This window comes from Podarcis raffonei, chromosome 5, assembly GCF_027172205.1.
Source record: "Podarcis raffonei isolate rPodRaf1 chromosome 5, rPodRaf1.pri, whole genome shotgun sequence".
In the NCBI taxonomy this organism is placed as follows: Eukaryota; Metazoa; Chordata; class Lepidosauria; order Squamata; family Lacertidae; genus Podarcis; species Podarcis raffonei.
In genome coordinates, this window is record NC_070606.1 from 7,194,408 (window position 1) to 7,338,586 (window position 144,179).

General features: G+C 44.7%; 1 protein-coding gene across 2 annotated transcripts; it reads left to right on the forward strand.

Annotated features, from left to right (window-relative positions):
• The first annotated feature begins 51,335 nt into the window (after window positions 1-51,335).
• On the forward strand, window positions 51,336-117,719 carry ARHGEF5 (Rho guanine nucleotide exchange factor 5). 2 transcript variants are annotated; one of them, XM_053387702.1, is made up of 15 exons: window positions 51,336-51,580; window positions 90,403-94,162; window positions 94,802-94,886; window positions 96,558-96,622; window positions 99,776-100,038; window positions 101,383-101,543; window positions 103,642-103,794; window positions 105,780-105,909; window positions 107,164-107,238; window positions 109,473-109,562; window positions 111,221-111,372; window positions 112,036-112,197; window positions 113,897-113,967; window positions 114,878-114,991; window positions 117,060-117,719. In XM_053387702.1, exons 2-15 carry the CDS (start codon window positions 90,415-90,417, stop codon window positions 117,212-117,214), a joined length of 5,424 nt encoding a protein of 1,807 aa, XP_053243677.1. In that variant the 5' UTR covers window positions 51,336-51,580; window positions 90,403-90,414; the 3' UTR covers window positions 117,215-117,719. The 2 variants fall into 2 exon arrangements, with proteins under 2 accessions (XP_053243677.1, XP_053243676.1); XM_053387701.1 differs by lacking the exon at window positions 51,336-51,580 and adding an exon at window positions 71,137-71,738.
• The last annotated feature ends 26,460 nt before the right edge of the window (window positions 117,720-144,179 follow it).

Genomic DNA, 144,179 nt, shown 5'->3' on the forward strand with positions numbered 1-144,179 from the left:
ATTTGCAACCGTTTGGCACCATTTTTCTGCCAGTTATGTTCTCCATGGCTGATTTCTTGCTCTGTGATATAAAGCCTTCTGTTTCAACCGCCAAACCTCTCAGGGGAGCATTTGCAACCGTTTGGCACCATTTTTGAGTGAATTGCTTAGGAATTTTTACAAAAAAAATATTTTTCTGCCGGTTAATTTGTCTTGGGCTGATTTCTTTTCCCGTGATAAAAAGCCTTCTGTTTCGACCGCCAAACCTCTCAGGGGAGCAATTGTAACCGTTTGACACCATTTTTGAGTGAATTGCCGAAAGTCCGATTTTTGATGAAATTTTGACTCCGCGGCTTAGGGATTTTTTCAAAAAAATCTTTTTCTGCCGGTTAAGTTTTCTTGGGCTGATTTCCTTTTCCGTGATAAAAAGCCTTCTGTTTTGACCGCCAAACCACTCAGGGGAGCATTTGCAACCGTTTGGCACCATTTTTGAGTGAATTGCCGAAATTCAGATATTTGATGAAATTGTGACCCCGGGGCTTAGGGATTTTTTCAAAAAAATATTTTTCTGCCGGTTAAGTTGTTTTGGGCTGATTTCCTTTCCCGTGATAATAAGCCTTCTGTTTCGACCGCCAAACCTCTCAGGGGAGCATTTGCAACCGTTTGGCACCATTTTTGAGTGAATTGCCGAAAGTCAGATTTTTGATGAAATTGTGACCCCGGGGCTTAGGGATTTTTTCAAAAAAATCTTTTTCTGCCGGTTAAGTTTTCGAGGGCTGATTTCTTTTCCTTTGATAAAAAGCCTTCTGTTTCGACCGCCAAACCTCTCAGGGGAGCATTTGCAACCGTTTGGCACCATTTTTGAGTGAATTGCCGAAAGTCAGATTTTTGATGAAATTGTGACCCCGGGGCTTAGGGATTTTTTCAAAAAAATCTTTTTCTGCCGGTTAAGTTTTCGAGGGCTGATTTCTTTTCCTTTTATAAAAAGCCTTCTGTTTCGACCGCCAAACCTCTCAAGGGAGCATTTGCAACCGTTTGGCACCATTTTTCTGCCAGTTATGTTCTCCATGGCTGATTTCTTGCTCTGTGATATAAAGCCTTCTGTTTCAACCGCCAAACCTCTCAGGGGAGCATTTGCAACCGTTTGGCACCATTTTTGAGTGAAATGCCGAAAGTCAGAATTTGATGAAATTGTGACCCCGCGGCTTAGGCATTTTTACAAAAAAAATATTTTTCTGCCGGTTAATTTGTCTTGGGCTGATTTCTTTTCCCGTGATAAAAAGCCTTCTGTTTCGACCGCCAAACCTCTCAGGGGAGCAATTGTAACCGTTTGACACCATTTTTGAGTGAATTGCCGAAAGTCCGATTTTTGATGAAATTTTGACTCCGCGGCTTAGGGATTTTTTCAAAAAAATCTTTTTCTGCCGGTTAAGTTTTCTTGGGCTGATTTCCTTTCCCGTGATAAAAAGCCTTCTGTTTTGACCGCCAAACCACTCAGGGGAGCATTTGCAACCGTTTGGCACCATTTTTGAGTGAATTGCCGAAATTCAGATATTTGATGAAATTGTGACCCCGGGGCTTAGGGATTTTTTCAAAAAAATATTTTTCTGCCGGTTAAGTTGTCTTGGGCTGATTTCTTTTCCCGTGATAAAAAGCCTTCTGTTTCGACCGCCAAACCTCTCAGGGGAGCATTTGCAACCGTTTGGCACAATTTTTGAGTGAAATGCCGAAAGTCTGATTTTTGATGAAATTGTGACCCCGGGCTTAGGGATTTTTTCAAAAACATCTTTTTCTGCCGGTTAAGTTTTCGAGGGCTGATTTCTTTTCCTGTGATAAAAAGCCTTCTGTTTCGACCACCAAACCTCTTACGGGAGCATTTGAAACCGTTTCGGACCATTTTTGAGTGAAATGCCGAGAGTCAGATTTTTGATGAAATTGTGACCCCGCGGCTTAGGGATTTTTTCAAAAAAATATTTTTCTGCCGGTTAAGTTGTTTTGGGCTGATTTCCTATCCCGTGATAAAAAGCCTTCTGTTTCGACCGCCAAACCTCTCAGGAGAGCATTTGCAACCGTTTGGCACCATTTTTGAGTGAATTGCCGAAAGTCAGATTTTTGATGAAATTGTGACCCCGCGGCTTAGGGATTTTTTCAAAAAAATATTTTTCTCCTGGTTAAGTTGTTTTGGGTTGATTTCCTTTCCCGTGATAAAAAGCCTTCTGTTTCGACCGCCAAACCTCTCAGGGAAGCATTTGAAACCGTTTGGCACCATTTTTGAGTGAATTGCCGAAAGTCAGATTTTTGATGAAATTGTGACCCCGGGGCTTAGGGATTTTTTCAAAAACATCTTTTTCTGCCGGTTAAGGTGTCAAGGGCTGTTTTCTTTTCCTTTTATAATAAGCCTTCTGTTTTGACCGCCAAACCTCTCACGGGAGCATTTGCAACCGTTTGGCACCATTTTTCTGCCGGTTATGTTGTCCATGGCTGATTTCTTGCTCTGTGATATAAAGCCTTCTGTTTTGACCGCCAAACCTCTCAGGGGAGCATTTGCAACCGTTTGGCACCATTTTTGAGTGAATTGCCGAAAGTCAGATTTTTGATGAAATTGTGACCCCGGGGCTTAGGGATTTTTTCAAAAAAATCTTTTTCTGCCGGTTAAGTTTTCGAGGGCTGATTTCTTTTCCTTTGATAAAAAGCCTTCTGTTTCGACCGCCAAACCTCTCAGGGGAGCATTTGCAACCGTTTGGCACCATTTTTGAGTGAATTGCCGAAAGTCAGATTTTTGATGAAATTGTGACCCCGGGGCTTAGGGATTTTTTCAAAAAAATCTTTTTCTGCCGGTTAAGTTTTCGAGGGCTGATTTCTTTTCCTTTTATAAAAAGCCTTCTGTTTCGACCGCCAAACCTCTCACGGGAGCATTTGCAACCGTTTGGCACCATTTTTCTGCCAGTTATGTTCTCCATGGCTGATTTCTTGCTCTGTGATATAAAGCCTTCTGTTTCAACCGCCAAACCTCTCAGGGGAGCATTTGACACCGTTTGGCACCATTTTTGAGTGAAATGCCGAAAGTCAGAATTTGATGAAATTGTGACCCCGCGGCTTAGGCATTTTTACAAAAAAAATATTTTTCTGCCGGTTAATTTGTCTTGGGCTCATTTCTTTTCCCGTGATAAAAAGACTTCTGTTTCGACCGCCAAACCTCTCAGGGGAGCAATTGTAACCGTTTGACACCATTTTTGAGTGAATTGCCGAAAGTCCGATTTTTGATGAAATTTTGACTCCGCGGCTTAGGGATTTTTTCAAAAAAATCTTTTTCTGCCGGTTAAGTTTTCTTGGGTTGATTTCTTTTCCCATGATAAAAAATCTTCTGTTTCGACCGCCAAACCTCTCAGGGGAGCATTTGCAACCGTTTGGCACCATTTTTGAGTGAATTGCTGAAAGTCAGATTTTTGATGAAATTGTGACTCCGCGGCTTAGGGATTTTTTCAAAAAAATATTTTTCTGCCGGTTATGTTGTCTTGGGCTGATTTCTTTTCCCGTGATAAAAAGCCTTCTGTTTCGACCGCCAAACCTCTCAGGGGAGCATTTGCAACCGTTTGGCACCATTTTTGAGTGAAATGCCGAAAGTCAGATTTTTGATGAAATTGTGACTCCGCGGCTTAGGGATTTTTTCAAAAAAATATTTTTCTGCCGCTTAAGTTGTCTTGGGCTGATTTCTTTTCCCGTGATAAAAAGCCTTCTGTTTCGACCGCCAAACCTCTCAGGGGAGCATTTGCAACCGTTTGGCACCAATTTTGAGTGAAATGCCGAAAGTCAGAATTTGATGAAATTGTGACCCCGCGGCTTAGGCATTTTTTCAAAAAGAATATTTTTCTGCCGGTTAAGTTGTTTTGGGCTCATTTCCTTTCCCGTGATAAAAAGCCTTCTGTTTCGACCGCCAAACCTCTCAGGGTAGCAATTGCAACCGTTTGGCACCATTTTTGAGTGAATTGCCGAAAGTCAGATATTTGATGAAATTGTGGCTTAGGGATTTTTTCAAAAAAATCTTTTTCTGCCGGTTAAGTTTTCGAGGGCTGATTTCTTTTCCTTTGATAAAAAGCCTTCTGTTTCGACCGCCAAACCTCTCAGGGGATCATTTGCAACCTTTTGGGACCATTTTTGAGTGAAATGCCGAAAGTCAGATTTTTGATGAAATTGTGACCCCGGGGCTTAGGGATTTTTTCAAAAAAATCTTTTTCTGCCGGTTAATTTGTCTTGGGCTGATTTCTTTTCCCGTGATAAAAAGCCTTCTGTTTCGACCGCCAAACCTCTCAGGGTAGCAATTGCAACCGTTTGGCACCATTTTTGAGTGAATTGCCGAAAGTCAGATATTTGATGAAATTGTGGCTTAGGGATTTTTTCAAAAAAAACTTTTTCTGCCGGTTAAGTTTTCGAGGGCTGATTTCTTTTCCTTTCATAAAAAGCCTTCTGTTTCGACCGCCAAACCTCTCAGGGGAGCATTTGCAACCTTTTGGGACCATTTTTGAGTGAAATGCCGAAAGTCAGATTTTTGATGAAATTGTGACCCCGGGGCTTAGGGATTTTTTCAAAAAAATATTTTTCTGCCGGTTAATTTGTCTTGGGCTGATTTCTTTTCCCATGATAAAAAGCCTTGTGTTTCGACCGCCAAACCTCTCAGGGGAGCGTTTGCAACCGTTTGGCACCATTTTTGAGTGAATTGCCGAAAGTCAGATTTTTGATGAAATTGTGACCCCGGGGCTCAGGGATTTTTTCAAAAACATCTTTTTCTGCCGGTTAAGTTGTCGAGGGCTGATTTCTTGTCCGGTGATAAAAAGCCTCCTGTTTCGACCGCCAAACCTCTCAGGGGAGCATTTGCAACCATTTGGCACCATTTTTGAGTGAATTGCCGAAAGTCAGATTTTTGATGAAATTGTGACTCCACGGCTTAGGGTTTTTTTCAAAAAAATATTTTTCTGCCGGTTGTTTTTTTGGGCTGATTTCCTTTCCCGTGATAAAAAGCCTTCTGTTTTGACCGCCAAACCACTCAGGGGAGCATTTGCAACCGTTTGGCACCATTTTTGAGTGAATTGCCGAAAGTCAGATTTTTGATGAAATTGTGACCCCAGGGCTTAGGGATTTTTTCAAAAAAATATTTTTCTGCCGGTTAAGTTGTTTTGGGCTGATTTCCTTTCCCGTGATAATAAGCCTTCTGTTTCGACCGCCAAACCTCTCAGGGGAGCATTTGCAACCGTTTGGCACCATTTTTGAGTGAATTGCCGAAAGTCAGATTTTTGATGAAATTGTGACCCCGGGGCTTAGGGATTTTTTCAAAAAAATATTTTTCTGCCGGTTAAGTTGTTTTGGGCTGATTTCCTTTCCCGTGATAATAAGCCTTCTGTTTCGACCGCCAAACCTCTCAGGGGAGCATTTGCAACCGTTTGGCACCATTTTTGAGTGAATTGCCGAAAGTCAGATTTTTGATGAAATTGTGACCCCGGGGCTTAGGGATTTTTTCAAAAAAATCTTTTTCTGCCGGTTAAGTTGTCTTGGGCTGATTTCTTTTCCCGTGATAAAAAGCCTTCTGTTTCGACCGCCAAACCTCTCAGGGGAGCATTTGCAACCGTTTGGCACCATTTTTGAGTGAAATGCCGAAAGTCTGATTTTTGATGAAATTGTGACCCCGGGCTTAGGGATTTTTTCAAAAACATCTTTTTCTGCCGGTTAAGTTTTCGAGGGCTGATTTCTTTTCCTGTGATAAAAAGCCTTCTGTTTCGACTACCAAACCTCTTACGGGAGCATTTGAAACCGTTTCGGACCATTTTTGAGTGAAATGCCGAGAGTCAGATATTTGATGAAATTGTGACCCCGGGGCTTAGGGATTTTTTCAAAAACATCTTTTTCTGCCGGTTAAGTTGTCAAGGGCTGATTTCTTTTCCCGTGATAAAAAGCCTTCTGTTTTGACCGCCAAACCTCTCACGGGAGCATTTGCAACCGTTTGGCACCATTTTTCTGCCGGTTATGTTGTCCATGGCTGATTTCTTGCTCTGTGATATAAAGCCTTCTGTTTGGACCGCCAAACCTCTCAGGGGAGCATTTGCAACCGTTTGGCACCATTTTTGAGTGAATTGCCGAAAGTCAGATTTTTGATGAAATTGTGACCCCGGGGCTTAGGGATTTTTTCAAAAAAATCTTTTTCTGCCGGTTTAGTTTTCGAGGGCTGATTTCTTTTCCTTTGATAAAAAGCCTTCTGTTTCGACCGCCAAACCTCTCAAGGGAGCATTTGCAACTGTTTGGCACCATTTTTCTGCCAGTTATGTTCTCCATGGCTGATTTCTTGCTCTGTGATATAAAGCCTTCTGTTTCGACCGCCAAACCTCTCAGGGGAGCATTTGCAACCGTTTGGCACCATTTTTGAGTGAATTGCCGAAAGTCAGATTTTTGATGAAATTGTGACCCCGGGGCTTAGGGATTTTTTCAAAAAAATCTTTTTCTGCCGGTTAAGTTTTCGAGGGCTGATTTCTTTTCCTTTGATAAAAAGCCTTCTGTTTCGACCGCCAAACCTCTCAAGGGAGCATTTGCAACCGTTTGGCACCATTTTTCTGCCAGTTATGTTCTCCATGGCTGATTTCTTGCTCTGTGATATAACCGCCAAACCTCTCAGGGGAGCATTTGCAACCGTTTGGCACCATTTTTGAGTGAAATGCCGAAAGTCAGAATTTGATGAAATTGTGACCCCGCGGCTTAGGAATTTTTACAAAAAAAATATTTTTCTGCCGGTTAATTTGTCTTGGGCTGATTTCTTTTCCCGTGATAAAAAGCCTTCTGTTTCGACCGCCAAACCTCTCAGGGGAGCAATTGTAACCGTTTGACACCATTTTTGAGTGAATTGCCGAAAGTCCGATTTTTGATGAAATTTTGACTCCGCGGCTTAGGGATTTTTTCAAAAAAATCTTTTTCTGCCGGTTAAGTTTTCTTGGGCTGATTTCCTTTTCCGTGATAAAAAGCCTTCTGTTTTGACCGCCAAACCACTCAGGGGAGCATTTGCAACCGTTTGGCACCATTTTTGAGTGAATTGCCGAAATTCAGATATTTGATGAAATTGTGACCCCGGGGCTTAGGGATTTTTTCAAAAAAATATTTTTCTGCCGGTTAAGTTGTTTTGGGCTGATTTCCTTTCCCGTGATAATAAGCCTTCTGTTTCGACCGCCAAACCTCTCAGGGGAGCATTTGCAACCGTTTGGCACCATTTTTGAGTGAATTGCCGAAAGTCAGATTTTTGATGAAATTGTGACCCCGGGGCTTAGGGATTTTTTCAAAAAAATCTTTTTCTGCCGGTTAAGTTTTCGAGGGCTGATTTCTTTTCCTTTGATAAAAAGCCTTCTGTTTCGACCGCCAAACCTCTCAGGGGAGCATTTGCAACCGTTTGGCACCATTTTTGAGTGAATTGCCGAAAGTCAGATTTTTGATGAAATTGTGACCCCGGGGCTTAGGGATTTTTTCAAAAAAATCTTTTTCTGCCGGTTAAGTTTTCGAGGGCTGATTTCTTTTCCTTTTATAAAAAGCCTTCTGTTTCGACCGCCAAACCTCTCAAGGGAGCATTTGCAACCGTTTGGCACCATTTTTGAGTGAAATGCCGAAAGTCAGATTTTTGATGAAATTGTGACCCCGGGGCTTAGGCATTTTTACAAAAAAAATATTTTTCTGCCGGTTAATTTGTCTTGGGCTGATTTCTTTTCCCGTGATAAAAAGCCTTCTGTTTCGACCGCCAAACCTCTCAGGGGAGCAATTGTAACCGTTTGACACCATTTTTGAGTGAATTGCCGAAAGTCCGATTTTTGATGAAATTTTGACTCCGCGGCTTAGGGATTTTTTCAAAAAAATCTTTTTCTGCCGGTTAAGTTTTCTTGGGCTGATTTCCTTTCTCGTGATAAAAAGCCTTCTGTTTTGACCGCCAAACCACTCAGGGGAGCATTTGCAACCGTTTGGCACCATTTTTGAGTGAATTGCCGAAATTCAGATATTTGATGAAATTGTGACCCCGGGGCTTAGGGATTTTTTCAAAAAAATATTTTTCTGCCGGTTAAGTTGTCTTGGGCTGATTTCTTTTCCCGTGATAAAAAGCCTTCTGTTTCGACCGCCAAACCTCTCAGGGGAGCATTTGCAACCGTTTGGCACAATTTTTGAGTGAAATGCCGAAAGTCTGATTTTTGATGAAATTGTGACCCCGGGCTTAGGGATTTTTTCAAAAACATCTTTTTCTGCCGGTTAAGTTTTCGAGGGCTGATTTCTTTTCCTGTGATAAAAAGCCTTCTGTTTCGACCACCAAACCTCTTACGGGAGCATTTGAAACCGTTTCGGACCATTTTTGAGTGAAATGCCGAGAGTCAGATTTTTGATGAAATTGTGACCCCGCGGCTTAGGGATTTTTTCAAAAAAATATTTTTCTGCCGGTTGTTTTGGGCTGATTTCCTATCCCGTGATAAAAAGCCTTCTGTTTCGACCGCCAAACCTCTCAGGAGAGCATTTGCAACCGTTTGGCACCATTTTTGAGTGAATTGCCGAAAGTCAGATTTTTGATGAAATTGTGACCCCGCGGCTTAGGGATTTTTTCAAAAAAATATTTTTCTCCTGGTTAAGTTGTTTTGGGTTGATTTCCTTTCCCGTGATAAAAAGCCTTCTGTTTCGACCGCCAAACCTCTCAGGGAAGCATTTGAAACCGTTTGGCACCATTTTTGAGTGAATTGCCGAAAGTCAGATTTTTGATGAAATTGTGACCCCGGGGCTTAGGGATTTTTTCAAAAACATCTTTTTCTGCCGGTTAAGGTGTCAAGGGCTGTTTTCTTTTCCTTTTATAATAAGCCTTCTGTTTTGACCGCCAAACCTCTCACGGGAGCATTTGCAACCGTTTGGCACCATTTTTCTGCCGGTTATGTTGTCCATGGCTGATTTCTTGCTCTGTGATATAAAGCCTTCTGTTTTGACCGCCAAACCTCTCAGGGGAGCATTTGCAACCGTTTGGCACCATTTTTGAGTGAATTGCCGAAAGTCAGATTTTTGATGAAATTGTGACCCCGGGGCTTAGGGATTTTTTCAAAAAAATCTTTTTCTGCCGGTTAAGTTTTCGAGGGCTGATTTCTTTTCCTTTGATAAAAAGCCTTCTGTTTCGACCGCCAAACCTCTCAGGGGAGCATTTGCAACCGTTTGGCACCATTTTTGAGTGAATTGCCGAAAGTCAGATTTTTGATGAAATTGTGACCCCGGGGCTTAGGGATTTTTTCAAAAAAATCTTTTTCTGCCGGTTAAGTTTTCGAGGGCTGATTTCTTTTCCTTTGATAAAAAGCCTTCTGTTTCGACCGCCAAACCTCTCAGGGGAGCATTTGCAACCGTTTGGCACCATTTTTGAGTGAATTGCCGAAAGTCAGATTTTTGATGAAATTGTGACCCCGGGGCTTAGGGATTTTTTCAAAAAAATCTTTTTCTGCCGGTTAAGTTTTCGAGGGCTGATTTCTTTTCCTTTTATAAAAAGCCTTCTGTTTCGACCGCCAAACCTCTCAAGGGAGCATTTGCAACCGTTTGGCACCATTTTTCTGCCAGTTATGTTCTCCATGGCTGATTTCTTGCTCTGTGATATAAAGCCTTCTGTTTCAACCGCCAAACCTCTCAGGGGAGCATTTGCAACCGTTTGGCACCATTTTTGAGTGAAATGCCGAAAGTCAGAATTTGATGAAATTGTGACCCCGCGGCTTAGGCATTTTTACAAAAAAAATATTTTTCTGCCGGTTAATTTGTCTTGGGCTGATTTCTTTTCCCGTGATAAAAAGCCTTCTGTTTCGACCGCCAAACCTCTCAGGGGAGCAATTGTAACCGTTTGACACCATTTTTGAGTGAATTGCCGAAAGTCCGATTTTTGATGAAATTTTGACTCCGCGGCTTAGGGATTTTTTCAAAAAAATCTTTTTCTGCCGGTTAAGTTTTCTTGGGCTGATTTCCTTTCCCGTGATAAAAAGCCTTCTGTTTTGACCGCCAAACCACTCAGGGGAGCATTTGCAACCGTTTGGCACCATTTTTGAGTGAATTGCCGAAATTCAGATATTTGATGAAATTGTGACCCCGGGGCTTAGGGATTTTTTCAAAAAAATATTTTTCTGCCGGTTAAGTTGTCTTGGGCTGATTTCTTTTCCCGTGATAAAAAGCCTTCTGTTTCGACCGCCAAACCTCTCAGGGGAGCATTTGCAACCGTTTGGCACAATTTTTGAGTGAAATGCCGAAAGTCTGATTTTTGATGAAATTGTGACCCCGGGCTTAGGGATTTTTTCAAAAACATCTTTTTCTGCCGGTTAAGTTTTCGAGGGCTGATTTCTTTTCCTGTGATAAAAAGCCTTCTGTTTCGACCACCAAACCTCTTACGGGAGCATTTGAAACCGTTTCGGACCATTTTTGAGTGAAATGCCGAGAGTCAGATTTTTGATGAAATTGTGACCCCGCGGCTTAGGGATTTTTTCAAAAAAATCTTTTTCTGCCGGTTAAGTTTTCTTGGGCTGATTTCCTTTCCCGTGATAAAAAGCCTTCTGTTTTGACCGCCAAACCACTCAGGGGAGCATTTGCAACCGTTTGGCACCATTTTTGAGTGAATTGCCGAAATTCAGATATTTGATGAAATTGTGACCCCGGGGCTTAGGGATTTTTTCAAAAAAATATTTTTCTCCTGGTTAAGTTGTTTTGGGTTGATTTCCTTTCCCGTGATAAAAAGCCTTCTGTTTCGACCGCCAAACCTCTCAGGGAAGCATTTGAAACCGTTTGGCACCATTTTTGAGTGAATTGCCGAAAGTCAGATTTTTGATGAAATTGTGACCCCGGGGCTTAGGGATTTTTTCAAAAACATCTTTTTCTGCCGGTTAAGGTGTCAAGGGCTGTTTTCTTTTCCTTTTATAATAAGCCTTCTGTTTTGACCGCCAAACCTCTCACGGGAGCATTTGCAACCGTTTGGCACCATTTTTCTGCCGGTTATGTTGTCCATGGCTGATTTCTTGCTCTGTGATATAAAGCCTTCTGTTTTGACCGCCAAACCTCTCAGGGGAGCATTTGCAACCGTTTGGCACCATTTTTGAGTGAATTGCCGAAAGTCAGATTTTTGATGAAATTGTGACCCCGGGGCTTAGGGATTTTTTCAAAAAAATCTTTTTCTGCCGGTTAAGTTTTCGAGAGCTGATTTCTTTTCCTTTGATAAAAAGCCTTCTGTTTCGACCGCCAAACCTCTCAGGGGAGCATTTGCAACCGTTTGGCACCATTTTTGAGTGAATTGCCGAAAGTCAGATTTTTGATGAAATTGTGACCCCGGGGCTTAGGGATTTTTTCAAAAAAATCTTTTTCTGCCGGTTAAGTTTTCGAGGGCTGATTTCTTTTCCTTTTATAAAAAGCCTTCTGTTTCGACCGCCAAACCTCTCACGGGAGCATTTGCAACCGTTTGGCACCATTTTTCTGCCAGTTATGTTCTCCATGGCTGATTTCTTGCTCTGTGATATAAAGCCTTCTGTTTCAACCGCCAAACCTCTCAGGGGAGCATTTGACACCGTTTGGCACCATTTTTGAGTGAAATGCCGAAAGTCAGAATTTGATGAAATTGTGACCCCGCGGCTTAGGCATTTTTACAAAAAAAATATTTTTCTGCCGGTTAATTTGTCTTGGGCTGATTTCTTTTCCCGTGATAAAAAGACTTCTGTTTCGACCGCCAAACCTCTCAGGGGAGCAATTGTAACCGTTTGACACCATTTTTGAGTGAATTGCCGAAAGTCCGATTTTTGATGAAATTTTGACTCCGCGGCTTAGGGATTTTTTCAAAAAAATCTTTTTCTGCCGGTTAAGTTTTCTTGGGTTGATTTCTTTTCCCGTGATAAAAAATCTTCTGTTTCGACCGCCAAACCTCTCAGGGGAGCATTTGCAACCGTTTGGCACCATTTTTGAGTGAATTGCCGAAAGTCAGATTTTTGATGAAATTGTGACCCCGGGGCTTAGGGATGTTTTCTAAAAAATCTTTTTCTGCTGGTTAACTTGTCGAGTGCTGATATCTTTTCCTGTGATAAAGAGCCTTCTGTTTCGACCACCATACGTCTCAGGGGAGCATTTGCAACCGTTTGGCACCATTTTTGAGTGAAATGCCGAAAGTCAGAATTTTGATGAAATTGTGACCCCGGGGCTTAGGGATGTTTTCTAAAAAATCTTTTTCTGCTGGTTAAGTTGTCTTGGACTGATTTCTTTTCCCGTGATAAAAAGCCTTCTGTTTCGACCGCCAAACCTCTCAGGGGAGCAATTGCAACCGTTTGGCACCATTTTTGAGTGAATTGCCGAAAGTCAGATATTTGATGAAATTGTGACCCCGGGGCTTAGGGATTTTTTCAAAAAAATATTTTTCTGCCGGTTAAGTTGTTTTGGGCTGATTTCCTTTCCCGTGATAATAAGCCTTCTGTTTCGACCGCCAAACCTCTCAGGGGAGCATTTGCAACCGTTTGGCACCATTTTTGAGTGAATTGCCGAAAGTCAGATTTTTGATGAAATTGTGACCCCGGGGCTTAGGGATTTTTTCAAAAAAATCTTTTTCTGCCGGTTAAGTTTTCGAGGGCTGATTTCTTTTCCTTTGATAAAAAGCCTTCTGTTTCGACCGCCAAACCTCTCAGGGGAGCATTTGCAACCGTTTGGCACCATTTTTGAGTGAATTGCCGAAAGTCAGATTTTTGATGAAATTGTGACCCCGGGGCTTAGGGATTTTTTCAAAAAAATCTTTTTCTGCCGGTTAAGTTTTCGAGGGCTGATTTCTTTTCCTTTTATAAAAAGCCTTCTGTTTCGATCGCCAAACCTCTCAAGGGAGCATTTGCAACCGTTTGGCACCATTTTTCTGCCAGTTATGTTCTCCATGGCTGATTTCTTGCTCTGTGATATAAAGCCTTCTGTTTCAACCGCCAAACCTCTCAGGGGAGCATTTGCAACCGTTTGGCACCATTTTTGAGTGAAATGCCGAGAGTCAGATTTTGATGAAATTGTGACCCCGCGGCTTAGGCATTTTTACAAAAAAAATATTTTTCTGCCGGTTAATTTGTCTTGGGCTGATTTCTTTTCCCGTGATAAAAAGCCTTCTGTTTCGACCGCCAAACCTCTCAGGGGAGCAATTGTAACCGTTTGACACCATTTTTGAGTGAATTGCCGAAAGTCCGATTTTTGATGAAATTTTGACTCCGCGGCTTAGGGATTTTTTCAAAAAAATCTTTTTCTGCCGGTTAAGTTTTCTTGGGCTGATTTCCTTTCCCGTGATAAAAAGCCTTCTGTTTTGACCGCCAAACCACTCAGGGGAGCATTTGCAACCGTTTGGCACCATTTTTGAGTGAATTGCCGAAATTCAGATATTTGATGAAATTGTGACCCCGGGGCTTAGGGATTTTTTCAAAAAAATATTTTTCTGCCGGTTAAGTTGTCTTGGGCTGATTTCTTTTCCCGTGATAAAAAGACTTCTGTTTCGACCGCCAAACCTCTCAGGGGAGCAATTGTAACCGTTTGACACCATTTTTGAGTGAATTGCCGAAAGTCCGATTTTAGATGAAATTTTGACTCCGCGGCTTAGGGATTTTTTCAAAAAAATCTTTTTCTGCCGGTTAAGTTTTCTTGGGTTGATTTCTTTTCCCGTGATAAAAAATCTTCTGTTTCGACCGCCAAACCTCTCAGGGGAGCATTTGCAACCGTTTGGCACCATTTTTGAGTGAATTGCCGAAAGTCAGATTTTTGATGAAATTGTGACCCCGGGGCTTAGGGATGTTTTCTAAAAAATCTTTTTCTGCTGGTTAACTTGTCGAGTGCTGATATCTTTTCCTGTGATAAAGAGCCTTCTGTTTCGACCGCCATACGTCTCAGGGGAGCATTTGCAACCGTTTGGCACCATTTTTGAGTGAAATGCCGAAAGTCAGAATTTTGATGAAATTGTGACACCGGGGCTTAGGGATGTTTTCTAAAAAATCTTTTTCTGCTGGTTAAGTTGTCTTGGACTGATTTCTTTTCCCGTGATAAAAAGCCTTCTGTTTCGACCGCCAAACCTCTCAGGGGAGCAATTGCAACCGTTTGGCACCATTTTTGAGTGAATTGCCGAAAGTCAGATATTTGATGAAATTGTGACCCCGGGGCTTAGGGATTTTTTTAAAAAAATATTTTTCTGCCGGTTAAGTTGTTTTGGGCTGATTTCCTTTCCCGTGATAATAAGCCTTCTGTTTCGACCGCCAAACCTCTCAGGGGAGCATTTGCAACCGTTTGGCACCATTTTTGAGTGAATTGCCGAAAGTCAGATTTTTGATGAAATTGTGACCCCGGGGCTTAGGGATTTTTTCAAAAAAATCTTTTTCTGCCGGTTAAGTTTTCGAGGGCTGATTTCTTTTCCTTTGATAAAAAGCCTTCTGTTTCGACCGCCAAACCTCTCAGGGGAGCATTTGCAACCGTTTGGCACCATTTTTGAGTGAATTGCCGAAAGTCAGATTTTTGATGAAATTGTGACCCCGGGGCTTAGGGATTTTTTCAAAAAAATCTTTTTCTGCCGGTTAAGTTTTCGAGGGCTGATTTCTTTTCCTTTTATAAAAAGCCTTCTGTTTCGACCGCCAAACCTCTCAAGGGAGCATTTGCAACCGTTTGGCACCATTTTTCTGCCAGTTATGTTCTCCATGGCTGATTTCTTGCTCTGTGATATAAAGCCTTCTGTTTCAACCGCCAAACCTCTCAGGGGAGCATTTGCAACCGTTTGGCACCATTTTTGAGTGAAATGCCGAGAGTCAGATTTTGATGAAATTGTGACCCCGCGGCTTAGGCATTTTTACAAAAAAAATATTTTTCTGCCGGTTAATTTGTCTTGGGCTGATTTCTTTTCCCGTGATAAAAAGCCTTCTGTTTCGACCGCCAAACCTCTCAGGGGAGCAATTGTAACCGTTTGACACCATTTTTGAGTGAATTGCCGAAAGTCCGATTTTTGATGAAATTTTGACTCCGCGGCTTAGGGATTTTTTCAAAAAAATCTTTTTCTGCCGGTTAAGTTTTCTTGGGCTGATTTCCTTTCCCGTGATAAAAAGCCTTCTGTTTTGACCGCCAAACCACTCAGGGGAGCATTTGCAACCGTTTGGCACCATTTTTGAGTGAATTGCCGAAATTCAGATATTTGATGAAATTGTGACCCCGGGGCTTAGGGATTTTTTCAAAAAAATATTTTTCTGCCGGTTAAGTTGTCTTGGGCTGATTTCTTTTCCCGTGATAAAAAGCCTTCTGTTTCGACCGCCAAACCTCTCAGGGGAGCATTTGCAACCGTTTGGCACAATTTTTGAGTGAAATGCCGAAAGTCTGATTTTTGATGAAATTGTGACCCCGGGCTTAGGGATTTTTTCAAAAACATCTTTTTCTGCCGGTTAAGTTTTCGAGGGCTGATTTCTTTTCCTGTGATAAAAAGCCTTCTGTTTCGACCACCAAACCTCTTACGGGAGCATTTGAAACCGTTTCGGACCATTTTTGAGTGAAATGCCGAGAGTCAGATTTTTGATGAAATTGTGACCCCGCGGCTTAGGGATTTTTTCAAAAAAATATTTTTCTCCTGGTTAAGTTGTTTTGGGTTGATTTCCTATCCCGTGATAAAAAGCCTTCTGTTTCGACCGCCAAACCTCTCAGGAGAGCATTTGCAACCGTTTGGCACCATTTTTGAGTGAATTGCCGAAAGTCAGATTTTTGATGAAATTGTGACCCCGGGGCTTGGGGATTTTTTCAAAAACATCTTTTTCTGCCGGTTAAGGTGTCAAGGGCTGTTTTCTTTTCCTTTTATAATAAGCCTTCTGTTTTGACCGCCAAACCTCTCACGGGAGCATTTGCAACCGTTTGGCACCATTTTTCTGCCGGTTATGTTGTCCATGGCTGATTTCTTGCTCTGTGATATAAAGCCTTCTGTTTGGACCGCCAAACCTCTCAGGGGAGCATTTGCAACCGTTTGGCACCATTTTTGAGTGAATTGCCGAAAGTCAGATTTTTGATGAAATTGTGACCCCGGGGCTTAGGGATTTTTTCAAAAAAATCTTTTTCTGCCGGTTAAGTTTTCGAGGGCTGATTTCTTTTCCTTTGATAAAAAGCCTTCTGTTTCGACCGCCAAACCTCTCAGGGGAGCATTTGCAACCGTTTGGCACCATTTTTGAGTGAATTGCCGAAAGTCAGATTTTTGATGAAATTGTGACCCCGGGGCTTAGGGATTTTTTCAAAAAAATCTTTTTCTGCCGGTTAAGTTTTCGAGGGCTGATTTCTTTTACTTTTATAAAAAGCCTTCTGTTTCGACCACCAAACCTCTCACGGGAGCATTTGCAACCGTTTGGCACCATTTTTCTGCCAGTTATGTTCTCCATGGCTGATTTCTTGCTCTGTGATATAAAGCCTTCTGTTTCAACCGCCAAACCTCTCAGGGGAGCATTTGACACCGTTTGGCACCATTTTTGAGTGAAATGCCGAAAGTCAGAATTTGATGAAATTGTGACCCCGCGGCTTAGGCATTTTTACAAAAAAAATATTTTTCTGCCGGTTAATTTGTCTTGGGCTGATTTCTTTTCCCGTGATAAAAAGACTTCTGTTTCGACCGCCAAACCTCTCAGGGGAGCAATTGTAACCGTTTGACACCATTTTTGAGTGAATTGCCGAAAGTCCGATTTTAGATGAAATTTTGACTCCGCGGCTTAGGGATTTTTTCAAAAAAATCTTTTTCTGCCGGTTAAGTTTTCTTGGGTTGATTTCTTTTCCCGTGATAAAAAATCTTCTGTTTCGACCGCCAAACCTCTCAGGGGAGCATTTGCAACCGTTTGGCACCATTTTTGAGTGAATTGCCGAAAGTCAGATTTTTGATGAAATTGTGACCCCGGGGCTTAGGGATGTTTTCTAAAAAATCTTTTTCTGCTGGTTAACTTGTCGAGTGCTGATATCTTTTCCTGTGATAAAGAGCCTTCTGTTTCGACCGCCATACGTCTCAGGGGAGCATTTGCAACCGTTTGGCACCATTTTTGAGTGAAATGCCGAAAGTCAGAATTTTGATGAAATTGTGACCCCGGGGCTTAGGGATGTTTTCTAAAAAATCTTTTTCTGCTGGTTAAGTTGTCTTGGACTGATTTCTTTTCCCGTGATAAAAAGCCTTCTGTTTCGACCGCCAAACCTCTCAGGGGAGCAATTGCAACCGTTTGGCACCATTTTTGAGTGAATTGCCGAAAGTCAGATATTTGATGAAATTGTAGCTGAGGGATTTTTTCAAAAAAATCTTTTTCTGCCGGTTAAGTTTTCGAGGGCTGATTTCTTTTCCTTTGATAAAAAGCCTTCTGTTTCGACCGCCAAACCTCTCAGGGGAGCATTTGCAACCTTTTGGGACCATTTTTGAGTGAAATGCCGAAAGTCAGATATTTGATGAAATTGTGACCCCGCGGCTTAGGGATTTTTTCAAAAAAATATTTTTCTGCCGGTTAATTTGTCTTGGGCTGATTTCTTTTCCCATGATAAAAAGCCTTCTGTTTCGACCGCCAAACCTCTCAGGGGAGCATTTGCAACCGTTTGGCACCATTTTTGAGTGAATTGCCGAAAGTCAGATTTTTGATGAAATTGTGACCCCGGGGCTCAGGGGTTTTTTCAAAAACATCTTTTTCTGCCGGTTAAGTTGTCGAGGTCTGATTTCTTGTCCGGTGATAAAAAGCCTACTGTTTCGACCTCCAAACGTCTCAGGGGAGCATTTGCAACCCTTTGGCACCATTTTTGAGTGAATGGCCGAAAGTCGGACTTTTGATGAAATTGTGACCGAGGGCTGATTTCTTTTCCTGTGATAAAAAGCCTTCTGTTTCGACCGCCAAAAATCTCAGGGGAACAATTGCAATCCTTTGGCACCATTTTTGAGTGAATTGCCGAAAGTCAGATTTTTGATGAAATTGTGACCCCGGGGCTTAGGGATGTTTCCTAAAAAATCTTTTTCTGCTGGTTAACTTGTCGAGTGCTGATATCTTTTCCTGTGATAAAGAGCCTTCTGTTTCGACCGCCATACGTCTCAGGGGAGCATTTGCAACCGTTTGGCACCATTTTTGAGTGAAATGCCGAAAGTCAGAATTTTGATGAAATTGTGACCCCGGGGCTTAGGGATGTTTTCTAAAAAATCTTTTTCTGCTGGTTAACTTGTCGAGTGCTGATATCTTTTCCTGTGATAAAGAGCCTTCTGTTTCGACCGCCATACGTCTCAGGGGAGCATTTGCAACCCTTTGGCACCATTTCTGAGTGAATGGCCGAAAGTCGGACTTTTGATGAAATTGTGACCGAGGGCTGATTTCTTTTCCTGTGATAAAAAGCCTTCTGTTTCGACCGCCAAAAATCTCAGGGGAGCAATTGCAATCGTTTGGCACCATTTTTGAGTGAATTGCCGAAAGTCAGATTTTTGATGAAATTGTGACCCCGGGGCTTAGGGATTTTTTCAAAAAAATCTTTTTCTGCCGGTTAAGTTTTCGAGGGCTGATTTCTTTTCCTTTTATAAAAAGCCTTCTGTTTCGACCGCCAAACCTCTCACGGGAGCATTTGCAACCGCTTGGCACCATTTTTCTCCCGGTTATGTTGTCCATGGCTGATTTCTTGCTCTGTGATATAAAGCCTTCTGTTTCGACCACCAAACCTCTCAGGGGAGCATTTGCAACCGTTTGGCACCATTTTTGAGTGAATTGCCGAAAGTCAGATTTTTGATGAAATTGTGACCCCGCGGCTTAGGCATTTTTCCAAAATAATCTTTTTCTGCTGGTTAAGTTGTCTTGGGCTGATTTCTTTTCCCGTGATAAAAAGCCTTCTGTTTCGACCGCCAAACCTCTCAGGGGAGCATTTGCAACCGTTTGGCACCATTTTTGAGTGAATTGCCGAAAGTCAGATTTTTGATGAAATTGTGACTCCACGGCTTAGGGTTTTTTTCAAAAAAAATATTTTTCTGCCGGTTATGTTTTTTTGGGCTGATTTCCTTTCCCGTGATAAAAAGCCTTCTGTTTTGACCGCCAGACCTCTCAGGGGAGCATTTGCAACCGTTTGGCACCATTTTTGAGTGAATTGCCGAAAGTCAGATTTTTGATGAAATTGTGACCCCTGGGCTTAGGCATTTTTTCAAAAAAATATTTTTCTCCTGGTTAAGTTGTCTTGGGCTGATTTCCTTTCCCGTGATAAAAAGCCTTCTGTTTCGACCGCCAAACCTCTCAGGGGAGCATTTGCAACCGTTTGGCACCATTTTTGAGTGAATTGCCGAAAATCAGATTTTTGATGAAATTGTGACCCCGGGGCTTAGGGATTTTTTCAAAAAAATCTTTTTCTGCCGGTTAAGTTTTCGAGGGCTGATTTCTTTTCCTTTTATAAAAAGCCTTCTGTTTCGACCGCCAAACCTCTCACGGGAGCATTTGCAACCGTTTGGCACCATTTTTCTGGCGGTTATGTTGTCCATGGCTGATTTCTTGCTCTGTGATATAAAGCCTTCTGTTTCGACCACCAAACCTCTCAGGGGAGCATTTGCAACCGTTTGGCACCATTTTTGAGTGAATTGCCGAAAGTCAGATTTTTGATGAAATTGTGACTCCACGGCTTAGGGTTTTTTTCAAAAAAATATTTTTCTGCCGGTTATGTTTTTTTGGGCTGATTTCCTTTCCCGTGATAAAAAGCCTTCTGTTTTGACCGCCAGACCTCTCAGGGGAGCATTTGCAACCGTTTGGCACCATTTTTGAGTGAATTGCCGAAAGTCAGATTTTTGATGAAATTGTGACCCCGCGGCTTAGGCATTTTTTCAAAAAAATATTTTTCTGCTGGTTAAGTTGTCTTGGGCTGATTTCTTTTCCCGTGATAAAAAGCCTTCTGTTTCGACCGCCAAACCTCTCAGGGGAGCATTTGCAACCGTTTGGCACCATTTTTGAGTGAATTGCCGAAAGTCAGATTTTTGATGAAATTGTGACTCCACGGCTTAGGGTTTTTTTCAAAAAAAATATTTTTCTGCCGGTTATGTTTTTTTGGGCTGATTTCCTTTCCCGTGATAAAAAGCCTTCTGTTTTGACCGCCAGACCTCTCAGGGGAGCATTTGCAACCGTTTGGCACCATTTTTGAGTGAATTGCCGAAAGTCAGATTTTTGATGAAATTGTGACCCCTGGCCTTAGGCATTTTTTCAAAAAAATATTTTTCTCCCGGTTAAGTTGTCTTGGGCTGATTTCCTTTCCCGTGATAAAAAGCCTTCTGTTTCGACCGCCAAACCTCTGAGGGGAGCATTTGCAACCGTTTGGCACCATTTTTGAGTGAATTGCCGAAAATCAGATTTTTGATGAAATTGTGACCCCGGGGCTTAGGGATTTTTTCAAAAAAATCTTTTTCTGCCGGTTAAGTTTTCGAGGGCTGATTTCTTTTCCTTTTATAAAAAGCCTTCTGTTTCGACCGCCAAACCTCTCACGGGAGCATTTGCAACCGTTTGGCACCATTTTTCTGGCGGTTATGTTGTCCATGGCTGATTTCTTGCTCTGTGATATAAAGCCTTCTGTTTCGACCACCAAACCTCTCAGGGGAGCATTTGCAACCGTTTGGCACCATTTTTGAGTGAATTGCCGAAAGTCAGATTTTTGATGAAATTGTGACTCCACGGCTTAGGGTTTTTTTCAAAAAAATATTTTTCTGCCGGTTATGTTTTTTTGGGCTGATTTCCTTTCCCGTGATAAAAAGCCTTCTGTTTTGACCGCCAGACCTCTCAGGGGAGCATTTGCAACCGTTTGGCACCATTTTTGAGTGAATTGCCGAAAGTCAGATTTTTGATGAAATTGTGACCCCGGGGCTTAGGGATTTTTTCAAAAAAATCTTTTTCTGCCGGTTAAGTTTTCGAGGGCTGATTTCTTTTCCTTTGATAAAAAGCCTTCTGTTTCGACCGCCAAACCTCTAAGGGGAGCATTTGCAACCTTTTGGGACCATTTTTGAGTGAAATGCCGAAAGTCAGATTTTTGATGAAATTGTGACCCCGGGGCTCAGGGATTTTTTCAAAAACATCTTTTTCTGCCGGTTAAGTTGTCGAGGGCTGATTTCTTGTCCGGTGATAAAAAGCCTCCTGTGTCGACCGCCAAACCTCTCAGGGGAGCATTTGCAACCATTTGGCACCATTTTTGAGTGAATTGCCGAAAGTCAGATTTTTGATGAAATTGTGACTCCACGGCTTAGGGTTTTTTTCAAAAAAATATTTTTCTGCCGGTTATGTTTTTTTGGGCTGATTTCCTTTCCCGTGATAAAAAGCCTTCTGTTTTGACCGCCAAACCACTCAGGGGAGCATTTGCAACCGTTTGGCACCATTTTTGAGTGAATTGCCGAAAGTCGGATTTTTGATGAAATTGTGACTCCGCGGCTTAGGGATTTTTTCAAAAAAATCTTTTTCTGCCGGTTAAGTTTTCTTGGGTTGATTTCTTTTCCCGTGATAAAAAGTCTTCTGTTTCGACTGCCAAACCTCTCAGGGGAGCATTTGCAACCGTTTGGCACCATTTTTGAGTGAATTGCCGAAAGTCAGATTTTTGATGAAATTGTGACCCCGGGGCTTAGGGATGTTTTCTAAAAAATCTTTTTCTGCTGGTTAACTTGTCGAGTGCTGATATCTTTTCCTGTGATAAAGAGCCTTCTGTTTCGACCGCCATACGTCTCAGGGGAGCATTTGCAACCGTTTGGCACCATTTTTGAGTGAATTGCCGAAAGTCAGATTTTTGATGAAATTGTGACTCCACGGCTTAGGGTTTTTTTCAAAAAAATATTTTTCTGCCGGTTATGTTTTTTTGGGCTGATTTCCTTTCCCGTGATAAAAAGCCTTCTGTTTTGACCGCCAAACCTCTCAGGGGAGCATTTGCAACCGTTTGGCACCATTTTTGAGTGAATTGCCGAAAGTCAGATTTTTGATGAAATTGTGACTCCGCGGCTTAGGGATTTTTTCAAAAAAATATTTTTCTGCCGGTTAAGTTGTCTTGGGCTGATTTCTTTTCCCGTGATAAAAAGCCTTCTGTTTCGACCGCCAAACCTCTCAGGGGAGCATTTGCAACCGTTTGGCACCATTTTTGAGTGATTCGCCGAAAGTCAGAATTTGATGAAATTGTGACCCTGCGGCTTAGGCATTTTTTCAAAAAAAATATTTTTCTGCCGGTTAAGTTGTTTTGGGCTCATTTCCTTTCCCGTGATAAAAAGCCTTCTGTTTCGACCGCCAAACCTCTCAGGGTAGCAATTGCAACCGTTTGGCACCATTTTTGAGTGAATTGCCGAAAGTCAGATATTTGATGAAATTGTGGCTTAGGGATTTTTTCAAAAAAATCTTTTTCTGCCAGTTAAGTTTTCGAGGGCTGATTTCTTTTCCTTTGATAAAAAGCCTTCTGTTTCGACCGCCAAACCTCTCAGGGGATCATTTGCAACCTTTTGGGACCATTTTTGAGTGAAATGCCGAAAGTCAGATTTTTGATGAAATTGTGACCCCGGGGCTTAGGGATTTTTTCAAAAAAATCTTTTTCTGCTGGTTAAGTTGTCTTGGGCTGATTTCTTTTCCCGTGATAAAAAGCCTTCTGTTTCGACCGCCAGACCTCTCAGGGGAGCATTTGCAACCGTTTGGCACCATTTTTGAGTGAATTGCCGAAAGTCAGATTTTTGATGAAATTGTGACCCCGGGGCTTAGGGATTTTTTCAAAAAAATCTTTTTCTGCCGGTTAAGTTTTCGAGGGCTGATTTCTTTTCCTTTGATAAAAAGCCTTCTGTTTCGACCGCCAAACCTCTAAGGGGAGCATTTGCAACCTTTTGGGACCATTTTTGAGTGAAATGCCGAAAGTCAGATTTTTGATGAAATTGTGACCCCGGGGCTCAGGGATTTTTTCAAAAACATCTTTTTCTGCCGGTTAAGTTGTCGAGGGCTGATTTCTTGTCCGGTGATAAAAAGCCTCCTGTGTCGACCGCCAAACCTCTCAGGGGAGCATTTGCAACCATTTGGCACCATTTTTGAGTGAATTGCCGAAAGTCAGATTTTTGATGAAATTGTGACTCCACGGCTTAGGGTTTTTTTCAAAAAAATATTTTTCTGCCGGTTATGTTTTTTTGGGCTGATTTCCTTTCCCGTGATAAAAAGCCTTCTGTTTTGACCGCCAAACCACTCAGGGGAGCATTTGCAACCGTTTGGCACCATTTTTGAGTGAATTGCCGAAAGTCGGATTTTTGATGAAATTGTGACTCCGCGGCTTAGGGATTTTTTCAAAAAAATCTTTTTCTGCCGGTTAAGTTTTCTTGGGTTGATTTCTTTTCCCGTGATAAAAAGTCTTCTGTTTCGACTGCCAAACCTCTCAGGGGAGCATTTGCAACCGTTTGGCACCATTTTTGAGTGAATTGCCGAAAGTCAGATTTTTGATGAAATTGTGACCCCGGGGCTTAGGGATGTTTTCTAAAAAATCTTTTTCTGCTGGTTAACTTGTCGAGTGCTGATATCTTTTCCTGTGATAAAGAGCCTTCTGTTTCGACCGCCATACGTCTCAGGGGAGCATTTGCAACCGTTTGGCACCATTTTTGAGTGAATTGCCGAAAGTCAGATTTTTGATGAAATTGTGACTCCACGGCTTAGGGTTTTTTTCAAAAAAATATTTTTCTGCCGGTTATGTTTTTTTGGGCTGATTTCCTTTCCCGTGATAAAAAGCCTTCTGTTTTGACCGCCAAACCTCTCAGGGAAGCATTTGCAACCGTTTGGCACCATTTTTGAGTGAATTGCCGAAAGTCAGATTTTTGATGAAATTGTGACTCCGCGGCTTAGGGATTTTTTCAAAAAAATATTTTTCTGCCGGTTAAGTTGTCTTGGGCTGATTTCTTTTCCCGTGATAAAAAGCCTTCTGTTTCGACCGCCAAACCTCTCAGGGGAGCATTTGCAACCGTTTGGCACCATTTTTGAGTGATTCGCCGAAAGTCAGAATTTGATGAAATTGTGACCCTGCGGCTTAGGCATTTTTTCAAAAAAAATATTTTTCTGCCGGTTAAGTTGTTTTGGGCTCATTTCCTTTCCCGTGATAAAAAGCCTTCTGTTTCGACCGCCAAACCTCTCAGGGTAGCAATTGCAACCGTTTGGCACCATTTTTGAGTGAATTGCCGAAAGTCAGATATTTGATGAAATTGTGGCTTAGGGATTTTTTCAAAAAAATCTTTTTCTGCCAGTTAAGTTTTCGAGGGCTGATTTCTTTTCCTTTGATAAAAAGCCTTCTGTTTCGACCGCCAAACCTCTCAGGGGATCATTTGCAACCTTTTGGGACCATTTTTGAGTGAAATGCCGAAAGTCAGATTTTTGATGAAATTGTGACCCCGGGGCTTAGGGATTTTTTCAAAAAAATCTTTTTCTGCCGGTTAAGTTGTCTTGGGCTGATTTCTTTTCCCGTGATAAAAAGCCTTCTGTTTCGACCGCCAAACCTCTCAGGGGAGCATTTGCAACCGTTTGGCACCATTTTTGAGTGAATTGCCGAAAGTCAGATTTTTGATGAAATTGTGACCCCGGGGCTTAGGGATTTTTTCAAAAAAATCTTTTTCTGCCGGTTAAGTTTTCGAGGGCTGATTTCTTTTCCTTTGATAAAAAGCCTTCTGTTTCGACCGCCAAACCTCTCAGGGGAGCATTTGCAACCGTTTGGCACCATTTTTCTGCCGGTTATGTTGTCCATGGCTGATTTCTTGCTCTGTGATATAAAGCCTTCTGTTTCGACCGCCAAACCTCTCAGGGGAGCATTTGCAACCGTTTGGCACCATTTTTGAATGAATTGCCGAAAGTCAGATTTTTGATGAAATTGTGACCCCGCGGCTTAGGCATTTTTTCAAAAAAATCTTTTTCTGCCGGTTAAGTTGTCTTGGGCTGATTTCTTTTCCCGTGATAAAGAGCCTTCTGTTTCGACCGCCATACGTCTCAGGGGAGCATTTGCAACCGTTTGGCACCATTTTTGAGTGAATTGCCGAAAGTCAGATTTTTGATGAAATTGTGACTCCACGGCTTAGGGTTTTTTTCAAAAAAATATTTTTCTGCCGGTTATGTTTTTTTGGGCTGATTTCCTTTCCCGTGATAAAAAGCCTTCTGTTTTGACCGCCAAACCACTCAGGGGAGCATTTGCAACCGTTTGGCACCATTTTTGAGTGAATTGCCGAAAGTCGGATTTTTGATGAAATTGTGACTCCGCGGCTTAGGGATTTTTTCAAAAAAATCTTTTTCTGCCGGTTAAGTTTTCTTGGGTTGATTTCTTTTCCCGTGATAAAAAGTCTTCTGTTTCGACTGCCAAACCTCTCAGGGGAGCATTTGCAACCGTTTGGCACCATTTTTGAGTGAATTGCCGAAAGTCAGATTTTTGATGAAATTGTGACCCCGGGGCTTAGGGATGTTTTCTAAAAAATCTTTTTCTGCTGGTTAACTTGTCGAGTGCTGATATCTTTTCCTGTGATAAAGAGCCTTCTGTTTCGACCGCCATACGTCTCAGGGGAGCATTTGCAACCGTTTGGCACCATTTTTGAGTGAATTGCCGAAAGTCAGATTTTTGATGAAATTGTGACTCCACGGCTTAGGGTTTTTTTCAAAAAAATATTTTTCTGCCGGTTATGTTTTTTTGGGCTGATTTCCTTTCCCGTGATAAAAAGCCTTCTGTTTTGACCGCCAAACCTCTCAGGGGAGCATTTGCAACCGTTTGGCCCCATTTTTGAGTGAATTGCCGAAAGTCAGATTTTTGATGAAATTGTGACTCCGCGGCTTAGGGATTTTTTCAAAAAAATATTTTTCTGCCGGTTAAGTTGTCTTGGGCTGATTTCTTTTCCCGTGATAAAAAGCCTTCTGTTTCGACCGCCAAACCTCTAAGGGGAGCATTTGCAACCGTTTGGCACCATTTTTGAGTGATTTGCCGAAAGTCAGAATTTGATGAAATTGTGACCCTGCGGCTTAGGCATTTTTTCAAAAAAAATATTTTTCTGCCGGTTAAGTTGTTTTCGGCTCATTTCCTTTCCCGTGATAAAAAGCCTTCTGTTTCGACCGCCAAACCTCTCAGGGTAGCAATTGCAACCGTTTGGCACCATTTTTGAGTGAATTGCCGAAAGTCAGATATTTGATGAAATTGTGGCTTAGGGATTTTTTCAAAAAAATCTTTTTCTGCCAGTTAAGTTTTCGAGGGCTTTTTTCTTTTCCTTTGATAAAAAGCCTTCTGTTTCTACCGCCAAACCTCTCAGGGGATCATTTGCAACCTTTTGGGACCATTTTTGAGTGAAATGCCGAAAGTCAGATTTTTGATGAAATTGTGACCCCGGGGCTTAGGGATTTTTTCAAAAAAATCTTTTTCTGCCGGTTAAGTTGTCTTGGGCTGATTTCTTTTCCCGTGATAAAAAGCCTTCTGTTTCGACCGCCAAACCTCTCAGGGGAGCATTTGCAACCGTTTGGCACCATTTTTGAGTGAATTGCCGAAAGTCAGATTTTTGATGAAATTGTGACCCCGGGGCTTAGGGATTTTTTCAAAAAAATCTTTTTCTGCCGGTTAAGTTTTCGAGGGCTGATTTCTTTTCCTTTGATAAAAAGCCTTCTGTTTCGACCGCCAAACCTCTCAGGGGAGCATTTGCAACCGTTTGGCACCATTTTTCTGCCGGTTATGTTGTCCATGGCTGATTTCTTGCTCTGTGATATAAAGCCTTCTGTTTCGACCGCCAAACCTCTCAGGGGAGCATTTGCAACCGTTTGGCACCATTTTTGAATGAATTGCCGAAAGTCAGATTTTTGATGAAATTGTGACCCCGCGGCTTAGGCATTTTTTCAAAAAAATCTTTTTCTGCCGGTTAAGTTGTCTTGGGCTGATTTCTTTTCCCGTGATAAAGAGCCTTCTGTTTCGACCGCCATACGTCTCAGGGGAGCATTTGCAACCGTTTGGCACCATTTTTGAGTGAATTGCCGAAAGTCAGATTTTTGATGAAATTGTGACTCCACGGCTTAGGGTTTTTTTCAAAAAAATATTTTTCTGCCGGTTATGTTTTTTTGGGCTGATTTCCTTTCCCGTGATAAAAAGCCTTCTGTTTTGACCGCCAAACCACTCAGGGGAGCATTTGCAACCGTTTGGCACCATTTTTGAGTGAATTGCCGAAAGTCAGATTTTTGATGAAATTGTGACTCCGCGGCTTAGGGATTTTTTCAAAAAAATCTTTTTCTGCCGGTTAAGTTTTCTTGGGTTGATTTCTTTTCCCGTGATAAAAAGTCTTCTGTTTCGACCGCCAAACCTCTCAGGGGAGCATTTGCAACCGTTTGGCACCATTTTTGAGTGAATTGCCGAAAGTCAGATTTTTGATGAAATTGTGACTCCACGGCTTAGGGTTTTTTTCAAAAAAATATTTTTCTGCCGGTTATGTTTTTTTGGGCTGATTTCCTTTCCCGTGATAAAAAGCCTTCTGTTTTGACCGCCAAACCACTCAGGGGAGCATTTGCAACCGTTTGGCACCATTTTTGAGTGAATTGCCGAAAGTCGGATTTTTGATGAAATTGTGACTCCGCGGCTTAGGGATTTTTTCAAAAAAATCTTTTTCTGCCGGTTAAGTTTTCTTGGGTTGATTTCTTTTCCCGTGATAAAAAGTCTTCTGTTTCGACCGCCAAACCTCTCAGGGGAGCATTTGCAACCGTTTGGCACCATTTTTGAGTGAATTGCCGAAAGTCAGATTTTTGATGAAATTGTGACTCCACGGCTTAGGGTTTTTTTCAAAAAAATATTTTTCTGCCGGTTATGTTTTTTTGGGCTGATTTCCTTTCCCGTGATAAAAAGCCTTCTGTTTTGACCGCCAAACCTCTCAGGGGAGCATTTGCAACCGTTTGGCACCATTTTTGAGTGAATTGCCGAAAGTCAGATTTTTGATGAAATTGTGACTCCGCGGCTTAGGGATTTTTTCAAAAAAATATTTTTCTGCCGGTTAAGTTGTCTTGGGCTGATTTCTTTTCCCGTGATAAAAAGCCTTCTGTTTCGACCGCCAAACCTCTCAGGGGAGCATTTGCAACCGTTTGGCACCATTTTTGAGTGAAATGCCGAAAGTCAGATTTTTGATGAAATTGTGACTCCACGGCTTAGGGTTTTTTTCAAAAAAATATTTTTCTGCCGGTTATGTTTTTTTGGGCTGATTTCCTTTCCCGTGATAAAAAGCCTTCTGTTTTGACCGCCAAACCTCTCAGGGGAGCATTTGCAACCGTTTGGCACCATTTTTGAGTGAATTGCCGAAAGTCAGATTTTTGATGAAATTGTGACTCCGCGGCTTAGGGATTTTTTCAAAAAAATATTTTTCTGCCGCTTAAGTTGTCTTGGGCTGATTTCTTTTCCCGTGATAAAAAGCCTTCTGTTTCGACCGCCAAACCTCTCAGGGGAGCATTTGCAACCGTTTGGCACCAATTTTGAGTGAAATGCCGAAAGTCAGAATTTGATGAAATTGTGACCCCGCGGCTTAGGCATTTTTTCAAAAAGAATATTTTTCTGCCGGTTAAGTTGTTTTGGGCTCATTTCCTTTCCCGTGATAAAAAGCCTTCTGTTTCGACCGCCAAACCTCTCAGGGTAGCAATTGCAACCGTTTGGCACCATTTTTGAGTGAATTGCCGAAAGTCAGATATTTGATGAAATTGTGGCTTAGGGATTTTTTCAAAAAAATCTTTTTCTGCCGGTTAAGTTTTCGAGGGCTGATTTCTTTTCCTTTGATAAAAAGCCTTCTGTTTCGACCGCCAAACCTCTCAGGGGATCATTTGCAACCTTTTGGGACCATTTTTGAGTGAAATGCCGAAAGTCAGATTTTTGATGAAATTGTGACCCCGGGGCTTAGGGATTTTTTCAAAAAAATCTTTTTCTGCCGGTTAATTTGTCTTGGGCTGATTTCTTTTCCCGTGATAAAAAGCCTTCTGTTTCGACCGCCAAACCTCTCAGGGGAGCATTTGCAACCGTTTGGCACCATTTTTGAGTGAATTGCCGAAAGTCAGATTTTTGATGAAATTGTGACCCCGGGGCTCAGGGATTTTTTCAAAAACATCTTTTTCTGCCGGTTAAGTTGTCGAGGGCTGATTTCTTGTCCGGTGATAAAAAGCCTCCTGTTTCGACCGCCAAACCTCTCAGGGGAGCATTTGCAACCGTTTGGCACCATTTTTGAGTGAATTGTCGAAAGTCAGATTTTTGATGAAATTGTGACTCCACGGCTTAGGGTTTTTTTCAAAAAAATATTTTTCTGCCGGTTATGTTTTTTTGGGCTGATTTCCTTTCCCGTGATAAAAAGCCTTCTGTTTTGACCGCCAAACCACTCAGGGGAGCACTTGCAACCGTTTGGCACCATTTTTGAGTGAATTGCCGAAAGTCGGATTTTTGATGAAATTGTGACTCCGCGGCTTAGGGATTTTTTCAAAAAAATCTTTTTCTGCCGGTTAAGTTTTCTTGGGTTGATTTCTTTTCCCGTGATAAAAAGTCTTCTGTTTCGACCGCCAAACCTCTCAGGGGAGCATTTGCAACCGTTTGGCACCATTTTTGAGTGAATTGCCGAAAGTCAGATTTTTGATGAAATTGTGACCCCGGGGCTTAGGGATGTTTTCTAAAAAATCTTTTTCTGCTGGTTAACTTGTCGAGTGCTGATATCTTTTCCTGTGATAAAGAGCCTTCTGTTTCGACCGCCATACGTCTCAGGGGAGCATTTGCAACCGTTTGGCACCATTTTTGAGTGAAATGCCGAAAGTCAGAATTTGATGAAATTGTGACCCCGCGGCTTAGGCATTTTTTCAAAAAAATCTTTTTCTGCCGGTTAAGTTGTCTTGGGCTGATTTCTTTTCCCGTGATAAAAAGCCTTCTGTTTCGACCGCCAAACCTCTCAGGGGAGCATTTGCAACCGTTTGGCACCATTTTTGAGTGAATTGCCGAAAGTCAGATTTTTGATGAAATTGTGACCCCGGGGCTCAGGGATTTTTTCAAAAACATCTTTTTCTGCCGGTTAAGTTGTCGAGGGCTGATTTCTTGTCCGGTGATAAAAAGCCTCCTGTTTCGACCGCCAAACCTCTCAGGGGAGCATTTGCAACCGTTTGGCACCATTTTTGAGTGAATTGTCGAAAGTCAGATTTTTGATGAAATTGTGACTCCACGGCTTAGGGTTTTTTTCAAAAAAATATTTTTCTGCCGGTTATGTTTTTTTGGGCTGATTTCCTTTCCCGTGATAAAAAGCCTTCTGTTTTGACCGCCAAACCACTCAGGGGAGCACTTGCAACCGTTTGGCACCATTTTTGAGTGAATTGCCGAAAGTCGGATTTTTGATGAAATTGTGACTCCGCGGCTTAGGGATTTTTTCAAAAAAATCTTTTTCTGCCGGTTAAGTTTTCTTGGGTTGATTTCTTTTCCCGTGATAAAAAGTCTTCTGTTTCGACCGCCAAACCTCTCAGGGGAGCATTTGCAACCGTTTGGCACCATTTTTGAGTGAATTGCCGAAAGTCAGATTTTTGATGAAATTGTGACCCCGGGGCTTAGGGATGTTTTCTAAAAAATCTTTTTCTGCTGGTTAACTTGTCGAGTGCTGATATCTTTTCCTGTGATAAAGAGCCTTCTGTTTCGACCGCCATACGTCTCAGGGGAGCATTTGCAACCGTTTGGCACCATTTTTGAGTGAAATGCCGAAAGTCAGAATTTGATGAAATTGTGACCCCGGGGCTTAGGGATTTTTTCAAAAAAATCTTTTTCTGCCGGTTAAGTTTTCGAGGGCTGATTTCTTTTCCTTTGATAAAAAGCCTTCTGTTTCGACCGCCAAACCTCTCAGGGGAGCATTTGCAACCGTTTGGCACCATTTTTCTGCCGGTTATGTTGTCCATGGCTGATTTCTTGCTCTGTGATATAAAGCCTTCTGTTTCGACCGCCAAACCTCTCAGGGGAGCATTTGCAACCGTTTGGCACCATTTTTGAGTGACTTGCCGAAAGTCAGATTTTTGATGAAATTGTGACTCCACGGCTTAGGGTTTTTTTCAAAAAAATATTTTTCTGCTGGTTATGTTTTTTTGGGCTGATTTCCTTTCCCGTGATAAAAAGCCTTCTGTTTTGACCGCCAAACCTCTCAGGGGAGCATTTGCAACCGTTTGGCACCATTTTTGAGTGAATTGCCGAAAGTCAGATTTTTGATGAAATTGTGACTCCGCGGCTTAGGGATTTTTTCAAAAAAATATTTTTCTGCCGGTTAAGTTGTCTTGGGCTGATTTCTTTTCCCGTGATAAAAAGCCTTCTGTTTCGACCGCCAAACCTCTCAGGGTAGCAATTGCAACCGTTTGGCACCATTTTTGAGTGAATTGCCGAAAGTCAGATATTTGATGAAATTGTGGCTTAGGGATTTTTTCAAAAACATCTTTTTCTGCCGGTTAAGTTTTCGAGGGCTGATTTCTTTTTCTGTGATAAAAAGCCTTCTGTTTCGACCGCCAAACCTCTCAGGGGAGCATTTGCAACCGTTTGGGACCATTTTTGAGTGAATTGCTGAAAGTCAGATTTTTGATGAAATTGTGACTCCGCGGCTTAGGAATTTTTTCAAAAAAATATTTTTCTGCCGGTTAAGTTGTCTTGGGCTGATTTCTTTTCCCGTGATAAAAAGCCTTCTGTTTCGACCGCCAAACCTCTCAGGGGAGCATTTGCAACCGTTTGGCACCATTTTTGAGTGAAATGCCGAAAGTCAGATTTTTGATGAAATTGTGACTCCACGGCTTAGGGTTTTTTTCAAAAAAATATTTTTCTGCCGGTTATGTTTTTTTGGGCTGATTTCCTTTCCCGTGATAAAAAGCCTTCTGTTTTGACCGCCAAACCTCTCAGGGGAGCATTTGCAACCGTTTGGCACCATTTTTGAGTGAATTGCCGAAAGTCAGATTTTTGATGAAATTGTGACTCCGCGGCTTAGGGATTTTTTCAAAAAAATCTTTTTCTGCCGCTTAAGTTGTCTTGGGCTGATTTCTTTTCCCGTGATAAAAAGCCTTCTGTTTCGACCGCCAAACCTCTCAGGGGAGCATTTGCAACCGTTTGGCACCAATTTTGAGTGAAATGCCGAAAGTCAGAATTTGATGAAATTGTGACCCCGCGGCTTAGGCATTTTTTCAAAAAGAATATTTTTCTGCCGGTTAAGTTGTTTTGGGCTCATTTCCTTTCCCGTGATAAAAAGCCTTCTGTTTCGACCGCCAAACCTCTCAGGGTAGCAATTGCAACCGTTTGGCACCATTTTTGAGTGAATTGCCAAAAGTCAGATATTTGATGAAATTGTGGCTTAGGGATTTTTTCAAAAAAATCTTTTTCTGCCGGTTAAGTTTTCGAGGGCTGATTTCTTTTCCTGTGATAAAGAGCCTTCTGTTTCGACCGCCATACGTCTCAGGGGAGCATTTGCAACCTTTTGGGACCATTTTTGAGTGAAATGCCGAAAGTCAGAATTTGATGAAATTGTGACCCCGGGGCTTAGGGATGTTTTCTAAAAAATCTTTTTCTGCTGGTTAACTTGTCGAGTGCTGATATCTTTTCCTGTGATAAAGAGCCTTCTGTTTCGACCGCCATACGTCTCAGGGGAGCATTTGCAACCGTTTGGCACCATTTTTGAGTGAAATGCCGAAAGTCAGAATTTGATGAAATTGTGACCCCGCGGCTTAGGCATTTTTTCAAAAAAATCTTTTTCTGCCGGTTAAGTTTTCGAGGGCTGATTTCTTTTCCTTTGATAAAAAGCCTTCTGTTTCGACCGCCAAACCTCTCAGGGGAGCATTTGCAACCGTTTGGCACCATTTTTCTGCCGGTTATGTTGTCCATGGCTGATTTCTTGCTCTGTGATATAAAGCCTTCTGTTTCGACCGCCAAACCTCTCAGGGGAGCATTTGCAACCGTTTGGCACCATTTTTGAGTGACTTGCCGAAAGTCAGATTTTTGATGAAATTGTGACTCCACGGCTTAGGGTTTTTTTCAAAAAAATATTTTTCTGCTGGTTATGTTTTTTTGGGCTGATTTCCTTTCCCGTGATAAAAAGCCTTCTGTTTTGACCGCCAAACCTCTCAGGGGAGCATTTGCAACCGTTTGGCACCATTTTTGAGTGAATTGCCGAAAGTCAGATTTTTGATGAAATTGTGACTCCGCGGCTTAGGGATTTTTTCAAAAAAATATTTTTCTGCCGGTTAAGTTGTCTTGGGCTGATTTCTTTTCCCGTGATAAAAAGCCTTCTGTTTCGACCGCCAAACCTCTCAGGGTAGCAATTGCAACCGTTTGACACCATTTTTGAGTGAATTGCCGAAAGTCAGATATTTGATGAAATTGTGGCTTAGGGATTTTTTCAAAAACATCTTTTTCTGCCGGTTAAGTTTTCGAGGGCTGATTTCTTTTTCCGTGATAAAAAGCCTTCTGTTTCGACCGCCAAACCTCTCAGGGGAGCATTTGCAACCGTTTGGGACCATTTTTGAGTGAATTGCTGAAAGTCAGATTTTTGATGAAATTGTGACTCCGCGGCTTAGGGATTTTTTCAAAAAAATATTTTTCTGCCGGTTAAGTTGTCTTGGGCTGATTTCTTTTCCCGTGATAAAAAGCCTTCTGTTTCGACCGCCAAACCTCTCAGGGGAGCATTTGCAACCGTTTGGCACCATTTTTGAGTGAAATGCCGAAAGTCAGATTTTTGATGAAATTGTGACTCCACGGCTTAGGGTTTTTTTCAAAAAAATATTTTTCTGCCGGTTATGTTTTTTTGGGCTGATTTCCTTTCCCGTGATAAAAAGCCTTCTGTTTTGACCGCCAAACCTCTCAGGGGAGCATTTGCAACCGTTTGGCACCATTTTTGAGTGAATTGCCGAAAGTCAGATTTTTGATGAAATTGTGACTCCGCGGCTTAGGGATTTTTTCAAAAAAATCTTTTTCTGCCGCTTAAGTTGTCTTGGGCTGATTTCTTTTCCCGTGATAAAAAGCCTTCTGTTTCGACCGCCAAACCTCTCAGGGGAGCATTTGCAACCGTTTGGCACCAATTTTGAGTGAAATGCCGAAAGTCAGAATTTGATGAAATTGTGACCCCGCGGCTTAGGCATTTTTTCAAAAAGAATATTTTTCTGCCGGTTAAGTTGTTTTGGGCTCATTTCCTTTCCCGTGATAAAAAGCCTTCTGTTTCGACCGCCAAACCTCTCAGGGTAGCAATTGCAACCGTTTGGCACCATTTTTGAGTGAATTGCCAAAAGTCAGATATTTGATGAAATTGTGGCTTAGGGATTTTTTCAAAAAAATCTTTTTCTGCCGGTTAAGTTTTCGAGGGCTGATTTCTTTTCCTGTGATAAAGAGCCTTCTGTTTCGACCGCCATACGTCTCAGGGGAGCATTTGCAACCTTTTGGGACCATTTTTGAGTGAAATGCCGAAAGTCAGAATTTGATGAAATTGTGACCCCGGGGCTTAGGGATGTTTTCTAAAAAATCTTTTTCTGCTGGTTAACTTGTCGAGTGCTGATATCTTTTCCTGTGATAAAGAGCCTTCTGTTTCGACCGCCATACGTCTCAGGGGAGCATTTGCAACCGTTTGGCACCATTTTTGAGTGAAATGCCGAAAGTCAGAATTTGATGAAATTGTGACCCCGCGGCTTAGGCATTTTTTCAAAAAAATCTTTTTCTGCCGGTTAAGTTGTCTTGGGCTGATTTCTTTTCCCGTGATAAAAAGCCTTCTGTTTCGACCGCCAAACCTCTCAGGGGAGCATTTGCAACCGTTTGGCACCATTTTTGAGTGAATTGCCGAAAGTCAGATTTTTGATGAAATTGTGACCCCGGGGCTTAGGGATTTTTTCAAAAAAATCTTTTTCTGCCGGTTAAGTTTTCGAGGGCTGATTTCTTTTCCTTTGATAAAAAGCCTTCTGTTTCGACCGCCAAACCTCTCAGGGGAGCATTTGCAACCGTTTGGCACCATTTTTCTGCCGGTTATGTTGTCCATGGCTGATTTCTTGCTCTGTGATATAAAGCCTTCTGTTTCGACCGCCAAACCTCTCAGGGGAGCATTTGCAACCGTTTGGCACCATTTTTGAGTGACTTGCCGAAAGTCAGATTTTTGATGAAATTGTGACTCCACGGCTTAGGGTTTTTTTCAAAAAAATATTTTTCTGCTGGTTATGTTTTTTTGGGCTGATTTCCTTTCCCGTGATAAAAAGCCTTCTGTTTTGACCGCCAAACCTCTCAGGGGAGCATTTGCAACCGTTTGGCACCATTTTTGAGTGAATTGCCGAAAGTCAGATTTTTGATGAAATTGTGACTCCGCGGCTTAGGGATTTTTTCAAAAAAATATTTTTCTGCCGGTTAAGTTGTCTTGGGCTGATTTCTTTTCCCGTGATAAAAAGCCTTCTGTTTCGACCGCCAAACCTCTCAGGGTAGCAATTGCAACCGTTTGGCACCATTTTTGAGTGAATTGCCGAAAGTCAGATATTTGATGAAATTGTGGCTTAGGGATTTTTTCAAAAACATCTTTTTCTGCCGGTTAAGTTTTCGAGGGCTGATTTCTTTTTCCGTGATAAAAAGCCTTCTGTTTCGACCGCCAAACCTCTCAGGGGAGCATTTGCAACCGTTTGGGACCATTTTTGAGTGAATTGCTGAAAGTCAGATTTTTGATGAAATTGTGACCCCGGGGCTTAGGGATTTTTTCAAAAAAATCTTTTTCTGCCGGTTAAGTTTTCGAGGGCTGATTTCTTTTCCTTTGATAAAAAGCCTTCTGTTTCGACCGCCAAACCTCTCAGGGGAGCATTTGCAACCGTTTGGCACCATTTTTGAGTGACTTGCCGAAAGTCAGATTTTTGATGAAATTGTGACTCCACGGCTTAGGGTTTTTTCCAAAAAAATATTTTTCTGCCGGTTATGTTTTTTTGGGCTGATTTCCTTTCCCGTGATAAAAAGCCTTCTGTTTTGACCGCCAAACCTCTCAGGGGAGCATTTGCAACCGTTTGGCACCATTTTTGAGTGAATTGCCGAAAGTCAGATTTTTGATGAAATTGTGACTCCGCGGCTTAGGGATTTTTTCAAAAAAATATTTTTCTGCCGGTTAAGTTGTCTTGGGCTGATTTCTTTTCCCGTGATAAAAAGCCTTCTGTTTCGACCGCCAAACCTCTCAGGGTAGCAATTGCAACCGTTTGGCACCATTTTTGAGTGAATTGCCGAAAGTCAGATATTTGATGAAATTGTGGCTTAGGGATTTTTTCAAAAACATCTTTTTCTGCCGGTTAAGTTTTCGAGGGCTGATTTCTTTTTCCGTGATAAAAAGCCTTCTGTTTCGACCGCCAAACCTCTCAGGGGAGCATTTGCAACCGTTTGGGACCATTTTTGAGTGAATTGCTGAAAGTCAGATTTTTGATGAAATTGTGACCCCGGGGCTTAGGGATTTTTTCAAAAAAATTGTTTTCTGCTGGTTAAGTTGTCGAGGGCTGATTAATTTTCCTGTGATAAAGAGCCTTCTCTTTCGACCACCAAACGTCTCAGGGGGGTATTTGCAACCCTTTGGCATCATTTTTGAGTGAATGGCCGAAAGTTGGATTTTTGATGAAATTGTGACCCCGGGGCTTAGGGATTTTGTCAAAAAAATCTTTTTCTGCTGGTTAAGTTGTCGAGGGCTGATTTCTTTTCCTGTGATAAAAAGCCTTCTGTGATAAAAAGAGATCATTTCCTTGGTGCGCACTATCCTGCACTATCTCTGCAGCTTTCTTATGACACCTGGAAGCAAAGATTTGATCCAAGGTGGGAAGAGTGCACCCAATTATTCTCTCCGCCGTCTTTACAACCCTGGACAGCATTGGTTTTCCCCTGACCGTGCACCTCCCAAACCACACACAGAGACCATAAGCTAATACACTCTCCACAGTACAATGGGAAAATGCCATCAACAGGTCCTTTGAGAGATTATTTTTCTTGAGGATTCTCATTCTGTGAGCCCCATCATAGGAAGTCCCAAACTCACTGGGGATTACAGGCCCATCAGATACTCTCACCTGTTTGAGCCAGCCAGTTGAAGCCATTTTCCAGGGTGTGGCCGCTGTCACATGCTGCCTCCAGAACCAGCTGAGCCGGGGCTGGGGCCTGAGCCTGAAGGGTCCTCACCTGTGCTGGATCCTCAGGTGCAGGCACCAGCTGAGTCTGCTCTGGCCCCTGAGGTGATAGAGGACCCATTGCCTGCAGGTGCTCCCCTCTCAGCCCCATCAGGGGAAGCTGAGGTTGCCTCTGGGTCCAGTAACCCTCCAGCTTCTCCTGAGCTGCAGAGGCTCAGGGCAGAGAGGCGGAGGGAACTAAGTTCCTGCAGGAGGAGTGCTCGCCTCCAGACCAGGAGAAGCGAGTCACCTGTGGACTGGGGCCACCCTATGGCTCTGGGCAGATAAAAGCCAGTCAGCCCCAGTCCCAGGTTGCAGGAGCAACGCTGTTGCTAGCCTGTTCCTGCCTGCACCCTGTCCTGCTCTTCTGCCAGAGTTCCTGACCCCACCTGACTCCCTGCCTTGGACCTCGCCTTTGACGGGTTAGCCTTTGACGGGTTAGCCCCCAGGACCAGCACACTACCCCAGAAGGAGAAAAATGCACTGGTGCTTCTACCCCCTCCCTAACACCACATACACTGTACAAATATAAAATTGATAGATGTTGCGTCACCCACTCAGCTAAATATGACAAGTGGTGTATTGGTGAGGGAGCAGTAGCCATTTTTTAAGGAAGATGTAGTGAATTATCTGAACATTTGATAGAATGGCTTTCGAATCAAAGGAGTTTAAAAACTTAAATTCTGACACAATAGTCTCTGTGTTACTAACCATTTCCTGTAGTTTGAAAAGTTTAAATGTTTAAGAGGGAGAACAAAGGAATGCCCTCCTGCTTTCCACTGTTGGGGATAGGTAATGATTTCCAAAGGGAAGAAAGAAATTGCTCACACTCTGCTTCCCACCTGCCAATATCCAGTTCACTTCTATAGATCAAGTATATCTACGACATACACATTGCGCTATACGAAGAATGAAAAAGTCTTGGCTCACATTTTCATTTAGCAAATGACCGCAAATGTAAATTTACAAAGAGCCATTGAAAAGAGATTCCCCTCTGCTATTTACTTTCAAGGCTCTCAAAATTAAATGAAAAGGAGCTGAAACACTTGAAAATCCTAACTTGAGATCCCAAGACTGGCTAAAGTTTGCCATCTTGAGGCAAAAAAACAGTATCTTTTTTTAAGCATAGCATTTATAAGCAGAAGTGCTGCTCTCGTAAGAACTTGTCTATAGTCTTCAAAAGAAAACGATAATGAAGGTTTTCATCATTGTAGATTAAGACACTCTTTGTAAACATGGGCGTAACTAAGGGGGCAGCAGCCCCCCCCCCGATTAAGTAAAACAATAGAAATACTTTAACTGACCAATCACATTGGTTCTGCCCCCCTAATTCCTGCCCACCCACAACAAAAATCCTGGCTACAACCATGTTTGTAAACTGTATGATGCAGTCCACCTGACTTGAAATATATCAGAGATTTTAATATCATCTTAGAATAATAAGAACTTAACTGATACCTGTGCACAAACAATTTCCATTTCTTCACATCGCCCCATCAACCACGGCACTTTTGGGGAGCATGAACCAGACAAACCTCTCCACATTTCCACATCTTTTGAGTTTCTTTTGTTAAATTCCTCATAACAATTCACCAGCATTTTAGTTCAATGCATTTTAGTTCAAGTACCTCATAATATGGGATGCAGGTGGCGCTGTGGGTTAAACCACAGAGCCTAGGGCTTGCCGATCAGAAGGTCGGCGGTTCGAATCCCCATGACAGGGTGAGCTCCCGTTGCTCGGTCCCTGCTCCTGCCAAACTAGCAGTTCGAAAGCACGTCAAAGTGCAAGTAGATTAATAGGTACCGCTCCAGCGGGAAGGTAAATGGCATTTCCGTGTGCTCCTCTGGTTTGCCAGAAGCGGCTTAGTCATGCTGGCCACATGACCCGGAAGCTGGACGCTGGCTCCCTCGGCCAGTAAAGCGAGATGAGCGCCGCAACCCCAGAGTCGTCTGCGACTGGACCTAACGGTCAGAGGTCCCTTTAACTTTACTGTCCTTCATCCACAGATCTCAGGGCAGTTCACAACATAAAATTACAATATGAAAAACTATAAAAGATATTTCCCAAAATACAATGCATTTTTGTATTTTAGATTCAATAATGGACAGTAGAGGCATTTTTTGCACACATGGAGTACTGCATTGAACAATTCAGAAAGTGTGATTTTTGAAGGACAGTTGCATTTCCTTTTTTGTATTGTTTCAGGAAGTACGATTTAGGTAGGTTCACCTTTAAATGTGGACCAAACTGAATTTCTCACCAGTCTTTAAAGGAAATGATAGGAAATAGCACTGAAAAGAGTTTGCTAACAACTGGTTGATGCAGCAACATCAAGAATAAAAACAACAACAAACAAACCAACGACGACGACGACAATGTTACTGAGATGGCCAGAAAGAAAAAAAAGTGCACCTGAGACAAGACGAGCCAGGACCCAACCCCCAGAAAAAGAAGCCCTGTACAGGGATATTTGTGGTGTTTGTTTTATTAGGCTTTTAGATTTGTTAGAACTTGGAAGCTGCCCATTGGGGGAATGAGGCAACCCAATACAAATAATAAAATTATTATCAATTATTATTGTATGTGTCCCTCATTCTCCTTCCCTTGAGGGGCCCCCGTCCACCCCCATGTGGGCAGGCAGCTCTGCAATCCAGCCCCTGTCCTGAAAAGCCGAAATTTATTTATTTTATATAAATTTATGTAATTGGATTTCAAATTTACAAACAATCATGAAGCAACCAGAAAAGAGATTTTTTATATATATATATATATAAATTTATTTAATTTTCTAATTTTCAAACGATCATCAAGAAAAGCCCAGATTTATTAGTTGGGACATGCTCTGGGAACCCATAAACCACATGAGATGGCCTTTGCACCTCCCTTTGGGCTCAAGAGGAGACGTGAGGACGTTGCATAGGCTGCTTCTGCAAGGAGTGCAGATAAACTGCCTCTGGCCTTGGAGGCTCCATCAAGGAGTAGCCGAGACCTGCTCCAGGATCTCTGCCGAATGGGGACCAAGGAAGCCATGGACAGGGACCCCCTTTTCCCGAGGGAGGGCAGAGGGAACGCGTTGGACTCTGGACAGGCGATGTGGTCAGCAGCCCAGGTGAGGACCCCCCACCCCCCAAAAAAAGGCCACAGGTGATTCTGCGGCAATGACCCCGAAGGCATGAAAACAGGCCCTTCTCCATGGGAACAAACAGGGAGGGAAAAGAGGAGTACCTATCTATCTATCTATCTATCTATCTATCTATCTATCTATCATCTATCTATCTATCTATGGGTGAGTTCATATCAGTGTCTGTATATCTATGTATTGGTCTGTGTATGTGTAGGTGTTTCTCTGTGTGTGTTCCTATCTCTGTACCAGGTATATGTGTGTATATTTTTGTGTGTGTGTGTGTGTGTGCGCGCTTACATCCGTGTGCATCTATGTTTGTACGTCTATACAGTGGCAGGCCCCTGCTTTGGGGGCTTCTGTTCCACGACAGATCACCATCCTTTAAAAAAAAAAAAAAAGAAAGAAATAGCATATCAGATCTGGATAAAAGGACTGTGCTGGCTTTTCTGGTTGTCCAAGTTCCTTGGAGCCAAGAAACATGCCTGATGCCCAGTGCCTTTTTTCTGGGGGGTACGCAGGGGTATGCATACCACTAAACATTTTGTGAATATTTGGACTTTTGCCCTTGCTGTATTGACTTTTCCCGATTTGAACTATAAAATGGCGATTTTCTTGAGTCAAAATGAGAGTAATCCCTAAACATTTTTTTTAGGAAAAAAAGCACTGCTGAGGTCTATAGTTTCTGCACCCCGTCTTGGGCAAAAGATGCCTGCCTTGTAGAGGGTTGAACTAGATCAGGCATCTCCAACCTGCGACCCTCCAGATGTTTTCGCCTACAACTCCCATGATCCCTAGCTAACAGGACCAGTGGTCAGGGATGATGGGAATTGTAGTCCAAACCATCTGGAGGGCCGCTGTGGAGATATGGACATGGACTTGAGTTTAAAAGAGATGGATGGACTTGGGGTCTGTGGGACTAGAGGTATTTGGATATATCTTTTGAAGAGTAACATCAATTATAACCCCACTTGTGGAATTTTGGTTGACTTACAGAAAGATTGCAATTTTAATGCTAGGATGAAATTCTTCAGAGATGAGTCAGATGAAATGAGAGAGTACAAAAGAGAAATGAAAGGGTATAAACGAAATATGCAGAAGGGACTGGGAGGAAATCTAAGAGCCTCGGATATTAGATTTCCAGATTAAGTAACAATAGGGAATTCGACGGGAAGGTCAGGCAGCCATTGGGACCAGGGGGGTGATGGGGGAAAAAAAAATTGGGGAAAGCAAAGTGTGTAAATTTCATTTTAAGTTTAAAAGTTATAGTAAATTGCCAAAGTGTTGGTGAAATAATATAACCGTGGATATAGGTTTATTGGACTTTGTATAAATTGGGTGAGATTTTATACAATTACTTTTGGATAACTAAGATGCTATTGAAGATTAAGAAAATGTTTAAATATATTAATTAAATATATGGGAGGGATTTGCTGAAATAATATTTGAAGTGGAATACAAAAGTGGGAAGTGTGAGGAAGTCATAGAAACAAGCAAATGAAAGATGGGTTTAAATGTATCATTTTGTTTTTTTTGTTTTTTTCCTTTTTTTTCTTTTTGTTGTATGTCCTTTTTTCTTTTTTTTTCTTTTTTTGTATTGTTGAAAATCAATAAATATTATTTAAAAAAAAAAAAACCATCTGGAGGGCCGAAGGATGCCCCGTGACTCATCCCAACCATGCTATCATTCTTTCCCCTGGTTTTTCTCGCAATATCCTCGCCAGGTCCTTTTCTGGAGATGAGATGCAGGAAGAACGGAGGCTCTTCCACCAAGGCAGCTCCTGCGCTAGTGACTCTCCAGCTTTGGAATGGGCGAAAGAGGCTGGCCGGCGCCATCTTAGGAGAGGCACAAAGGGCGGTTGGAGGCGGAAACGGCGCTGCCGCCATGCTGGGCCCGTGGGCGCCATCTTAGGAGAGGCACAAAGGGCGGCCAGAATCGGAAATGGTGCTGCCGCCATGCTGGGCCCGTGGGCGCCATCTTAGGAGAGGCACAAACGGCAGCCGGAAGCGGAAATGGCCTGAGCCCGAAAGCGCCATCTTAGGAGAGGCACAAAGGGCGGCAGGAAGCGGAAATGGTGCTGCCGCCGTGCTGGGCCCGAAGGCGCCATCTTAGTAGAGGCACAAAGGGCGGCCGGAAGCGGAAATGGCCTGAGCCCGAAGGCGCCATCTTAGGAGAGGCACGAAAGGCGGAGGGAGGCGGTGTCTGCCTCCCTGGCACTTCTGGGCTCTCCTCTCTCTTCGCAGGGAAGGGTGCCAGTCCCGGGTGCCTCAGCTTCGTGGAAGGGGAGAAGCCCCCCGCAAAAATTAACCCCTTCAGGGAGGAGCCCGGAAGAACATCCCTTTGGGGGTGACAGGGAGGAAATCTTCCCTGGCTCCCTGCCAGGGAGGATCAGGGTTGAAATGGCAGGTGTGAAAAATGCAAGTTTGGTAGGATTCCTCCATTTCACAACAGAGCCATCGGTTTAAACAGAGTAAAAAGGAAATACGTGAAATAGAATCATAGAATGGGGTCCCGTGCGGTCATCTAGTCTGACCCCCGCAATGCAGGAGTCTCAGTGTAAGCATCCAGGGCAGATGGCCGTCAACCTCTGCTTCAAAACATCCCAGCAAGGAGAGTCCCAAAATGGGCAGGTTGAATGCTTAAGTTGTGGGGAGAGAGCCATTCCCCCCCCCAGATATTTTGGGGGGCTAAGTGAACCCCTCAGGTGACCACATCAAATTGGACCAGGAAATGAATTGGCCAAGGCAGTGGCTGTTTTCAGAGAGTGTTCTCCAGGGTGGTTGGATTCAATGGGGAGGGTGAGACCCATGACTGCAATTATGAGATCCTTGGAGGAAAAAAAGTAGTGTCTAAATACAACTAAAAGGGACGCGGGTGGCGCTGTGGGTTAAAGCCTCAGCGCCTACTTGCCGATCGAAAGGTCGGCGGTTCGAATCCCCGCGGCGGGGTGCGCTCCCGTCGTTCAGTCCCAGCGCCTGCCAACCTAGCAGTTCGAAAGCACCCTCGGGTGCAAGTAGATAAATAGGGACCACTTACCGGCGGGAAGGTAAACGGCGTTCCGTGTGCTGCGCTGGCTCGCCAGATGCAGCTTGTCACGCTAGCCACGTGACCCGGAAGTGTCTGCGGACAGCGCTGGCTCCCGGCCTCTAGAGTGAGATGAGCGCACAACCCTAGAGTCTGGCAAGACTGGCCCGAATGGGCAGGGGTACCTTTACCTAAATACAACTAAAAATCAGAGGCTGGCACTAAAAATTTTCTGCTGTACCATTTCGACCCCATTGCAAAACACTTCATTGCCAGGGTAGCTGGAGTGGGAGGGGCATTTGCAGGGACACCTTTGAATTTTCCAAATAACTTTTGGACTTTCACATTGCCATTGTATCCATGTTTAGGCCTTTGGATGTTTCTGCTGGTTCCACTGTTTCAATTTAAATGTTGCTGTTTAATTCAAATGTTTTATCACTTCTAGTAAGCCGCTTACAGGTTTTATTGCCATCAAGTGTCAAGTACATTTTCTTAAGAAGAAATAAATAAATCCTACCCCACATGTGGGTTTTTAAAAAAAGAAAGAAAGAAACATCTTTTTTGAGGAACACATGCCATAGGGACTCCTTGCTCAGCCAAATGATTGCTTTTTTTGGCTACATGTGCCCAAAAAAGGTAAACGAGACTGAAATAAAGTAGGAATTGAGAAGGACTGGCAGAACTGTTGGGCACTGGGGGTGCACTCCGTGGTTTTGGGAGATGTTGATTTCTTGGCCAAAGGAAAAGTACCCTGTTGCAATTCACATCCGCTTATTAATTGAAGCCTCCTAAAATTAAAGTAGTATGGAAGTAAGAGCTGGACCATAAAGAAGGCTGATCGCCGAAGGATTGATGCTTTTGAATTATGGTGCTGGAGGAGACTCTTGAGAGTCCCATGGACTGCAAGAAGGTCAAACCTCTCCATTCTTAAGGAAATCAGCCCTGAGTGCTCACTGGAAGGATAGATCCTGAAGCTGAGGCTCCAATACTTTGGCCACTTCATGAGAAGAGAAGACTCCCTGGAAAAGACCCTGATGTTGGGAAAGATGGAGGGCACAAGGAGAAGGGGACGACAGAGGACGAGATGGTTGGATAGTGTTCTCGAAGCTACCAGCATGAGTTTGACCAAACTGTGGGAGGCAGTGGAAGACAGGAGTGCCTGGCGTGCTCTCGTCCATGGGGTCACAAAGATTCAGACACGACTAAACAACAGCAACAACAAAATTAAAATTGTACTCAGCCATGAGAAGGTTTCCCCTCACACACTGTTTTAATTCTACCAATGCCCAGGCCTTTTACAATGTAGGCTTCAGAGTTGTTAGGCGAGCAGAAGGAGAGAGTTGCTCTTGCGTGCCAATCTTTACTTTATTATTTTATTAATTATATTTATATGCCGCTGTTCATCATAAGATCACAGGGTGGTTCACTGAATGAAATACTGGTGGGCTTCCCAGAAGAGGCACCTGCTTAACTAGAGGGCTTTTGGCCAGATCCTGTGGGATTCCTCTTACATTCAGAACCCAAATGAGTCAGAATCTCTTTTCTTATATCTTGATACCATCTGTTTGGGACCCATCCTCTGGAGCAGGAGAAAACAACAAACATCACCAATATGTACCCTGGATGCTCTGAAAGTGAAAGGACACAAATTGTTCCGCATTGACGGCGACTTCATCAGCGTTGCCCAACAGCTCTCGACGCTCTCCTCAGATGTGATGTCAAGAAGCTATTCCAACACCTTGGCCAATGATTTAACACCTCTCAGATCTTGGAACATTGTATGAAGAACTGTTGGGCAATGGGTGTGCATTTCATGGTCTTGAAAGACAAGTTGGACTCATTTGCTGGGTCACTGGAGGAAAACAACACTGTTGCAATCTTTACACACATACTAATTAAAGTTTTGCTCATCTTTGCTCTCAGGAAGCCAACAAGTGATCCAAGGGAATCCCTTGGTCTTCTGCCAAGTTCTTTCTGTCCTAATGAGATGTGCCAGGCAAATCCTACAAAGCAAATACATTATTCTGTTATAACAAAAGAGAAGGGTTATAGATATTTTTAGAACAGATTTACTTTACTCATTTACTCACCTGTGAATAAACATAAGACTAGGCCAGTTTTTTACCAGGCTGCCAGATGAAGGATAATATAAGGAATGTAATTGATATAATAGAAGAGTCAGAAACCAGGAGGACCAAATTTTTAATAAGGAATGGGGAAAATTAATAATTTACCTTAAAGACCATTGCAAACAGCTAAAATCATTAGTAGGATTGGAATAACACTTGTAGTTTAAGGTTGAATTTTGGATATAACGGAGATGTAAAAGATTTGGATTATTATAAAAGATGGAGGAGTAAATGCTTAACAAAAGGACCCAAAAATGGGAGTTCAGGAGATTCTTGGGAATCTTGTTTTTTATGTTGGTTGTTGGATAATTGATTGTAAAACTTTAAACTGAAAAACTAAATTTTTTATTTTTGAAAAGATATATGGAAATAAATGGTTCCTAAAAAAATCAAAATGCAATGTTCCATCTGAACAGATCAGCTGGAGAAGCTATTATGAAGGATTCCCATGGAGAGAAGGGAGTACTACCCATAAACCCTTCTTCCTTTACAGTAGATCACCCAGCATGCAAAGTGCATGGAAGCACACCACCAAAGGCGAACTTGGAGGCGAAGTACACCATGCATCCATCCTCCATGTGCACAAACTTTAGCACGGAGAGCCCATGTGCAACAGCATTAAAAAGGTAAAGGACCCCTGACAGTTAAGTCCAGTTGCGAGCGACTCTGGGGGTGTGGCACTCATCTCGCTTTACTGGCCGAGGGAGCCGACGTTTGTCCGCAGACAGTTTTTCTGGGTCATGTGGCCAGCGTGACTAAGCCATTTCTGGTGAAACCAGAGCAACGCACGGAAACGCCATTTACCTTCCCGCCGGAGCGGTACCTATTTATCTACTTGCACTTTGACGTGATTTCGAACTGCTAGGTAGGCAGGAGCAGGGACCGAGCAATGGGAGCTCACCCCATCGTGGGGATTCGAACCGCCCACCTTCTGATCAGCAAGCCCTAGGCTCAGTGGTTTAGACCACAGCGCCACCCGCGTTCCCCGAAGCAGCATTAAATCAGCTTAAATCCAAGTGCTTTGGCTTAACAAAGGTTCAGACCAGGTGAACTCCTGTTTGACTCAGTATGTCACAGCAGAGCTGATTAAATGCACATCTAAGAGCTCCCACAGAGTGAACTTCATCCGCTGAAGATGGAAGCATAGCTCTGCCCCGATCCTTTCTGCACATCCCTATTTTCAGCTAGAACAGACTTCAAAATTTCCACAAGAGAAAATTCCTGAGAAATCTAGAGGGAAGCCACCCCTGATTAAGTGAGTCGCACAAACATGCCTACATTTATGACTTCATTGCCCTTAAAGCATAGTTCAAAGAAAAGTTGGAGATTTTTCTAGACATTCCCTAGAACATCTGACAAATGGAAAGTTCAAACAGCAGAATATCTCAGAAAATGGAAGCTTACATGTCCCTAGAAGCTTTGGCTCAGATCCCTTTCTCTGCAAGGCACAAATCTAAAAAGTTCTGTACGTGGTGAATAAAAAGTAAAGGTAAAGGGACCCCTGACCATTAGGTCCAGTCGCGGCCAACTCTGGGGTTGCGGCGCTCATCTCGCTTTACAGGCCGAGGGAGCCGGCGTACAGCTTCCAGGTCATGTGGCCAGCATGACTAAGCCGCTTCCGGCAAACCAGAGCAGCACATGGAAACGCCGTTTACCTTCCCCCCGGAGTGGTACCTATTTATCTACTTGCACTTTGATATGCTTTCGAACTTCTAGGTTGGCAGGAGCAGGGACCGAGCAACGGGAGCTCACCCCGTCATGGGGATTCGAACCACCGACCTTCTGATCAGCAAGCCCTAGGCTCTGTGGTTTAACCCACAGCGCCACCCGCATCCCACATGGTGAATAGCGATGGGCAAATTTGTCAGTTTCCCTAATGGACACCATCTATTGAATCTAGAAAAATGGAGCCAGATGGGACAACACAGAAAGTAAATAAAATGTAATGATCTAGTACACTTTGGTTTTGGGGTGAACTGTGTTAACATGTCTTATTTTTGCAACTAATGGCACTAAGAAGCAGTTAGCTCAATATTTTTAAAGTTTGTCCTATTATCATAGAATCATAGAATTCTCCATCCAAGTAATGCATAGATTTGGGGGAAGTGTGAATAAAAACGAGTATATTTGTGAAAGTAGCATTATATTAGGGACAACTGATTTGTAAAAATGTGTTTATAAGGAGAAATTAGCGGAATAATTTTCATTAAATTCACAACTTATATGGAAATGGGGAGAACTGAACTAAATATTAGAAAAATGAGGAACTGAAATAAACCAAAACTGACTATATGGAGATTCAGCTGGAACAGAATAGGAATGGAACAATCTGTCATTTTTCCAATCTTAAATTTGGTTCTCCACCTTTTTGCAGCAATTTGCAAATTTTCTTTTTAAAAATCCCTATGGAAATTCTGCAACAGTTTAGTGTGACTATTACTGCTAATTTCTCCTAATAAAGACTTTTGCATGTAGTTTTGACCAATGCATACATGTTTACAAACAATTGGGATATATGCATTTTTGTAAACATTTGTGAGTTGGAGAATTGCACTGCAAAATTCAGACTAGTGTGGTTATTGAAGGATGACTGTATTCTGGTTATCTTATTGTTTTAGAAAGTGTGAATTAAATGAATTCAGCTTTAAATATGAACAGAATCCAAATTCTGTCCCATCACTAGTGCAGAATGAGACAGCTAGTCTGTTAAGTGGTGTGTCTTAAGGGATGTAACTCCTAATTATACAAGACAAATTCATGCATAGATTAATTGTAGATAAAGCTATCGAGGTAGTCGGAGCCCACAAAGAATCCAAAAAGCAAATGCAAGTAACATACAGGTATCAGGTGATACACACTATAAAACAAGGCAGGGTATTAGCCACAGAAGCGCAAAAAGAAAGATGCATACGTTACAACATACAAGAAAAATTGAATGTCCAGCACTAGACACTGCAGGAAGTGTCAGAAAGAAAATACCTGCTCAAGCATGCCATTCATTTACCTTTACCTTTTTCAAAGAGAAAGTAAAGCAAAGGGCATGTAGTGCCATACAGTAATGCGTTTCTAAGATGACGTCAGTGACTCAGCCGCAACACTATGCCTATTTACAACACGTAAGCAGGAATTCAGAAAGGGGAGATATTTGTTACAATTCACAGAGAACACAAGCAAGTAACGATGATGTTTAAGACAGGTAATGTATAAAAAGCAAACTCGCCAGTAAGAGAGAATAACCGAGAACAGCCACAAACATGGAATCTTGTCTCTATCAGATAAACTAATAGGAAACAGCAGCAAATATACCATTCATAACAGAGAACAATGTTAAGTCAAATGCCAATAAAATAGAAGCTTCTGTGGAACAGGTGATAATACTTTTATTCATTCTAGAATTGGAAGCACTATGCCAGACACAAAGTAAAAGTAGGTTTTCGTTTGTTTTTAAAGGAACACTAAAGGCACTGTCCACCCACCTGGAACTTATCCTAGGGATTATGACCTATTTGCCAAGGGTCACACCCAGACTGGCAGCCCTCACAGAATAACAGCAGGCCTGTCCAGTTACTCAGTAGAAAGCTTAAATCTGTTAAATAAGTAAAGCAAACATTTCTGTCCCCAAAAGTCACAGATCATGAGAAGATGAAGCAGAGCAAAAGAGAAGAGAGATGAAAAACACAAAATACCTGTAGGGACAGAAATGCAAGATCACCTACAACTCTTGGAAGACACTTCAAAGGGAGGTGCAAAGTCCCTAATGGACTGCGGAACTACAGCTTAATAATAGAAGCTCAAGTCATAAATAGTATACAGAATGTAACAATGTTAAAGCAAAATCTAATACATCACACATGGCAGAGAACAGAGGTGGCTCTGGTGCCTTAGAACCAGAAGACTTTCACAATGGTCATGAACTCCCATTGGAACCATACAAGGAGCAAAGGTACACTCAATAAGCACAGGTAATATCCTTTTTAGACAACACAGCAATTAAATAGAAGCCCTAAAAGGTAAAGGTACCCCTGACTGTTAGGTCCAGTCGTGGACGTCTCTGGGGTTGCGGCGCTCATCTTGATCTATAGGCCGAGGGAGCCGGCATTTGTCTGTAGACAGTTTCTGGATCATATGGCCAGCATGACTAAACCGCTTCTGGCAAAACCAGAGCAGCGCATGGAAACGCCGTTTACCTTCCCGCCAGAGTGGTACCTATTTATCTACTTGCACTTTGATGTGCTTTCGAACTGCTAGGTGGGCAGTAGCAGGGACCAAACAGCAGGAGCTCACCCCATTGCGGGGATTCCAACTGCCGACCTTCCGATCGGTAAGTCCTAGGCTCAGTGGTTTAGACCACAACATCCCTAGTAGAAGCCCTATACATTCCAAATAAGGGAGATATTTCAAGCCCCAAAATTGAGGGACTAGGATACAAACGGCTAATGTAAACAGAGACTCCACCAGAAACATGCTGCCCTTTTCCTGTTAATAGAGACATGTATGCAGCACAGTGAATTAATAGTACTCTATCTCCTCAAGCAGGGACACGGGTGGCGCCGCTGTGGGTTAAACCACAGAGCCTAGGACTTGCCGATCAGAAGGTCGGCGGTTCGAATCCCCGCAACGGGGTGAGCTCCCGTTGCTCAGTCCCTGCTCCTGCCAACCTAGCAGTTCGAAAGCACGTCAAAGTGCAAGTAGATAAATAGGTACCGCTCCGGTGGGAAGGTAAACGGCGTTTCCGTGCGCTGCTCTGGTTCGCCAGAAGCGGCTTAGTCATGCTGGCCACATGACCCAAAGCTGTACGCCGGCTCCCTCGGCCAATAGAGCGAGATGAGGGCCGCAACCCCAGAGGCGGCCATGAGTGGACCTAATGGTCAGGGGTCCCTTTACCTTTACCTATCTTCTCAAGTGCCATCCAGACTCCCTGCTCTTCTGTTGGCTATCTGTGATGAAGAGCTGAATTCCACCGATAATAAAACCAGTTGTCATTACAGACACACAGGTAGAGTCTGGCAATGAAGACCCCTCGGAGGAATTAATTAACAGCATCTCGGGAATTGCTGCCGCCATGTCTCTGGTTCCTTGCTGGCATCAGTTTAGTGTCCACAGGATCTTGCTGCTGCTGGATGCCATAAGCAGTTCTTAAAGTGATCCAAAGGGTGGGTCACCCAGATACCTTCACAACCCACTCCTTCACTAAGTAGAACAAGGGAGGAAAGTTTCACGCCACTGTAGCTTGTTCCTTACTATAGGGTGGCAGGGACACGAAGGCACCCCCTTCCTGTTTTAATTCTCTATAAGGACTGGGCATAATGCATGGGAAGTTATGCAAACCCAACCCAATTGAGATGAATTAGAGGAGCACTCCCAAGCAGATCCTGATTATTTTAGTGGGACATTTTCAAGTCAACTTCCCAGTAGATTGATGGGAAGGTGAGACTGCTGTTTGGATTTTCCTCTCCAGGCACCAATATTTTTGAAATCAAACCCAATGAAAGCACATGTGTGTGTAACTGTGTGTGTGTGTGAGAGAGAGAGGGGGGGCAGGCTTTGTAAACCTGGCATGGCCAAACTTGGCCCTCCAGCTGTTTTGGGACTACAATTCCCATCATCCCTGACCCCTGGTCCTGTTAGCTAGGGATGATGGGAGTTGTAGTCCTAAAACATCTGGAAGGCCAAGTTTGGCCATGTCTGTACTAAACAGACATCTATGAGTATCTCTCCTTCATTGTTCCTATTTAGGGAGAAGCAACATACTTCATTTTTGCTTGATGCTTCTTTGTCAAGTGCTATGTACATTGATGGCACTATGCTGATCAATAATAACAATCCGGAAATCTCTTACAAAGAGGCACCTCATGGACTCCTCCCTGGTGTGTTTCAGTTTCCACTCAACTGAGAGATAGAAGTCAGTGATCTCTGACTTGCCTCCCAAGCCTCTATCGCGCAGCTTTCCTTTGTGCTCTGTTTCCCTCCCTCCTCTCCCCACCTGGCTTAGGAGTCTCTGTTTCCTCACTAGACTCTGTACTCTGAAGCAGACCAATCAGCTTGTGGCTTCCCTGACTTCCTGTCTTTCCCAGCTCAGGAAGGTGTGCTCATTTGTACTCACCTGAACAAGTTAGACACAGACAAAAATACCTCCAGCCTCGGGGAAACCAGGAGAAAAAACTTTAACCTGGCCCCAGGAGCAGCAGCGAGGATCCACACCAGATCTACGGGAAAAGACCCTTTTAAAGTTCAAGATGTGACACCAGTCAGGTAAGGGAATTTGATCTTGTCTCGTAAGTTACGATACAAGGAGGGAAAGTCTGCTCTGTTGCAACATTCCTGGGAGAAGAATAGGAGAGAAAGAGAAAGAGGGAGAGAGGCTCCCGTGGGGCCTTCTACAGGAATTCCAGCTGAGCTGTGTCACATTTAAATCAAGACTGTAATGGGGTCCGACAGGCAATTTCGGGAGAAGAAAAGGACCCACCATTTTAAAATGTAGAGTGAAGTTCATTACTTTTCTTTAATCATGCTATCGAGTGACTAATAACTCTGGACTTGGGTTTGATCTTTGTTGTTGTGGATATATCCTGGGCGTGCTGGATTTGTTTCTTAGCGTTCTCCTCTGCCAGGGGCAACAGGTGGGTCCTCGTCTCATCTACCTTGAAGAAAACTGGCAGTCGGGAATAAGTCACAACCTTTGTCTTTCCGTGTAGTAGCTACGCTGCTTGAGCTCAGCCTCTTGTTTGTAAAGATTTGTACAAGAAAGGAGTCGGATGTGGTGCTCTAATGATAAACAAGTTTCCTGGGGCTAATGCAGTGTTTGAAAAGTTTGTGTCCGGTAGTTGCTAAGTAGATCTCTTGTCAGCCTCTTGTCCGTAGCCAGGACCTGAAGTTGAGGCCTGCCTGATCTCCACATCAAAGTGGATTTCTTCCCACTGGGCAGCAGCTTCTGGCCCCAACTGAAGGGGCTGCTGAGGACATCAGCCTCAGGTCAGATGGACTGCCTGAACTCTGGACTTCTTCCCTTGCTTCATTTGTGAACGTCTTATGACTTTTATGGTATGCAAAGGTGATTACTGCAGTGACAAAGAGGCAAGGGGTTCGTCCCACCCCATATACTCACAACCACCGCGAGATAAACATAAAATGCAGTTTATGGTTTATAGAGTATTCTGGTTTCAAAGAATGGATCCCCAAGCCACCGTGGAAGAGAGAGATCCGTATGATTGACCTTTGTTGGCTGTTGAAGTATAGAGATATGAGCATTTGATAGGTGACATCTGAAGGGGTCAAAGAATAGCTTCGGGGGAAACCCAGGATGTTCGGCAGCTGAATTGCACCAAGGTGTTGGAGGGCCATTCCAGAAATTTAGCCTGATCCAGCAAGAGAGAATTGACTGTGCAGGCATTGCGCATCTGTATTTCGAAGTTCATCCAGCTTCTCTTAAACTGATAAATGCATCTGGCGATGCAGGCAGATACGTTTTTCTCCGATCTATGGCCAGTAGCTGTAACCAACACACACAACAAGTGATTAATTGCAGCCAATGTATATTATCTTTAGCACTAAATGTGCACTTTTCATTCACTTCCCCTGTAGAATTCAATGTATCATGGCTGATGAGTGATACAAGGCATCACTTTGTGCCTGTCATTTTGTGAATTTTAGAAAACGTTATATATATATTTTATTGGGTTCCACCTGAACTGGATACACACACAATAGTGAGTTGCTGCATGTGCAGTGCTTGACATTAAGAAGACAGTATTGTGCATGTGTAGGTCCTACATGTGATATAATAATAATAATAATAATAATAATAATAATAATAATAATAATAATAATAATAATTATTATTTATACCCCGCCCATCTGGCTGAGTTTCCCCAGCCACTCTGGGTGGCTTCCAATCAAGTGTTAAAAACAATACAGCATTAAATATTAAAAACTTCCCTAAACAGGGCTGCCTTCAGATGTCTTTTAAAAAGAAGATAGCTGCTTATTTCCTTCACATATGAAGGGAGGGCATTCCACAGGGCGGGTGCCACTACCGAGAAGGCCCTCTGTCTGGTTCCCTGTAACCTCACTTCTCGCAATGAGGGAACCGCCAGAAGGCCCTCGGTGCTGGATCTCAGTGTCCGGGCTGAATGATGGGGGTGGAGATGCTCCTTCAGGTATACAGGACCGAGGCCTTTATCTGTTAGAGGGAGACCCAATCTAGTCACCTTCAGTGACCATCTCTCCTGGTAAAAAGAAAAGAAATGGCAAACTTAAGTCCAGTTGTCTACCACAGCATAAATAGTCCTCCATCCATCATACGTAGATGGGATATGATGCTTTGGGACTCAGTTGACTGGACATAATTTACTGGTCGGCCCTTTGTCAAAACTAAATGGGTCACCCAGTTATAGATAGCATGGTTCATCCTTCAGTAATGAGTAAGAATGATGGCCTTGGTGGGAACTAAAAACACTGAGATAACCAAAAAGTTACAGATGCTTGCACCAGTTGTTTCTCAAATTATGTAAGGCGTTATTGAATTTAAAATGTTTTATTTTTGTTGCCATGCATTACTGATCCAATTTTGTCATGTTATCTTACATGGCAAAATGTGTTAATTGATTGATGTGTATTTAGCAAATTACGTCATTCTCTGTAACATGTTGTAGCACCTCCTCTGTTTAAGCATCACAGTGTCCTGCGTTTCTCCTTTCCTACACGGTGTCATTAGCTGCCGGGGGCAGAATAGTACCCAATGTTCTGAGAGGGGAGAGGGGATACCTGGATGCAGGTCTATGTTTAAAGGAAACGCGGACTGCCCCTGAAATGCGTAGTTCCAGCCTGAGTAAATTTACTTATATTTGCCACAGGCCTTGGCGATAAATCATACCATTTCTTTCATTCCTATGTTCCCCATAATAAAATGCATCTCTGCTCGTATTCAGGTTCAGTTCATAGCTGTGCTTTGTTCCATATTTACTGCAATAGAAAAGAATTTCTCTCCATCAGGTCTAGTACAAATGTCCTAATACGATATTCTGCGTTCCCCCATCTTGGCTCTATATCAGTGACTGTAGCTAGTTGCAGAACGTATGGCATCAGGTTATCCCATGTCAGTCTTCTTCAACTTTGGGTTCCCAGAGATTGGAACGCAACTCCCACAATGCCCAGCCAGTTGAGGCAATGAACAAGAGTTGTAGTCCAACAACATGTGCACAGTCTGTGACTGGCCAGCCTGAATGCGGTTCGTTAGCAGTGTGCTGTGGCTTGCTGGCTATTTGACTTTGACCTTTTTAAATACAATACTGTCCTGGGAGATTTCTGAACTCATCGATTCCTAATGCCTTGCAGTGGGCTTGGTGCATCACAAGTTGCACAAGCCAGGTTTTTAGCATAGCATCTACTTTGGTCCTCAGAGCTGCTTTTCAGGCATTTAAGGTCTGAAACTTGACCTGCACCAAGAGTATAGAACTACTTCTATACTAATTACTTCATACTGCAGCTGGGATATTGTATGATTGAGCAGTGGCGTAGCGTGGGGGGTGCAGGGGGGCCGACCGCACCGGGCGCAACATCTGGGGGGCGCTCGAACTCGCAGCTCTCTGCCCCTACTAAAATCCACGCGTTAGGGGGCGCAAATTACTTGCCTTGCCCCGGGTGCTGACAACCCACGCTACGCCACTGTGATTGAGTGCTCCTCAATATCAACCCCTCATTTTACCCCAACCTCCCTAGCATATCAGGGAAAAGGCTAGACTGCAGTTCTTTTCCATCACATGAAATTTTCAATGTATTTTCTCTGTCTTTCTCTCTCTTGTTACACAGGCCTTGTGAGAGACACTACAGCATTGTTGTTGTTGTTGTTGTTAAATTTGTATACTGTTCTTCATTCGAAGATCTCAGGGCAGTTCACAGCATAAAAATACCAGATAAAAACACAAAATACATGTTGTGTCAAAAATCAAAATGCACCTGCTGGTCTAAGAAGGTTGGCAACCCATGCTCCTCTCCAGTGATATTTTGCAGCTTGCAAATTCTCTTTTGTATTCTGGGAAGGTTTCTCTAAATAAACAGGCTGCTTAATGCTCCTATCATTTTTGGTTGGCTGCACAACCAATTCTGCAGTCTTTCCAATCACAAGGCACATTTCTAATTCACATGCTGCTGGGGTGAAAGATCTGAAGCTGCGGCCAATCCATTTGTCTCATTCACACATTACATTTTAAGTGTTTTAAATGTACAGCATTCTAGGTGTAAGCCTGAACTGCAATGTTTGGAGTAGTAACTCTTTAGTCGGTGGCTATTGTCCTCCAAGGGACGCGGGTGGCGCTGTGGGTTAAACCACAGAGCCTAGGACTTGCCGATCAGAAGGTTGGCGGTTTGAATCCCCGCGACGGGGTGAGTTCCCGTTGCTCAGTCCCTGCTCCTGCCAACCTAGCAGTTCAAAAGCACGTCAAAGTGCAAGTAGATAAATAGGTACCGCTCCGGTGGGAAGGTAAATGGTGTTTCCGTGCACTGCTCTGGTTCACCAGAAGCGGCTTAGTCATGCTGGCCACATGAACCGGAAGCTGTACGCTGGCTCCCTCGGCCAATAAAGCGAAATGAGCACCGCAACCCCAGAGTCGGTCACGACTGGATCTAATTGTCATGGGTCCCTTTACCTTTACCTTTATTGTCCTCCAAACTGAATGAGCCAAACTTACCAGACACTCATACACAAGATACGAATCCCTTTGCTCCAAAAAGGATGCCTTTCTTGGATTGAATATATTGCTGTGGATAAATTGAGGTATATAAGCAAGAATACAGTTAAAATAAAGTCTTAAACTGCAAAAAGAGTATATTTTTAACTTTGCAACAAAATTGAATAGTTTTGCATTTCACTGAAAATTGTGTTACCCAAGGGTTGCCCCTGATTTCTTGGCTAGTCTATTTAATCAGAGAGCTGATTAATTTCAGTCCTCTGCACTCTTAATTTGAGAGTAAGTCCTATTGAAGTTGAAGACTCTTCTTTCCAAGTAGAAAAACCTTACTTCACTTTGCTTCCATTCACTACTTAGGAAAATTGGAGCAAGGAATGAATCCTGGTAGATATTTATCTTTGCAGAGAAATACTGCTTCATTTTCTTTTTTAAAATCCTTGAGGAGCCCCTGAATGCATGGACAGGATAGGAATGAAACAGGGTGACTCCAGATTGTCACTATTTTGCGGGAGGGAGTTAAACACATACTGTAAGTTTGGGTCAGCACATCTGACTCAAGGGCTCTGTCACCCAAGTACAACACCCACTTTAAAAAAAGAACCTGACTTTTCAAAGTTTGGAAAGTGATCAGGAAATGTATTGGAAAGTGTGGGATAAAGGAATGATTAATAGGAAGACATATAAACACCTTGCAAGCGAATTACGATTAATATAGGATGAATGCTCATAGTTTGTATAACCTCCTCACAAACAAATTGGAATGAGTGCTCAATAAATAGATTGTTAGGGGAACCCATGGTTGCTAATGAATAGCCCTTACTTCATTGCCCAAAGGTGAAGGCAGACTGGTAGAGCAGTGGGTATAGCTGAGAAGCGCCCTCACTGGGTTCAGTGAAAATGTAATGTTTCCTCCTCTGGCGCATGGTTTGAAGAACTCCGATGTGCAGCTTTCGGTTTGTCTCCATGGCAAAAAGCTGGAGATGGATGTTTCTCATTATTTGCTAGTGTTTTCCGTGACAACAGAGCCAACCTCCAATACTTGAAAGTTTAAAAATTAAATATAATTACCATTCAAAACACAACCCAGCCGGGTGGACTGGTTATAAATAATAAATTATTATTATTATTGTTTTGTTATTATAATTATATTATAACCCAAGTCCAAAATGTTCAGTTCAGCAAGTATGACCCTCAAAGGCTCTTGAGGCCATGTTCAATGCTTGCCTGAGTGGATTGTCATCATAGCCTTAGCCTTTATTCTATCTTGCCATTCTACTTAAGGCTGCCATCTGCTTGGGAAAAACTAACCTGACCTAAATTTTATGTGCTCATTTATGTAAATATATGTCTTTGAGAAACTATCACTCAGTCTGTAATTTGCCATTATTAAGGAAGGCGCTGGAGTGGGTGGTGTTTTGTTAACTCTTGAGTTAACTTTGAATCTGGCTTCCATCATGGCTTTGAGACAGAAACTGCCTTGGCAGATGATTTACACTGGGGAATGGATGGGAGGAATGTTCTCCTTGACTTCTCAATGGTTCCCAGTACCATTGTGTTCTCTTTCCAGAATATCTCTCTGGGATGAGGTTTTAGGGCACCGCGGTGCAGTAGATCTAATTCAGTGTGGATGATGGTTCTCAAGGACCTCTCTTTCCTTTCTTGCCTACTGGCCTTTGGAGAGCTTTAAGGCTCAACTGACCCTCCAAACATTTCAACACCTACATGAAACCAGGGGGCAAAGTCACCAGGAAGTATGGCCTGAGATATCATAAATATGCAGATAACTATCTACCTCTCTTTTTCACCATGGTGGAAATCTTAATCTAGGCAAGATGTGTGTACTGTAGACCAGGAAATCTGTTGATCTGGATGTGGTTGCCAAGGATGGGGTTTGGGAGATCTCCACATTATCTCTGGGGTGTCAGGTGGTATCAAAGGCCAGGAGCACTTTTTATCAACCTTAGTTGTTTTGCTAGCTACAGCCTTATTTTGAGAAGGCAAATCTTACCTCAGTGATTCAACCAAGGATACATTACTGCATTGGGTTAAGCATGGGACTCCCTTTTTAAATGATTTGGGAACGTCAGTTGGTGCAGAATGTGGTCACTATAATGCTTGTAGAAACTAGACATTTGGATTATATCTCACCGAGTCTGTGCGTGGCTGCCTGTTTGATTCTGGCCCAGTTTAAGGTCATGGTTTTATGTTTTAAACAATTTGGGACTGGGTTATCTGATGGATCACTTGCACCCATATGAACCTCCTGTTATTTTAAGGTTGGCTAACTGTTTTATAATGAGATTGTATTAAAGAATTGGTATATTATTTTTATATGATGATGTAGTGAACTACCTTGTGAGAGAAGATTCCCAGAAAAGCGAGTTTAAAAAATAAAATAAAAATGGAACAAATGAATGAAGTTGTAAGTAGGCCATTTCTCAGTAAAAATGTGATGCTTAAAATAGTTAATAAAGGGGTGATTCCAACCAGCAAAGCCAGTTTAAAACTAGTCTAACAACCTGGGGTAAGTACATGGAATAAGGGTGTAGTCATACATGCACCCGAATGTTCTTTAGACAGACAGATTAATCTCTTCCGATTCAACTATGTAAGGTCACGCTATACAATGTCATAGTGCATAGAACTTGAGGACAGTTCTGGAGGACTCATGTCTATGGCTGGCACTCACAAGGTTGTAGAGGTGCATATTCAGATGTATAAAATATTGAGGCAAAATGAAGAAGTCATGCGTTTTCTGGATGTGGTGTCCTCCTCCACTTGTCAGTAGCATTGCAAAATCGTAATTCATGAGTTAGCACCTTTTTGCGGTTGCACTGGTGGTCCTGTAGAAGAGAATTACATTATAAATATAGAACCACCTTCTCTAATTTTCCAGTGGGAAAGCTAAGGGTTTCTACCAGCTAGAGTTGAAAGGGGTTTGCTGTCAGTATTCTCACTTGCAGATTCCAGTGTGAAATATCAACTGGATTTTCTCCGAATATTTCCTTAATATTTGTTGTTGTTTAGTCGTTTAGTCGTGTCCGACTCTTCGTGTCCCCATGGACCAGAGCACGCAAGGCACTCCTGTCTTCCACTGCCTCCTGCAGTTTGGTCAAACTCATGCTGGTGGCTTCGAGAACACTATCCAGCCATCTCGTCCTCTGTCGTCCCCTTCTCCTTGTGCCCTCCATCTTTCCCAATATCAGGGTCTTTTCCAGGGAGTCTTCTCTTCTCATGACATGGCCAAAGTATTGGAGCCTCAGCTTCACGATCTGTCCTTCCAGTGGGCACTCAGGGCTGATTTCCTTCAGAATGGAGAGGTTTGCTCTTCTTGCAGTCCATGGGACTCTCAAGAGTCTCCTCCAGCACCATAATTCAAAAGCATCAATTCTTTGGCGATCAGCCTTCTTTATGGTCCAGCTCTCACTTCCATACATCACCTTCTTTATGGTCCAGCTCTCACTTCCATACATCATTACTGGGAAAACCATAGCTTTAACTTAATATTAGATACCTGCATTTGCAACTGACATTATATTTGTTTCATATTATGGAAGAAGGCTGCCACCTCTCCACAAAGCCTCCCCAGATTCCTCACTAACCACAGTTCCAAGGGTACTCCTTCTAGGCAGCAACCTCTCTACTTTATTTCTTGACTCCAAGCCTTTTATATACCTGCCTCTCTCTGTCTCTCTTGCATCTTCCTTTCTGGGTGCCTTTAAGAGATTCTGCCCTCCCAGGATGCCTACCTCGCTTGAGAAGGTGGACCCAGCAGCTGGCAGGTGTGCCATTTGCTGAGAGTTCCACCCACCCTTTCCTCCTCTGCTCTGGTACTCCTCTCTATGGAAGATACACCAGTTTGGCTGTCAGGATATGTGTGCGAAGAGAGAGATGTGTGCAACCAATGTATCGAAAGCCCAGTGTGGGGACTGGGAGAGTGCATCTTCAGGGGTGAAGTCAAGCCGTTGGAGAGTTACAGCACCTGCTATGTCTGTAGAGTCTGATGTGGAAGAGCAGGCATAGGCAAACTCGGCCCTCCTGATGTTGTGGGACCACAACTCCCTTCATCCCTGACCACTGGTCCTGTTGGCTAGGGATGATGGGAGTTGTAGTCCCAAAACATCTGCAGGGCGAGTTTGCCTATGCATGTGAGAGAGACAAGTTCTGTTGCTGCTGGGGCAGATGAAGGTGTTCGGTTGTGCTGCTACAGGTGCACCATGGCATTCTCTCTGCACTCCTTCCACAGTCTTAGCTCTGGGCCTTTGCCTCCCTTCCCCTCAAGGGACTCGAAATTGTCCATAGTTGCCACAGGATGGCAGAGTAAATATGAACAGTGGTTACACAATTTTGTTGTGGCAAAGAATACTATGGCAATAAATATTTTGCTTAAGTTTTTGAATACAGTGGTACCTCGGGTTAAGTACTTAATTCATTCCGGAGGTCCGTTCTTAACCTGAAACTGTTCTTAACCTGAAGCACCACTTTAGCTAATAGGACCTCCTGCTGCTGCTGCGCCACCGGAGCACAATTTCTGTTCTCATCCTGAAGCAAAGTACTTAACCCGAGGTACTATTTCTGGGTTAGTGGAGTCTGTAACCTGAAGTGTATGTAACCTGAAGCGTATGTAACCCGAGGTACCACTGTATCTTATGTAATGGAACATTAAAGCTGCATCTAATAATGAAATGAGAATAAAATATATCCATGGACCTGCATTCCTGAAGGCCTCTTGCTAATATAGACTCAGTCTGGAGTAATTATCTTTTTGAGTAAACATGGCTGAATTTTTAAAAGGCAAATAAATAAAAAAGTTGTTGTTGTTCAGTTGTTTAGTCATGTCCGACTCTTCGTGACCCCCTGGACCAGAGCACGCCAGGCACTCCTGTCTTCCACTGCCTCCCGCAGTTTGGTCAGACTCATGTTTGTAGCTTCGAGAACACCGTCCAACCATCTTGTCCTCTGTCGTCCCCTTCTCCTTGTGCCCTCCATCTTTCCCAACATCAGGGTCTTTTCCAGGGAGTCTTCTCTTCTCATGAGGTGGCCAAAGTACTGGAGCCTCAGCTTCAGGATCTGTCCTTCCAGTGAGCACTCAGGGCTGATTTCCTTCAGAATGGGTAGGTTTGATCTTCTTGCAGTCCATGGGACTCTCAAGAGTCTCCTCCAGCACCATAATTCAAAAGCATCTATTCTTTGGCGATCAGCCTTCTTGATGGTCCAGCTCTCACTTTCATACATCACTAAAATAAAAAAGTAACCTGGTGCAAATGAATAAAATCTAGCCAATAAGCAAAACAGTAAGCAGATGGTAACTATATACCCAAAAATCTGAATGATATTTCAGCTTGAATGGGATAAGCATCTCATTGATCATTACTTAAAAGTCCATCCCAAGTCATTCTGCTGAAAACTGTTTTGGGACAACTTAATAGCTGAATAACGTTTCAATAGTTTGAAGGGAGAGATGCCCTCAAAATACTTCAGACTTAGGGAACTTCTGGAGAGCAGGGCAGTAACAAATGAAGGGAGAGGCCAAAAACACACTCCTACTTTTGACTAGCAAATACAATTTCATACGTTACGCAAAATAAGGTGGAAATATGCAAGTATCTGTATAATTGATACAAGATGCAAACTCCATCTTTTCTTAGCACAGAACCTGAGTAATCTTGGTCATTTTTGTTTTATTTATTATTTTCCTTTTTACTTAACAAAATATAAATAACACTTACTAGGACAAAATACCTCTGAGCACTTTATAGCCATGCAGGACACACACAGTTCTGCTGTGTGCTCCGATGGACGCATGAATTTTAAAATGTTAATGTTAAGTTGTGGGTGAACATATCAGACGACACAGCAATTCTTCAAACAGCTCTTGTTTATTCACAGGCCAGGACAGAACTGAACTGAGGAGCTCAGTCAGCCTGCTTATATAGAGCTCCAGAACAACGTAACTGTTGCAACTTTCTAAAACTATCTAATCACTGAACATCACTTTCAATCCTTCATTTGCATACAAACTAGCCAATCACTGAACGTCACTTTCGATCCTTCATTTGCATAACTATCTACAGTATCCCCCTGCTGGCCCAGGGTGAGAACTTCAGTACATAACATTTATCTTTACAACAACTCTGTGAGGCAAGTTAGAGCTCCAGTACCATGTAACTGTAACAATTTTCTAAACCTATCCAATCACTGAACGTCACTTTTGATCCTTCATTTGCATAACTATCTACAGTATCCCCCTGCTGGCCCAGGGTGAGAACTTCAGTACATAACACCCCTCCCCACCGAGATAAGGCATTAGTTACAATCGTAATGGTTTCCTTATATACAGCACTACACGTAATGGTTCAATTAGGCACAAAAGCATATCGGTTACATTTCACATACTTCCATTAGACCAACAGTGTTACATGTCGAACAACATAGTCCTTTAAATAAGTTGGGCATTTGGAAACTCTGCCAGACCGCCGGGGACCGGTAGCCAAGTCTGGGGGGCCGCCCAATTCTTGCTGAGGCTGTGGCGCGATCCTAGGTGGCGTTGAAACCAAGTCCCCTGGATCCGCTGCTGCGGGTGGAACATCTGCAAGTGGAGTTGGCGGAATGTCAGGCACGGCAGTGGTCTGAGTCTGTGGGAAGTCTCTCACAAGCATTGTTTATAAAGTTTTACATCTTGCATTGGAGGGCCAAATGATTCTAAGCTGGAAACTTCTTGAGTTAGCAACAGTCAGTAGTTGTGTCTGGAAAGACACATGCTCTTAAAATCATGCGCCTAACTTTTGTTGCTAAGTGAGCAGAAATGAAATTGATTTGCTTCAGTGTCTGAATAAACTGTAGGCCTACTTTTCTTTCCTTTAGACAATCTTAGCCTACCACCAAGAGCTGTCCAACTTGTTTACAAAGGCCAATGAAAATTTATGAGGTCTTGACTTAATCAGCAGGCATGGTGTAAGAACCTCAGCTATAGAAACACGACACTGATGGCTACTAAAAATGGAACCACTGCATTCACTTGCAGAATTGCAAAGGAATAAAGCAGTAATTAAATCTTATCAATTACACTGCATTTCATTTTATATGAACACATTCTTGCAACTTCGCACGAACAGCAGATGTCCCTCTCTCCATTAGTGAAGTGTAAATGAGCTGACCTTTTCATACCTCCCCCAGCCAAATGATAAAATAAAGGGGACTCTTTAACATACTTCTGTTGTATCTCCCTCCTCACACTAGACTTCATTGCCTGAGCCCACTCTTTCTACTTGCCCTCCCACCATTACATATTGCTGAAGTCTCTTCTCCACTTGTTGCCTGAACCTATTAAAGGTAAAGGGACCCCCTGACCATTAGGTCCAGTCGTGACTGACTCTGGGGTTGCGGCGCTCATCTCGCTTTATTGGCCGAGGGAGCCGGCATATAGCTTCCGGGTCATGTGGCCAGAATGACTAAGCCACTTCCGGCGAACCAGAGCAGCACACGGAAACGCCGTTTACCTTCCCGCCGGAGTGGTACCTATTTATCTACTTGCACTTTGAAGTGCTTTCAAACTGCTAGGTTGGCAGGAGCAGGGACCGAGCAATGGGAGCTCACCCCGTCATGGGGATTCGAACCGCCAGCCTTCTGATCGGCAAGTCCTAGGCTCTGTGGTTTAACCCACAGCACCACCCGCGTCTCAGAACCTATTAAGCAACATTAAACATCAATTTGCTTTTCCCACGATTGCAAAAGATTCCCACTGAGCACATACTCTATGTCATGCACGGTCAGCACTAAGAGTAGAGTGATGTTTAGGCTGATAACTTCCCCATATTGCCTGATGAGGTTCAGCTACTTTGCAGAGGCGCTTTCATCTCCAGTGAAGTATCAATGCCCAGTGATAGACATCTCTTTTCAGCCAGGCAGGTGCTCATGCACACATACTCAGACATGGAATATGGTGGGGTGCTTTTTGCAAATGTGGCTAAGAGATGGTTCAAAGCTCAGTGGTTAAAACCTTGACTCTACTGTGAGCACACTGGACAGCCTTTAGAGAACCATTCTTCTTTGACCCCCCCCATCCCCACCCCCTGCAATAGTGCAGTTTGTGAGCTGGGATCAGTCCTGCCCAAAATCAGGTGAAGTTAATACAAAATCACATTTCAATCTGCCTTCTGGATTCAAAATCGCTCCCAATACCTCAACGTCAATGAAGTCCCCCATCCCCAGCTCAGAAACCTTCATGCCAAGTTTGGTGGCAGTATATACTGCCCCATGCCCACAGGTTTCAGGGCGGTTCACATGATAAAATCAGAATGTAAACCACAAGGTATGTAATCAAAATAAAAACAACAACAACCCACCACCCCCCATGTCAAAAAATGGGTGAAGTCACACAAGAATGATGTTTCCAACCACTATCTTGAATCAAAATGGCGGCAGGCTTCCAAATATCAACAAAGATCACCACCTCTACCTTGGGAACCTTCCTGCCAATTGATATCTTGAAAGGCAGTCAAACCTATAGAGAACAAATGTACAAATCAATTTCCAAAATATATTCAATATGTTGCCAGTAAAACTCAAGTAAAAACGTTCCAAGAAGCCACCACCAATCAATGGCTTTAAAAGAGGATTAGACAAATTAAGTAGTGATGTATGGAAGTGAGAGCTGGACCATAAAGAAGGCTGATCGCCGAAGAATTGATGCTTTTGAATTATGGTGCTGAAGGAGACTCTTGAGAGTCCCATGCACTGCAAGAAGATCAAACCTTCTTAAGGAAATCAGCCCTGAGGGCTCACAGGAAGGACAGATCGTGAAGCTGAGGCTCCAATACTTTGGCCACCTCATGAGAAGAGAGGACTCCCTAGAAAAGACCCTGATGTTGGGAAAGATGGAGGGCACAAGGAGAAGAGGACGACAGAGGACGAGATGGTTGGATAGTGCTCTCGAAGCTACTAGCATGAGTTTGACTAAACTGTGGGAGGCAGTGGAAGACAGGAGTGCCTGGCGTGCTCTGGTCTATGGAGTCACGAAGAGTCGGACACGACTAAACGACTAAACAACAACAACAGACAAATTCATGGAGGAGTAAGAGCTACCTTCACATCTAGAGGCAGCAGGGCCTCCAAATACCTGTTGCAACAGGCAGCTGCATGGCCACTGCGAGATCAAGAGGCTGCACTAGTTGGGCCATGGTCCTGATCCAGCAGGCTCTAGATCATATGCTCTATCTGGGTGAATTATCACATTTTCCTGGATTAAAAAACATAAATAGTCGTATGTTCCCGTATCCGCCAAGGAGATGCCGCTTCCCAACATCAAAGTGCAAACTCAAGGTAAATTTGAGCAAACGATGCACCATAAATAGGAAATGGAGGAACATTTGTGCCATAAAAAACTAGTTGTGTGGAATGAATGAATTGTCTCTGACTGGCCACTCTCAAGTCTCTTGGGTCCTTCCCTGGCATGCTGCAACTTGAGTCTCTTGTACTTGGAGGTGCTGGGGGAATTTGAATCTGAGACACCAAAGCATGTGTGTGGCCCTTTAAAGAAAGGGTATTTATTTTTATTTTTAATTAGATTTATGTACCACGCGGGTGGCACTGTGGGTTAAACCACAGGGCCTAGGGCTTACGGATCAGAAGGTCGGCGGTTCGAATCCCCATGACAAGGGGAGCTCCCGTTGCTCGGTCCCTGCTCCTGCCCACCTAGCAGTTCGAAAGCACGTTGAAATGCAAGTAGATAAATAGGTACCACTCCAGCGCGAAGGTAAATGGTGTTTCCGGGAGCTGTTCGGGTTCGCCAGAAGCGGCTCAGTCATGCTGGCTACATGACCCGGAAGCTGAATCTGAGACACCAAAGCATGTGTGTGGCCCTTTAAAGAAAGGGTATTTATTTTTATTTTTAATTAGATTTATGTACCACGCGGGTGGCACTGTGGGTTAAACCACAGGGCCTAGGGCTTACGGATCAGAAGGTCGGCGGTTCGAATCCCCATGACAAGGGGAGCTCCCGTTGCTCGGTCCCTGCTCCTGCCCACCTAGCAGTTCGAAAGCACGTTGAAATGCAAGTAGATAAATAGGTACCACTCCAGCGCGAAGGTAAATGGTGTTTCCGGGAGCTGTTCGGGTTCGCCAGAAGCGGCTCAGTCATGCTGGCTACATGACCCGGAAGCTGTATGTCGGCTCCCTCAGTAAAGCGAGATGAGCGCCGCAACCCCAGAGTCGGTCACGACTGGACCTAATGGTCAGGGGTCCCTTTATCTTTACCTTTTACCACCCTTCATCTGAGGATCACAGCACAGTATACTGCACAAGGAACTATTTTATGTTTGAAAGAGAATGGATGCACTTTTGAGAGGTCGGTTCCACTTCCGAGTGGGACCGGGTTGCGCTCATGCCACCAGGCCCCACCCCTACCTCAGCATGGTGCGGGATAGCGTCCCGCTGAATGTGACCCGGCCACGCCATTTGCCAGGCGGCCAATCAGGGTGCTGAGGGGCATTTAAACCCGTGGTGCAATTCTGGCAGCTTCTCTTTCAGCCTCGTGCCACAGATCTTCTGCCCTCCCACCCTCTTTTAGGTAGGGTCACTGGCCTTGCTATGGACTTTGGTTGGTCGCTGTTGAGGGCCTGATAGGACTTTTTCCACTTGGCAAATTGGCACCAGCCACTTGGTTTTCATTTACCACGTAGCAAACGTCACAACTTTGTAAGGTTTGGAGTTTAGGCATTGGAATAGCGATCACCTGCCCCTCCATGCGGAAGGGTATTCCATTAAAGGAATCCGGGAGTATGGATCTTGTCCGAAGCCCAGGGAGAAGCTAGGGCTGTGCCACAACCTCAGCGGGAACCCAGCGGATGCTCGAGTCGATCCGCATCAGCCGGGCTCCCCCTACTGGTGGTTTACCCTTCCAGACTTCCTGCAAGGTGGGCAGGAGTCAGATATAGTCTGTTGGTGCCAATGCCTAAGCCAATATCGCTCACATTCTGTAACCAATAAAGCGGTGGCCTAAATTTGCCCAATAACATTAACCTAAATTCTGTGTCCTTGTGTCCTTATTCTCCTGGGGTGGCTTGGGGGTCTTGAAGCACAACCAAACCTATACCTTAAGAATTGCAGGTGTATTGTTGGAACCACAATGTTCCACCACAGTCTAATAATAAATTAAGCCCATTGATTAGTCCCATTGATTGCAGTGGGAAAAGGTGCGAAGCTTAACTGCCACCTGTTGAAATGAGCATAGCTACGAAGGGTTGACTGGAGCACTTTTTAGTACAGTGGTACCTCGGGTTAAGTACTTAATTCGTTTCGGAGATCCGTTCTTCACCTGAAACTGTTCTTAACCTGAAGCACCACTTTAGCTAATGGGGCCTCCTCCTGCTGCTGTGCCGCTGCTGCACGATTTCTGTTCTCATCCTGAAGCAAAGTTCTTAACCTGAAGCACTATTTCTGGGTTAGCAGAGTCTGTAACCTGAAGCGTATGTAACCTGAAGCGTATGTAACCCGAGGTACCACTGTATATAAAAAGATGGGTGAATAGAAGTGCGCACAACATTTTCCCAGTCCAGAACCCTGGATGCCACCTCGAATTCTGACAGTATTGATAAGCTTGAAAGTTCACCCATTCTTAATGTATGCTATCTTTTCCCTCCTGCATTCACATGAGTTGCTCTGCACAAAGGGAGAGATATGCCGAAAGATATACCACAAAGCCAATCCTAGGAGCCCTCAGCCATATGCATTGCCACACATGTGGTGGTTGCCCATAATGGGAGGCCAGTTTGTGCCTCATGTCTGAGCATCTGGCATTCTCCCAACAAGTAACGCTTCTTGCAGGAGAATGCTGTGTCCCAGGGAGAAGTGATTTACTGGCTATTACCTGTCAGTTGTGGGACGTGGGTGGCGCTGTGGGTTAATCCACAGAGCCTAGAACTTACCGATCAGAAGGTCAGCGGTTCAAATCCCCGCAATGGGGTGAGCTCCCGTTGCTCGATCCCTGCTCCTGCCAACCTAGCAGTTTGAAAGCACATCAAAGTGCAAGTAGATAAATAGGTACCGCTCCGGCGGGAAGGTAAACGGCGTTTCCGTGCGCTGCTCTGGTTCACCAGAAGCAGCTTAGTCATGCTGGCCACATGACCCGGAAGCTATATGCCGGCTCCCTTGGCCAATAAAGCGAGATGAGTGCCGCAACCCCAGAGTCGGCCACGACTGGACCTAACGGTCAGGGGTCCCTTTACCTTTACCTTTGTCAGTTGCAGGAAGCCTGATCCATATCCACTGGAGAGAGACAAATCTGTCAGATTCTGTTTCTCTACATTTCTCATTTTTCCACTCTTAAGTTCAACACACTTCCAAATCTATTTGTAAACCTTTATTTGTTTTTTAAAAAGTCTGCACAAAAATTGTATTCATTTTTCGGTGCCTGCCTCCTCATATTGACATTTTATACACCATTGTGTCTAATATATGCATTTGGGAGGGGGGGTCACTTAAACAATGCATTCTTATGCATATTGGTTGGCTGTAGATCTGCATTATAAAATACGATGGCAAATATGCTTACTGATACAGGATGTGCAGATTAGGTTGGTTTGGACTAAAGTACAGGCCAAATGCATTTCCCATCCCTGAAGTCCTCTGACAAGTGGTGTGAGGTGGATAGCTAGGAAAATGAGGGACTTCTCGGTGGTGGCACCTTCCTTTTGGAACAATTAGTGATGTTAAATTCTCGAGATTATTCTCAGGAATTTAACATCACTAGGAACATCCTCCCCGGGGGAGGGCCACCTGGGACATTCTTCATCGTCTTATTCGTTTCAGATGAAAAGCATTTCATTTACTCAGGCCTTTCAAGTTTGCATTTTAAAAATCAACCCTGCACTGTCACTTTCAAAAATGTGGTTTTAAATAACTCTTTGTGTGGTTTTATGCTGAGTTGTGCATGGTTTTATTCCGTCTCCACTGGAAGGAAAGCTTTATGCCGTTGGTTTTTACCGTCTTAATCATTATACTTTGTGTTTTGTTTTGTACGTACGGTGTTTGTTTTTGCTTTCTAAGCCACCTAGATTATTTTTTGATGATCAGCCAAATACATTTAATAAATCACTATCCTTCCAGCTGTCATGATGTAGCATGCCCTTCCCAGAGCCCAGCTGAGGGATGGTGGGGTAGGAGAGAACACCCTGGTCTCTGGCAGGGGTGTTTCAGCCACAGGGCTACATTCCATCATGCGCTGCATGCCGCTGGTGGGTGAGGCGAGAGGCAAAGGTGGGCAGAGCAAGGAAAACGTCTTTTGCCTTCGTACCATGGGCTGCATTCCAGCCATGCAATAGAGCTGTGCATGCATGTAAACACATACAAACACACACACACCTCCACGTGCCTTTCAGCCAAGGAAAAAGCATCGCCACAGTCTAAGGATGCATTCTGCACAGGCAAAAGCACTTGAGCAGGGCCAGAGAGGGGCATGGCCTGAGGAGTGTGGCTTGGAGAGAGTCGCCAAGGCTGGCTAGAGATTCTTGAAGGACTGTGCTGACCCATTAGACAGGCGGTTCATCGCCCCTGATCTAGGGGATCCCGTTGGTGGAGCAGGGAGAGTGCATGATGGTGCACAATCATTTTGCTAAGAAGACTGATTGGTTGTCATGAAGATAATTACTGCTTGAATGCTTCTCCCTAAGTCAGTGGTTGAGGGACACGGGTGGCACTGTGGTCTAAACCACAGAGCCTAGGGCTTGCCAGCGGTTCGAATCCCCATGACAGGGTGAGCTCCTGTTGCTCGGTCTCTTCTCCTGCCAATCTAGCAGTTCAAAAGCACATCAAAGTGCAAGTAGATAAATAGGTACCACTCAGGCGGGAAGGTAAACGGCGTTTCCGTGCACTGCTCTGCTTTCGCCAGAAGCGGCTTAGTCATGCAGGCCACATGACCCGGAAGCTGTCTGTGGACAAACGCTGGCTCCCTCGGCCTATAGAGTGAGATGAGCGCGCAACCCCAGAGTCGTCTGCGACTGGACCTAACGGTCAGGGGTACCTTTACTCTGGGGTTGTGTGCTCATCTCGCTCTATAGACCGAGGGAGCCAGCGTTTGTCCACCTTTAAGCCAGTGGTTATCGACCAGTGTGCTGTGGCACCCTGGGGTGCCTTGAATGATGGTCAGGGTGCCATGGGCAACACTGGCCTCTGTCCCTCTTTCCTTCCCTCCCTCCTCTGATGCCCTCTCATGTTTCTGCCTCTCAAAGGCTTGCACAGCTGTTTATTACCGCAGCCCTGGCTATAAGCTCCGCGGGCAAATGGTTGCACTCCATGTTCTCTTTGGGGCAGGGGCAGCTCAGAGACTCAGGGACAGAAGCAGCTGCCCGCCCAGAGGACTCCCAAGGAGAGGGGAGAGGAGAGGAGGCTGAGGGAAAAGGGTAAGAGGCTACCAGCTCTGCTGGCAAAGGGTGACATAACCAGGCTTCTGAGCCCCACAGGGGTGCCACAGATAGAATGTAGTTGGTCAAGGAAGCTGTGGACCCCAGGAGGTTGAAACCTCTGCCCTAAGTGATGCTTGTGTTCCAAAGCATTTTGATGTTGGCTGCCTGCAGTTTCAGTGTGTGTCGCCTCTGCACAATGCAACAGGCAGTGATGGTGAACAAGACTTGCAAGTCAATGTCAGGCCGCTCATGGCTGGCTTCAACAGCAGAAACTGACGAATCTGTCAATTTCAGTTTCCCATTTTTCCATTTCTGCATCAGTTGGCAATTTGTTCCTAAAAAAAAAAAGAAAAAGAAAAAGTTCACATGAAAATTCACACACTTCTTGTGCATTTTTGCAAGCAATTTCCCAGCATATAATGCAATATTTGCAGTAATGTATGTATTTTAGTACAGAGTTTCCCTCAATGTATACTTTTTCCACACTTTGGAGAGCTGCACTGCAAAACTGAAAGAAGTTCAACTTTCAAAGGTTCATTTCAGTTTGTGTATTTTGATCAGAAGCACAGATTATATTCAAATTGTGAACTGGGTGACTTTCTGCTCATTCCCTGTTCACTGTGGAAAGTTTCCTATTTACCAACCGATTGTTCTTTTTCCTGTGCTCCCCCCTCCCCCACCGTCTGCTGCAGCCACAAACGTGGAGTGCAGCTCAGTGTGGTGAAATTTCCTGATGCTGATGATGATGTCACAGGAGGAGGAAAAAACCCTCCAAGAATAGAAATGGCATATACTTTTAATGCAACTTACTCATAGCTTGCTGGTGTTTAGACTCGACCTTCGGAGTTGCCCAATGTCCTGGCTTCCGCTCAGGCACAATGAAGGAGTGGCTCAAGAAGGAGCTGTAAGCAAACAGAGCTGGATTCCTTTATTTCCCTGTTCGGATGTGATGCAGGAAGACGGGGGAGAGAACAACTCCGCAACGGTGGCTTCTGAACATTCTGCTGGCTACGAGCCCTTTCCCAAGCTTCCTCTTGGTTTATCCTGCAGGAATCCCAGGAGCCGCACTCACAGATACCTTGCTTACAAAACCCCGTGTGCTTGCATCAACTACCAAGCCCTCCTTCCTCTGCCAAGCAGTGGAGTAAGACTGTCTCGCTGATGCAGGCCTGGCCACTAAACCCTTGCTTAGGGGCAAGGGGAAGTCCTCTGGAATTCTCATAGACCTCATTGTGTGTGTGGCTTGTGTGCATTACTGGATTAGAGCAAATGGGATACAAAGGAACAAAGAACAGGATGCATCGCTATCGGAGGCGGCCAAAGAAGGTAACATGTATTTTGAATTACTCGGCTGGGGTCTCAGATTTTGAGTTAATTGCTTTGTACAGGGTGTGAGTTGCATACTGAAGAACTCTGTGCTTCTTATAGGCATGGGGAACCTCCATGCTCAGGAGCAGCAGGCCTATAAGTATTGCCCACTGATGGAAATACCTAAGAAGAGAAGGCCATATCTTTCTGTCTTGCCTGAGCCTGGTGGTTGTTGCAGACAAACTGTTGAGTTGGATGGACTTTTGGTCTGACCTAGCAAGACATTAGGACAACTACTGTAGCACAATGGCTAAGCTATGCTTCATAATACTCAGAAGAAGCCCTGGTGCTCTTTGCTTCTTCAATGAAACATTTTGAACCCCTGAATGTGCTATATACATGATAAGTATAATTTATCACTAGAATTAGCATCATAGTACTCAGAACAAGTCCTGGTGCTTTCTGGTCCAGCTATGAACCGGAAAACCCATCATGCAAATCCTACTTCTAGCATAAAAGTTACTAGATAGGCTCATATAAGCCTTCCTCGTCTCTGTTTCAGTGTTTATGGGGAAAATAATACTGGCAAGCCGTTAAGTGTTGCTGAAATAATGTATGTGAAACATTTTGAATGGACACAGCATGTTTTATTATCCATCCGCTTGGTGTTTTTAACCTGTATTTTAGTAAGAGAGGATGCTTTGAGATGGAAAATAAACATTCTCCATCATTTTGCTGAGCAGGGGTTAAGAATTTAGTGAGCAAAATCCAGCTGCCCACAGTGCTAGAGGCTAGTGAACAAAGCAGACACTTATGGTACTTGGCTTGTATACGAGTGTGACAAAGACACTGAGCTATGTCAATTGGAGGAGGTCCATACTTCAAAGCTCACTTCCTCTATAAACTCACTTTACACACTCACTTTTTGCCCCGTGTGTCACATGCACAAGCCTGTGGTTTCCTGGTCCATGTCAGGGTGCTTTCCCCCACCCCTGCCACTTTCCTCAAGGAAAAGCTGCTCTTTACTGCTGAATCGGAACAAGTGGCCATTCAGGTTTTTCGCAGATTGCCATTTGCACTGATTCAGCTGCAATCAGCAAGCTTTTGTGAGGAAAGCAGTGCCTCACACAAAAAAAGCACTCAGACAGGGAGCTTTAAAGCACAGATCTGTACCTAGAAATGTGGAGCAAGGCTAAGTGTGCATGAGTTGTTAGAGAGGCTTTACTATCTGCCTTGGCCCCCTTCGTGCAATATGGGATTGATAGTGACCTGCTTTGTAGGAGTGTTGTAATGATTACAGCAAGGTAATCATACACTTGAAGCCTTTTGAACACCTGAAGGTGCTCTCTACATGCTAAGTATCACAGCTGGAAGGAGTTTTGCTGCTCTTTGGTCCACCAAGTCTGGATCTTATGCCAGGTTCCTGAGGTAGACAAGACACGGTGTGAGAGTGTATATTGGGCAAGAGGCCTAGCAGCTTTCTTCACGCTTCCTTCCAGAAGCATTTTCATGCCAACGAGAGGCCTTGAGCATTCATTGGCTATCTGAATTAGCAGCTACCAAAGACCATCCCATAAACAGGATGGCTTTGGAGGAGCAGCTCAGATCAGCAGCAAGTGTAACTGGTGCTGGATCTCTTGAGGCTTCCTAGCAATGGTGCTGCAGCTTGTGGGGTCTGTATCCCTTCAGTTGGTAATATGTACTGCAGGCATAAGGACTGAGGTCCAGCGCTGAGGGCCTTCTGGCGGTTCCCTCGCTGCGAGAAGCCAAGTTACAGGGAACCAGCCAGAGGGCCTTCTCGGTAGTGGCATCCGCCCTGTGGAACGCCCTCCCACCATATGTCAAAGAAATAAACAACTATCTGACTTTTAGAAGACATCTGAAGGCAGCCCTCTTTAGGGAAGCTTTTAATGTTTAATTTGTTGTTGTTGTTGTTGTTTAGCCGTGTCCGACTCTTCGTGACTCCATGGACCAGAGCACGCCAGGCACTCCTGTCTTCCACTGCCTCCCGCAGTTTGGTCAAAATCATGCTGGTAGCTTTGAGAACACTGTCCAACCATCTCGTCCTCTGTTGTCCCCTTCTCTTTGTGCCCTCCATCTTTCCCAGCATCAGGGTCTTTTCCAGGGAGTCTTCTCTTCTCATGAGGTGGCCAAAGTATTAGAGCCTCAGCTTCAGGATCTGTCCTTCCAGTGAGCACTCAGGGCTGATTTCCTTAAGAATTGATAGTTTTGATCTTCTTGCAGTCCATGGGACTCTCAAGAGTCTCCTCCAGCACCATAATTCAAAAGCATCAATTCTTTGGCAATCAGCCTTCTTTATGGTCCAGCTTTCACTTCCATACATCACTACTGGGAAAACCATAGCTTTAACTATACGGACCTGTCTGAATTAGCAGCCACCAAATACCATCCCATAAACAGGATGGCTTTGGAGGAGCTTTGGAGGAGCAGCTCAGGTCACCAGAAAGTGTAACTGGTGCTGGATCTCTTGAGGCTTCCTAGCAATGGTGCTGCAGCTTGTGGGGTCTGTATCCCTTCAGTTGGTAATATGTACTGCAGGCATAAGGACTGAGGTCCAGTGCCAAGGGCCTTCTGGCGGTTCCCTCGCTGCGAGAAGCCAAGTTACAGGGAACCAGGCAGAGGGCCTTCTCGGTAGTGGCGCCTGCCCTGTGGAACGCCCTCCCACCAGATGTCAAAAAGAAAAACAACTACCAGACTTTTAGAAGACATCTGAAGGCAGCCCTGTTTAGGGAAGCTTTTAATGTTTAATGGACTATTGTATTTTAATATTCTGTTGGAAGCCGCCCAGAGTGGCTGAGGAAACCCAGCCAGATGGGTGGGGTATAAATATCTCCGGATAGAATTCTATCTCCAGAGAGAGATGTGGGGAGTGTGACCCTGCTAGTTTTTCTTGGCATCTCAGAGGACTTCAATACCATTGACCATGGTATCCTTTAAGGAGGTGGGGGTTGTGGGCACTGTACTACAATGTTTCTTCTGCTACCTCCAGAGCTGCTTCCAGAAAGCTATTGGATCTAGGTACAATTACTCCAATTGCACCTTTATAGATATGGCCCTGGTAGGACCCTGGTTGTTGTTGTTTATTCGTTTAGTCGTGTCCAACTCTTCGTGACCCCCTGGACCAGAGCACGCCAGGCACTCCTGTCTTCCACTGCCTCCCGCAGTTTAGTCAAACTCATGCTGATAGCTTCGAGAACACTGTCCAGCCATCTCGTCCTCTGTCGTCCCCTTCTCCTTGTGCCCTCCATCTTTCCCAACATCAGGGTCTTTTCCAGGGAGTCTTCTCTTCTCATGAGGTGGCCAAAGTATTGGAGCCTCAGCTTCAGGATCTGTCCTTCCAGTGAGCACTCAGGGCTGATTTCCTTAAGAATGGAGAGGTTTGATCTTCTTGCAGTACATGGGACTCTCAAGAGTCTCCTCCAGCACCATAATTCAAAAGCATCAATTCTTCGGCGATCAGCCTTCTTGATGGTCCAGCTCTCACTTCCATACATCACTACTGGGAAAACCATAGCTTTAACTATATGGATCCCTTCATGGATCACTGCCTTGCTGTGGCGAAGGGGCTTGAATAACTCAGAGAAGCTATGAACTATGCTGAGCAGGACCCTGGTAGGGATTGATATTACCTGGTGTCCAAACAACTCATTTATCCCTTGCAGCTCTTCACTTCACTCATTGGCTAAAAACACTGATGGATCGTGATCTGTCATTTCCATAGACACTGTGTCTCTGTGTTTCCTCCTTTCCTTTCTTCCAGGGCCCAGGATGATACGCCTCTTTTCCATTTCTCCCCCTCCAATCATAACGGCACATATTTTGCTAGTGATCTTTATCCACTTCAGCAGATTCCAACTGCAGCCATGACAAGCAGAACATGTTTATTGCTGAATTACACACACAAAAGGATTGTCCACGATTGTCCACAAGGCTCCTGATCTATTGAGATTTCACAAACACCGTTTATCACTACAGGATGACTAGCAGCTGAATGTGTGAAATGCAAAACACGGCATTTGAGGTGACGTGAGGTGATTTGTGACGGCTGAGTCACAAATGCCTAGCCACAGTAATTCATGTGTCGCTTACTGAAAGAATGGATTACTGCAATGTGCTTGATGTGGGGCTTCCCATGCGCTTGATCAGGCGGCTTCAGTTAGTGAAGAATGCTGCAGCACAATTGCTGACAGGAGTGAGGCCCTGTCACATATAACACCTGTGCTCAGCATTGGTTGGTGATTTGCTGCCCGGCCAATTTCAAGGTGTTATTACAGTGGTACCTTGGGATGTGAACAGGATCCGTTCCGGAGCCCCGTTCGCATCCAGAAGCAAACGTAACTAGCGATGGCACGTCTGCGCACGCGCGCATCGCTTTTCGCCACTTCTGCGCATGCACGTGACATCATTTTGAGCGTCTGTGCATGCATGAGCGGCGAAACCCGGAAGTAACACGCTCCATTACTTCTGGGTTGCCGCGGAGCGCAACTCGAATGTGCTCAACATAAAGCATATTCAACCCGAGGTATGACTGTATTAGCATATGTAATCATAACAACTTGGGACTAATTTACCTACGACATCACATTGTCCCACATGTGCCCAAATGACCTCTTTGATAGGCACTCCTACAAGTGCAACATAAATAGCTGTTCTGCATTTGTAAAAACTTTGGAACTCCCTGCTTATTGAGAAGGCACCTTCCTTCTGCTTATTTTTGGTGCCTGCCATAAACTTTCTTCCTTAAAGAAGCCTACCCAGATGCGTAGAAAGTTGGGGTAATATTAATGTATTAGTATTTTCACTTTCGTATGTTTTAAAGTAGGGTTGTAATTTTTTTCTTGATTTTCTTTATCTTGAAAGGATTTTAAAAATAAATAAAAAAATCAAGCCATGTATAATTTTTATGAAAGAAAGAAAGGGAACTTATTCACCTGATGTTACAGATAATCATCAAGTGTGTGAACCAGCCCGTTGCCCGGGGAGAAAGAAAACTCAAGTCGAGTTGGGCCAAATCTGTGTCAGGGAATGGACAAAGTTGGGCCAAAGCCACGTTTTGGTATGTCATCTTGATTCAAAATGGCAGCCAGCATTCAAAATGTTGACAGAGTGCTGTGCCCGGCTTGGAAACCCTCGGAAGGTGGTGCACTTTCCTTCATTAGAACTTTTTTAAGCAGTTTGATGGCCATCTGTCATGGATGCTTTACTTGCATGGCTGGGAGTTGACCTAGATCAGGCATAGGCAAACTCGGCCCTCCAGATGTTTTGGGACTACAGCTCCCATCATCCCTAGCTAACAGGACCCGTGGTCAGGGGGATGATGTGAATTGTAGTCTCAAAACATCTGGAGGGCCGAGTTTGCCGATGCCTAACCTAGATGACCCTCCAGGTCCCTTCCAACTCTACAATTCTATGATTCTATGAATACAGCCTATGGATTCTTCTATGAAGCTTCCATGTCATTGTTGCCACCATGGCCAGAGTTGGCAGAATTGCTGCCAGTTACATCGTCACCAGTGGCCAGACTTACTCTTGTCGCCCAGTCAGGCTGAAAGGCCAGTGGTCCAGCTGCCAGGAGATTGTTTCAGGAGGCAGGAAGCAATAGCAGCAGCAAGCTGACAGGACCATTGGTGGAGAGGAGCGGGGTCCTCACCCTGACCCACTGATGGACAGCAGGCAACAGTGCTTCTGTCAAGAGCACAGCGGAGCAGCTGGGAGCCTCTCCAGTGCCATCAGGAGATACCCCAATGGTCTTGTGATGACACACACACACCCGCAACTTAGCCCTACACTGGTCCTCTTCTGAGCCTCCAGACTGAGAGTAGCCACCAGCCTGATTCTCCACACAAGCAACAGAGCATGATGTGGGTTTCCTGCAAGGTGGGAATGGATCCCACCATTGATATCTGCCATCACTGCAAGCAGACTTTGAATGGGGGGAAGTAGCAGGGCATTACAGCATCAACAATTTGCTCCAGCACTTGAAGAGGCTTCACTGGTCAATCTCACTCAGGCTAGAGGGCAGCCATGTCCCAGCTATCAGGCAGCAAGGGCAAAACAGTGGTGATGCAGCAGATTTTTCCCCCAGCTAGCTCTCAGTTTCCCCTTCCCAAGAGGCTAAGGTGGCCAACCATGGAGTTCAGGAAGCATGAGGTCATGCGGGGGGGGCACACACAGCTGGGCCTACCTGTCTGAAAATTTGCAGGATTAATTCCCCCTTGAGGAGCTACAGTTTGCATGTGGAGGTCCCCAAGCCACCCCTCAAAATAATTCACAAATCACACGTAATTTTTGTTTAAGGCATAATTTTGGCATAATTTTGGCCACAACTTTATTAAAATACATAATCTGTGAGTGGTTGCTTAGGCATTGGTTATGACTATCTGTCCCCCCGCCTGGGACAGAACTGACTTTCCGAACTCCCTCGGAAGCCAGTGAAGGGAAAACAATGTTGGGCATCAGTTGAGCTGAGCGACAGTCCCTCACCGCTCACCCAACCAGCTCCCCAAGGCTTGCCGGCCCTGGTCCCATTTCAGGGATTGGACGAAATTGTGGCAAGCCCCAGGATTCCTTTAATGGAATTTTCTTCCAGCACCATTGGAGGGGCAGGCACAGCCTATCCTGACTCCTCCACCACCAATTTTTATAACCAATGCCTAACCGCAACCTTACAAGTTGTGACGAATTGCTAAGTAGTAGGCAAAAACCAAATGGCACCAGCCAATCAGCCAAATGGACAAAATTCCTACTAGGTCCCTGCCCCAATGTGATGGCCTAGGAATCCGATTCAGAGGATGAACCAGAGGAATCCCAGCCTGCACAGGAGTCCCCGCCTCCAGGGCCGGCTGAACTGGGGCAGGGCCTTGATTCTGTGGTGCCTGCACCTGTGCTGGATCCTCAGGAGCAGGCACCAGGTGAATCCATTCTGGCTCCAGAGGTAGTTGAGGACTCAGTGCCTACAGGTGAGTCTACCCCTGGGCCCAGTAACCCTTCAGCCTCTCCTGAACTGCAGAGGCTCAGGGCAGAGAGGCGAAGGGAACTGGTTTCTCCCAGGAGGAGTGCTCGCCTTAAGGCCAGGAGAGGCGGGTCTCCTGGGGGCCGGGACCGCCCCTGGCCTCAGAGAAGATAAAGGCCAGTCAGCCCGGTCCCAGGTTGCGGGAGCAACGTCATCGTTGAGTACCTGCTCCTGTCCGGACCCAGACCTAACCCTCCAGTGTTCCTGTCCCCGCTCGGCTTCCTGCTTCGGACCTCGCCCCACTCCTTGCGAACTGTTTCCAGGCTAGTGACCCAGGACCGGACTTCGACTACGTCAACGGCAACCTCCCCCCTGGGACCAGCACACCCAACGGCAGACGACCCCATGACAGGCATAGCAATGTCAACCGGAACACAGGGCGGGCGGGTGGGTGATCCGATGCACACAGCAAAAGAGAAAGCAGAAGCAGTGAGCCCCGATATTTAAAGCCTTTGGTCCCACCCACCTAATTTGCAACATGCAATTTGCCCCAGCAACCGGTCATCCAATTGTTGCTTCAGGCAATAACCATTTAACCTGCCTGGCAACAGAGGTTTGGCCTGGCAGACCCCACCGCAACATGTGCTCTCATTTTAGGGAGAACACGCTTTCTCCAAATGTCATGTACCAATTGCAAAAACAAGCAGTTCATTGTTGTCTTGATTTTCCCAATGAAAGTCAATGGGAGGACTGAATATTTGGATTTCCAAATGTTGCTCCTATGCGGGGTCTGAGGCAGGGACCCTTCGAAGCAAGGTAGGGCCTGACCAAGAGCTCTGACCATGAGGCTGCTATTCTTATTCATTGCATTTATATCTTGCCCTTCCGAAAGGAGTCTGGGGCGGCAAGGCAGGGCCGCCTCACACATCCCCCGTTGACATTGTAAGCGTACATATTAGGAAGGAAGTGAATCCTACTGAACTCAGTGGAACTTGCTTCTCTGTAAACATTGCTAGGATTGGACTGTAAGTTTTCTTTTGGCAGTGCAAGGGAAGGCTTAGATATTCTGTACAATTACTGCGATTGTGCATGTGAAGTGTTTTGAATGCTCTAAAATGTTGCACAAATGCACAAAGTATTATTCTGCACAAAGTACAGTGGTACCTCAGGTTACATAAGCTTCAGGTTACAGACTCCGCTAACCCAGAAATAGTGCTTCAGGCTAAGAACTTTGCCTCAGGATAAGAACAGAAATTGTGCTCTGGCGGCGTGGCGGCAGCAGGAGGCCCCATTAGCTAAAGTGGGGCTTCAGGTTAAGAACAGTTTCAGGTTAAGTATGGACCTCCGGAATGAATTAAGTACTTAACCTGAGGTACCACTGTATATCCTCTTTATTCCCTATTAAGCCCTTCATCTTCCCGGGCAACACAGTGCGAGTGGAATGGATGACAGCTGAGCCGTACTAAGTTTGGTTTTACTCAGTGCTATTTTTCTAGAAAAAGAGGTGCACCGAACTCACCTTGAACACCTCCCTTGTTCTCTTATAATGGCAATGGTGCCCACCTGAGAGATGCCAGAACTGAGTTCTGGCAAGTTCCGGCTGGAAAAAAAGCCCTGGTTTTACTGGCCTTCTGGCTCTCAGGTTCATTTTTAGTTCATGACCTGCTCACCATATTTCACTTGCATGAGTGTGAGACTTCTGAACAGGGTAAAATGTTGTCCAATTCAGAAATGAAGCTACACGGCAACCAGCCTGCTTTGAAAACATTTGAATGCAGGTTACCTTTCTCCAAAAAAACCACAAGGGGAATTGCAAGGGTGGAGCTTAGGTAGCGGTGTGGAATGTGAAGTTACAAATACAACATGTGAAACCACACCCTTTGGTTAATGAACTCCAAGGACAGGGTTTGGCTTAAACCGAAAGAAGAGTTGAGGGAGGGAGAGAAGGAAGGAGCAAGTGAGGTTTCACAGCTCCTTCCTGGCAAACGACTAAGTCCTCTGCTTCCATCATCTCTCCCTGAAGAACAAACAGCTAGAACCATCTTCAAAGTTTCAGGTTTTAACTGGTTCTGCTCTCATTCACCCATATTCAAGCAGGGCGAGACCTTAGCAACGTGTACACAGCCACACACTCACGTTCACACAAATAGCACTTAAGCTTAAGTGCAAAACTGCACTATACCTCATACCTCAGATCGCGTGTTTCTGTGTCAGGGAGGGGTGGGGTGAGAATTCATGGTAGAATACTGACTCGTTGGGATGCGGGTGGCATTGTGGTTTAAACCACAGAGCCTAGGACATGCCGATCAGAAGGTTGCGGTTCAAATCCCCGCGATGGGGTGAGCTCCCGTAGCTCGGTCCCTGCTCCTGTCAACCTAGCAGTTCGAAAGCATGTCAAAGTGCAAGTAGATAAATAGGTACCACTCTGGCGGGAAGGTAAACGGCATTTCCGTGCGCTGCTCTGGTTCGCCAGAAGTGGCTTAGTCCTGCTGGCCACATGACCCGGAAGCTGTATGCCGGCTCCCTCGGCCAATAAAGCGAGATGAGTGCCGCAACCCCAGAGTCGGTCATGACTGGACCTAATGGTCAGGGGTCCCTTTACCTTTATTGACTCATTAAGAACAATTTCCTGCAATTGAAAAGCAAGCACCCTGGGATGAGTCCTAGGCCAGAATCCTTCTCTGTGTAATTCTAGTGTCGGATGTGTATGCACACGATCTCCCCTTCTTGGGACTAAGATTATTCTTTTTTCCTGACATTACCCTAACTGTTAATTTGTGCAGTACATTGTTATGAGTTTGAGAGGATAGGCTCTATTCCTGAGCCCCCTTTCTAATTCCGGGATCCAACACAGATTCAATTGCTGGAATACCCAGGCAGTGATACCAAGCACTGCAAATCCTCCCACATACTAAATTCCGTAACTTTTCATACCACGAATGTTTGGAGTTGTTTTTGGTCTGACTGTGGTTGTGCCTTAGTCTCCCTGGACAGCAATGATGTGGTGGCATTAGGAAACCATGACAGAACAACTAAGACTGTGTCCACACTAAGACATTCAACTCCAGTGTGGATGAGTCCTAAAAAAGAAGAATAAACCCACCACTAGCACACATGTGGTAGAATGCACCCACAATAAACACCATTCCGAGGGCTCATCATTCTGTGTCAATTTGCTGCCCACTCTTCCTCTTTCCCTGTGAGAAAGAGGAGGCGCACAGCAAGCCAGCAAAGACCACTTTGCACAGGGTGCCTGAGAAAGGAGGTGGTGATGCCATTTCTTCCTTTCCAGGAAGTCTAGGGTGAAGTGAAAGCATTGCTTCACTTGCCCTTCTCTGTGTCATGCATGGGACAGAAGAGGACTATGGTCTCAGTCCTTTAGCTTTGCAGAAGGCTCCACAAGAGGAGTGCAATGAGAGAGACTGAGATGATGGAGCAGGGATATAGCCACACACAGAAATCCCCACCCCAGTCACTGGGAACCGGTGGGCTAAGCCAGACTCAGCGGTTTCTCCTTTTCTGAAACTTTTACATATTCTAGGCATCCTTGGGGAAAAACCTCAAGGCTAATGTGACAGGAGAAGGGGCCAAGAGGTTTATTCTGAGTCCATGACTTGAAATTGCATAGTAGTGCCTGTAAGTCTAAAACTTCTTCCTGTTTCCACAGTGCCCAGCAAACAGAAGGTACTTTATGGAAACAACTCCATTTTTTTTTTAAAAAAAAGTCATTCCATATTGTGCTACTGGTGCTGGACTGGGGCTTGTGAGGGTGTCGTGTACAGTAACTGAAAAAGGAATTCATAAATGCCCACCTAATGTTAAATCAAAAGTACAAGCAAAGAGGGAAGTCATCATCAACCTTTTATTCGACCGTCAGTCAGAAAAAAGTACATTTGTCAATACACAGTTAAAACATCCAGGAAGATTTTAGAACTTAGCCAACACTAAAATGGGCTAAACAGATAGCCCCATATCAATACAGTCAATTATAGTCTTGCGACGCTTAAAAGCTAAAAAAAGAAATTTGGCCACCAAGGAAGGTATAGCTCTAGTGACATTATTCAGCAAGTGTAAAACCTGGTTTTCTCCGGGTAGGAAGCTAAATTGACATAGGTGTGGGTCTATAAAATTTTGTCTAATCTGGTTTGAATCGGAAACTGAAAAATGGAGGGATCTCCTTATGTGGAGATCTGAAGACCTAAGGATTGCAAATCTGATCAAGGTGGAAGGTGGAGCTTTGGGGACATTTGGACTTGAAAGGATTAAGAAACAAGATTCAGGCTCCACTTTTAAGTATGGAGGTCTGGCTGGAAGAAACATGGACCATATTGGACTAGAGCTCCTCCGAGATTTGGTGTTTAATACCAAGGACTATCAAAAAAACCGGCAGAGAGGAATGGAGAGAGAATTAAGAGCCTCGGACGTGAGGTCTCCAGGCTGAGAGTAGATGGACTGATGGACGTTTGATGGGGATTGAAACTGGGAAAGGGGGGGTGGAGTTTGGGAATCCAAAGGGTGTATAATCTAACTTGTTCTATTTTTATTTTGTTTGGATATTTGTATGAAAATTGGGGAAATCGTGGAAGGGAATTTAGGCCGACTTTAGAAAAAGGTTTAAAGAACAAGCAATGATGTATAAATATGAAGTCTATAAGGCAAAATTGGTTTTTTAGAAAAAGGAACTAAATATAAAAAGGTTTAAAAATAGGGATAAGAGCTTGTTGAACCAACAATCTGACTTGGAATACAAGAGGGAGAGGTGTGGGGAAGTCAGGGAAATATGTTATAGAAAATAAGGATTGTGAACCGTATGTGTTTTTTAAATTTTTTTGTTGTTATTTTTTCTTCTTTTCTGATTTTTTATTGTATTGCGGTGGAAAATTTTAATAAATATCATTTTTAAAAAAATAGTCTAAGCTCTGCATAAGAAGGGCAAGTCAAGAGAATGTGTTTGGTGGACTCAACCACACCCATGGCACAATGACAGGTTCTCTGGGCGTATGGTACTCCCCTGTACCTTCCCCACAATATCGCAGAGTCAAGGACATTTAATCTAGCCGCTGTAAGAAGTCTGCGGTATTCAACATAGTGGATTTCTGCAAGGTAGGGGGCTGGTATGGTCCAATAAATCTGGTCCCCTAGGAACATCCCTGGTTTTACCAGGGCTATGTCCTCTTGTCTGGCAATGTCACTCAGTCTCCGGGAGATCACAGCTCTGGCTTGATTGTACGTCATAGACTCAAAGTAAAGGTGAGACAATCCGCAGGATTGAACCTCGTTAATGACCTCCCTTTCCCACGATGATTGGAAATCGTCCCTCAATATCAAGGGGGCAATACCCACTGGTTTAAAACAAGGCTTGAGCCATAGCCAGAGCTTCGTCTTCAAGGCCACATACCGTAGAGCTTGCCAGCCGACCTCTAATCTCATAACCGCACCCGCTACCGAGGGGGGAATCCTAAGGATGGCTCTAAGGAATCGCGTTTGGATAGAATCCAGTTTCAAAAAATCCCTACGGGAGCCTAAAGAGATGCCCACCAAAAGAAGGGGGAGGACTTTCATTTGAAAGAGTCTCAAAGCTATCTTCACTGATTGAGCCTGATTCTTAGCATATAGAGATCTAATCTGGATGGCTGCTTTAGATGCATTAGTTGTTATATAGTCTCTATGGGCCAGAAAAGACCTATTTGACCGTATTACTTGTCCCAGATATTTAAAGCAGTTAACCTGCTCTAGGGGGATCCCGTTCATCGACCATCGATGGAGTCTCGGTCGGGCAGAGAAGACCATTATCTTGGTCTTAGCATAGTTGGGTTGGAGCTCATGCTGATCACAGTATTCATGTAGAGCTTGCAACATTCTCCTCAGTCCAATAGGGGATCTGGCAAGAAGTGTGGCGTCATCCGCATACAGAAGAACATTCAGAGATTGGCCTGCTAATTTGGGGGGGTGGAAAGCATCATTGGCCATGTGAGTCACCAGTGAGTTAATGTAAAAGCTAAACAATGCTGGGGCCAATAGACAACCCTGTCTTACCCCTCTAGTGGTGGTAACAGGGTTGGAGACTAGGCCTTTATTGTAAAGAGGGAAGTACATAGTCAAAGTTACAAAACATAGGAGCAGGATAGAGGTTGTCTTTTCCAAACAGAGAGAAGATACAGTAATATTTTAAAAATTAGGTGGGTGAAGAGAGTTTTGTATATCTGAATTTGACATATAAGAAATTAAACAGCATAAAAATGTTGGGTTATGTTCCTTCCTGCTTGTACCTTTGATTTTACATTAATAAAAGTATTTAATGAAAAATAAACACTCATTTATGAATCGTCTAGAAAAACCCTCAGAAAATTCATCTTGTTAAGTTTTACAGGCTAGAGGATTTTGTTTACAAGTTTGTAAAGCACCTCTGGTTTTTGTTAATTAAGCAGCAAAGAAGCTGTTGTTTGTAATGACCGCTCCCCACCTCAAATGGGGGGCGCTTTTTGTGGGGTCATGCACAGCCACCCGATCCTACATGATCCCCAGCAGTTCAGCCTGGCTTCGCCTTCCCGAGCTGGATACCTGTAGGTTCCCGTCTAACCTCAGACAGTTAGCCAATCCCAGCCGGGGAGGAGTTGCCAGGGGAGTTGACCAGGTAGGGTGAGGACTGCCCTGCACACACAAAAGAGGGTGGAACTTACCTGGGCGTCCTCAGTTGGCTCCAGAGCTTCTCCCACCTCTTCTTTACAGGTGTGCAGGCACTGCTACGGTCATTGATGGCTGCTGTTGAGGGACCGGGAAGGACTTTCTCTGCATTGACAGGTTTTGCCTTCCCCGTAGCAAAAATGTCACAACTTTGGCGGTTTCAGGCCTTGGATGGAATCCTTTAGTCTATCTTCCCTAAATGGGGATGGGTGGGGCGTGAAGCGGTGACCCATGCCCCCCCTGCGGTGGTGATCCCAGGGTTCCCTATTAAAGGGGTTGTGTGGAAGGGAATCACTGACCATATGCCGTTAGGTTGTCAGTGCTCTCCCCTGCGTTGCGGCAAAATGTGGGATGGGCTCTCTTCTTGAACAGACGTTTTCCAGAGCCAACCCAATCCCCACACAGTTTGGATAACCCTGATGTCCCCCAGATCCCCGGACGGGGTCTGGGAGGGATAAATGCCCAATGCCTGAGCCAAGGTCTCCCTATATCTGAAAGTTTAATAAAGTTGTGGCCAATTTTAATGCCATAACATGTTGTCATGAGTCATTATTCCTCCTGGGGGTCGCCTGGGGTCAGGGGGTCTCCGCCTGGCCACGCAAAAATAACTCTGCTTTAAACTAACAGTTCAGCTTTGTAAAGATCTTTTAGGTAAAGGTAAAGGGACCCCTGACCGTTAGGTCCAGTCGTGACCGACTCTGGGGTTGCGGGGCTCATCTCGCTTTATTGGCCAAGGGAGCCGGCGTACAGCTTCCGGGTCATGTGGCCAGAGCAGCGCACGGAAATGCCGTTTACCTTCCCGCCGGAGCGGTACCTATTTATCTACTTGCACTTTGACATGCTTTCGAACTGCTAGGTTGGCAGGAGCAGGGACCGAGCAACGGGAGCTCACCCCATCGCGGGGATTCGAACCACCGACCTTCTGATCGGCAAGTCCTAGGCTCTGTGGTTTAACCCACAGTGCCACCCGCGTCCCTTTTACTCCACCATAATTTCTTTTACTCCACCATAATTTCCAGTCACAGTGAAGCATTTTTATAATGCCTTGGGTGAAGCTGAGCATGCAAGCAAACAGAAAGGAAGAGTAGAAAAATCTCAGAGTGGTGGCGGTGGTTAGACTCAGCCTTGTGCTCTCCCTTCCAGTGAAAATAAGCCTGGGCTCTGCCATCAGCCCCATTTATCTCCCCTCTTGAACCACATCATCATGCCCTTACAGCTGCCTGTGTTGTAAGAGGCTGCAGGAGTAATTCTTGCAGGGTCGTTCTCACGCATCATCTTCCTCCAGCTGATTAACCTCATTTTTCCCCTTCTGAACTACAGTTCACAGGAAAGGGCATGGGGCAGTCACAGCTTAAAGGAAAAAGTGTGAGCTATAACATTGTAATTTCCCATTGGTTCCCTATTGTCTTTTATTGTGTTCCAAACTGTGTGCAAAATTAATGCAGAGTATTCTTTAAAGAAATGAAATAAACAGAAACATTGAGTGAGAATTTCCTAAGGCTTTAAAACCGCCACCGTTTTCTTACTACCAGTGAGACTTTAGACATGTATAAAATGGGTGTTAGTAAAGTGCAGCTCCCAAACCTTAGGACATGGGTAGGCAAAGTAAGGCCCGGGGGCCGGATCCAGCCCAATCGCCTTCTAAATCTGGCCCGCGGATGGTCCGTGAATCAGTGTGCTTTTACATGAGTAGAATGTGTCCTTTTATTTAAAATGCATCTCTGGGTTATTTGTGGGGCCTGCCTGGTGTTTTTACATGAGTAGAATGTGTCCTTTGATTTAAAATGCATCTCTGGGTTATTTGTGGGGCCTGCCTGGTGTTTTTACATGAGTAGAATGTGTGCTTTTATTTAAAATGCATCTCTGGGTTTTTTGTGGGACATAGGAATTCATTCATATATTTTTTTCAAAATATAGCCTGGCCCCCCACAAAGTCTGAGGGACCTCCCTGCTATAAAAGTTTGCTGACCCCTGCCTTAGGAGGTCATACTGCCTGGCATCTATGCTGTTTTGATTTAATCTCAGCTATGACCTAATACTCCAGTATTAAATCAAAGGCTTACACTTCCTTTCTGCAGAACTCAAGCCTGACTCAGCAGCAGCGGCAACAACTTCACCCAGAGGAAAGCTGGGTTTGTCATTGCAAAAATGGTTACGTTTACTACCCGTTTTCTATGAAAACAACGATCCCGGTGGGCCACTTTGAGGCAATATTGGGCCAGTGTTTTGGCCCTGATGGAGTATTAGCATCCGGTGATATTTATTTGTTTTATTCCATTTATGAATCATTTCCCATAAAGTATCTCAAATTGATGTCAGGGTTTTCCTGTTGTGCGTTTCCATGGGATCTGCTAGACAATTCTCCTTAAATCTGCTGAATGGTTAGGAAATATCTGAAAGGAGGGGGTGTGCCTTTGTCCCCCAACCCACCTTGCCATAAGGATGACATAATCTGTGTGAAATGAACCATAAACTATAGTTTTTGAATGAGAGACAGGGCTTATCTGGTTCTGCTAGGTTTCATCTGAATTGACGTTTGCTGTGATTTAGCACTAAAGAATGGGTTTTCTCTATGAAAGCAGTGGGTCGAGAGGCAAGACCCAAACTTTTTAGGCATGTGGAAGTGTGGATGAGTCCACAGAGAGCTAGGTTTGCATTTTGCAAGCTAACAGCGTTTTTGAGTTGCTGGTTGCTTCTGCCTAGAGATCTGATGTGAAGCAGTAGACCTTGGTGTCTTGGAGTGCTTAAACCTATGCTCAACCTCTTTATTTGTAGACAAATGTTATTAAGCATCATAAACCTCAACTGACCTCCTTCTGAAGGAAACCAAACATGGCGAAGCACTGTGCTTCCTGGAACCTGTCACTGCTTGGGAGAGTCACATAACAGTATATTCAACAGAGAAGCTAAGGCAAACTTGGACATTTTACAAGTCTTGCCTCCTCATGTCTCTGTCGGTCTTTTCAAATGAAGTTGGTTTTGCATGAGGAATGTGGATCTGGCCTCCATTTCTGGAGTAGTGCTGAATTCCTGAGAATCAGTGATTAGTGTTGCAGGCCTGTCCTTTCCTAAGGAATGCCTCTTGGGGGTTTTCAATGTCTGGTCATTTCCTAAAAACATAAGAGCCATGCTAGTCTCGCATCCTCTTTCTACACTAGCCAACCAGGTGCCCACTGGAAGCCAGCAAGCTGGACCTGCTTCCCAGCAACTGGCATCTGACAGGATGTAGCCTTCTCCTCCATTAGTTTGTCTAGTCCTCTTTTAAAGCCATCCAAGTTGTGGCTGTTTCTTGTTACCTTGTTGTTGGTGTTGTTATAGGTAAAGGTAAAGGGACCCCTGACCATTAGGTCCAGTCGTAACCGACTCTGGGGTTGTGGCGCTCATCTCACTTTATTGGCCGAGGGAGCCGGCGTACAGCTTCTGGGTCATGTGGCCGGCATGACTAAGCCACTTCTGGCGAACCAGAGCAGCGCACGGAAACGCCGTTTACCTTCCCGCCAGAGCGGTACCTATTTATCTACTTGCACTTTGATGTGCTTTGAACTGCTAGGTGGGCAGGAGCTGGGACCGAACAACGGGAGCTCACCCCTTTGTGGGGATTCGAACCGCCAACCTTCTGATTGGCAAGTCCTAGGCTCTGTGGTTTAACCCACAGCGCCACCCGTGTCCCTGGTGGTGGTGTCCCCCACAGCGCCACCCGTGTCCCCCTAAAATTTTGTTCCAAGACATAAGAGACCCATAAATTTTATTCTTTGTTGAGAAAGAGCATGTCTTTGCAAATTTTTCACCATCAAAAACTTCTGATTGCATTGTGCCCTAACACTGAAAATTTAGGTTTTCTAAGCCTAGTTTTTCCACCAAAAAAGCTACATTTCTACATTTTTTAAGGCATTTATAAAATCTTTTGTGTACTGGTGTATTTTTCCCCTGAAATACTCATCATGTTATTGATCTCTGTGTAAAATTTCAAAGAAATCTGATCATTGGTTATGGAGGGAAAAAATAAAATGCACACAAGGCCGAGGATCTCGAGAGGGACAGAAACACAGATTTCACAAAACTTTGAAGTGCTATAAAATTAAAACTGTTTGAGATAGAGGGGGGGAAATTAAGGAGGTTTCTTTCAACCATAAGGGAAGAGTGTACACCAAGTTTCATCAAAATCCGAGACAGTGGGTGGTGAAACCCTTGTTTTTTACGTTGATTTGATGTGGAATGACCCTTCTGAATAATGCAAGTTGTGTGAATTTAAATAATTTATCTGGTTTGGGGGAAGGACAGAGAGCTATGCAAGGCTGGTGGAAGCACCACCCCAACTACTAGAAACTGTAATTCAGCCATCCTTCTGGCTTCTGAGATTTCAATAAATGCTCATGTATGTTTAAGATTTTTTTCAAACAAGAAGCCTAAGACTGCAGAGCAAGAACCTGATCCTGAAAGAGTTCCATGATTCTTTCATCCTTATTGCTTTTAAGCCAAAGCATCCTGACTGGAGAAAAGATGTGCAGAAACAGACCTTCCTCTCCAACTCAAGATTGTCATTGAAGGGGTTGAGATAGGCGATCTCCTTAGCCTCTCTGTATCTTTCATTCCCTGGGTGTAAAGCGAAGTTAGAATCATTATTCCCAATGCGTTTTTTTAAGTTTGGAATGATGATTCTAAGCTGGGAAGTTACCAGAGAGAAAGGAGCTCACCCTTCTTCTGTTCAGACTTGCAGCTTGTTTTGGCTGGGGAGAAAAATATGTCAAGGAAAGAATCATTGAACTCTGCATAATAGGTAGTTTGAGCCTCAGGTAGTTGGAGTCCACATTCTTTGCTCTCTTTCTTTTCTTTTCTTTTTACACACCTGAATGCAAGTTGTCTGCCCACCTTTCCCCTCCGACTGCTCTTCTTCTTCTTCTTCTTCTTCTTCTTCTTCTTCTTCTTCCTGTTGATTAGGCGTGCGGCTGAATGCTTTTAAATGTAACATTTCCTGGTCAGCCATAGCCTTATAGTAATTCTTCTTCTTCTTCTTCTGATTTTCAGGATGTGCCATTGATGGAGTCTGAAAAAATCAAAGGGGAAGGTCCTTTCCCCTCAGCAACCCACAAATTCAATGAATCTCCTAATCCTACACCAGCCAGAAGGCACCATGATGTCACAGAATTTTTCACCAGGAGCAATGTTTCTGAAGAGAGGGTGGCAGTGACAGCAGAGGGTAAAAAGAACTCTTTTTCTCAAGCCCTGCCTCTTCTCTTTGTCATGGAAGAACAGATATGGGGCAGATTCCCTAACCCTGTGGAAAGAGAGACATCCATGGGACTGGAAAGAGGCCCGAGAGATCCAGAGGACTGGGGAGGATTTTCCCAGCAAGAAAATCTTCTCAATATACAAGAAGTCACTTTGGAGGATAGCAAGGAGGCTCCTTTGGATCCCCATCAGAGAGAACTTGAAACTGCTCGTTCCTTAAGTGATCATGAATCTTCCCTTCTCAGTACAGCAACTCTTGAACAGATCTCAAGTATTCCCAGTGAGGTCACGGTGGGAGAGATAAAAGGTGAAACCGTTGTTCTTGGATTTCCCCAAGCTCTGAACCCTCGTGATGCATTTTCTCAGACACTGTGTGAGGAAACACATTTAACAGGCACTTTTTCAGCTAGTGAGGAATCAGCCTATGACTATCCCCCAGTGAGTCATGATGTTTCAGAGCATCACCAGAATGCTGAGGCTTCCAAAGGCAGATCAGATGAAAATCACTCATCGGAACTAGAGTCTCAATATGAACTAGACAAGAGCCATAGGCCAAATATGGAAGTCACATCGGAGATTGATGAGAAGATGTCCCCTAAGACCGAAGGAGCTGGTCAGATGCACCCAGATACCTCCATAGTGAATGAAGAGGGGAAAGTAAGAGAGTTAAAGGGACAAAGAGAGGGTGTGAAATCTTCTGCACTTTTCCAGCCAAGTTTTGAATTTCCTAAGGGTGGGGAAATACATTTCGATGTGCAACAACCAAAGCCTAATGAAATTTTGTCTCTGCCAGACTCCAATAGAGAAGACAATAATTCAGATATAGGAGAGGAAGTGGAAGAATCGGGACAAAATTCATTTATTTGCACTGTCCTCCATCTTGAGGAGGAGGATGGCATAGGAGGAAGCAAGGCTCCTTCACTAAAGGAGACGGTTAAAACAAAGCATGCTACTGATTGTGATGAAGCAGAATCATCTCAGGTATCAAAATCATTGGAGTCAGGGCCTGCAAAATTGGACCCACCAGAGTTGGTAGACACTGAACTAAACGAGGAATGCTTAGAATGGAAGGGAATGGAGAAAAAGGTGGAAACAGAGCAGAATAATCTAGAATTGAGATACAAAGGTCAGGAACAACAAGACTGTTGTGTGCAGATAAGGCAAGCATCAAAGCAAAGGGTAGAGAGAGATATAACTGCCCCACTAGGTTTAAACGCACTGCAAATGAACGTGGATCTTCCTGATTTAAACAAGAACTGTTCTTTGGTTGAGGCCGAAGCATCTAATTTCACTTTCAAGGAGCTTTCATCTCCAAATCACAGTCCAAAGTCAGTCTGGACACAGGACTCTGGTAATCCACAAATAACAAAGGCAAGAGCTATGTCGATATCTGAAGGTATCCCAGTGTTTGAGAGCCCAGGGACACAGGCTCCAACATGCCATGATTCTAGACCACTGGAATCCTCTGGCGTCTTTGACCAAGTTGGCCATAATAGCCAAGGCAGTGAGCAACCCCCTGAGGAAGATGGAAGAGCTATTGAAAGAGAGGACAGCAAATATGGTGGTGAAGAGACAAGTGTTGTGAGTCTTGATGGCGAAGGAAGACCACCATCCTGTAGAGATTTAATAGTAACTCCTGATTCACAGATTTATCTGTATGATTCTCAGCCTGTGGATCACCCTGTTGATGGTGAAATCCATATCACTGCCTCATCACTGGGGACCTCAACAGAGACAGATTCTCTGGAGGAAGGTGCTGGCAAGAGAGCCAGAGATGGTACTGTTGTGCCATGTAAAGAATCTACACAAGAGCCAGAAAACCAGAATCTGCCTAAGCCATGCCAGCTGAACAGAATGGATTGTGGAGAAGTACTGAGCAGTGATGTAGACGTCTGGACTTCCAGCAAAAATGACGTATCTGGTAAAGACTTATATGAAGTTGCTCAAGGTACTGCTTCTGAGATCCTTCAAAGTATACCATCAGGGGAGGGTCTGTCCAACGCAGACAGACAGAGTGTAGAATTCAGCCCAGAATCATTCCAGGCACAAGACACTACCATAAGTTATCTGGAAACCCCAATGAGCAGCCTTGAGATTCCAGAAAAGGAAGCAGGAGCAGATGCACTTCGCATGGAACAACAAACTTTAATCAGTGAGTCACCATGTTCATTAGTTCTTGAAGAGGATGGAACAGCATGTGGCAACACGGAGACCCCTGATGTGGCTCAGCCAACAAAGCCTTTGACCCCAACACCTGCCTCGGATCAGGCCATTCCTCCAGAGCCTGCTTCCAGCCACTTAAATCAGTTCATGCCAACTGAGTCTGCCCAGTTTTTAAGCCCTGCACCTAATGCAGACACCCTTGCTCAGCCCCTCACTCCTGCTCTTGCACCTAGTCAGCCCAGTCAGCTCCTAGAACGACTGCCCTCTCCCAGTCAAGCTTGCCAGTTTTTAGCCCCAAAGTCCACTGCCATTAAGGTGCCACAGTCTTCTGTCCCGACACCTGACAATGAACTATTTAATCAGCCCCCAGCGACGGAATGCAATTCCAACCAACATATGCCACATCCACTCCTTTCTGATTCGGTGTTTCCTGCCGATCACCCCATTCAACTAGCAAACTCTAGCCAAACCAGGGAATCTGTAGCTCCTGAGTTTAACTCCAACCCCACAGCCTTTGCTCTTAACAGGGACCTTCAGCTTCCACATCCAGCTTCCAGCTCCAACATGCCTCCAACTCCTGATGGTGATCAGTTTGCCCAACAACCAGTTGAAGCACCAGAGTCTACTCTACCTGTTAACTATATAGATGGGGGTGGTTGTGTGTTTGTTGCCGACTGCATCTCTCAGACCATATCCTATGCTGCTGAAGCCGAAAAGCTTGCCCAGGCTCCAAACATAGACAGCAGAGTTGAAGAACTCCCTGTTGTACAGTTGGCCAATTCAGAAGGGGCAGGTACTTCACAAGGCCAGAAAGGCAGGAATATACACGAAGCATCCAGTCTATTGGAGATACACCCAGATGTCGGCATTTCGGGAAACAGTGAGCCAGTGGAAGTCTCCTCCTGCAGCATTCCTGATACTATGGATATATGCGATGGGAAGTCATCAAATAAATACAGCCTCCATCCCTCAGTAAGGAGTCAGAAAATGTCTGAAGCTGCAGAGGCCAGAAGTCCAACGCAGCCTTCACTTATAGCTTTCACCAACCCAATACACTTTTTCCAGCGAGGTCCTCCATCTCCACCAACTATCAGACACCCATGCAGAGAACAGCCTGCCTGTCAAGGGCCGCAGTGGTGGCAGCAGTCCCAGAGAGGAGATGCTAAGAGAGATGCAGAGGACACAGTCCCACCTGTGCTTCCCAGAATGGAAGGCGGAGCCAGGCACCTACCCTTAGAGAAATGTACTAGTTGTCCAAATAAAAGTGTAGGCACAAAAGAACCAACATCCAGTTCAAAGAAACAGGAAGTGCTAAGCAAACACCGGGCTAAAAGCAAAGACTGGCATCGGCAGGGTTTGAGAAAGATCTCAATACCAACGGACAATGAATTAGGTGAGTGACTTTTGATCCCTGTTCCTTACCAAAATGACAAGAAAAGTGAAAGGAGGTTGCCCCCCGGCCACGCCCCCAGCTGTGCCGATTGGACAGCTGGGGGTGTGACATGGCTGGGAGTACCCATGGCGTGGGTGGCACGCCTCCGCCCTCCAGCCGGGTCACTGGGGGGTCCCGGATGCCAGTCCGCAACCCCCAGGGAAGGAGAGAAGACCTGTTATAGACTAACATCAGTCTACAGTGGTACCTCGGGTTACACATGCTTCAGGTTACAGACTCCGCTAACCCAGAAATAGTGCTTCAGGTTAAGAACTTTGCTTCAGGATGAGAACAGAAATCGTGCTCCGGCGGTGCGGTGGCAGCGGGAGGCCCCATTAGCTAAAGTGATGCTTCAGGTTAAGAACAGTTTCAGGTTAAGAACGGTCCTCCAGAACGAATTAAGTACTTAACCCGAGGTACCACCGTATCTGAACGGATCAAGTTCGTAAACCAAGGTACCACTGTATAGTCCTTCTCTCTACCTGCTGCAATGAGCTACATTTCCATTTTTGCAGCTGAGAAGTTGTGACTGAATTACAAGCACTTCAGCACTTAATTTTTTTTGGAATAAGGCAACCCCACTATCTCTTCCATTTTCAGAGTTTATAGCATCTCTTATCTCGTCAAAGGAGGAAGCCCCTGCACACAAAGAAAAATCAGACCATTTCGACAGAGTGAAATTTGGGTGAGTCTCTCCCCATAAGCATTTTTTGTACTGAGCCGCTGGGCAGCCTCTTGTGGCAGTGGAATTAAATTCCTTCTAGTGCTTTCTGAATGTTTAATGTACTTCTCATGCTATGTCACAGGAACTAAGAACCAGTGTGGTACATCAGCAGTTACAATGTTGGGTTTCCAATTAGTGAAATGCAGGTTCAAATCCTCCCTCGGCTATGAAGCTGACTGAGTGACCTGCCTTGGACAAATAAATTAAGCCCCCCTGAAATACTTAATTACCTTCACCCCCATTTCAGGTATGCAAAATGCTTCTGCCCATATCGTTCATTCCAGCCCAATGTTTATGCTCAACCCCTTAAGAGATCTGTAAATAAAACATTAGACATGTTGGGAAAGCTTGCTGAGCTTGGATATGGGATTCAGGAGCTCATTGCTGCTCACCTCAAAGAAGAGGGGAACCTTACAAGAACCCCAAGTTCTCCAGCTCAAATTAAAATCCACCCTCAAGAACAACAGCTTTGCACAGTTTGAGGAGACCCTACAAAAGCTGTGCAAAGGACCTGAAGTGCGAGCAACTTAGAGAAGCTCCAGCAGGCTGCCAACCTATTGAACTGCTCAGGGGAAGAGACAGCATGTCTGAACCTCACTGTTTGTGGGGGGCTTCAGGAAGTGTTTTGAGGTTCTGCAGGCTCTTTATCCCCCTTGGGCTGCAGATGTGGAACCATAATTTGCAGTGAGGATATTGCAGTTTCGTTAGCCTCCATGAATTCACTGCGGCTGCAAAGGACAGCTTTGGGGCTGGGTGGGGCAGGGCGTTAAGTGGTTGAATTCAGATAGCCTGACCTATTTCCCAGCCAATTACCCAATTTTAAAAGCTCACCTTATTTCCAGGTCAATCCAATGTGAGCTGTGGAAAGCTCCCCCTTCTGTATAGGGCAGGGGTGCCCAAATGTTTTCCAAAGAGGGCCAGATTTGATGAAATTAACATGCGTGAGGGCTGACCAAAGTTGTTGAGCTTTTTCTTAGGATTTTACCCCAGGAGATAAACTGCCACAGAGGCCGGATTAAGATTGAGGCCGGATGTGGGGCTGTGGCATATCTAACTTGCCTCACAGAGTTGTTGTAAAGATAAATGTTATGTACTGAAGTTCTCACCCTGGGCCAGCAGGGGGGTACTGTAGATAGTTATGCAAATGAAGGATCGAAAGTGACGTTCAGTGATTGGCTAGTTTGTATGCAAATGAAGGATTGAAAGTGATGTTCAGTGATTGGATCGTTTTAGAAAGTTGCAACAGTTACGTTGTTCTCGAGCTCTATATAAGCAGGCTGACTGAGCTCTTCAGTTCAGATCTATTCTGGCCTTTGAATAAAGAAGAGCTGCTTGAAGAATCGCTGTGTTGTCTGATATGTTCACCCACAATTTAACAATAAATTAACCTGAAGAAATCTGCCAAATGCTCCTTGGAAGAACAAACTTCCAAGAAGAAGCTTTATCGTGGTTTCTGCCTTGCCATTTTCCTCAGCGAGAGTAGGCAATGTAGGCTATGAACCCAGCGTTTAAAATGCTAGCTGTAACTGATGAGATCCAACGCTCAGGTTATACTATCCTCTTTGTAGACCTTATTGATTTTCCTCATATTTGTGTAGTAGTCACATCTTGATGTTTTTCATTCCCTGAAAGAGAGAAGAAACTACTAGAGACAGCAGAAACCATCAAACGGCGGCGCTCCAAATTAATCAACTCGTGTAAGTACTTCCTGCCTAACGAAGTTCTCTGTGTGCTAAAAAACACTCTGCAGGTGCAGAATAATAGCAATAGCAATAATAATAATAATAATAATAATAATAATAATAATAATAATAATAATATTTATACCCGCCCCATCTGGGTGGGTTTCCACAGCCACTCTGGGCAGCTCCCAACAGATTAAAAACAGATAATAATAATAATAATAATAATAATAATAATAATAATAATAATATTTGTAGCCCCGCCCATCTGGCTGGATTTCCCCAGTCACTCTGGGTGGCTTCCAATAAAGATTAACAATACATTAAAATGTCACACATTAAAAACTTCCCTAAACAGGGCTGCCTTTAGATGTCTTCTAAAAGTCAGATAGTTGACATCTGATGGGGGGGGCGTTCCACAGGGCGGGCACCACCACCGAGAAGGCCCTCTGTCTGGTTCAAGCCTCTAAGTGTGGGGTTCATTTAAATTTTCCCAGAGTTAACAACAGACAGAGTGTTTAACTGAGGAACAATGATAACATAAAAGCTGTGTCTGACGTAAATGTGATTAGAACTAGTAAAATCCATCCTAACCCCATTCCCACCCAGCTAATCCCGTCTACCCCCCACTCTAAATTGACAAAACTCCCTGCTGTGACTCCATGCTCCCTTCAGTTCCTCCTCCCCACTATTTCATTCTACCCCCTCCAAATATGGTTTGGATGTGGCTACGTACACATTAAATTATGTGTGCTTTTACAAAAGTGTGCTTAGACCAGCCATTTATATTTTGGAGGAAGAGCAGTCATAGGTCCCTGTTCTGGAATGTCTTCCTATTCTAGATTGGAGCCCTCGTTCAGGTTTCTGGATCCTTCAATGTTATTTTCAACGAAAGAGAGATGGTAAAGAGATCCTAAAGGATCTCAGTGGCAGCAGCGTAGCCTGAAAGGGGATATCAAACATGAGCCTAAAGAAGAGTGTTATTCTCCCTGCTTTTTCTTCTTTTTGCAGAAAATGGGAGTGGATATAGAAACAACCCTAGCATCTTACTTAATTTATCTCCTTATTTTTGTTCTCAGAGCTGGGTTGGCCTGAGAGAAAAGTGCTGGTGCGGGATGGATTTATTTTAAAAAATAAAATAAATCCATAAACTCATTAGTAACAATGAATTGGATGCTAACTGCAGATTCAGCAAGCCTGGCAATTTCAAAAGTTCTAGCTTTGCTTACTAAATACTTACTTGTATTGCTTACTAAATACAAGTAAGATAAAAATGCTAAATTAGACCTCTCTCTAGGACATCAAAAAGAATTCAAACACAAACTAAACACCAGCCTATTCTGCACAGGAAAAAATATTTCAGAAATAAACCACATCACTGCAGTAGTCTTCAGAGGAAAAAGGTGGTGCTGGGGCTGGGGAACATTTTATTCCCTTATCCAACTGCCCCTTTTGTTGCTAAAGTCAAGCCACCAGATCCCACTTTATACATGAATTGGGAAGTCATGTAAACAACAAACGTGGCTGCCCTCATTATGCCTACTTTGCCCCAGTGTCGTCCAGTGAAATATTAATAATATATCTATTGCTTACAGAAAAGCCCCAGCTGTTCTAGAAATTATCTGTTTTGTCAGCCGTGGTGAAAGGGTCCATACGGGTCCATATGACCAGCGAATGGAAATTTCAAGCCCCTTCCCAGAATTTTAGCTTTCAGGTTTTTAAAAAAGTCTGACGTAGGAATGCCAGAGAATTCTATCAGAAACAGAAATAGGAGAAGAAATGGACACAATCTGCATGTGTGTACAAGGTCAGGAATGGAAACCACACAAGGAAATATAAGTGGTCTGAGCTGTTGTTGTGTTTTTACTCCACAAGGATGGAGATGCAAATAACTTATGTTTTGGCAGAAGCCAGCCTGCAAATGAATGGAAACCGCGCTGTTTGCGACAAACAGAGATAGGACAGAAATTGCTGCCTCATTGCATCCCTAGTCTGTAGCTCTAAAATTAACAGAGTTGTGAGGAGTGGGGAAAAGATGCAGGAAAGAATTATTCCCATTTGCTCAGAAATGAAGTAAAGCTGCAAATACACCTGTTCTATTGACAAGCTGTTGGTAATTATTTTTAAGTATCAGGTAACATTTCCAATGGGGACGCGGGTGGCACTGTGGGCTAAACCACAGAGCCTAGGACTTGCCAGTCAGAAGGTCGGCGGTTCGAATCCCCATGACGGGGTGAGCTCCCGTTGCTCGGTCCCTGCTCCTGCCAACCTAGCAGTTCGAAAGCACCTCAAAGTGCAAGTAGATAAATAGGTACTGCTCCGGCGGGAAGGTAAACGGCGTTTCCATGCGCTGCTCTGGTTCGCCAGAAGCGGCTTAGTCATGCTGGCCACATGACCCAGAAATTATACACCGGCTCCCTCGGCCAATAAAGCGAGATGAGCGCCGCAACCCCAGAGTCGGTCACGACTGGACCTAATGGTCAGGGGTCACCTTTAACATTTCCTTTAACATTTACCTTTCCTTTAACATTTACCTTTCACATTTCCAATGTTATAAAAATTAAACACCATCATTTTACATGTATAAATGGAAGTATATTCTTGCTGGTCCAAGGCCAATAACAGCAGAAATAGCCTTTCCCCTTTCAAAATCTTCCTACTACAGTCGTATCTTGGTTGCTGAACACTTTGGAACTCATATGTTTTGGCTCCTGAACGATCGAAAACCGGAAGTGAATGATTCTGAATGATTTTCATAAGCCGAACGTCCTCCGCGGCTTCAGTGGCTTTCGATTGGCTGCAGGACGCTCCTGCAGCCAATCAGAAGGTGTGTCTTGGTTTTCGAACAGTTCCGGAAGTCAAACGAACTCCTGCAATGCATTCTGTTTGAGAACCAAGGTACGACTGTATATGTCAGTTTCTAACCGGTCATTTCATTTCAATGTTTATTTTTTCTATGTGTATACAACAACATTTGAATGTAAGTTGTTTAACTTCAGGCTGTTTGGAATTTAGCATGCAGTGTGTTTACTGCTTCACACTGACAAATTAAACCTTGTCCCTTCCTCTCCTCAGTGTGCCCTAACCCCACCACCCGCATAATAGCTCTGCTTGCAGGCCTGGTGCGTTGAGTCAGAATTGTTAAGACTTGGTGGTTTTTCTTCACAGCGAAGTTGCTCTACCAGGAATACAGCGATGTTGCGCTGAACAAAGCGATTCAAAGTCAAAAGAGAGCAGATTCGTTGACCGAAGATTTGGAGTATAAATCCACAGACTCCCCAAGGTTACGAAGAAAAAACATCTCCCCTCAGGACTCCTACCTGCAACGCCTGTCCGTCTCATCCTCGACGTCCCTGTGGCAGGACATCCCCATGGTCCGAGAGAGCACTGTGCTGCTGAGCATGACCCGCGAGGAGCAGAAGTTGCAGGAGGTAATAAAGGAGGAGCACAGCCAGGCATATTTGACTAGAGAGGAGGCTAACTCAATATGGCTAGTGGTAGAACCAGCAGGCCTAGAGGAGGCGAGCTGGAAGATGGAGCGAAGCAGATGAATGGGGTGAGAGTCCAAATGGAAAACTGAAGTGAGAGGATGGACAGAGAGCTGCAGAATCAGAATCAGGGAAGTTGGCATGCTGGTTTGAAATAAGCACCTAGCAGCCAACAGCTCTGCAGCATTAATTTACTTTATCTGAGTTCTGTGGGGATTACTCTTGAGATAGACGGATGCCCACAACCTAAGCAAGCTATAGCTTAGGACCCCACTCTTTTAGGGGCTCCCCCAAAAAAATTTAAGGGAAAAAAACCTGCATGTACATTTCCAAAATACAGTGGTACCTCGGGTTACAGAAGCTTCAAGTTACAGACACTTCAGGTTACAGACTCCGATAACCCAGAAATAGTACCTCAGGTTAGGAACTTTGCTTCAGGATGAGAACAGAAATCGCGTGGCGGCAGCGGCGCAGCGGCAGCTGGAGGCCCCCTTAGCTAAAGTGGTACCTCAGGTTAAGAACAGTTTCAGGTTAAGAACGGACCTCCAGAATGAATTAAGTTCTTAACCCGAGGTACTACTGTAAAATAAATAAATAAATGAAACCTACATACAGCAACAGTGTCTTGTGTTGTGTAGGCTCCTGTGATGTACATATTTTGTTATGTGCAAATGGCTTTAGATGCCTATTAGGTCCATGAATTACCTTATAGCATATATTCAACACACAAAAAAACAGTGACAGCTGGACATATAAAGGGCCCCATTGCCTTCAGTAGCTTAGGGCCTCATCAAACCTAAATCCAGCCCTGCCCACAACATAACTCACAGGCAACGTAGGATTGCAACCTTAGAATGCACAAGGAAGGGGAGACAGATTGTTTGAAATCATTCAGAAGGGTTGCATGTAAGATGAAAATGAAGGGAAAGATCTTAAGGACCAATAGGCTGGCAAAAACAAACAAACAGGTTTTGCTTTAGGAGTGGATCCAGGAGGAAAGGACAAAAAGGAAAGGATGGAGGTTTCCAAAGAGGAATTCTTAGGATGTTTGATTGCGTGGTGTTGAATGCAATTCTTGATCTGCTGGTTTGGATAGACCAGTTCCAGGCCTCTCTTCTGACGGACGATGAAGCGAGAGATGCAGTTGCATCTCTCTGTCTCCATCAAGAACATGCAGATATGATCTGCATGAGGGTTTTCCTTTTCCATTTAATTCCATCTCAAATAATTCATTGCTTCTCGGAGTATCCTGTGCTCTAAAGCTTATGTTCTCCATATTATTAACAGGCCAAGTTTGAACTGATTGTATCAGAAGCCTCATACCTGCGGAGCTTAAACGTGGCCGTGGACCACTTCCAGCACTGCCACGAACTCCAAGCTGTCTTAACAAATCAAGATAAACAGTGGCTTTTCTCCCGCCTTCAGGATGTACGTGACGTTAGTGCCAAGTGAGTTGTGGTCTTCCTGTTCTGCTTGTATAGTTATCACACCGAAACCCTGGACGTCTCGAGCCAATGCAATCAATAGATACTTGCCTGTGCCTCATAACCGCATAGTACTTTGCGCTAGACTATACACTGTGGGTGGACAGACCACTGTCAGCATCAGTTTTCCATACTCTCATTCATATATTCTGTCCTGTTTCTAAATTACCGTATTTTTCGCCCTATAGGACACACTTTTCCCCCTCCAAAAATGAAGGGGAAATGTGTGTGCGTCCTATGGGGCGAATGCAGGCTTTCGCTGAAGCTTGGAGAGTGAGAGGGGTCAGTGCACACCGACCCCTCTCACTCTCCAGGCTTCAGGAAGCTATCAGCAAGTCTGGGGAGCCCGCGGGAGTTCCCGCGGGCTCCCTAGGCTGCGGATAGCAGCCTGCTGCCCGGAGCGCGGGGTGCGCTGAAGCAGAGCGCCCCGCGCTTTGCGCAGATATCCTTTTCTCCTCTAAAAACTATGGTAGGTGCGTTTTTAAAAGCTCGGGCTTCCCCCGCGACTGGGGGGGGAAAATAATTTTTTTTCTTTATATCCCCCCCAAAAAACTAGGTGCGTCCTATGGGCCGGTGCGTCCTATAGGGTGAAAAATACGGTAATCTGCAACTTTAAAAAAAGCCAAATGAAAATTCATATTTGAATGCATATTTTATTTTATATTTATTTATAAGGCCATTTATAAAACTGCAAACTCGTAAAAATATTGTGGCAGTGTATAATAAAATAATTAAAGTGTTTTAAAAAATCATAAAATGCAGACCAATATTGAATCAAATTAATTATTTTAAAATGCTTGTTGAAGCAAACATTTTCAGCAGGCAACAAAATACTAGAATTGGAGTAAAATCTGGATTCTGGTCTCCATGTTTATGTAGCCCTGAAAAAGCCCATAACAACACAACTGCAAGTTTTGTTAGTATTTAATGTTGTAACATTGCTTAACATTGTGTTTTGGTTTTTTTTATCTGGTTGCACATTTGCCTAGAATGCTGTTCAGCAGATGAATAGAATAGAAATGCCTGAAGGGTTTGTCCACGCTTCCACTTGTCCCCTGTCTAGAAAGCACAGGTCTGAGCAGTTTTCTCCTTGCCCTGCTCCTTTTCCAGGGAAAGCCTGCTTTTTGGTGCTAAATCAGAGCAAACATCAATCCAACTGAACACTAAAAAGTAGTTTTCCCTGGGCCAAAGCATCAAGACAAGTCGAAGTGTGGATAAGCCCTAAATCTTTATATAATCACCCAAGCAAGCTGCAACAAGCACTCCTCCTCCCTGGTCTCCCAGAACCAGAAGAGGTATGAAGTGAGAGAAGCAAAGACAGTCATGCAGGCACAGTCTCAGATTGCTTGGGGGAAACCCTGGCGATGAGGGGACTTAGGCAGCTGTGGGGAGGCTTTCAGCCTCAGCAACTGCTTCATGGGGGAAAGACCTGTCAGAAATGAGTTGCTGTGCTCATTAGGCCTCACACTCCTGTGCAGATCCTGTTGCTGCTAATAAAGAGTTAACTCCAACTTGCTCGGGTGATTTACTGCAGGCTCACTCCTGTCACACAATGAGTAAGAATTTCCCTACAGCTTGCACGTAGGGATTTGGGTGGCGCTGTGGGTAAAACCTCAGCGCCTAGGGCTTGCCGATCGCATGGTTGGCGGTTCGAATCCCTGCGGCGGGGTGAGCTCCCGTCTTTCGGTCCCAGCTCCTGCCCACCTAGCAGTTCGAAAGCACCCCTAAGTGCAAGTAGATAAATAGGTACCGCTTTATAGTGGGAAGGTAAACGGTGTTTCCGTGTGCTGCGCTGGTGCTGGCTTGCCAGAGCAGCTTCGTCACGCTGGCCACGTGACCCGGAAGTGTCTCCGGACAGCGCTGACCCCGGCCTCTTAAGTGAGATGGGCGCACAACCCTAGAGTCGGACACGACTGGCCCGTATGGGCAGGGGTACCTTTACCTTTACCTCGCACGTAGGGATAGTTATTTTTCTAAAGAAGGAGAAAGGTTAAAAAGTTGGGGGAAGTGCTGTAATTCTGGTCACCATGTCTCATTATTTTCTAATGGGGGGTTCCTGCAGTTTCCTATTTGACCTGGAGGAGAAGCTTGAGGAGAACATGTTCACCTTCAATGTGTGCGACGTGGCTCTGAGGCATGCGCCAGAATTCCGGAGGGTTTACCTGCCGTATGTGACAAACCAGACATACCAGGAGCAGACCTTTCGGCGACTACTGTAAGAAACCTAAAGATGCCCCCCTTTCCTGTATTTTTATCCTCTTTGTAACACCCCACAAAATGTCCTTTGTGGCATATCTACACCACAGACAAGTTGTCTCCTCTCTTGGGAACTATCGCTCTGAAAAGGGGTGGGGTGATAAGGCTCTCTAGCAGACAATGCTCAGGGTTCTGCAGGGGAACCCAGGACAGTTAAACTGGAACAAAACCTCATCTAGAGGTGGACAGTTAGGAAAGATCCACACCACACATTTAAAGCACATCTAATAAACATTCAGTAGAGATGTGGGTGGTGCTGTGGGTTAAACCACAGAGCCTAGGACTTGCCGATCAGAAGGTCGGCGGTTCAAATCCCCGTGACCGGGTGAGTTCCCGTTGCTCGGTCCCTGCTCCTGCCAACCTAGCAGTTCGAAAGCACATCAAAGTGCAAGTAGATAAATAGGTACCACTCTGGCGGGAAGGTAAACGGTGTTTCCGTACACTGTTCTGGTTCACCAGAAGCGGCTTAGTCATGCTGGCCACATGACCCGGAAGCTGTACAATAAAGCAAGATGAGCGCTGCAACCCCAGAGTTGGCCACAACTGGACCTAATGGTCAGGGGTCCCTTTACCTTTACTTAATACACATTCAAAGCATATGATTCCTCCCAAAGAATCCTGGGAACTGTAGCTGCCCCCCTCACAGAGCTATAGTTCCCAGGACACTTAACAAACAGTTGTCAGGTTGTCAAGTAAACAGCCTTTTATATAACAATAGTGCTTTTTGTGGAGATCTAAAAAGCATCACAGCAGTAGTTAACAGCATGCAGAAGAGCCCTATTTCAACGGGCCACACCTGATTCAGTTCATAAGTGTTTAAGATACCCAAAAACAGATATTGGTACATCATTTAGTTCAGGTTCCAGGTTAGAGGAAGCGCTGTGCCATTCCAATCTCATATAGATTTTATAGATAAATTCACCTATAAAGAGGCAAATCCCAGGGGAAATGATGTTTGCTACATTTGGCCAACGGATCCTGGCCCTTCCAAGGAGATTCCAGGGTATTGTCAAAGGATTGACAATCAGCTAAGATGCATCTCCCAGAATTCAAGTCCATGGTAACATATCCTAGATAACAGCACTAAAGGTAAAGGTAAAGGTACCCCTGCCCGTACGGGCCAGTCTTGACAGACTCTAGGGTTGTGCGCTCATCTCACTCTAGAGGCCGGGAGCCAGCGCTGTCCGCAGACACTTCTGGGTCATGTGGCCAGCGTGACAAGCTGCATCTGGCGAGCCAGTGCAGCACACGGAACGCCATTTACCTTCCCGCTAGTAAGCGGTCCCTATTTATCTACTTGCAGCCGGGGGTGCTTTCGAACTGCTAGGTTGGCAGGCGCTGGGACCGAGCGACAGGAGCGCACCCCGCCGCGGGGATTCGAACCGCCGACCTTTCGATTGGCAAGTCCTAGGCGCTAAGGCTTTTACCCACAGCGCCACCCGCGTCCCTAGATAACAGCACTAGCGCAATTTAAATAGAATGAAAGACCCAAAGAGGTTGATGCATAATAGTCAGCATTTTGTTTTATTTTTCTTACTTTATTTGGGACATTTTCACACTGTTCTTCAGCCAGCCAGAGAGGCTTACATAAAGTGGATAAAAACAGCAGGAAGCAGTAAAACAATTAAAGCAAATAAGAACAAATAATCAGCAATGAAACCAAGATCTTTCTTTTGAACCGCCCTGAGATCTTGTGATGAAGGGTGGTCTAAAAAGGCCTCACACACATAAGATCTAAAAATAAAGATACAAAAGATTAATATCCCTCCCAACACCACCCCAGCCCAAGATTCTGTTCAGCCTCCCAGGCCAGGTAGAAAAGGCCCACAAGGCAGGGAGCAAGTCTTCCAGGACTCACTTGCCAAGATGGTCTCTGGCCTTTTCAGCAGCCTCAGCTTTTCTAGTTGGGAGTCAATCTAATCTGCCGTGTCTTCTCTCTGGCAGGAATGATGTCCCTGCCTTCCAACAGGTTTTGGAGAGACTAGAAAGTGATCCTGTTTGCCAGCGCCTGTCTCTCAAATCCTTCCTCATCCTCCCGTTCCAGCGCATCACAAGACTTAAACTCCTTCTCCAGGTAAAAGTGTTGGGGACACAGGACTCGCCTTTCCTTGGGCTGGCCAGCCTCATAATTAAATCGACAGTTTTCCTGGCAGTAAAAATGTAAGCAGCGGGAAAAGAATTGGTGGCCACTTCTTTATTGCAAAGATATTTGACATTTACATGCATGCAATGGCAGCAAATCAGAGCTTTGCCATGTAGAAGTGTGCCTCAGTCCAAAAGGTGTTTTCCAGGAGCTTCTGTTTGAAGTTGTTTTGGTGGAAGTGGCAGGAATTTAACCTCCTATATTTTCAAAACCTGGGCTCTTCCATTCCGCACTCACCTCTTCCCCAGGAGCATGGCTTAATTTCAATATTTATACCAGGCATAGGCAAACTCGGCCCTCCAGATGTTTGGGGACTACAATTCCCATCATCTCCTGCTGGTCCTGCTAGCTAGGGATCATGGGAGTTGTAGGCCAAAAACATCTGGAGGGCCAAGTTTGCCTGTGCCTGATTTATACCCATTTCTTTTGGACTCTGGGAAGTTTTAGGAGGAGTGCTGAAACTTGGTCCATGGAAGCACAGCTTCAAAGGGAGTTTGAAAAACTTGTTTCTCAAATAAGTTTAAAAACTGGAACCCCTGAAAGAGCCTGCCGCCTTCCCTTAGTTCTCTGTTATCAGCCTAGAATCAAATAAGGTGTGAAACACTTAGCATCTGTGGCAACAGAACTTTCTGGCAAATCTCTCTAGGGGATGGAAGTTGAGGGACTGACCAGCACCTTCTCTCAGAATTGTCCCCTATAAAAACTAGCTGCTGACCAGAGGGATAGCCTTTAATTTAACACTGCCTGAAAAAAAAAATCCATAAATTAGCCAAGTATTTAGGTAAAGGTAAAGGGACCCCTGACCATTAGGTCCAGTCATGACCGACTCTGGGGTTGCGGCACTCATCTCGCTTTATGAGCCGAGGGAGCTGGTGTACAGCTTCCGAGTCATGTGGCCAGCATGACTAAGCCGTTTCTGGCAAACCAGAGCAGCGCATGGAAACGCCGTTTACCTTCCCGCCAGAGCGGTACCTACTTATCTACTTGCACTTTGACGTGCTTTCGAACTGCTAGGTGGCCAGGAGCAGGGACCGAGCAACGGGAGCTCACTCCATTGCGGGGATTCGAACCGCTGACCTTCTGATCGGCAAGCCCTAGGCTCTGTGGTTTAACCCACAGTGCCACCCACATCCCTTAGCCAAGTATTTAATCTCTTATCAAAAACCCTTTGCTTCCCTCCTGCAGAACATACTGAAGAGAACTCGGCCCGGTGCCGATGAAGAGGTACAGGCCACTCAAGCATATGATGCACTTGAGAAGGTAAAGGGTGTTGAAACCCATTCTTCAGCCCACTCACCACTTCTCGCTGCCTCACACAAATGGTTCAAAAGTTTTCTCAACTCTTCCGGGCCACAAATTCCCAGTAGATAGAAGCTGAGGTACCCATGCTGTTGTTTTCTGAGACACATGAGATATGAATTCCTTAGATACCCGAGCGACTTCTCTTCCCCTATTAATTAAAAGCATGCCACAAATAATGGTTTGGAAGCTGCTCCAAGTTAGTTACAATGATGTGCAGTAATGCATGCATGTAACCCAACACTGTGGTTTGGATGCACAATGTATCCATTCACTGTGTGAATCAACTGTGTTTTTACTGAGCCAATGCCATCTAGTGAGATTCTGGGGTGAGGGGTGATTTGAACCTGGGTCTTCTCAGTTTAAGTCCAGCACTCTGGCCAATACACAGCTAGCAGTAGAATATTCTGAAGTTATATGTTCTATAAAGGTAAAGGGACCCCTGACCATTAGGTCCAGTCGTGACCGACTCTGAGGTTGCGACGCTCATCTCGCTTTATTGGCTGAGGGAGCCAGCGCACAGCTTCCGGGTCATGTGGCCAGCATGACTAAGCCGCTTCTGGCGAACCAGAGCAGCGCACGGAAACACTGTTTACCTTCCTGCCGGAGCGGTACCTATTTATCTACTTGCACTTGGACGTGCTTTTGAACTGCTAGGTTGGCAGGAGCAGGGACCAAGCAACGGGAGCTCACCCCATCGCGGGGATTCAAACTGCTGACCTTCCGATCGGCAAGCCCTAGGCTCAGTGGTTTAGACCACAGCGCCACCCCCGTCCCTATATGTTCTATAATTAACCACAAATGTTTGAGTATTCCCCTCTAAATAGAGGGTGCCTGGGAAAGTTTAGACCCAAAGGGATGTAACTTCCAGCATGGGTAATAAGACCCAGATGCATATCTTGAACACTAAAGAAATCTAGCTGGTGAGCCTTTTCCTGAAGAAGTGGTTGATCCAAAGTACAGTCCTTTTGCATCTGCCCCATTTAGGGTCCATTTTGTTGAACGTCCGCAGCAAACTCGGAAGTACCAGAACAGGTTACTTCCAGGTTTGCCGCTTGCGCACTCGCAGAAGTGCTAAATCATACTTCGCGCATGCGCAGAGCGGCGCTTTGTCGAGCGTCCCTTTCATTGTGCGTCTGGGGCTCCGGAACAGATCCCGGACACAAAAGGAGGTACGACTGTAACCAGTTCCCTCAACACCAAGCGCTAACCACAAAAGGAACAGTGCTGTCTATGTAACCTCTCCCTTAAGATTGGTCTCTGTCTGCACTGTTGCTTTTCGTCATTACCGTCAGGACCGAGTCATCTGTGTGCCCTTGTGGAACTGGGTCATCCCAAGCCCCATGCACCCTGCCCTACAGCTATGAGGTACCCCAATAGTTTCTCTGCTATGGTGGAAGAAGCTTACGCAGCTTTCTAAGTGATTGAGGTTTATCATTTAGAGAAAAAAGAGGGCCGTGGGTACTTTACACATATTTTTTTTAAAAATAAATGTTTATTGAGATTTTACAAAACAAAAAAGTCATCATTTCAAATAAATCAATCAATCAGATAAAGCCCAAACAAAAAACAAAGAACAGAAAAACAAGAAACAATACACACTTAACAAAGTAAGAAAAAGAAGAAAAAAAGAAAAATCCACTTTTAAATTTCAAAATTCCATATCCCTCTGTCCTGACCTCCTCACATCTCTCTTTTTTGTGTTCCTCTTTGTTCCGTCAAATTCAGCAAGTTCTAACCCTTTTTCAAACCTTACTTATAATTTCCAGTTCCAGTTCCATTTCCAGTTATTATGTCTCAAATTTCCCTTATCTTAGCCCATTACTCCACCTTATATACTATGACATAATATTTATTCTGTTCATATCCCCCTTCTCCTTTTTAAAATTCTTCTTTTCATATCACTTTTAACCAAATCCTGCATGCCCTGTTACCTTCCCTTCCCACAAGGTACTTTACACATATAAACAGTGGATCTGAAATTAGCTTAACTCAGCCAGAGAATTGGTCTAGCCAACTGAAGATTCTTGCATTTTTCTAAAAAGTTGCTCCTGCCAAAACCAGGTGGCCTGATTCCATTCTCTGCCTCCTAAACCCATACCCTGTCACCCTTTCCGCTTTGAGAAGGGGACGTCCACCCCACCTCCCATTTTTTCCAACACTTCCCCACCCTAACAGCATTTTCCTTTCCGCAGCTCATCAAAGATTGCAATGAAAATGTCCAGCGTATGAGGAGCACCGAGGAGCTAATCTACTTGAGTAAAAATATGGAGTTTGAATGCAAGGTAAACATTCATTCAGGGGGTTACAGCTTCCCCCGTCTGACACTGTACTGCAACCACCTGCTTTATTCATGGACAGATAGCCCTGCATAGTGCGGATGATGCCAAGATCACAGGTTTGATCCCCCTATGGGTGCAATTTCTGCTTCGAAGAGGGTTGGGCTAGATGGTGCTCAGGGTCCCTTCCAGCTCTGTGATTCTATGACCAGAGCTAACCTACTAGTGAACTGCCCTGGTCACCAAGAGGCCTTCAGCTTATCCCTATCTTGCAGAAGGGACAGGAGAACCTGTGTCCTTTCTGATGTTGGGCATACAGCTCCCTAACCATTGGCTATGCTGGCTGGAGCGGAGGGACCACAGGTTCCCCAATGCAGTCTTATAGGCAAGGTGATGGTATTGGGCTAAGTACAGTATCCTTCATGCCTTCATGCAGGGCGATCTGTGTGCAGAGCAATGTGTGACCCATCTACTGGCCACATCCACCGTCCAATGTGTAGGCTAGAATAGTAATTTTATCAACTTTCGAGCTTCAGAGAAACCTCCCCACATGGATCTGTCTATCAGGAAGCCCTTGCTTCTCTGCCACCCCATCCTCTGGAAAGTATTCTAGGCCACACACGCAACTCCGTTAATGAAGGTTCTGATGCCCCTTGAGCCTCATTGCTACTTCTTGGAGACAAGGAGCACACCCAGAACTCACACACACCTGCCAATTGCAGGGGAAAGCAGTTGTGGGTGGGAAGGTCTTTCAGGAGAGCTTGGCTGCCTGTTGAGAACCCCCACCCCCCAATAGCTTCCAAGCAATCTTGCTTCCTCACAAGACAAACTGGAAACCACATTCAGAGGACAGGAGGGTGCACCTCACAGCTCATTATGACCAAGTCTGGCTTCTGCCTTTCCAAAGCTGTCCATCCCTAGAGCTGACCTTTCCAAACTGACCATCCCATCGCCCAGGACAAGTTCTCCCACTATACAAGTTCTCAAAGTAGCTGTCTTATTACAAAAGAATTTCAGAAATAGACTGGAAAGAGAAGTTGCTGAATTACAACTTATTACCAAACTTTAAACCATGGAGAGACTTGGACTGAATAGAGACATTGGATTCTTATCTCATTATACATGATAAAGCTATTTTTGGCCATCTCACCCTTTGCTTTTCCCTGTAAGACCAATTGCAGTCATTAACAGTCGTCAACTGGTTTACCACACCTATCAGTCACCCATTCCCACCACCCTTCTGAGTAATACCCCTCTCTATTCTCTCACTGGTGACTTCTGTTTCAGTGTATCTGAAGAAGTGTGCATGCACACGAAAGCTCATATGAATAACAAACTTAGTTGGTCTCTAAGATGCTACTGGAAGGAATTTTTTTATTTTGTTTCATCCCTAGAGTGGTATTCTTTCATCATCCATCCCATATGCAACTCCTTCTCAGTGGAATATTCTACAGGCTCACAGAACAATCCGGAAAATGGCACTTTGACACCACTCACCTTTCCTTCCACTAGCCATTGCCCTCTAGCACTGGAGATGGGATAAGAAATCTTCTCTACCTCTGTGCAGGGAGAGGAGAACAGCTCTCAAAACTTGTGTCTTGAAGCACTGGAGTTATAATGAGACCTTTGGGCCTCACCTAGAGCAATTATTCTTGCACTTGCAGATTTTCCCACTCATCTCACAGTCACGGCGGCTGGTAAAACGTGGGGAACTCACAGCGCTGGAGTACAACTTGAGCTTGAAGTGGAAACTGACCACCCGGCCAATCTACCTGCACCTCTTTAATGACTACCTGCTCCTATCTCGGCCCAGAGAGTAAGTGTTGGGGAAGGGTTCCATTACTCCATCTTTCACTCAACATTTATCCCTCAGCAATCGTAACATCCTAGTTATGCAAATGAGGTGGGTCAATTCCTTTCCTTTCTGTTTCCTTTCCTTTTAGTAACACATAAATAATTTCTGGAAACGTCTGGAAATTTATGAAGTTAATAAAATAAAAAACATTATCATATTCTTAGTCCCCACCCCCACTTTTACAAGTCCAAATATGTATAAATATTCAGTATAAGAAAGTTTTTGTTAAATTCTCCCCCCACAAAAATACTTACTTGACACTCAGTCTTCTTTTTATTTATACAATTTCAGATTAATTTAAACAATCACATGATTGCAGCAAGAGAAATGGATGGAAGAGGTCATGTTATAGAAGCCTGGCATAACTTTAGATGGTTTTGCATTCAGGTGGCACATTTTTTAAAAAATGGGACTTTATGTGAATTTAGGGAAGGTATGCATTTTTCCATCTTCCATCACTACAATGTATTGTTGTGTTATGCATGAAGAGCAGGGGGCAACCACTCATAATTTGCTAGGGCACAAAATACCCTTATGCCAGCAATGGCAAGGAGTCTTCTTTCTTACTCATTAAAACCAAGCTTTTAAAATGCCCCCTTCCTTTTCTTTCTCTATCTCCTGCAGGAATGGGCGCTTTATCGTATTTGATTTTGCTGCTTCCTCGAATGTGCGTGGAGAGAAGTGTGAAATGAAACTGCACGGCTCAAGCAAAAATCTCTTCCGCCTCTTCCTGCTGCAGAACAATCAAGGGAAAAAAGTGGAGTTCCTCTTCCGTACAGAAACACAGTAAGCAAAAGCCAAATGTTTTTGCATTGGAGAACTCCCAGCACCACACATTCCTTAGTTTAACTTTCAGAGTGAATGAAGAATGAGATGATGCCTTGTGCAATCACGTATTTACTAAAAGCAACACAGAACTTCCTTTTTTTTATTGCATGAAGTATATCAGTTTTATTCCACATATTAACAGTCTTACCAGCAGGATTGTACCAAGGTGAGAAACCTTCAAAGTCTGAAGGGGAGGGCTTGCAAGCTCAGCTCTGCATACAGCTGAGGGTTGACCTTTTTTGCTACCTCCTGCTGGAATTGCCAGCTTCTTTTTGCCTTTTGTGCAACTTATTGTTGCATTTATATTCTCCCTCTCCTCAAGAGAAGCTCAAAAGAATGGTAAAAAGGGTATGATCCAGCATTTTGTAATATCTGCATTCATTTACAGATTTAGCATAGGCAAAGGCATAGTTTAAACACTCCAACCGATAGCTGAATATCACCCAGAGCCGACACACTGAAATTAATGAATGTTAGGTCCATTAAGTTCAGTGGCTGCTAAAGGGCTGTGAAAATGTGTGTCCCAGGCTTTTTAGACTCGTAGAAGGGACGCGGGTGGCGCTGTGGGTTAAACCACAGAGCCTAGGACCTGCCTATTGGAAGGTTGGCTGTTCGAATCCCCGCGACGGGGGGGGGGGGGTTGAGCTCCCGTTGCTCGGTCCCTGCTCCTGCCAACCTAGCAGTTCGAAAGCACATCAAAGTGCAAGTAGATAAATAGGTACCGCTCCGGCGGGAAGGTACGGGACGTTTCCGTGCACTGCTCTGGTTAGCTTGGTCATTCTGGCCATATGACCTGGAAGCTGTCTGTGGACAAACGCCAGCTCCCTCGGCCTACAGAATGAGATGAGTGCGCAACCCCAGAGTCGGTCACGACTGGACCTAATGGTCAGGGGTCCCTTTACCTTACCTTTACCCACATAGTATCTGAAACCCAAGGGGCTCATTGGTTACCAGATGTGAAATATGTGGCATTATTTTCAGCTCTCCTGCCCCAGTACTGATCCCTTCTTCCAAGTCATTCTCCAACCCTTCTCCAGGTGCCCACTCATCAGAATCCAGCTAGTCCCTGACATGTAGATGATAATAATAATAATAATAAAATTTTATTTATATCTCGCCCTCCCCAGCCGAAGCCAGGCTCAGAGCGGCTAACGGCAGTAAAAGTAACACAGTTTACATAAAATCACAATCAATTAATTGAAATACATTCTAAAATCAATTCATTCTAAAATCAATTCAGAGTCAAATTAATGGCAACCATTGGGCTAGAGTTCTATGAGGATTACAGAAGGAGGGGGTCAGACTGTGCCTTGGCCAAAGGCCTGGTAGAACAGCTCTGTCTTGCAGGCCCTGCGGAAAGATGTCAAGTCCCGCAGGGCCCTAGATATTCAGTCACCCCATAGCAGGGGGCACCATTTTGTGGTTCACCTCAGGTGCCAAAACATTTTGAGCTGGCTCGGCCAAGAACAGTGGCTTCCTTAAAAGCCGTTAGTTAGTTAGTTAGTTAGTTAGTTAGCTATGAGCATGACTCATGGTGTGCCACAAGTAATGGGAGCAAAGTATACTACTATACATCTTGACATTTCACCAGCAACTGCTGCGTACAACCTGGAATGCCTCTCTCCTCACTTTTCACTTAATCTCCCCCCTGCCCCAGGAGTGAGAAGCTGAGGTGGATTTCTGCTCTTATGCCACAGCAAGCTGAACCTGACCTTTTGGATGACCCTGGTAAGATTGCTCAAGACATAGACTGCAAAGGGCTAACTCACATAATAGTGGTATTACATATATACAATAGCAAGCAAATACCAACAGTATCAACAATCAGATGCTTGCTCAAAACATTTCTGTTTTCTCGGGTGTTTCCAAAAGTGTGACTCCAACTCTTATATTTATTCATGGTTAATTTTACACTGTGTTTTCATTGTTTAATATTTTATTGTGCTTTTTGTACTGCCTACCACTTGGATATACCATGTCAAATGGTATATAAATCTGTTAAGTAAAATACAGTACACATTGATCCTGGGCACTTATTAATGCTGCAGGTTCTTTATTAACACTGCAGCAGCACGAAATATATATATATATATATATATATATATTAAAATGTCCAGTAGCACCTTAGAGACCAACTAAGTTTGTTCTTGGTATAAGCTTCCATGTGCATGCACACTTCTTCAGATACACTGAAACAGAAGTCACCAGACCGTTCTATATTGTGGGAGGATGGGGTGGGGTTTTTTTCAGGAGGGTAGTAGGAGATGGGTGGTTGACTCTTTTTCATTGTGCCCATCACATTACTTTACATATGAAGAACTAAAACCAGAAATGTGTGCATTCCTTCAATCAAGGACGAGAATTCTTACTGGATATGCAGTTAAACTAAGCTGAGACTCAGTTTACATTGCACACACAAATCTCAAAATTGAAGAACCAGGAATGGTACAGTAAGTTTTATTCAAAATAAAACAGAGATGCCCAAGCTATACTGACGAATTCAGTATTTTATTTTTTTCAAGTACATTTTAGGTTTCTTTGCTTGCTTGTTTTGAAAAAGAACAACCCAACACATCTGAATGGTTAACAACAACAACACACCTGGTAACTGATAATCACTATATTCTTTCTTTCCAAGCTCTCTTAGACAAACTTCAAGTTCAGTGTGTGAGGTCATACAAAGCCCGAGAGAATGATGAGCTGGCCCTGGAGAAAGCAGATATAATTATGGTCCTGCAGCAAAGTAGCGATGGTGAGTGGATTTGGCAATGTTGTGGCAAGGTGCTGTGAGGGGCAGGAAAGAGAGCTGAAAATGTCATGGGGTGACTATGACCTGGAAAGTGGTTTCCTTTGGAACTAGGAAATTGCTTACATCGTTGAAAAATTAAAAATGGAAAATACTGCTTTCCTTGTGTCTAAGCTGTTTTTCGCCCAGCAGGGCAAAAGCCTGTGCTGACATGGCAGCTCCCCCCCACCCCCGGTCCACCTCACGTGGGAAAGCAGGGATAGAATTTGGCATCAGGGAAACAGCCTGTGGGGAAAGGGTTAAACACCCTTCCTGTCACTGCTGCAATCAAATGAGAGCTTTCCATGTATTAAAAGTAATACCAGACACAAGAGAAACGTCACCCATCCATATAGCTTGATCCAGATATTACTTCATTTGATAGCATGTGAAATAATAATAATAATATAATAATAATAATTTATTATTTATACCGCGCCCATCTGGCTAGGCTTCCCCAGCCACTCTGGGCGGCTTCCAAAAAAATATTAAAATACATCAAAAATTAAAAGCTTCCCTAAACAGGGCTGCCTTCAGATGTCTTCTAAAAGTCTGGTAGTTGTTCTTGTCTTTGACATCTGGTGGGAGGGCGTTCCACAGGGAAGGCGCCACTACTGAGAAGGCCCTCTGCCTGGTTCCCTATAACTTGGCTTCTCGCAGTGAGGGAACCGCCAGAAGGCCCTCGGAGCTGGATCTCAGTGTCCGGGTAGAACGATGGGGGTGGAGATGCTCCTTCAGATATACTGGACCACGGCCATTTGGGCTTTAAAGGTCAGCACCAACACTTTGAATTGTGCTCGGAAACGTACTGGGAGCCAATGTAGGTCTTTCAAGACCGGTGTTATATGGTCTCGGCGGCTGCTCCCAGTCACCAGTCTAATCTCCCCATAGATGGTGTTTTGCTCCTTTTTCAGACGAGAATAGATAAGAGACAGAGAATGGGAGCTTTCTTCTGAATTGCCCTGGTCCACACACACTGCATGAAGACAGAGAGTGGTAACTTATCACTGTTCACACATAAGCACTTGCAAGGCTTCTCTTTGGTCCTGCCATGAACTTGACCACACTTTGTCAGAAAACTGAGAAGCAAAGGAGTACAGTTGTACCTCATGTTGCGTAACCTCTAAGCTATTGAATCTTTGGGTTATGGCAAACCTGGAAGTGGGTTTGCCGCTCGCGCATGCGCAGAAGCGTTTTGTGGCACCAACCGCCTGCGCAGAAGCGGCCCTCCAGTTACGGAATTTTCGGGATACGGCCGGGCCTCCGGAATGGATCCTGTTTGTAACCGGAGGTACCACTGTATTCAATTCCACTCAGCACTTGTTAGGATGGTAAAGATAACCAGCTAAAACACACTTAACTGTTCAGTGTATATCATGTATTATAGATTTTTATTCTTGTCCCTGCGGAGCTTAACAATGTGCCTTTTTGATGGTGAGAAAGACCACAGAGAAAGCAGGAGAGGACAAAGAATCAAGGGTGGCAAGTGATTGAATGTGAACAAATGCCAGTAACAGATACGCAACCCAGTGTTTTGTTTGTTTTGGAACTAAATTCCACTTAGGGTAACAGCCTTAGATTGGTTAGAGTTGGAGATGAGGATTCAGAGGTCCGCACTCATCAGAAATCGGGCTAAGGCAGGATTGGCACTTCACATTGGCACTTCGGAGGATGGTGCAGTCAGTCAGTTCTGAGACCTAAACTACACCAGAATAAGCTCTCTCACTCTAGGGCGATCTCATCTTACCAAGAGTTAAGGACTTGCTGCACCTTAGGTACAAATGTGGTTGTATCACCCAGATGGCTAGCCTACCAGGGTAACTTGTAGACCAGGCTTCCTCAACTTCGGCCCTCCAGAAGTCTTTGGCCTACAACTCCCATGATCCCTAGCTAGCAGGACCAGTGGTGAGGGATGATGGGAATTGTAGTCTCAAAATGTCTGGAGGGCCAAGGTTGAGGAAGCCTGTTGTAGACTGTAACAACTCCCTAAATGGTTCTCTGAATGTTTCACGCTTCGTGTCTGCTCCTTCTGCAGGGTGGTTTGAAGGAGTGAAACTCTCCGATGGGGAAAGAGGCTGGTTCCCTTCCGATCACGTGGAAATAATCTCCAGCAAGCAAGCGCGCCAGATGAATCTGAAGGAGGAACAGCGTGTCAAGTATGCAAAACAACAAGTCTTTCATAAGAGATAGGGCCCTGTTACCCCCAAAGACAAACACTTTAACGCTCGTCTCCATTGTGGCTCCATTAACCCAACAGTACATTGCTGTATTTGGTTTTCTGGAAGAGAAACCTCCTTTGACGCCATCAACAAATGTTTAACCAATACAGGACACAGTACGTACCAAAGAAATGAAAACTGACTTGGTGGAAAGATTCTCTTCCTGTGCATCACCAGAGGAGGAAAAAGAGAAGAAAAAACCTGCATTAGCTTTGGCTTGATGGTTTCAAATAAGAAATACAGTTGGAAACTGGATATTAGGACTTCTGGGAACCAGTTATCGACACTGCCGTTGTTCCAATGCATGAACTCCTCGCTTGGGGCCTTTGCTTCAGTTTCTGCTCTGCCAAATGAGGCTATGACTTACCTCACAGAAGGGTGTGAAGCTAATAATGTTCCCAAATGCTTTGAAGTCTTCCCAAAAAGAAGATGCTAGAGAAAAGCAAATATATATTTTATATGTATTGTCATGGAAATTGGCTTTTCTGTTTGAAATACTTCATTTATTTTAATTGCCACGTACTTCTTACCAAAGAAGATAGGATACATATATATGAATGAAAGGGAGCCAGGTTCCCCTGCACTCTGCTTTACAAAAAAGTTTGCCAACTTTTCCTGGTCTGCTCCTGTGCTTTTAACAGTAAATTGACACACACAAATTTGGCAGGTGAAAGCATTTCACACCTTTTGTCTCCACATCAGAAAAGCTTCACCTGCTACTAATTTCTGCAAGTCAGTGTGTAATTAAAGGAACAGGAGAAGAAATCCAGAGAAAATCTATATAGGGAAATGGACTAAGAATGCAGGGAGAAGGAAGACATATTTTCCATTAACACCTCCCTTTCTTCTGGAGCCACTTCTTTAGTTGGATAACATTTCCGGCCCCCCCGCCCCCCTTATTCTCAGCTTGTGGCCAGCCTAAGAGCCTTAGGAATGCACAAACTCATCAGATTGCTGGGGGGGGGGCAGCAGGGACAACTGATAAATGACTGCTTGGTGACTGTCAGTAGGTACTGCGTCTTTTAAGGGCAGAGGGTACATGCTTTCTGTGCAGATGGTCCCAGATTCCATCCCTGCTATTTACAAGTAGTATACGATGGGAAAGGTGCGTTGACAGCAAGGGCACGGGGGTGGGGTGGGGGCAGAGGGCCTGTGGCCCTGGGTGCACAATTTTGAGGGCCGTGCCTCTCCACTTTTAAACTCTGGAGATGAGCCACAGCGCCTTTCCACACCTTAACTTGGAAGCCCAGGGTGAGCTAAACTAACTCGCAGAGGGATTTTTCCTGTACCATCGCCCTGGTTCCGCACAGCCCTGCATTCCTCTCTGCGGGCATTGGGGGGATTAACCCACCAAGGGGCCTGTTGTCCAGCTGGCCCCCCCCCATGTGGGTGCAGGTGGTGCAGCACAGCCCCACTTGGCTCCAGTGGAGGGGGGAATCTGCCCCGGCAACTTCAGCGATGAGGGTTGGGCTGTTGCGGCAGACTCCGTTTACCCCCTCTGCATCCTGCACCCCCTGACGCGCATGCCTGCCCCAAGCACCAGCAACCTACGCTATGACACTGGTTGACAGTCATGATAGATGCACTGGATACGCAAATAGGAAGCTCCTCTGGAAATGCCATCAGCTGTGGAGACCAGGCAAGACATAACTCAGGATGTAAAGCAATGTTCTTTATCAGCAGCCATTCACGATATTGCAGTATAAGAAACAAAGTAGAAAAAGACTGAGACAGGCTTGGGGTGTGTAACTGTATATTCTGTTTTTGTAATGGCCTGATCAAGCACACCTTAGACCACTGCAATCAAAGGGCATAGGCCTGGTTAAATCCACATAGGATTGTCACCTGAGGCTGCTTAATCTGCCTTCAGAAAAACCCAGATTCTTCCAAGTATAAATATTTGGCAGTCAGATACACAGGGGCGTGGCCCACAAATCACTTAAACAGACTTACAATCCAAAAACATATTATGCCTATAGATATTCCAAATGTGCAGTTGCTTTCCTCAGAGGCGGCTTAAAAAGGATGGTGGTACCAACAAATTTAAATAGGTTTTTGCACAATTGGCTTTTGCAAACATTTTAAAGATCTCTTCGTTATACAAGGTTGGTGGAACTGAAGCTCAAATTGCAAATTACTTGGAGTTCTGTGATTCTTCCTTCCATGTTGCTTTTCTTAAGCCAAAGCAGCCAATAAGTCTGAGTACAAGAAGGGAACACAGAGGAAATTGCTTTATTCTTTTCCCTCTGGTTATTTTTCAGCTCAGAATGGCCCTGCCCAACCTACTTTTCCATCTGCTATGGGTAAAAGCAACAGGACCCCATAGCTTCCCCCCAATGACAGTTTTGGGGGAACAATGATAGTTATAGTGGAACAAACCAATACAACCCCATACAGTGGTGCCTCGCAAGACGAAATTAATTCGTTCTGCGAGTTTTTTCGTCTTGCGAATTTTTCGTCTTGCGAAGCACGGTTTCGGAAAAGTTTTGGAAAAGCTTCAAAAATCACCAAAGTCTTCAAAAACCTCAAAAAAGGCTACCACACCGCGTGCTATGAGTTGCTCCTCGAAGTCAAGTCGCAACTGTATTAACGGTTTTAAGAAAAAGGAAACAAACTTGCAAGACGTTTTCGTCTTGCGAAGCAAGCCCATAGGGAAATTCGTCTTGCGAAGCAACTCAAAAAACCAAAAGCCCTTTCGTCTTGCGAGTTTTTCGTCTTGCGAGGCATTCGTCTTGCGAGGTACCACTGTATTGCATTTTGCAAATATGACCTTAGTGTCAGGAAGCCTCTTTCCTCAAACAATGGGAGTCAGTAGATTAGTGATACGCACTACCTCTTGACCCCAGAACAGGAAATGGGGTGACCTCATGCAGAGCTGGATCTACAGGGGGGCAGGGAGGGCTAGCTGGTTTTTTTTGCCCCAACTGAAGCCTCCAGAGGGGCATCATTGAGGCTCCTGGCCTGTGCATGTGTGTAAGCAAACATGCATAAGGGATGCAAAACTGGGTCTTTGACCCAGGTAAACTAAAGTCTAGTAAACTTTTTCAGCAGGGGGCCAGTCCACCATCCCTCAGACCTTGTGTGGGGCTGGACTATATTTTGAAAAAAATAATGAACGGATTCCTATGCCCCACAAATAACCCAGAGATGGATTTTAAATAAAAGCACACATTCTACTCATGTAAAAACACCAGGCAGGCCCCACAAATAAGCCAGAGATGCATTTTAAATAAAAAGACATATTCTACTCATGTAAAAACATGCTGATTCCCAGACCGTCCACTGGCCAGGTTGAGAAGGCGATTGGGCCGCATCCTGCCCCCTGGGCCTTAGGTTGCCAACCCCTGGTCTAGTTTCACCCCTGTCAGATGCAGCACTTTCAGCAGTTGTGTTAAATGATAAGTGGTGGCTTCTTAAACTATTAACAGTGCCCAAGTCCTATCCAAGTTGGTATCTAGTCAGGGGAGTTAGCAAACTCTGAACGGGGGGCAAATTCTCACTACAGAGAAGTTTCGCTGAAAGAAGGTGGCGGAATTTACTTTAAAAGGAGGGAGGCTGCTTAGGAAAGAACATACATGGAGAGAAATGGTGTCCAGCCTGCTTCTGCCAGCTTTGAGATTGCTATGTTTTTCATGTTGCTTTCCAAAACACACTCTGTTGGAAACTACCCTCCAAATATTTGAGATGTTGCCCCCCCCACACACACACACCCTGGGCAGAATTAGAGCCAATCTAGGCAGGATGGCAGCAGTTCCACATGCTCCAATATTAAATCTTTTAATTGCCTTTTTAATGCTGAACATTAACAGAGAAAAAAAGGTGAAGAAAAGTCTCGTAACCTCACGAACTTCTCCCTTCTGGAGACAAAAAAAGGTTTTGTGGTCTCCTTGGGAGAAATCCTCACAGCGGGACATATTTCATTGGTCACACTTATACTCATATTTCCCCCCCAAGGAAGTCAAGATGGCCTGTGCATGGCTCCCCCCCCCCCATTTCATCTCCACAGCAACCCTGTGAGGTAGGTTGGTCTGAGAGACGCAGTGCCCAAGTGATTTGAACTTTGGTCTCTCTGGCCCGACACTCAAAGGCAGCCTTTCTCAACCTTGAGGGCCCCAGATGTTGGCCGGGCTACAACTTCCATCCTCCCTCACCAGCAGGACCAATGGTCAGGGTGGGAAGGGCGTTGCAGTCCAGGCAGGGCCCGATTTAGGTTTGGTGAGGCCCTAAGCTGCTGGAGGTCATGGGGCCCTTTATATGTCCAGCTGTCCTTTGCCAAGGACAAATTGTCACTGATTTTTGTGTTGAATATATGCTATATGGTAATTTATGGACCTACATGTTGCCATGCAACTAGTCCATGCAGAATGTAGGCACCCTATACAGTCGTACCTCGGGTTACAGACACTCCAGGTTGGTTTTTTCGGGTTACAGACCACTGAAACCCAGAAGTACCGGAACAGGTTACTTCCAGGTTTCAGCAGTCGCGCATGCACAGATGCGCAGCTGCGGGTTGCAAACGTGCATGGATCACGTTCGCAATCCGAGCGTCCACTGTATATAGAAATGAGCAAACCAGTGATATTTTAGGGCGCAAGCTAGCAGGCTCATTATTCACACGTTACTCACACCATAGGAGCCTACACAACACAAAACACTGTTGCTATATGTATGTTTTGTTTTATTTGTTATTTATCTTCTATTTTGGAAATGTACATCCAGGGGTTTTTTTTTACCTTTAGTTTTTTGGGAGCTCCCAAGAGAGTGGTCACTGGTGCCCTGTATATCTATAGGTAAATCCAGCACAGACTCGGAATCAACGCATGTGGGGTGCCCCGCCGCTTCCTCCCGCCGCGCAGGTGCCCTTGATGAGCTTGCCTGGCGTCGGCGCGCGCGGCGGTTTACAAAGCTCCCTGCGCTGCAGCGGCGGCGGCTGCCGCGCCCGAGGCGGAAGATGGAAGTGCGCGCCCAGCTGGAGGCAGCGGCGGCCGCTCCGCCGCCCCAGGACGCGGGTAAAGTGGGGGCCATGGAAGCCGGGGTGGGCAGGGGCAGCAGCCCTCCGGGACCTTCTCCTGCCGCCCTTTCGGCTTCGCTGGGGAGGAGAGGACTCGCCGGCGCGCTAGAAGCTGCCGCGCACTTGGCTCTTATTTGCCATCTTTAATTGCCAATAGAAGAATGTAATAGCCCAATTATGCCCGAGGGGAGCGCACCTGTTGCTGCGTTTGGGGATCTGCACAAAGGGGGACCCGCTCCAAGTCCTTCTTAGACACGCTCTAGTTAAGGACGTGGTAAATCACTTCTCCCCCACCCCAAGGCAGCCTCCAGAAAGCCCAATTCTGGAGCAAGCTCTACTTTGCGCGTTGTAGCCTCGAACTCCGGCGCCTTGGAAGGACGTTCCATTTCTCGTCTGCAAAGGAGCGAAAGAAACAATTCCCCCCTTAGGTAGCTCCGGCAGGGCGGTTCATTCACTGGGTGCCCTTCAGCTGCCGCGGAATTTTGATTCTATCGCTGGTTTCTGTATTAAAACTTGCACGGGAGTAAATCTCACTGAACACAGTGGATCTTGATTCTGAGTAAACCTACACGGAAAGTGGCTTGCACAGCTTTGGAAATTACTATAATGAAAAGTCTGGCGCCTTGCTGGGTGGGGTTTCATGGTAAGGGGCAGAAGCCCCAGAGGGCGGTATCCCATTCAGTTTTACCTGGAGTAGACCTATTGAAATCAATGGGCCTCACTTGGTTATTAATTTCAGTGCGTCTCCTCTGAGTAAGACTTAGGTGAATGCAACCTATAGTTTTATTTTGCTAGGTCTTAGGCACAGCGCAAAAGCTAGGCTTATGGATCTAAGGCTTGCGGGGTCAGGAAAAATAAGGGGTGGGGTGGTTCTAATTCTTGTTCTTTTGGTACCTGGCCTGAAAATGAAAGAAAGATTCTCTGCCTGTTCAGTGTCCCCCACTTCTCTTACATTGGTTGGCTGGTGGCATACCTTTAAAAGAGAGGAAAAAAGAGCATCTACACTCAACAGGCAGCACTTACCTTATTTTTTATTTTCTGTTTCACGTGTGAAAACATCAGAATGACTTGAAACCACCTCAGTCCTGTTAAGTAGGGTGAGAATAAAGGCCAAACTCGATGTCAGGGCCAGCCATCCACATCTTTTCCACACCACTTCCTTCACATAGCAGGGACTTGGAAGGCTGTTTGCATGAAAAGGAGTGCAAGGGAAAAGAAACAAATCTTGACCTGCACTTTGTTCATTTCCCGTATCACAACTGGGTTGGGAGAAGGCTGCTCAAAGCAGTAAAAGGAAAAGTGAGGGAGGGGTGGTTTTCTCTCCCCCCACCCCTGTTTACTCTTTTTCATCTAGGCAGTAGATTCTAGGACCCCTTTCCTGTTTTATATTGTGAACAGAAAGATGTGCATGTACATGGCTGCCTATCAAGCCTAGTTTGGCCCCAAATTCCAGACTGATGCTCATGGTGACACTGAATCCTTAACATGTTTTGCATGTGGCATGTGGACCTGTGATGAATTGGCCTTATGTATGTACCACCAATTCACAGGAACAAAGCTTTTATCCACTGTCATGGTCCTCGCATGTGGTGGTGCCAGCGCATGCGTCCTGCGCATGAGTCCAACACCAGAGGCAGTTTAAAGTGTCAACTGCACCCTCATGGATGGACTGAGCTGTGGCATCACAAAGTTCAGGGATAGGTCTTCCCTTTCCCGATGTTAAGAAGTATAACATTAGCTTAATCGGTCCCCCAAATGGCCTGAAAACACACAATGCGGGTTTCAGATCATAGAATCATAGAGTTGGAAGAGACCACAAGGGCCATCGAGTCCAACCCCCTGCCAAGCAGGAAACACCATCAGAGCACTCCTGACATATGGTTGTCAAGCCTCTGCTTAAAGACCTCCAAAGAAGGAGACTCCACCACACTCCTTGGCAGCAAATTCCACTGTCGAACAGCTCTTACTGTCAGGAAGTTCTTCCTAATGTTTAGGTGGAATCTTCTTTTTTGTAGTTTGATAAGCAGATCTGGCCTTGAATGCCACCTGGGAATCAGATGTAAGCCCTTGGGAAATATAGGCTCAAATGCTGTCAATGTAATATAAGGTTTTGTTGTTGTTGTTTAGTCGTTTAGTCATGTCCAACTCTTCATGACCCCCTGGACCAGAGCACGCCAGGCACTCCTGTCTTCCACTGCCTCCCACAGTTTGGTCAAACTCATGCTGGTAGCTTCGAGAACACTATCCCACCATCTCGTCCTCTGTCGTCCCCTTCTCCTTGTGCCCTCCATCTTTCCCAACGTCAGGATCTTTTCCAGGGAGTCTTCTCTTCTCATGAGGTGGCCAAAGTATTGGAGCCTCAGCTTCAGGATCTGTCCTTCCAGTGAGCACTCAGGGCTGATTTCCTTACAGTGCACTATAAAATACTTTCCCCCTACTTTTATGAGCTCTTCAAGAGGAAAAACTGGGTGTATTAAATGACTTGCCTTGCAAGTTCAGACCAAAGGTCAGTGTTCTGTTTCCAGCTGTGGTAACCCAGATACAAGCAGTACATGAAAATGATGGCCATCATTTGTTTGACCCCAGTATCTGGTGCTTGGAGGCATACATTGAGGTTCCATTTAGTTATTGTGACTGATAGCCATTGACAGAGCATTCCTCTGTGGACTTGTCTTGTGGTTGGTTGGTTGATTTTAAGCCATCTAGGTTTAATAGATGTCTAAGACAGTCCTTAAGAGGTTGTGACAGTTATAAAGAGGTCATTAAGAGGTTGTGAAAAAGGTGACCATTTGCAAAAGTAAAGCAGAAAGGAAACAAACCGCAACACTGATAAAGGTGGAAGAGGAGTGGGTCAGGGGCTGAGCAGGAAGGTGTCCCATGACATGACTTTTCATGAAGGTTGTACGTCTTTTATAAGGAAGCTGCTTTTTCAGTACTAAACACTTAAGAAATAAGGACAGAGGTCTCCACAGGTCATAATATTAGCTGGAGAATGTGTAAGCTACTTGTGATGTATATTAGAACAAATTACACAAAACCAGGACATGGCTTTTTATGTCATGGGAAGCTGTTTTGACTTTTGCACGTTGGAAATGTATTTGTTCATTTTTTTTTCCTGGGAGGCTGTTGGTTTAACCCTTCATTCTCAAGTGAAACAGCCAATTCTGCTCCCATTCAGCCTGCATTATTTTTACCCTTCACTTTATGTCTTGCATTGCTGTCTTTCCACAGTTAAAACTTGAGCAGGGACCTGTCTTACTTTTGTATCTCGCTTTCTTGAATAACCATTTCAGTTCATTTGCTTTGCAGTGTGCATGGAGGAGTTTGCGCGTCAAGAAGGGAAGGGACTTAGAGAGCCGCTGTTGTGCACAGATGAAAATGGGAACCTTGAGAGTGAGGTTGGAGCCAGAAGTAGTGTGGTGTCCGTTCTCCACACCGTCATTATGGAAGAAAAGATGGGGCAGATCCTGGCGAAAGAAAGGGAGAATGATGTTGCAAAACAGGAGCAGGCAGGGGACTGTTACATAGGACAAGGCTCAGGGTCCTCGGCTCCACAGTCGTCAGCTTTGGATAGTCACCAGCTTAATTTTGTCACTATATACAGGCACCTGCCAAACTATGCCAGCAATATAAACCCCGATCCCCCTATTCCAGAAGCTGAACTGAACCAAGAATTCATTAATCAGCCAAAGCCACAAATCCCAGCAGAAGTATCCTGCCTTAAAGTTTCGGAAAAGGGGAATGTGAAAAGAAGAAGCGATGCTGTTTTCACTGCTGGTTCTCTGAAAGCATCTTCGGCTGCTTTGGAGCAACAGAGTCAGGGTGTGAGCGAAAACCTGGGCAATGCTATGCGCAGATCAGCCAGATGCGCTGCAGCCAGCTGTGTGGGTCAGCAGTCCTCCAGAGCCTCTTCATTCCAGACAGCCAAGGGCAAGCAGGAGGGGGCCAATGAGAAGAAAGAACCACCAAAAGCTCCAATGGAGCCTGCTCCACCTGCCCAGAAGAAGACACGCACGTTCTACAGTGCTGGTAAGCAATAAAGAGCTGATTCATCCGTCTTCATGCCCTTGTCCCTTCTCAGCCCTCAGTGCTACAGTGTTCTTAGAGTTAACTGCTGCTGGATCCTGTTACAGTTACTTACTTGCACACTTTGCTGGGGAGCAGGGAAGTATTATGAGTTGGTAACGGTTGTCTCCTAAACCACCAGCACCTATTTGAAGTCCCTCAAGGCTCCCGCGTTGCCAACAGCAGCAGCTTCTTTTTTTACTGGGTCATTACCCAACCAAAAAGTGAATTGTGCCAAGTGTTTATTATAGGTCGACTACAGGCAGAGTAAGCAATGCTTAGCCCTGCTCAGTACAGCACGATGGCTAGTATGTTCAGTTTGCACCTTCCCCAGTTTCTGCCTTTACTGAGGTTGGTGGAGGAGAGTTTCCAAGCCACTTTTATACCTTTCTCTCGTAAACATTCTCGTGGCCCCCATGACCAGACACCAGAGCTGCTTGGACAGGTCGCTGAGCTTGAAGCCCAGCTAACAGCTGCCCAGGACTAAACAATAGATAAGAAATTGGCTCCCTGGCCAGCTGGTGCCCTGTCATAAGATGCAGCACTTCCCCCCACTGCCAGCCACACAAGCTCGGGTGGCAGCGGGAAGGTGGCTCGCCGCCTTTGCGCTGCTCCCCAACCTGGTCTTTGGGGCTAGCGGTGGGGGAAGCCCCAAAGAGCAGGTCAAAAGGAACCTGAAGCCTCCGGAGCCTAGAGGGAACACCCGCCATGCTCCAGAGGCTTCGGGTTGCCTTCACTGGAGCCTCCAGAGCGAGAGGAGTCAGTGCTCACTGACCCCTCTCACTCTCTAGGCTTCCAAGGTAGCCGCCTGAAGCCTCCAGAGTGCAGCGGGAACTCCTGCTGCGCTCCGGAGGCTTTGGGTGAATGCACCTTGAACGCACCTTGTTTTAGAGGGGGAGAACAAGAAAAAAATTTTTCCCTGTTCTCCCCCTTCTATGGTCCGGTGCGTCCTATAGAGCGAAAAATACGCTAAGTGTTACAACATCTCTTAACTCCTTGCAGTGCCGTTCTGCAATTCCATTACAGCTCCTCCATCAGATTTCTTAATTCCAGAATATTCCTTCCTTTCAGGTAGCCGAGAGCCCATCAGTTTGGAAATGAAACTGGGCCACTCAAAAATCAGTTAGAGATCTCTACATACCTGCTTGGTATACAGAAATATAGTAGTTGATGAGTTAAAAGAAAATTCATTTTAAAAAACCAGACATGAAAGCTTCCAGAACCTTTAAAATGTTGAGGGAACAACGATAAGAAAATTGTAGATAAATTTAATTGCCTAAATAGGTTGGTATGCTTGCGGGGTGGCACGCTTCTGCCCATTCATAGCTATACAGTCGTACCTCAAGTTACATACACTTCAGGTTACATACGCTTCAGGTTACAGACTCCGCTAACCCAGAAATATTACCTCGGGTTAAGAACTTTGCTTCAGGATGAGAACAGAAATCGTGCTGCAGCGGCACAGCAGCAGTGGGAGGCCCCATTAGCTAAAGCGGTGCTTCAGGTTAAGAACAGTTTCAGGTTAAGAACAGACCTCCGAAACAAATTAAGTACTTAACCTGAGGTACCACTGTACTAAAATTTCTCTGCTGTGTTTCCTGTGAGCAGCTCTCACAAGTGCCCCCAGGATGGGGGCAAAAAGATCTAAAGGAACTGCAAGTCAAGCAGGCTATGTAGATCTTATAATGACGGCTGGTATCCTACTATGGTTTACTCAGAGTAGACTCCTTGAAATTAACAAATCTAAATTAGCAATTGTTATTAATTGTAATGGGCTTACTCTGAGTATGACCAGCATTGAATGTAGCCTGTTATCTGTGGTTGACATTCAGGGGATGTTGAAGTGAAATGTGCACTGGGTATGAGATTTTAAAAACTCCTCCTGTAATGTCACTTCCATAGCTATATGGCAATAAGGTGATTAGGCTCAGAGCTGGCAGTTAGCCCCAGCCTCAGCCCTTTAGCATTATGTATGAAGACTGGCTCTAGCCCTGAACAGAAGCCCTCCTGTTAGAGACCATGGGTGTGCTGCAACATTTTGATGTATTTTGATTTTGAAGGATAGGAGTGTTGATACAAATATTTTAAGGGTTTTCTACTATTCCTCCCCACTCTGAACTTTTCCTCTTCTCCCTTTCGCATTGCTCTTTTTTCTTCTTCTTCATTTAATGATACTCTCCTTCCCAGAACAGCTAGAGGAGCTGGAGAAAACGTTCCACGAGGACCATTATCCGGACAGCGAGAAGCGCCGCGAAATTGCTGCTGCTATCAGCGTGACCCCACAGCGTGTTATGGCAAGTCTTTCCTGCTGAACAACAAACATTGGGCGGGGGGGGGGGTTGAGAGTAAAAATAGCCCACTGGGAAAGGATTAGTCTGCTGTTGTGATTGCATTTACAATTCCTCCCTCCACCCCTGTTGGCCAGGGGTCAGCAATTCTGGTCCACCGTCCCTCAGACCATGTAGTGGGACGAACTATATTTTGAGGAAAAAATGAACGAATTCCTATGCCCCACAAATAACCCAGAGATACATTATTAAATAAAAGCACACATTCTACTCATGCAAAAGCACCAGGCAGGCCCCACAAACAACCCAGAGATGCATTTAAAATAAAAGGACACATTCTACTCATGTAAAAACACGCTGATTCCTGAACCGTCCACGGGCCGGATTGAGAAGGCGGTTGGGCTGGATCCAGCCCCCAGACCTTAGTTTGCCTACCCCTGCTGTTAGCCTTTCTGTAGCAGGGGGTGAATAGCAGCTGGATCACAACTGTGTTTCATTCAGCTTGGGCCAACATCCAAATTGCAATTGATGCTCCATTACATATACCGCCACCCCCCTGCCGTATCTTTGGCGGCAGCTTTTTATATATAAAATGCCAAAGCCAGCTGCAGTCTAGGGTGGACCAGTAGCAGTGGGGAAAAGGACTGAACAACCTCTGGCAATTCCCCACTCAATTTGCCCTTCTCCAGCTGCTTCTTACCAGGAGAGTGGGGCATGTAGCTTGAGGAAGGAGAGATAATAATAATAATAATAATAATAATAATAATAATAATTTATTATTTGTACCCTGCCCATCTGGCTGGGTTTCCCCAGCCACTCTGGGCGGCTTCCACAAAGACCAAAAATACACTAACATGTCATACATTAAAAACTTCTCTGAACAGGGCTGCCTTAAGATGTCTTCTGAATGTCAGGTAGTTGTTTATCTCTTTGACATCTGCTGGAAGGGCGTTCCACAGGGCGGGTGCCACTACCGAGAAGGCCCTCTGCCTGGTTCCCTGTAGCTTTGCTTCTCGCAATGAGGGAACCGCCAGAAGGCCCTCAGCACTGGACCTCAGTGTCCGGGCAGAACGATGGGGTGGAGATGCTCCTTCAGGTGTACTGGGCCGAGGCTGTTTAGGGCTTTAAAGGTCAACACCAATACTTTGAAAAGCGTCAAGCAGCTCTTGTTCAAGATTGCAGCTTCAGTCCTTGCTTGGCTTTTAAAATGGGATGGTTGGTGGTGGATATTTTTGCGGTGCCTTTTGATTTCTCTGTGTTGTGAAAGGGGGTTCTGTGATCTGGTGAAGAGCATTAACTTGCCACAAGACCTCTCATTTTATGGTGAATTTGGTGTTCATATGGTTTACAAAGAAGTTGGAAATGTGGAGTTTGTTTTGTTTCACTGAGGATTCCTCTCCCCTTTGTTAGATCTGGTTCCAGAATCGCAGAGCCAAGTGGAGGAAAACAGAGAAATTGACAGTGAAAAGCAGCAAGAAATGTTCAGTCGCAACATTGGCTTTGTCAATAGGCCGTCAACAAAGTTCTCAAGGGTGAGAAGCCTCCACAACTCAGGTTGAAGATGAATGGTAGTTTTTTAAAGAGAACAGAAAGTGATACAAATGGCAGCAAAATCTTCTTTTGTCACGTGGGTTTTCCAAGGTTTTGGAACTACAGAAACTTGCAGAGCCTGTTTCTTTGGGAGCAAAATTGACATGAGTGGACACACTATGATCTAGGAGGAATCTCTCAGGTCGCTTTTAGCAGTTTGGCAAAAATACGTTCCAGTCTCCAGGATGAAGCTTATATGAATGACGGGCGTTTGTTTTCTCTCACAGCCTTTTTCTTAATTTCATACTTTCTGTTAATGGTGCTGGAATACAAAAATGTCTGTAGCCAGAAGTCTACATTCTATCTACCCAAATACAATTCAGTTTTTAAAGAGTATTTGGTTTTAATTAATTGCAAATATGTTTTAAAATACAGGTTTTTGTGAGTTACAGAAGATATAAGTAAAAGGTATAGGTGTTTAAACAACAGATAAAATGTGTGATGAGAGGAAGTTGATTTTCCCCATCCGTTCCTTTCCAAATTTGTGATGCACCCCCTTCAAAATAGAACTGCCTTATGAGTTACGCTAAGTGATTTTTCTCTCTGGAAATTGTGTGAAATTAAAATAAGCTTTCTTAAAGCAACTCTTATGGAATACAACAATCCTTGCTTTGTTTGCTCCCCTCCTCCCAAATTTATTGTCCCCAACTCCTGCCAGTATTATTGGAATGTGGTTTTGGATTCCTGTACAGCTTTTTATCAATTCCCATGGTTCCCATTTCCTGTTTCCTTCTCCTTATTGCCTCTCTTCCCCCTTCCCCAATGCCTAATAATAATAATAATAATAATAATAATAATAATTTTATTATTTCTACCCCGCCCATCTGGCTGGGTTTCCCCAGTCACTCTGGGCAGCTTCCCACAAATATTAAAAATACATTAAAATGTCACACATTAAAAACTTCCCTAAACAGGGCTGCCTTCAGATGTCTTCTAAAAGTCGGATAGTTGTTTATTTCCTTGACATCTGATGGGAGGGCGTTCCATTCCTCCAGTGTGGTGTAGTGGTTAAGAGCGGTAGACTCGTAATCTGGTGAACCGGGTTCGCTTCCCCGCTCCTCCACATGCAGCTGCTGGGTGACCTTGGGCAAGTCACACTTCTCTGAAGTCTCTCAGCCCCACTCACCTCACAGAGTGTTTGTTGTGGGGGAGAAAGGAGAATGTTAGCCGCTTTGAGACTCCTTTGAGTAGTGATAAAGCAGGATATCAAATCCAAACTCTTCTTCTTCTTCCTCCTGATCATGGTGTTAAACTTTGCTTTCAGTATAACTCTGCTGCCTGCACCCCCCGTATCTGACATGGTGCACGATCAGCCTGCTGCACTCATGATGGATGCCGCACCTGATGCCAACTATTCTAACATGCTCAGTGGATCGGCCGTGCCACTGGCCGCCTCCTCAGGTGAGACCTGTTCAGCTTGTGGCACTGGTGACTTGGGTAGGGTTGGCCCTTGCCTCACTTCCTGTTTCCCTACTTTACTTCCTCTCTCAGTGGAAGGTCTATTTCTCACACGGTTCAGCCTTTATCTTCATGGGATAAACACAAGATTGTTCTGTTCACATTATAAGGTGCGCACACAAAACAACTTTGGCATATTTGAAAAAGGCCGTAAAACAGCTTGTAAACAGAGGATTCTTCACATCTTTTGTTCCTTGGAATACAGCAGAGAAAGACTGATGTTGGAGCACACCAGGGCAACTACCTATGACTCTGTTTCCCCCCATCTACTTTTCACAATTGTACAGTGGTACCTCGGGTTACATACGCTTCAGGTTACATACGCTTCAGGTTACAGACTCCGCTAACCCAGAAATAGTGCTTCAGGTTAAGAACTTTGCTTTAGGATGGGAGCAGAAATCGGGCTCCGGTGGCGCGGCAGCAGCAGGAGGCCCCATTAGCTAAAGTGGTGCTTCAGGTTAAGAACAGTTTCAGGTTAAGTACAGACCTCCGGAACGAATTAAGTACTTAACCTGAAGTACCACTGTAATGCTTTTAGAAAGGAAATATCTAGTCTTCGTGTTTGACCTGTTATGCAACTCTGCTCACTGGAAAGAAAGCATGGCTTTCATTTAATACAGGGAAACCTTGCGACCCTTCTTGTGTTGTTGAACTTCATCTCCCAACAGGTCCTGTGTTAAAACCTCCAGTGATTCCTTGCTTGTGGCATATTCCACTGTGCCTCACTGAGACAAAGACTGATTCCAGAATGCTTCCCTTGATTTTTCAAATCTTGCAGCCAGGACTGTAAAATTTGCTTTCGCTGTGTAAGAGCAAACAAAAATACTTTTTGGTTTCAGCTGGATCCAATCTGGTTCCAATTCCACAATCAGTGGGCAAAAAACTTAGAATGTAAAGGCTACTTGAGAGAGGCGGCGAAAACCCTTGTTGACCCTTGTCAACCCTTGTTGAAAGTTAACCAGCTGCATCTACAAAGCAACTCAATGAGATTTTCTTCCCTGGTGAAGGAAAAAATGAGTTACTGGCTTTTTTTCATATTCCTTTGGAGATAGCTCAGTAGATAATCTCAGGGTTGTGAGTTCGAACCCCACACTGGACAAAAGATTCCTGCAGTGCAGGGGGTTGGACTAGATGACCCACACAGTCCCTTCCAACTCAACTGTTCCTGGGTAGTCAAATGCCAGGTAGCTGCTCCCTCCAGAGTCCTAAAGGAAAGAGGCTTTCACTGTCCCCCTTCATGTAAAGCATTTTTAGGGGGAACTTACCTGAGGCTCATGCCTGGCAAGAGTGAGAGTCCTTGGAGCAAACTGAAGGTGTGAGTGAAAGCGCTCTCCTCTTCTTCCTCTCAGCCGAGAATCAGCAGCTGGAGTGGGAGATGCGGACTGAGAAACAGGAGCCGGCCAACTAGCAGCACTTCAGGAAGCAAAGTGCCTTGAGGACAGCGTTGAAAGGGATGTTCAGAGAGGGGTGGGAAGAGAAAGAGCCAAAGCAAAAAACCTCTGAGGGTATGTGGGACTTGGAAGCACTGGCTGTCTTTACCTGTCCAGGTGAGAGCTGGGAGGGCAGCCTGCCACATGGGAGAGAAGTGTGGCTTCTCTTCAGTATAAAGGTAAAGGGACCCCTGACCATTAGGTCCAGTCGTGGATGACTCTTGGGTTGTGGCGCTCTTCTCACTTTATTGGCCTTGGGAGCCAGCGTACAGCTTTCGGGTCATGTGGCCAGCATGACTAAGCTGCTTCTGGCGAACCAGAGCAGCGCATGGAAACGCCATTTACCTTCCCGCCGGAGCGGTACCTATTTATCTGCTTGCACTTTGATGTGCTTTCAAACTGCTAGGTTGGCAGGAGCAGGGACCGAGCAACAAGAGCTCACCCCATCACGGGGATTCGAACTGCTGACCTTCTGATCGGCAAGTCCTAGGCTTTGTGTTCAGTATTTTGTTGTTGTTTAGTCGTTTAGTCGTGTCCGACTCTTTGTGACCCCATGGACCAGAGCACGCCAGGCACTTCTGTCTTCCACTGCCTCCCGCAGTTTGGTCAAACTCATGCTGGTAGCTTCGAAGACACTATCCAACCATCTCGTCCTCTGTCGTCCCCTTCTCCTTGTGCCCTCCATCTTTCTCAAGAGTCTCCTCCAGCACCATAATTCAAAAGCATCAATTCTTCGGCGATCAGCCTTCTTTATGGTCCAGCTCTCACTTCCATACATCACTACTGGGAAAACCAGAGCTTTAACTATACGGCACCCATTAAAAGGGAACAGATCTGTCAATTACAGTTTTATATGTTGTACAGCCACGGTGTGTGTGCGCGCATGCGTGCCAGCCCCTTGGATCTATTCCTTTTTCTACATCTACTCCTTCCCCTTTTCTTGAGGACAGTGTTGTAACATCCTGCCTGGGACTGGGAGGCTAGCAAGTTAGGCAATAGATCAGAAGTCGTGCAAATCTGACCCAGAGAATGGAAAATCTAGCAGCTCCTTCCTTCACCTGGTCCCTGCCAGTTCCCAGTTCAGCAGCTGGGGCAGAGAGAAGCTCCTCTGCTCCTTGTCTTCGGGTAGCAAGCAGGGCTGGGAGGAAACGCCTTTTGCAAAGCAAATCTCAGAACTGTCAGTTGTAGTGTCAGCAACAACCAGAAGATGGTGATCTTACACAGGCTTTTAAGGATGAGGCTTTCCCAGTGATCTGGGAAAAACAAGTATTGGACAGGTAGCAACTTCTCAAAGTCATGTAGTCTTGAATGGTGCTGATTTTTTGGAACCGTTCCAAATAATTTTGAGAAAGCAACAGGGTTTTCTTTCCTGGTAGTTGATTTACATCAGGGCAGGAAGGATGCTTCCCTGGACATCCTAGAGGGTCCACTGTATTCTTCTGGATCAGTTGCGTAGGTTGGGATTACAAGACAGATTTTCAGTGACTCCAGTAGCTGGATGAGTATCTTCAGAAGGTACTGCTGTGGAACACTGTTCCCACCCCATGGCCATTGGCTTAAGGCAGGGTAGGCAACCGTGGGCCGGATGCTGCCCAATCGCCTTCTAAATCTGGCCCGCAGACGGTCCGGGAATCAGCATGCTTTTACATGAGTAGAATGTGTGCTTTTATTTAAAATGCATCTCTGGGTTATTTGTGAATGAGTTGAGGTTAAATTCAGAGAAGTTGTAGGTTGGGAGATTGTTTGCTCCATAAAGCGGCTTACAGTTGATCTTAGTTTGGATTGCTTCAAATATTTAAATATTTGCTATCTTACTCTTGAGCAAAAAAAAAAAGGCTTCAAGTGTTGCCATATAGATTATTTCAGAAAAGAAGAAAGACCGGGTCCCCAGACTTCGAATATGAAAAGACACGACACGGGAGGAAAATAGATTGGGAGGGTAGAGGAGATAAGCACATGCATGCGCTTAAGTTAGAAAATTATGGAACGCAGAATAGACAAGAACAGGTCACCAGAGAGTGTTCACCAGAATAGTGATTGGAAAACATTGCCCCAGACTAGCATGGTGAGTGCAGCTGAGCATCATCTGCAGTGTGCAGAAAATAATAATAATAATAATAATAATAATAATAATAATAATAATAATAATACCGCAGCCATTTACCTGGGTTTCCCCACCCACTCTGGGTGGCTCCCAACAGTATATTAAAAGCACAATAAAACATCAAATATTAAAAACGTCCCTATACAGGGCTGCCTTCAGATGTCTTCTAAACGTCAGTTGTTTATTTCCTTGCCATCTGACAGGAGGGTGTTCCACAGGGCGGGCGCCACCACAGAGAAGGCCCTCTGCCTGGTTCCCTGTAACCTCACTTCTCGCAGTGAGGGAACCATCAGAAGGCCCTTGGAGATGGACCTCAGTGATGGGGGTGGAGACACTCCTTCAGGTATACTGGGCCGAGGCTGTTTAGGGCTTTAAAAGCACCAACACTTTGAATTGTGCTCGGAAACGTACTGGGAGCCAATGTAGGTATTTCAGGACAAGTGTTATGTGGTCTCGGTGGCCACTCCCAGTCACCAGTCTAGCTGCTACATTCTGGATTAGTTGTAGTTTCCAGGTCACCTTCAAAGGTAGCCCCACATAGAATGTATTGCAGTAGTCCAAGTGAGTGATAACTAGAGCATGCACCACTCTGGCGAGACAGTCTGTGGGCAGGGAGGGTCTCAGCCTGCATACCAGATGGAGCTGGTAGACAGCTGCCCTGGACAAAGAATTAACCTGTGCCTCCATGGACAGCTGTGAGTCCAAAATGACTCCCAGGCTGCGCACCTGGTCCTTCAGGGGCACAGTTACCCCATTCAGGACCAAGCAGGGTGTTACTTCAAGGCCAGGGAAAAGTCAATCAGCCAACAAAGTGAAAACAGCCCTACCCCAATGCACACATACAATGAGCTTCAGACCAAACACGCCACTGCTCTGCCTAAAAATAAAGGGATGAGGAGCAAAAACTGGCCTCCGTGGCCCCAGGTCACACTACTGCCTTTGCGCAAGGTAGCCATCTGGCCAAGAGAACGGGAGGCACCCATGCACAGAGTGGACACCCCCCCCATTTTCTTGGTGTCAGTAGCAGCAGCCTCAACCAGTTCTAAGGCTGCCTCTCTCCATCTCCAGCAAAGCTGTTTATGTACCGTATTTTTCGCTCCATAAGACGCACCCAACCATAAGGCGCACCAAGTTTTAGAGGAGGAGAATAAGAAAAGAAAAATTCTCCCCCTCTCTGCACAGCGCCTCTCCAGCAAAGCGGGAGGAGAAACGGAAGGGGCTCCGTTTCTCCTCCCGCTTTGCTGAAGGGGCGCTGCGCAGCTTTCCCTCTCTGTGCAGTGCCTCTCCAGCGAAGCAAAGTCAGAACAGCAAGAGGGATCGCTGTGCACCGATCCCTCTCACTCTCCTGGCTTCAGCAAAAGCAATGGAAGAGAGGGAGGAGCAATCCTGCTGCACTCTGGAGGCTTTGTGTGGCTTTGTGGAGCGAATGCAGGCTGCACAGCTATCCCTCTTGCTGTTCTGGCTTCAGGGATAGCTGCGCAGCCTGCATTCGCTCCATAAGACGCACACACATTTCCCCTTACATTTTAGGAGGGGGAAAGTTTAGGAGGGGGAAAGTGCGTCTTATAGAGCGAAAAATACGGTACCTAGATTCATCCCAGGGAACACTTGACTCTTGATCTGGGTCAAGAAACTTCTTTTGAGATATTCATGTCATTGGGGACTGTCCCAGCAATAATGATACTTAGCACTGTTTAATGCATAAACTGTGTAGTTATTGGAAGCTGTTGAGACAGCTTTCTGTTTTGGGATGAAATACAAATGTTAATGAATGGATGTGTTTGCAAGTGTATGAAAAAACCACCTGGTCACAGGGCACCTTTAGTCTTATTTCAATTAAGTATTTCAGACTTGGATTTACTGTCTGAGATGTATTATATCTTGATGCATTTGGGGGTGCGGAAATGATCATCCCTGCCCTTGGTACATATAATCAGCAAGTGTCAAATCTTTTTGAAAACCCAAAACTCTATTGTTCACATATCACACACATGTGGAAAAGATACAGTGGGATAATTTCTGGTTTGTTGGTTTCAGTGCGGCAACCACAGCAAGGTTTTTCTTAGTTTATTATCTGCGTAGTGGTGCACTGATGAACAAAATGATCAATTGCATAGTTAACCTAGAACCTTCTAAATGTGCTGCTAGATTATCAAATACTGTCTAGCCTAGGTTTTCAGCGGTGGGACTCTTTTTATACAAGTAAGCATCCTAAAAATACGGTGTCTTGGAATTGCAATATGGACAAAATATTATGTTGTATTCTGTGGGTTCGAACAACATTGTCACCTTCCACTGAATGACTCTCATTTTAATCAATTGTAAGGCTATTAAAGAGTCTCACAAGAGGGGCAGAAATGGTTCCCAAAAGCTGAAATAGTAATTTTTGCTCAGTTTGAACTCTGTGATGAACACCAGTTTTGCAGGGTAATAAGGAAGGTTCTAACGGGTTTAACAATTTTTGTAAAGCAGTTTCATGTGCTTGTGGAGTATTTTTGACCCCCTAATACTATTTGCAGTGATATTAAGAAAAGCGAATAGTTTGCCTATTATTGCAATAGTAAAAATATTGGTTCTTTCCCCTCTCTGCTCTTTTAAGAGAAAAGGTGGTTTATGCGTCTGTCAGTATGATAGGAACTATTATAGGAGCTACCTTATGTTCTTAGCTTTTCAGTTTTCTCGTTCACTTCCATGGAGACAGTATTGACACCCAAACCAGTAAGAGCTGGTTGTTGTTGTTTTTACGAGATTCAGGAGGGAGCCCCTGAAAAGCTATGCAGTTATTTACACCTCATCGTCGTTGGGGAGCACCTGGACTGTGGTGTTGTAGAAGGCTGACACAGAAGTTTTGTGTTTTTGTTGGTGCTGTCAGGATGGCACCTGTTGAAGGAAAGATAACTGGATCCTCATAGGTGTCAACTGTGAATATACTCCGTGCCCTGTCTCTGTCAGGCTCATTTGTTCCCCTTTCCTGTCGTGATGAAACTTGCACGCAGTATCGGGGAAACCTAGGACAGGTGAAGTGTCACTGACGTCAGGCAGATGTAATTGCGGAACCACACAATCAACTCGAGAGGAATCTGGACTCTCCCACAATCCCGTTTGCTCGTCTGCAGAAGGGTGTGATGTGACTCATGTTCCCTTTGACTTGTTTTGACACAATCTCCTAGGCTGTGCATCAGCATATGCAATTAGCAAACTGGAAAGGTGGTTCTTAAACTGAAGGCGAAACAAGCCAGGATGCTTGTTCTCAGTACGACGCCCGAGGCTCACACCACACATTATGCAGAGGCAAACGTAGATTTGTTGCTGAGGGTTCACACCACGGGGAACTGAATTCAACAGTGGCTCCCAGGTGATGTTGATGCATGATACAAGTGTGTCATTCCTACATGATAAAGGTAAAGGGACCCCTGACCATTAGGTCCAGTGGTGGCCGACTCTGGGGTTGCAGCGCTCATCTCGCTTTACTGGCTGAGGGAGCCGGCGTACAGCTTCCAGGTCATGTGGCCAGCAGGACTAAGCCGCTTCTGGCGAACCAGAGCAGCACACAGAAACGCCGTTTACCTTCCCACTGGAGTGGTACCTATTTATCTACTTGCACTTTGAGGTGCTTTCGAACTGCTAGGTTGGCAGGAGCAGGGACTGAGCAACGGGAGCTCACCCCGTTGCAAGGATTCGAACTGCCGACCTTCTGATTGGCAAGTCCTAGGCTCTGTGGTTTAACCCACAGTGCCACCCGCGTCCTTCTTGCATGATACACATGCTCAGAAAGACCTGTTTGTCACATCCACACATTGAGGAGTAGGCTTTAAAGAGCTTGGGTGCATACCTGGAAAATGTAATGTGAACTTGAGAACAACTGTCCTAGGAAGGAGGCAACAGCATTGTATCATACCTGCAAACCCTTTTTCTGGATTCCATCATCTTTTGACTCTCTTCCTTTGCACTCTTTCACCCCTGAATCTTCTGTTTGCTTTCCACTTGGGGCCCTCAGCCCTGCTGTCAACCTCTCTTATATAACATGTTCTCAATTTGCTATTTTTATTTTTTTAAAAAATATAATATTTTATTAGGTTTAACAATAGAAAAATAGAACAATAAAAACACAGAGAAACACAGAGAAAATATAAAACACAACAATACAAACTTTCACAATACATAAAATACAAACATTTAGCAAAGGGGAAAAAAGAACAATCGACACACAAAAAAATCAAATAAGAAAAACACAAATCACTCTTTTCTAATTATTCATCTTCAATTAACTTATTTTCCTGACTTCCTCACGCCTCTCTTTTTTATATCCCTTTTTAACAATTAGTTCAGCAAATTCGTATCCTACTACTTTATCCTTATATATTTTACCTCCCAAATTTATAATTTCAAATTTTTATCTCTTATTACTAGAACCCCTTCATTTTATTTCAATGTCATCAGCGTTCATACATTTTACAATACTTCTGTAAATAAATTTTAAATTTCCTCCAATCTTCTTCCACCAACTCTTCTCCCTGGTCTCGGATTCTGCCAGTCATTATATAACATGTTCTTCCTTTTTCCTTTGCAGTCGACTCTGCTGCTGGCAGAACAACCACATATGACTCCGTCCAGACAAAAGACATCTCCCAGGGCATGTTCAGTTCCTTCAAGAAAGAAATCTTTCCTCCCGTTCCAAGTCCTCCACCCATTCGTAGAGCCAGCCTCCCATTCAGCATGGTGTTTAACCCAAACAACCACATTGTTCCACTGATGCTGGATACCCCCAGCAGTGAATATAGTCCTTCCAGCCAGGAAAGTAGCTGCAGTGAGGTCTTTGCCTACAGCATCCAGAACCAAAGGTAGGAGAAGTGAACCTGGTGGGAGTCAGGTGAAGGCACCTCGCCTCAGAGTTCATCTAGATTAATTTGCCACCCAAGATAAAAAGGCTAAGTTGTATTCCCATAGCTGTTGGCTTTCTTCCTGTCCCACAAAATTGGTTGTCTTTATTTGCGTTCCAAATTTACCATCCGCTGTGAGTGCATCATCTATGAGCGGATGAACTTTGCAGGACTTTCTTACCCCCACCCACCAGGCATTTGAATTTGAATTTATTATTTCGGTCACAGACCAGTTCCAGCCCACATACATTATCAAGGAAGTCATAAAACATGATAGGGATACATTTGAATTTGCAATTACAGTGGTACCTCAGGTTAAGTACTTAATTCGTTCCGGAGGTCCGTACTTAACCTGAAATTGTTCTTAACCTGAAGCACCACTTTAGGTAATGGGGCCTCCTGCTGCTGCCGTGCCACTGGAGCACGATTTCTGTTCTCATCCTAAAGCAGAGTTCTTAACCTGAAGCACTATTTCTGGGTTAGCAGAGTCTGTAACCTGAAGCGTATGTAACCTGAAGTGTATGTAAGCCGAGGTACCACTGTAGGTATAACAGGGACAATACAGATATAGCAACAGTTAAAAAATATATAAATTAAAACTAAGTCACTATCATATAACCTAAAATTATCATTTAAGGCCTTAATCATTATGATAGCACAGCTTGTTCCCTAAGTTTTTTGGCAATCACACAGAATTTAGCTACCCTTAACGTGATCTCAGGATCCTTGTCCTCTACCAGGGCTTTTAGACACTGAAGTTTGGATTCATTTGGAGATTTTTGCATAGCAGGGGTAATAAATACCTAGCGTATATCCCCATAGAAACAGCAGTGTAACAAGGCATGAGAGACAGTTTCTACCTCCATCAAGCCGCAGGGGCAGACTTGTTCTGCGTATGGTTTACCCTTGAATCTGTTCTGCAATAAGGCAGATGGCAGCACGTTGAATCTAGCGAGGGTAAATGACTGTCGTTATTTAGGTATTTGTAATTTTGACAACTAATTTGCTTGAGTAAATCCTCTCCCATTATCTTTTATTGCTGGGTGTTTATTCATCTCGCTTACATGGCATTGCAGTTCCGCATCCCAAATTCATCAGCAGATTATTGCTCTAGCTTTCTCATAACCTACAGCTATCAGGGCCTGGGGGGAAAACCCCATGCCTCTTAGCTTTTCATGCAGTGTAGATTTCCATTTGGATTGGTAGGAATCCAGTAGGGTTAAGGGTGCCAACCCAACAGGGAAAAAGATAAGTTTTAACCAATAATGGATCTTCAGAATACATATCTGAAGATACATACATACCTGACCTCCAGGCAGACAGCTATGTTAGACACACAAGAAGGGATCCCTAGCAGACAGTGATAGAACTTAGTTTGGAATGGTTCTAAGGGAGCAAGGTTTAAGAAGCTGCAGATCCACCAGGCATGCGCTGCAAACTTCGCATGTGTTCTGCAGTCAAGTGTGGCACGGTCTTTGTGTGCTATAGCATGCCTGTGAAGTTGGAAGGGACCCCTGGGGTGCTCTAGTCAAACACCTAAGCGGCCCCTTGTTTCATGGCAGACAAAATTCAAACAAAGGCATGAATGTGAGTGTTCTCACTGGCTGTTTTTCAGCTTTGGAACTCCGCTTCACTTGGGCTTTGCCATACAGTGGTACTTCGGTTTAAGATATGATATGATAATCTTTATTGTCATTGTCCCATAAAGGTAAAGGTACCCCTGCCCGTACGGGCCAGTCTTGACAGACTCTAGGGTTGTGCGCCCATCTCACTCAAGAGGCCGGGGGCCAGCGCTGTCCGGAGACACTTCCGGGTCACGTGGCCAGTGTGACAAAGCTGCATCTGGCGAGCCAGAGCCGCACACGGAAACGCCATTTACCTTCCCGCTAGTAAGCGGTCCCTATTTATCTACTTGCACCCGGGGATGCTTTCGAACTGCTAGGTTGGCAGGCGCTGGGATCGAGCAACGGGAGCGCACCCCGCCGCGGGGATTTGAACCGCCGACCATGCGATCGGCAAGCCCTAGGCGCTGAGGCTTTTACCCACAGCGCCACCCGCGTCCCACCATTGTCCCATACAGAACAACAAAATTGAAAAAATCTACACCAGACATTCAAAAACCAACAAGCCTGCTATCCCAGCCTGGTTGACCCCCTAAAAACTCTGATACCCCATAATTAAATACAATATACTCCCATAGAGACTACCTTACACTGCGTTTAGAACCAAAATTGCATTTGGACAGAAACTGTTTCTCAGGCGGCTAGTCCTAGTCTTTATAACCCTGTACCTTCTTCTAGAAGGCAGAAGCTGAAAGAGATCATTTCCTTGGTGCTCACTATCCTGCACTATCTCTGCAGCTTTCTTATGACACCTGGAAGCATAGATTTGATCCAATGTGGGAATAGTGCACCCAATTACTCTCTCCACAGTTTTTACAACCCTGGACAGCATTGTTTTTCCCCTGACTGTGCAGCTCCCAAACCACACACACAGACAATACACTCTCAACAGTACAATGGTAAAATGCCATCAACAGGTCCTTTGAGAGATTATTTTTCCGGACGAATGATCTGGTTTATGAACTCTGCAAAACTGGAAGTAGTGTCCCGGTTTGTGAACTTTACCTCAGTCTAAGAACGGAATCTGAATGGTGGAAGGGCACCGGTAGTGGGAGGCCTCATTAGGGAAAGCGTGCCTCGGTTTAAGAATGGTTTCAGTTTAAGAACGGACTTCTGGAACGGATTAAGTTCATAAGCCGAAGTACCACTGTATCTTGAACTTCATTTGGAGGCAATGTAAAATATTTGTATTTGGGCATGTGAGGGGGTTCCCCCCTCCGAAACGTTTCAAAAATGGATGCTTTGTGAGTATTTGCATTTTTGATACAGTCGTACCTTGGAAGCTGAACAGAATCCGTTCCAGAAGTCCATTCGACTTCCAAAATGTTTTGAAACCAAGGTGGGGCTTCCAGTTGGCTGTAGGAAGCGCCCGCACCCAATCGGAAGCTGCGCCGGACTTTCGGCTTCTGAAGAACATTCGCAAACCGGAACACTCACTTCCGGGTTTGCGGCGTTTGGGAGCCAAAACGTGCAGGTGCCAAGGCGTTCAGCTTCCAAGGTACGACTGTACATTAGAACATGTTGCTTCCCCCCCCCCCACAAACAAACCCCAGTTATTTGTCCGCATATCTTGTGGAGTGGGTTATAATTCTTAACAATGACTTGTGAACTGTTTCTTTCCTCCAGCACCGACGCGCCTGTGCATTGCAGTTACCCTGAACAGCTGGAACCTACTGCTAACCTAGAGACCCCATATTACCACCCAAATAGCCAGCCTGGGGTTTACCAGTTCAGCCAGTATCCTCAGCACCAGGTGTCCCAGTTGCACCATGGCCCAGTTCACCTTGCTGGCACTGCATTTTCCAGTGTCGGCCTCACGCCAGCTATGCCTGGTAAATCCACCACAGCTTTTCTCCCGATGCCTAGCAATGGGGGACTTGTAACCTATGGAACAACAGAAGCTTCTCAGGGGTATCTGCAGAACCACGCAGGAGGACAGCTCCTACTACAGCCACCAGCCGGGAACTCTGGTGAGTACCTCAAATGGAATTCCGCCCACCGTGGTTGATTCCTTATTAAGGGAGAGGTGCCACTGGAGGCGCTGTCAGCAGTTGACCGGATTGAACACTATCGGAAGGTCCTGAGGCTCAGAAGGGGCTCTCGCCAGCACCAAGCCTTCTGGGTGAGGTGGCTGCACCACTGCCAGAATTCCCCACAGCAGTTACAAAAGGCTTTTTAAACATGGAACTTTTTATTTTATTTTTTATTAGAAAAATTTTATTTACAAACAAACAAACACATAGACACGAAACAAAATTCATATTACCCTACCACCTTAAATTACAGACATTAAAACATCCTTGTGACTTCAATCACCCTCTACATATTATAATATATTATATATTATAATATATATAATATAATATATTATAATACCCTCCTATATATTATAATATAATATTTCACATTGCAATTTTTATCTAAATTTATATTTCTTAACTCTTTTAACTTACTGTTTATTTTATTTTATTTTTAACCAGCTTTACCA

Coding starts and splice junctions, on each gene's coding strand:
- ARHGEF5 (XM_053387701.1), top strand. CDS start 71,682: ATGGGATACAAAGGAACAAAGAACAGGATGCATCGCTATCGGAGGCGG. Junction 71,739..90,402: donor ATCGGAGGCGGCCAAAGAAG/GTAACATGTATT, acceptor TCTGATTTTCAG/GATGTGCCATTGATGGAGTC. Junction 94,163..94,801: donor ACCAACGGACAATGAATTAG/GTGAGTGACTTT, acceptor TTCCATTTTCAG/AGTTTATAGCATCTCTTATC.